Below are 144,179 nucleotides of genomic sequence, written 5' to 3'. Positions count from 1 at the left end.
TACACATGATCTATACTTGATCTATACATGTGATCTACATGTGATCTGCATGTGATCTACACGTTATCTATATGTGATCTACACGTTATCTACATGTGATCTACACATGATCTATACTTGATCTACATGTGATCTATACACAATCTACATGTGATCTATATGTGATCTATACTTGGTCTGTACATGATAAATATCACAAGCTGTGGTTTGTAACATGTAATAAAACCCAGAGCATCCTGAATGTCAACTGTGTTGTCTAGTCAGACTGCTACTACAGCTTCATCCACAAGACTCTGCTGAATGTCAACTGTATTGTCTAGTCAGACTGCTACTACAGCTTCATCCACAAGACTCTGCTGAATGTCAACTGTGTTGTCTAGTCAGACTGCTACTACAGCTTCATCCACAAGACTCTGCTGAATGGCAACTGTGTTGTCTAGTCAGACTGCTACTACAGCTTCATCCACAAGACTCTGCTGAATGTCAACTGTGTTGTCTAGTCAGACTGCTACTACAGCTTCATCCAAAAGACTCTGCTGAATGTCAACTGTGTTGTCTAGTCAGACTGGTACTACAGCTACAGCCACAAGACTCTGCTGAATGTCAACTGTGTTGTCTAGTCAGACTGCTACTACAGCTTCATCCACAAGACTCTGCTGAATGTCAACTGTGTTGTCTAGTCAGACTGCTACTACAGCTTCATCCACAAGACTCTGCTGAATGTCAACTGTGTTGTCTAGTCAGACTGCTACTACAGCTTCATCCACAAGACTCTGCTGAATGTCAACTGTGTTGTCTAGTCAGACTGCTACTACAGCTTCATCCACAAGACTCTGCTGAATGTCAACTGTGTTGTATAGTCAGACTGCTACTACAGCTTCAGCCACAAGACTCTGCTGAATGTCAACTGTGTTGTCTAGTCAGACTGCTACTACAGCTACAGCCACAAGACTCTGCTGAATGTCAACTGTGTTGTCTAGTCAGACTGCTACTACAGCTACAAGACTCTGCTGAATGTCAACTGTGTTGTCTAATCAGACTGCTACTACAGCTACAGCCACAAGACTCTGCTGAATGTCAACTGTGTTGTCTAGTCAGACTGCTACTACAGCTACAAGACTCTGCTGAATGTCAACTGTGTTGTCTAGTCAGACTGCTACTACAGCTTCATCCACAAGACTCTGCTGAATGTCAACTGTGTTGTCTAGTCAGACTGCTACTACAGCTACAAGACTCTGCTGAATGTCAACTGTGTTGTCTAGTCAGACTGCTACTACAGCTACAGCCACAAGACTCTGCTGAATGTCAACTGTGTTGTCTAATCAGACTGCTACTACAGCTACAGCCACAAGACTCTGCTGAATGTTAACTGTGTTGTCTAGTCAGACTGCTACTACAGCTACAGCCACAAGACTCTGCTGAATGTCAACTGTGTTGTCTAGTCAGACTGCTACTACAGCTACAGCCACAAGACTCTGTTGTCTTCTGTTGTTTCTGCCTCAGACGACTTTGTCACTTTCTACAACAGCACTTAGATGCTTCGGAGACCAAAACCGAAAGCATCACTTCCACTGTGTTCTACTGATCTTTACTGGAGAGTAAGAGAAAAGTAAGAGAGTAAAAGTATTGTTGACAGTGTTATGACAACCAGTGAACTTGGACAGTGAATATTCATTGTTCAAGTCTGAAGGTTGTCTGGCAGAGTCTGTCACTGTTTCTGTGACTGTGTCCCAATAATCTCTCCTTTCTCTGGAAGTGTGCACTTCTTTACATCCATTCATGCTTTTGAAATGAAATGAATGGTATATCAAAACTCCCTCTCTCCCATGCCTACGCCAATCCAATGCTTTTTTAAACATTTTGTGGGGAGTACACTCTAGAACCTAAAATTATTCTTCAGCTGTCTCCATAGGAGAACCCTTTGAAGAACCCTTTTGGTTCCAGATAGGTTCTACATGGAACCCAAAAAAGGGTTATCCTATGGGGTCAGCCGAAGAACCCTTTTGGAACCCTTTTTTCCAAGAGTGTGTGAATGACTGCACCCTTCAGGAAGGAGAAATTATTGGGACACATTGTGTGATACAATGAATTGCAGAGTATTCATAGACTTCCAGATGGCCTCTGATTGGTTTAGTTTACCATCTGTGTTCTCTGTCCTCTGATTGGTTTAGTTTACCATCTGTGTTATCTGTTCTCTGATTGGTTTAGTTTACCATCTGTGTTATCTGTTCTCTGATTGGTTTAGTTTACCATCTGTGTTATCTGTTCTCTGATTGGTTTAGTTTACCATCTGTGTTCTCTGTCCTCCAACTCAATCATCAAGTTTGCGGACGACACAACAGTGGTAGGCTTGATTACCAACAACGACGAGACGGCCTACAGGGAGGAGGTGAGGCCACTCGGAGTGTGGTGTCAGGAAAATAACCTCACACTCAACGTCAACAAAACTAAGGAGATGATTGTGGACTTCAGGAAACAGCAGAGGGAACACCCCCCTATCCACATCGATGGAACAGTAGTGGAGAGGGTAGTAAGTTTTAAGTTCCTCGGCGTACACATCACAGACAAACTGAATTGGTTCACCCACACAGACAGCATCGTGAAGAAGGCGCAGCAGGGCCTCTTCAACCTCAGGAGGCTGAAGAAATTCGTCTTATCACCAAAAGCACTCACAAACTTCTACAGATGCACAATCGAGAGCATCCTGTCAGGCTGTATCACCGCCTGGTACGGCAACTGCTCCGCCCACAACCGTAAGGCTCTCCAGAGGGTAGTGAGGTCTGGACAACGCATCACCGGGGGCAAACTACCTGCCCTCCAGGACACCTACACCACCCGATGTCATAAAGATCATCAAGGACAGCAGCCACCCGAGCCACTGCCTGTTCACCCCGCTATCATCCAGAAGGCGAGGTCAGTACAGGTGCATCAAAGCTGGGACCGAGAGACTGAAAAACAGCTTCTATCTCAAGCCCATCACACTGTTAAACAGCTACCACTAACATTGAGTGGCTGCTGCCAACACACTGACTCAACTCCAGCCACTTTAATAACGGGAATTGATGGGAAATTATGTAAAATATATCACTAGCCACTTTAAAAAATGCTACCTAATATAATGTTCCCTACATTATTCATCTCATATGTATACGTATATACTGTACTCTATATCATCTACTGCATCCTTATGTAATACATGTATCACTAGCCACTTTAACTATGCCACTTTGTTTAGATACTCATCTCATATGTATATACTGCACTCAATACCATCTACTGTATCTTGCCTATGCTGCTCTGTACCATCACTCATTCATATATCTTTATGTACATATTCTTTATCCCCTTACACTTGTGTCTATAAGGTAGTAGTTTTGGAATTGTTTGCTAGATTACTTGTTGGTTATTACTGCTTTGTCGGAACTAGAAGCACAAGCATTTCGCTACACTCGCACTAACATCTGCTAACCATGTGTATGTGACAAATAAAATTTGATTTGATTTGATTGGTTTAGTTTACCATCTGTGTTCTCTGTCCTCTGATTGGTTTAGTTTACCACCTGTCCTCCCCTATTCTGTTACGTCATGTAACTGTTCCAGGTGGTAGTATGAACCTGGAATCACTAATAATTTGTTTGATGATTTCTCTGACAACTGGGGCATCAAAGACAGAGGTGTGGCCACTGGTCAGACACACACACACACAGATATAGAGACAGACACAGACATACTTCAAAAGGCTCATTGGGGCTCACGATAGAACACTTGATCAGCTGAAACATTAGCGTATGCTACCCTGATGCAGTGAAAAATCAGAAAATATATATTTATTTTATGAAGTAAGCAGGTAAGTGAGAGAGAATGAAAGACTAACACAGAGTAGGCCATCTACTGCCTGTAAGGTCTGTATGCCAGATCCATACCAATACAAAAACACAGCAGACTCACTGTTCTAGTGAGTGTCGGTTTTGGGGCTTAATGGAGAGCTGAGGAGAGTCTGGTCTGGTCCTGGGTAGCCGATTAGACATGCAGTGACTATTGAGACCCTGTTACAGAGGTGTTACCGAGAGCCATAGCAACAAACCCCAGCTCGCACACTGACAACATCAGTGGGTCCATTCACTGCATGGCACAACAACACTTGATGACAATGGGCCACGTTGGCAATTTAGCTTATTTAACACAATCATGAAATGACATGAGGCTCGTTGATTGAACCTCAATTACCTCAAGTCATTGTGAAGGAATCAGAGTACTGAACAATATCCACAAGGAAGGAAAATCAACAACAGTGCAGTTCAGCAAAATGACTTAATCCCTTAACCCTCCTGTTGATAGTCCCTGATACATATACATGTATTACACAGTACAAATATGGATTCATTCGTTTTTTACAAAAACGTTTTTTTTTTGCATGAACAACTTATTTGTTTATTCGTGCAGTATGGAACCGTGGACTACATGGACTTAAAAAAAAGGTTGGACTTATGGTAGTTCAGAATGGGTACGATGAACGTACCCTTTTTCTATCTAGGCAATATGGAGCTTGGGGCTATTTAGACGTAATATCAGGTTTTGATTTAGGGGAAGGTGAAGATGGGGAAGGCTGACCTTTTTTCTGTATGATTTCTTCTTTATTTAAATTGAAGATTGTAGAAATACCAAGGCTGTTTTTTTTGTTTGATATGATATGGCCTAATTGTAAGGGTCGGGTATATTACGACTTAAAAGCTGATATATAGTGCGACCCCTTGTTCGCCGATGTGAATCGGAAGAACAATTAGCTCTTAAGATAAAACGTAATAAATATGAATATGAGGGCTAGGATACAGGATCGTATAATAAAAAACCTGCTTAGGTTCTCTATTGGAATAGGTCTTTACGATCTTAAAATAATTGGTGGTATTACACTTTTACATTTAAAAACACATCTCAATATAAAAAATGTAAAGGATGATTATTGTTCCGATACACACCGGCAAATTGACTAGGTATTGTCTACAGGGTTGTTGTCTCCATTAGTGTGTGGTGGGCTGGTTAACACTGGGATAAACTGATTCAAGTTAACAGTAGAACTAACACAACAACTGGCTACTGGAAGCGCTTCTCTAAGTGAGAGAGTGGTATATTATATATTTTTATTTAAGTTAATTTATGCTACCTTTTTATATTTTTGATCCTAATGATATAGGCCTAGGTGTAAATGATAGGTGAAGTGATATAGCAACGACCCTGGAATAAAAAAACAAAATGTGTATGGGTGGAGAGAGGGTTGGTTTTACAGGAATACTCACTCTGGATTGTCAGTACTGCATGTATCCTTGGCTATCGTGCCATGACTACGTCAGAGTCGATTGTAAGTTAAACTTGGGCATTCCTTTATGGGCAGTGTAATGCATAAGACATTACACTGCACTATTTTTCTCTGAATATAACAGGATATAATGTCTTGCATGTAATGGTGTCAGAAGGTGGGTGTAGCTGGTGCATGAAGTCAGGCGCAGGAGAGCAAAATGAGTGAGCAACAAACGTACTTTACTCAAAAATAAAAGGCACAAGGTAACAAATACACTTAACCAATAACAAAACGGTAAATATAACTCACCCGTCGAAAAACCAGCCATCATGTACCGAAATAAACATAGAAACAATCACGCACAAAGGCATGAGGCAAACAGAGGGTTAAATACATGAACATGTAATTGGGGAATGAAAACCAGGTGTGTAGAAAACAAAGACAAAACCAATGGAAAATGAAAGGTGGATCAACGATGTCTGGAAGACCGATGACGTCGACCGCCGAATGCCGCCCGAACAAGGAGAGGTACCGGCTACGGCGGAAGTCGTGACAAATGGACATTAAAAAAAGGACTGGTCTTGCGATATATTCAGATTGTTTTTTCTTCATTTTTTTTTCACAAACAATTGAATCAAATGAACTGAGCAGGCTGGGCTGACATGTTGAGACTCAAAATATGAGCATGCATTTATAAGATTGTGTTATTATTTCTATTAATGTTATCTAATATTGTTACCATTTATTTTTTTCTGACAGTTTTCCATGTTATTTGGTCATTGATGCAGACTGTGTGGGGGCAGGGAAACTACAGGTCAAGGCAGGCAGGGGTCGATAATCCAGAGTAGAAGCAAAGGTACAGGACGACAGGCAGGCTCAGGGACAGGCATAGTGGTCAGGCGGGCGGGTACAGGGTCAGGACAGGCAAGGGTCAAAAACGAGGAGGACGAGAAAAAGAGAGGCTGGGAAAAGACAGGAGCTGACAGGACAAATGCTGGTAAGCTTGACAAACAAGACGAACTGGCACTGACAGACAGAAAACACAGGTATAAATACCCAGGGGATAAGTGGGGAAGATGGGCGACACCTGGAGGGGGGTGGAGACAAGCACAAGGACAGGTGAAACAGATCAGGGCGTGACAGGTTAGTTCTCATAAGCACCCTCATAGATATTTATGTTGTTATCATGGGACTGCCCATATTTCCCTCTGGCCAACGTCAATTGGCGGCCAAGGGTTTGTCTTAGTGACAACGGACCTACAATACCATTCAAAAGTTTGGGGTCACTTAGAAATGTCCTTGTTTTTTAAAGAAAAACACATTTTGTGTCCATTAAAATAACATCAAATTGATCAGAAATACAGTTTAGACATGTTAATGCTGTAAATAACTATTGTAGCTAGAAACGACTGATTTTGAATAGAATATCTACGTAGGCGTATAGAGGCCCATTATCAGAAACCATCACTCATTTTGTGTTAGCTAATCCAAGTTTTAGCATTTGAAATGGCTAATTGATCATTAGAAAACCCTTTCGCAAGTATGTTAGCACAGCTGAAAACTGTTGCCCGAATTAAAGAAGCAATATAACTGCCCTTCTTTAGACTAGTTGAGTATCTGGAGCATCAGCATTTGTTGGTTTGATTACAGGCTCAAAATGGCCAGAAACAAAGTACTTTCTTCTTAAACTCATCAGTCTATTCTCATTCTGAGAAATGAAGGTTATTCCATGAGAGAAATTGCCAAGAAACTGAAGATCTCATACAACGCTGTATACTACTCCCTTCACAGAACTGGTTCTAACCAGAATAGAATGAGGAGTGGGAGGCCCCTGCAAAAGCAGTTTAGGTCAAAAGATAAATAACGGAAATATAGGAAGTAACAGATGTTAATGGAAACTGTACGATAGAGGCACAAAATAGGTTAAATCAAATCAAAGTTGATTTGTCACGTGCTCCAAATACAACAGGTATTCTTACAGGTAACCTTACAGTGAAATGCTTACTTACAGGCTCTAACCAATGGTGCGGGGAAAAAAGTTGTGTGTGTGTGTGTGTGTGTGTGTGTGTGTGTGTGTGTGTGTGTGTGTGTGTGTGTGTGTGTGTGTGTGTGTGTGTGTGTGTGTGTGTGTGTGTGTGTGTGTAAGTGTGTAAGTGTGCGTGTGCGTTGGTAAGTAAAGAAATAAAACAACAGTAAAAAAACATTTGAAAAAAGAGTAGCAAGGCTATATACACACAGCTGTTATTCATGCTTAATGAGGTAGTATGTACATGTAGGTATCGTTAAAGTCACTATGTATATATGATGAACAGAGAGTAGCAGAAGCGTAAAAAGAGTGGTTGGCGTGTGGTGGGACACAATGCAGATAGCCCGGTTAGCCAATGTGCAGGAGCACTTGTTGGTCGGGCCATTTAGGTAGTATGTACATGAATGTATAGTTAAAGTGACTATGCATATAAGATAAACAGAGAGTAGCAGCAGTGTAAAAGAGGGATTGGGGGGAGGGGACACAATGCAAATAGTCCGGGTAACCATTTGGTTACCTGTTCAGTAGTCTTATGGCTTGGGGGTAAAAACTGTTGAGAAGCCTTTTTGTCCTCGACTTGGCACTCCAGTACCACTTGCCATGCAGTAGTAGAGAGAATTTGTAGGTCCTTCTTCTGACACCGGTTGGTGTAGAGGTCCTGGATGGCATGCAGCTTTGCCCCAGTGATGTACTGGGCCATACGCACTACCCTCTGAAGTGCCTTGCGGTCGGAGGCCGAGCAATTGCCATACCAGGCAGTGATGCAACCGGTGAGGATGGTTACGATGTTGCAGCTGTAGAACCTTTTGAGTATGTCAGGACCCATGCCAAACCCCTGGGGAGCTCCAGTGTTGAGGATCAGTGTGGCAGATGTGTTGCTACCTACCCTCACCACCTGGGGGCGGCCTGTCAGGAAGTCCAGGATCCAGTTTCCGAGAGAGGTGTTTAGTCCCAGGATCCTTAGCTTGGTGATGAGCTTTGAGGGTACTGTCATGAAGTTGGCCTGGGGGTAGGTTTATGACAGTCATAAATACCTCTTACCCCCCTTTTTCCTCGCCATCCATCACTCTCTAAGTCACCACTTTACGCCTGGCTAACAAGCTGCAAGTAACAGGTGTTGTTTCCTTCTAACCATCACAAAAGAAGCCCTACAGGCAACGGAGGCTCCAGCACAGATCTGTACGTAGCCGTATTGGAGCCATCTCATTATACATCCCATAGACCCGTCTAGCAGGGAAATTAATGAGGAAGTGGCTTGCAGGTTCTTTCAACTAGGCGGTAGGTAGGGATATGATTATGTATAGGGGGTCCATCACGTGTCACTGAGATACAATATATTATTTGAAAGTGTATTGTCATGACGTTGGCCTGGGGGTAGGTTTATGACAGTCATAAATACATTTCCCCCTTTTTCCTCTCTCTACCCTACTGAGGTTACATTTGCAAAACCCTTGGTTAACATTGAGATTCTGAGAACATCAGTAGGTGGGGGGAAATTAACTATATTCTGGTAATCCGAACAATTGAACATATGCGGTGGTACTTACTTACATAAGCTCTACAGTGGAAAGTGTACACATCAGAGTTATCAGATTCACATGGAATTGTTGTTTGAATATGAAATTATTTGTGATGAGATGAAATGTGATTTTAGCTTCTAAAATGTGAGATTTGGGTTTTCATAAAATAGGGCTTTGCTCAATCAGCACCTGTGAAGGGACATGGGCTATAAAACTTTTCAAACACGCCCTCCTCTCCCTTCCTATATAAGCCCTTGACGACAATGTAACTTCCTGTTCCGATGATGTGAGGATGACGGTCCAATGTCAGAATGGTTCAGATAATAACTACAGAACGAAGCCAACATCAGTGTGAGCTTGGTTGCGAATGGTATGAACTTTGAACTCTTATTCACTACAGAAGTGATACCTCCTCGCCGTTGAGTTAGCAACAGCAGATGCAACGACGGTTAGGAAGGAACAGACAGAGTATCCCGTCTATCACCCAAAGACGTTACTACAACGTATCCAATTGACAACCAGAGGCATTCTTCAAAGGACTCGGTTTGGCAACACGGCCTACCATCTACCACCAACCTACCAAAGCGCAGCTCAGAGTAAATATTTATTGCATTTTCCTTTTCCAAATGGGCGGTAATTTGGAATGCATCAGATACTGTATTTATGATAGCACAGCTTCTCCCTGTGTCCCTCAGTCTTCCCGCTCTTTCACTCAAACCCAGCCCTTTTCCTTTGTGTAACCAGCTGTCATATCTGTTCCACTAGGGACGTTTTCCTTTATGACGTAATTTGTAATCAAGTTATGATTTAATTATGTGTATGTGTAATTCTGTGTGATTAGTTAGGTATTTAGTAAATAAATAATTAAACCCAATTTTGTGTTGCTGATTCAAATTGTTAGCCAGGGTTCGTGCAGATAACCAAGAATTTACAACTTTCAGATGAGACTGAATTAAGATGAGGATTGATATTGACTGCTATTGATGTAAAATATTACTCGGTCTTTAAGAGTTTATTCGGAAGATAACGGCTCTATAAATATTATTTTGTCGTGCCCTGACTCTCTAGTTAATTACATTTACATGATTAGGTCAATCAGGTGATATTAATTACAGAGAAATTATTTTATAGAATAGCATGCCATATCACTTAATCCAGCATAGCCAAAGGCAGGACAGTACTATGGTGTTGAACGCTGAGCTGTAGTCAATGAACAGTATTCTCACATAGGTGTTCCTTTCGTCCAGGTGGACAAAGAAAGAGAGGAAAAACAAAAAGAAATGGAGGTACTTATTCAAGAATGATCAAGTTTAATGTATTACAAAAATGAAGAGAATTGGAATCTTCAACATAGAAATTCTACCAAAAATAGTTTACAGAAACTCGTTACAAATTATGGAGTTATCCATTATTCACCAAATTATATTTTGAAAGAGGAAGCTAAATATTACTGACTAGCTGAAAACTGACTAGCTTGTTAATTAAACACACACAACAACAAAAAACACACACAGGTTAGAGCCTTCAGATACATACCCTTCAACAGAGCACATCGGGAACCACACACTTTAACTTTACGTTTTTATTTCATACATTTTAGAATAAGGCTGTAATGTAAAAAAAAGGGAAGAGGTCTGAATACTTTCCGAATGCACTATATGATAGCTGGCTAGCTTTAGCCTTTAGGTCGATGCTTGCTTGTTTTTAATATAAGCTCCCTGTCTGTTCTGTCAGTAAAGGAAGGCAGGAAGACAGCTAGCTAGTTAGCTAACTAACTAACGTTACTTGTTGGTGGCCCTTATTATAACTAACCTGGTAAAAGCTATCTAGCTGGAGCGAGGGTCAGGTAAGTAAGTAACGTTAGATAGTCACACAGCTTTTCCTTTGAAACTGCCAAAACATGTATTCTGTTGCAGCCCCTCCTCTCCACGCCTACACCTGGGCTGTGGTGGAGAAACACAGCTCTGACGAACTTTAGGATCTACTGCACAACATGTAGGCCTATGCTGCAAGAAATGTACATTTGACCTCCTGGACTAAATCACGTTCTGAGGCGACACAGATAGGCTACGTTGGTGGGAGAACCGGACTGCTGAGTCTGGCCAGAGGTGTAGGCCTATTAGCTGTCCATGGTTCCAAAATGTTTTGTCCTCAAACTATGCACCAAAGTTACACCAGTAATGTTGAGGTACTGTCAACAAGCATAATCCCTGTCCATGGTGCTGAAATTCTCTGCCTCAAAGTGTGTGCCAAAGTTACCACCACTTCCACTAGAAATGTTGGGGTTAACTAAAAATCTAAATAGTGGCCTCCTGTAAGAGCACAGCCTGGTGGACATGCTGCAAATCTGCCTGTCAAAAGTATCCACAGAGCTAAACAACTGTCTGAGATCTGGGTGGGTTAAACTCTGTCTGCAAGTATTGGTTCCTCAAATCTTCCTACAGTCACCACCAGTTACACCAAAAATTGTATGATTATGTTCACTAACCATCCAAAGCAGGATATATTTTAAAAATTGCCTTTTGTTTTCCATCTTCCTCTGATGTGCATAATGCATTTTAACAGCTTGTTCCACAGTAGTGACATTTGCTCAGATTGTCCCTGGACGTCCCATGCGCAAACATATGAATGTTCAGACTCAGATCTGAAAGGTCAAGTCATATTGATCCATGACAGAAGATGTCACGGTGCCGATCTCTAATGCTCTGTGGACAGACAGCGGCAGGAGACTGCCCAAATGTTGGAATCATGCTTAGCATTGTTTCTGGCTCCTCAAGTCACATGGTGCCCAGTGTCTTGATCCACTTGATAGTTTAACCAGAATGTTTTCATTCTGTCATTTTTTTATAAATGAATACATAAGTAATGTAATCATTACTGACTTAGTACATTCACAGTTGTTCATACTGTTAAGTTGTGTTATATTAATGTTTTATGAAAGCTGAAGTTTATACAGTAGCTTCATGTTTATTTTATTTTGCGCTCATATGTGAAGGTCTCCACCTGAACAGCGAAGGAGGTGGGTGTGGGTTGTGACTGGGGCTTGTTCAGAGTGCGTGGCCTAGTCGAGATGGAGGTCAGTTAGACTGACGCGCACTGTTGCAGACGGACATCTTACTGTTGAGTGTAACAGCCTTGAGTTTACCGTGGGTTCATACAGAGTTCACCGTTCAATGAATGCAGTGTAAGCTATTCAAAAGTCTTCTTTTCAACACCCTCTGGGAGAGGGGCGTTCTTTTGAGACAAAGCTGAGGGTACAACTCAAATGCATCGTCTTAAACTATTTCGCTATTCACACAGCCAAGTTGGTGCTCTTGAAAAAAGGTGTTTGCACACGGTTAAAAGGACATTTTGTTTAATAACATTTGAACTCTATATCAGGGAGGTTAAAAGTAATGTATTTATTTTTGACAAGCGCACAACTGTCAAGGATGACGCCATATGTTTATTGTAACAGATAATAACCGGACATTTTAGACTTGGATTAATAGTCAAAGATCCTTGACAACTTTTGATGGGTACTGTTGTGGTGGGGTTTTTCACAGTGACGTGAACAACTGTTGAATCTCTGAGGAAAACTATTTTATTCTCTCTCTGTCTCTGTGCTCTCCGTGATGAAACATATCACATTTTTTCTCTCTGCCCTCCATGAGGAAAACTCTCATATTTTTCTCTCTGGCTCTCTATCCTCACAGCCTCCAACTCTATTTCACCAGTTTCTATCCTGGACCATTTTTTATTTTCAACGATAAACCTAAAGAGACAGATGATGAGCAGTGTATAATTTGTTCCATAATAAAACGATGCGTCGTGTCCCTAACACCTGTTGAACGGTGATTATCCTACGTAATGGCTTTCCGGAGCGGCTGCTGTTGTGGCTTCGGTCCCTTCAACGAGGATAACGCCAGGTTCCTTATGTTAGCTGTGTTCATAATCCTCTACCTCCTCTGCGGTGCCGCTGTCTTTTCAGCACTGGAACAGCCGATGGAAGCGGAGGCGAAGGAGCGCTGGGGGCAGCGGTTTGAACAGTTCAGCCAAAAGTATAACCTTAGCAAGAAAGAGCTGAACAACTTCTTGAGGAACTACGAGGAGGCGAACGTGGCTGGGATCCGCGTGGACACTATCAGACCTCGGTGGGACTTTACCGGTGCGTTCTACTTCGTGGGGACCGTGGTCTCGACCATAGGTGAGATTTGATGTACCCTATAGATCATATCATTATCACATATCATTATCACTTATCACAACTTACTTTAGACAATATTACATGGCAATTAAAAGTGTAACATATTATAAATGGCCAGTTGTTGACAATATTCTTCAGCTCTCCAAAACATGTAGATCTTAGCCTAATGTTCTTTTCAAATGATTTCTGTTTGCAGGGTTTCCTAACCATCTCCTAAATCAAATCCAATTTGAGCTTGGTAAACCCTTGTGTAGACTATAGGGATGTTATTATATTATCAATAGGCACCGTTCAATTATTCCAATACTAGAACAATCACAGCCAACTAAATTACGCTTCAATATGGATGTCCATCACGTTCTTATTAGGCTTATTGTGTGTCTTGTAATTGGTGTGAATATGAAAACCTCTTCAATTAGTGCAGCCGTGAGTGCCAATTACTAGGAATCTCCTCCGCAGGCATAGCAGGATCTCTCTCTCAGTCTGGGTGATATCAGACCCTGACTGTGATGCAAAACAAAAGCCTGGTGGGGAGGGGATGTTCATGACATAAGGAACATTCTTATCTCTGTTCTTTTGTAGCTAAGCAACACAGCTAAAGGCTTTAATGTCTCTTAATTACTTTATTGCTTGTTAACAAATCAAATGGATTTGGACAAACTCAGCTAATGCATTTCTATTCAGTACTGAAATACTAAATACAGCACATTTATGTTCTGTAATTTAAAATAGAGTAAGATACATAACCATACTCCGTCCAATAGAGTAGGATATATATCCATACTGCGTCCACTAGAGTAGGATATAAACCACACTGCATCCAATAGAGTAGGATATATAACCATATTGCGTCCACTAGAGTAGGATATATATAACCATATTGCGTCCACTAGAGTAGGATATATAACCATATTGCGTCCACCAGAGTAGGATATATAACCATATTGTGTCCAGTAGAGTAGGATATATAACCATACTGCGTCCACTAGAGTAGGATATATATCCATACTGCATCCACTAGAGTAGAATATATATACATACTGCGTCCACGAGAGTAGGATATATAACCATAGTGCGTCCAATAGAGTAGAATATATATAACCATACTGCATCCACTAGAGTAGGATATATAACCATACTGCGTCCACTAGAGTAGAATATATAACCATACTGCGTCCACTAGAGTAGAATATATAACCATACTGCGTCCACGAGAGTAGGATATATAACCATATTGCGTCCACTAGAGTAGGATATATATAAACATACTGCGTACAATAGAGTAGGATATATATCCATACTGCGTCCAATAGAGTAGGATATATATAAACATACTGCATACAATAGAGTAGGATATATATATATATAACCATACTGTGTCCAATAGAGTAGAATATATATAACCATACTGCGTACAATAGAGTAGGATATATAAAATCATACTGTGTCCACTAGAGTAGGATATATAACCATACTGCGTCCAATAGAGTAGGATATATATAAATATACTGCGTCCAATAGAGTAGAATATATATAACCATACTGCGTACAATAGAGTAGGATATATATATAACCATACTGCATCCACTAGAGTAGGATATATAACCATACCGCGTCCAATAGAGTAGGATATATATAAATATACTGCGTCCAATAGAGTAGAATATATATAACCATACTGCGTACAATAGAGTAGGATATATATAACCATACTGCATACAATAGAGTAGGATATATATAACCATATTGCGTCCACTAAAGTAGGATATATAACCATACTGCGTACAATAGAGTAGGATATATATAACCATACTGCGTACAATAGAGTAGGATATATAAAATCATACTGTGTCCACTAGAGTAGGATATATAACCATACTGCGTCCAAAAGAGTAGGATATATATAAATATACTGCGTCCAATAGAGTAGAATATATATAACCATACTGCGTACAATAGAGTAGGATATATATAACCATACTGCATCCACTAGAGTAGGATATATAACCATACTGCGTCCAATAGAGTAGGATACATATATAAATATACTGCGTCCAATAGAGTAGAATATATATAACCATACTGCGTACAATAGAGTAGGATATATATAACCATACTGCATACAATAGAGTAGGATATATATAACCATATTGCGTCCACTAGAGTAGGATGTATAACCATATTGCGTCCACTAAAGTAGGATATATAACCATACTGCGTACAATAGAGTAGGATATATATAACCATACTGCATCCACTAGAGTAGGATATATAACCATACTGCGTCCAATAGAGTAGGATATATATAAATATACTGCGTCCAATAGAGTAGAATATATATAACCATACTGCGTACAATAGAGTAGGATATATATAACCATACTGCATACAATAGAGTAGGATATATATAACCATATTGCGTCCACTAGAGTAGGATGTATAACCATACTGCGTCCAGTAGAGTAGGATATATAACCATACTGCGTCCAATAGAGTAGGATATATGACCATACTGCATCCACTAGAGTAGGATATATATAACCATACTGCGTCCACTAGAGTAGGATATATAACCATACTGCGTCCACTAGAGTAGGATATATATAACCATACTGCATCCACTAGAGTAGGACATATAACCATACTGCGTACAATAGAGTAGGATATATATAACCATACTGCGTCCACTAGAGTAGGATATATAACCATACTGCATCCACTAGAGTAGGATATATATAACCATACTGCATCCACTAGAGTAGGATATATAAACATACTGCATCCACTAGAGTAGGATATATAACTGTACTTCTTGTCTACTCCAATAAGGGAACTAATGGATGCCCTGCACTGTGAATCCATTGATTTTGGGTGAAAGCCGAGAGGCAGCCAGAAATTGGAAGTAAATGGAGAGATGTTTTTTTACACGTGAGTGCCCATTGTTACTGACAACTCACAGGGAACAGAGAGAGCAGTCAAGGCCTGGACTAGAGGAACTGGACTCATCATAGGATTCATCACGGCTTTGCTCTCTGTACATCAGTCCATAAGAGCCATGTGTGTGTGTCTGCATGTTTGTGCGTGTGTAACCCACAGGGAGAGCACAACCTGTAAATGTTTAGAGACAACGCTCACAATGGGCTGAAGGATCAGAAAGCTGGGCATTGTGTAGGCTGGAACGCTCACAATGGGCTGAAGGATCAGAAAGCTGGGCATTGGGTAGGCTGGAACGCTCACAATGGGCTGAAGGATCAGAAAGCTGGGCATTGGGTAGGCTGGAACGCTCACAATGGGCTGAAGGATCAGAAAGCTGGGCATTGGGTAGGCTGGAACGCTCACAATGGGCTGAAGGATCAGAAAGCTGGGCATTGGGTAGGCTGGAACGCTCACAATGGGCTGAAGGATCAGAAAGCTGGGCATTGGGCAGGCTGGAACGCTCACAATGGGCTGAAGGATCAGAAAGCTGGGCAATGGGCAGGCTGGAACGCTCACAATGGGCTGAAGGATCAGAAAGCTGGGCATTGTGTAGGCTGGAACGCTCACAATGGGCTGAAGGATCAGAAAGCTGGGCATTGGGTAGGCTGGAACGCTCACAATGGGCTGAAGGATCAGAAAGCTGGGCATTGGGTAGGCTGGAACGTTCACAGTGGACTGAAGGATCAGAAAGCTTGGCATTGGGTAGGCTGGAACTCTCACAATGGGCTGAAGGATCAGAAAGCTGGGCAATGGGCAGGCTGGAACGGTCACAGTGGACTGAAGGATCAGAAAGCTGGGCAATGGGCAGGCTGGAACGTTCACAGTGGGCTGAAGGATCAGAAAGCTGGGCAATGGGCAGGCTGGAACACTCACAATGGTCTGAAGGATCAGAAAGCTGGGCATTGGGTAGGCTGGAATGCTCACAATGGGCTGAAGGATCAGAAAGCTGGGCATTGGGTAGGCTGGAACACTCACAATGGGCTGAAGGATCAGAAAGCTGGGCATTGGGTAGGCTGGAACGCTCACAATGGGCTGAAGGATCAGAAAGCTGGGCATTGGGCAGGCTGTAACGTTCACAGTGGACTGAAGGATCAGAAAGCTGGGTAATGGGCAGGCTGTAACGTTCACAATGGGCTGAAGGATCAGAAAGCTGGGCATTGGGCAGGCTGTAACGCTCACAATAGGCTGAAGGATCAGAAAGCTGGGCATTGGGTAGGCTGGAACGCTCACAATGGGCTGAAGGATCAGAAGGCTGGAACACTCACAATGGGCTGAAGGATCAGAAAGCTGGGCATTGGGTAGGCTGGAACGCTCACAATGGGCTGAAGGATCAGAAAGCTGGGCATTGGGCAGGCTGGAACGTTCACAGTGGACTGAAGGATCAGAAAGCTGGGCATTGGGCAGGCTGGAACGCTCACAATGGGCTGAAGGATCAGAAGGCTGGAACACTCACAATGGGCTGAAGGATCAGAAAGCTGGGCATTGGGTAGGCTGGAACGCTCACAATGGGCTGAAGGATCAGAAAGCTGGGCATTGGGTAGGCTGGAACGTTCACAGTGGACTGAAGGATCAGAAAGCTGAGCATTGGGCAGGCTGTAACGTTCACAGTGGACTGAAGGATCAGAAAGCTGGGCATTGGGCAGGCTGTAACGTTCACAGTGGACTGAAGGATCAGAAAGCTGGGCATTGGGCAGGCTGTAACGTTCACAGTGGACTGAAGGATCAGAAAGCTGGGTAATGGGCAGGCTGTAACGTTCACAGTGGACTGAAGGATCAGAAAGCTGGGCATTGGGCAGGCTGTAACGTTCACAGTGGACTGAAGGATCAGAAAGCTGGGCATTGGGCAGGCTGTAACGTTCACAGTGGACTGAAGGATCAGAAAGCTGGGTAATGGGCAGGCTGGAACGTTCACAGTGGACTGAAGGATCAGAAAGCTGGGCATTGGGCAGGCTGTAACGTTCACAGTGGACTGAAGGATCAGAAAGCTGGGTAATGGGCAGGCTGGAACGTTCACAGTGGACTGAAGGATCAGAAAGCTGGGTAATGGGCAGGCTGTAACGTTCACAGTGGACTGAAGGATCAGAAAGCTGGGTAATGGGCAGGCTGTAACGTTCACAGTGGACTGAAGGATCAGAAAGCTGGGCATTGGGCAGGCTGTAACGTTCACAGTGGACTGAAGGATCAGAAAGCTGGGTAATGGGCAGGCTGTAACGTTCACAGTGGACTGAAGGATCAGAAAGCTGGGTAATGGGCAGGCTGTAACGTTCACAGTGGACTGAAGGATCAGAAAGCTGGGTAATGGGCAGGCTGTAACGTTCACAGTGGACTGAAGGATCAGAAAGCTGGGTAATGGGCAGGCTGTAACGTTCACAGTGGACTGAAGGATCAGAAAGCTGGGTAATGGGCAGGCTGTAACGTTCACAGTGGACTGAAGGATCAGAAAGCTGGGTAATGGGCAGGCTGTAACGTTCACAGTGGACTGAAGGATCAGAAAGCTGGGTAATGGGCAGGCTGTAACGTTCACAGTGGACTGAAGGATCAGAAAGCTGGGTAATGGGCAGGCTGTAACGTTCACAGTGGACTGAAGGATCAGAAAGCTGGGTAATGGGCAGGCTGTAACGTTCACAGTGGACTGAAGGATCAGAAAGCTGGGCATTGGGCAGGCTGTAACGTTCACAGTGGACTGAAGGATCAGAAAGCTGGGTAATGGGCAGGCTGTAACGTTCACAGTGGACTGAAGGATCAGAAAGCTGGGCATTGGGCAGGCTGTAACGTTCACAGTGGACTGAAGGATCAGAAAGCTGGGTAATGGGCAGGCTGGAACGCTCACAGACAGACGACATAGTGTACATGTAAAGCAGTCAGTTTCTGTAAACTATTACAATCACGGTCAAAGGATCGGTTAATGTCTATAGTCTGAAAAGGCACACTATTATCTAGTGCACTGCTTTGGACCAGAGCCACACAGGGAATAGGGTGTCATTTCAGACATATCCTATATCCCTGTAAACCTTGAAGACTGGCTGTGAATACTTATACATGTTTTACATGAACAGGGCAATGTTCTCAAATCTTTCATATGCCAAGTCAATGACTTAAAAATGAATCATCGCGAATGACAAAAAAACATTGTCCAGCTTTGAAATGATGGTATTGATTCTCCTCCACTGGGCTGAAAGATGACATTCCTAGAGTGCAATGGAGTGGTGGGCCTGGAGCGAGAATGAGAGAAGAAGTGAGAAAAGAGAGCTGGAGTGAGTGAGAAATAAAATGTGTGCGTGTGTGATACTTGTATTTGGGGACTGTGTCATGTGAGCTATGCTGTATCTGATAAGGTGCTTTTCCACCTGTCTGTGAAAGCTGGCAGTAAACAATATGCTCAGATTGACTGGTTTATCATTGTAAAGAAACATGATCTTTGAAACTAATTTAACTTAACAAAATACTCAGTTCAGTGTGATCCAGTTTCGTTTGTCACACTATTCTATTGGTAATGTATCTATGCAACAATGTAATGGCTAATAAATACAAGCAAAAACATCATTATTAGTTTTGACCAATATTCTTTTCATTCCGTTTTCTTAATAATAACATCTTCCTCCATCTTGTTTTCCAGGGTTTGGGATGACCACGCCAGCGACGATCGGTGGTAAGATCTTCCTCATCTTCTACGGACTCATCGGCTGTGCCGCCACCATCTTGTTCTTCAACCTCTTCCTGGAGCGTGTCATCACAGTCATCGCCTTCGTCCTCAAGTTCTGTCATGAGCGCCGCCGCCGCAAGGCCATGCTTCCCCAAAATGGCTGCCGACGCCTCTCTGAGGGCAGCGGTGGTGGCGGGAGAGGTGGCAGGGGGGAGGGGCTAGCTGGGTGGAAGCCTTCAGTATACTGTGTTATGCTGATCCTTGGCGCCGCTGCCATCTTGGTTTCCTGCTGCGCCTCAGCAATGTACTCTGCTGTAGAAGGCTGGGCGTATCTAGACTCTCTGTACTTTTGCTTTGTGGCGTTCAGCACCATCGGGTTCGGTGACGTGGTGAGCAGCCAACGGTTGGAGTACGAGGAGGGGAACGTGAACCAGATGGCCTACCGGCTGGGCAACTTCCTGTTTATACTGACAGGCGTCTGCTGTATTTACTCGCTGTTCAACGTCATCTCCATCGTCATCAAACAGGTGGGATTGTTATTATTGTGTGATTGGATGGTTTTCATCGATGAATCCGTTTTATTATGTGGAGTGACTCAAGCCCATGGTTGTGCTAGCTTGCCAACTCCATTGTACTTAGGGTGAGTTTGGAAATTCACTCTGGGCGCAGAATAAGTGCTGAATTTACAAATGCTCAACACCCGCTGAATTTGACCGGTGTCAGTAAACATAATGAAACTGTTGCCAGCAGCACAGGTACAGTCACCAACGCTCTAGATAACATGAAAACAGCCCAATCAGTTCTGCTAGGGTGAGTGAAATGGTCAGAGTGAGGTGTTCTCTCAAGCCATTTTACGAACCCAAACTGTTTGTCATGACAATACCATAAACACTTGGCAAGAGAGCAGAAACAGACTGGTTAAAATTGTGCTTAGAAATATACTGAACAAAAATATAAATGCAACATGCTGTAACGATTGTCCTCTTCTTCTTGCGAGGAGTAAGAGAGGTCGGACCAATGTGCAGCGTGGTAAGTGTCCATTTTAATACATAAAACTGAACACTACAAAAACACAAAATAACAACTTGAATCAACAAACTAAAATGGAAACAGTTCCGTGTGGTACAAACACAGACACAGGAAACAATCACCCACAACTCAAAAGTGAAACCAGGCTACCTAAGTATGGTTCTCAATCAGGGACAACGAATGACAGCTGCCTCTGATTGAGAACCATACCAGGCCAAACACAGAAATCCCAAATCATAGAAAAAGAAACATTGACAACCCACCCAACTCACGCCCTGACCATACTAAAACAAAGACATAACAAAAGAACTAAGGTCAGTAAATGAACTAGGAACTAATCTATGGATTTCACATGACTGAGCAGGGGCACAGAATTAGTTTTTCCCGACAAAAGGGCTTTATTACAGACAGCAATACTCCTCAGCACCGTGACCTCCCCCTGCCCCCTCAGACGATCCCGCAGGTTTAGAAGCCGGATGTGGAGGTCCTGGGCTGGCTGAATACACGTGGTCTGTGGTTGTGAGGCCGGTTGGACATACTGACAAATTCTCTAAAACGATCTTGGGCGCGGCTTATGGAAGATAAATTAACTTTATATTCTCTGGCAACATCTCTGGGGAACATTCCTGCAGTCAGCATGCCAATTGCACTCACCCTTAAAACTTTTGACATCGGTAGCATTGTGTTGTGTGACCAAAAGGCCCATTTTAGAGTGGCCATTTATTGTCCCCAGCACAAGATGCACCTGTGTAATGCTCATAATCAGCTACTTGATATGCCACACCTGTCAGATGGATGTATTGTCTTGGCCAAAGAGAAATGCTCACTAACGGGGATGTAAACAAATTTCTGCGCAACATTTGATATAAATACACTTTTTGTGCATATGAAACATTTCTGGGATCTTTTATTTTAGCTCATAAACCATGAGACACTTTACATTTTGAGTTCATATTTTATTTTTGTTCATTTTAAATTGTATTATTCTTAATCTCATTCTAGGTGCTGAACTGGCTGTTGAGGAGGATGGAGGCACCATGTCACTGCCCGAGGAGGGGGGGCCACCAACCCCAGCAGAGACTCCCCAGGAGGAACGTGGTGGTGCCCGGACATCTGAGGGCGCAGCGGGACCTGTCCATCGAGACAGACGCGGTGAATGAGAGCGAGGTGGACGGGCGGAGGATGTCTGGAGAGATGATCTCCATGAGAGATTTCCTGGCTGCCAATAAGGTAGAGGGAAGATGGAGGACATGATGTATACTGCTCCCAGATAAGGGCTCCCAAGTGGCGCAGTGGTTTAAGGCACTGCATCTCAGTGCTAGTGGCGTCACTACAGACCCTGGTTTGATCCCAGGCTGTATCACATCCGGCCGTGATCGGGAGTCCCATAGGGCGGCGCACAATTGGCCCAGCGTTGTCCGGGTTAGGGGAGGGTTTGGCCGGGGTAGGCCGTCATTGTAAAATAAGAATTTGTTCTTAACTGACTTGCCTAGTTAAATAAAAGATAAGACCCTGTCAAATACTTCGGGCTGCAGATCCTGGAACATTTGGTACTGTGAACCACACTATAAAGCATATGTGGAACACAAACTAATCCTGGTCCCTGCTCAGGTGGTCCGCATTGCTGCTATATCAATGGCTTTCTTTTTCACTGCTATGCTTTGTGTCTGGCACTTGTTTTATGGCCATTGAGAGTAGTCATCCTCTCTCTTTCTCTCCATTTCTCAGGTCAACCTGGCCATCATGCAGAAGCAGCTGTCAGAGATGGCTAACGGTCACCCTCGCCAATCAGGATCCAACTCCCGCCACGGCCACAACGGCTTCTCTGGAGGGGTGGGTGCCCTGGGCATCATGAACAACCGCCTGGCAGAGACCAGCATGGATAGATAGACCTGGCAAATCACCATGGTGAACATATAGGCCAGACTGATTAACTGGCCAGAGAGACAGTCACCAGAAATTGGCTGGCCAGAGAGAGACCGTCCTCGCAAAATACATTAATGTCAATGGAACTCAGTTGAATGAATAGAGAAATAAAACAATATTCCATGAAAATAATTGACGTCATGGACTACAGCCTGGTCAGATCTCATTAAGTCAAAATATATATCACATATTTGGCATGGGACTTATATATCAAATCACATTTTATTGGTCACATGGTTAGCAGACGTTGATGCGAGTGTAGCGAAATGCTTCAGCTTCTAGTTCCGACAGTGCAGCAATATCTAAAAATTCCACAACAACCTAATACACACAAATCTAAGTAAAGGAATGGAATAAGACTATATAAATATATGGATGAGCAATGACCGAGCAGCATAGCAGTGTAAGGCACTGAAGAGCTGAGAGCTGAGGGAGTGAATGAAAGACGAGGGCATTGTGTCATAACTAGAGATCCAGGAGAATATTTGACCTGAAGTACTACCTATATGGAGACAAAGTCCCATTAGATACACTACATGGCCAAACGTATGTGGATATCCTTTCAAGTTAGTGGATTTGGCTATTTCAGCCACACCAGTTGCTGACAGGTATATAAAATCAAGCACACAGCCATGCAATCTCCATAGACAAACATTGACAGCATACTGGTCTTACTGAAGAGCTCAGTGACATTGAATGTGGCACCGCCATAGGATGCCACCTTTCCAACAAGTCAGTTCGTCAAATGTCTGCCCTGCTAGAGCTGCCCCGGTCAACTGTAAGTGCTGTTATTTTCGAAGTAGAAACATCTAGGAGCAACAACAGCTCAGCCGCGAAGAGGTAGACCACACAAGCTCACGGAAAAATCATCTGTCCTCAGTCGCAACACTCACTACCGAGTTCCAAACTGCCTTTGGAAGCAACGTCAGCACAAGAACTGTCCGTCGGAGCTTAATGAATGGCCGAGCAGCCGCACACAAACAGATAAGATAACCATGCGCAATGCCAAGCGTTCACTGGAGTGGTGTAAAGCTCACCCCCATTGGACTCTGGAGCAGTGGAAACATGTTCTCTGGAGTGATGAAACACGCTTCACCATCTGGCAGTCCTTCAGACGTATTTGGGATTGGTGGATGCCAGGAGAACGCTACCTGCCTGAATGCATAGTCCCAACTGTAAACTTTGGTGGATGAGGAATAATGGTCTGGGGCTGTTTTTCATGGTTCGGGCTAAGCCCCTTAGTGCCAGTGAAGGGAAATCTTAACGCTACAGCAAACAATAACATTCAAGATGATTCTGTGCTTCCACCTGTGGCAACAGATTGCGGAAGGCCCTTTCCTGTTTCAGCATGACAATGCCCCCGTGCACAAAGTGAGGTCCATACAGAAATGGTTTGTCTAGAACTTGACAGTCCTGCACAGAGCCCTGACCTCAACCCCATCAAACACCTTTGGGATTAATTGGAACGCCGACTGTGAGCCAGGCCTAATCGCCCAACATCAGTGCCCGACCTAACTAATGCTCTTGTGGCTGAATCGAAGCAAGTTGCCGCAGCAATGTTCCAACATCTAGTGGAAAGCCTTCCCAGAAGAGTGGAGGCTGTTATAGCAGCAAAGGGGGACCAACGTCATATGAATGCACATGATTTTGGAATGAAATGTTCGACTAACAGGTGACCACGTACTTTTGGCCATGTAGTGTACCTCTGTCAGCCACTCCACTCCGCTCCGTCTCAAAGATTTAAAGACACAATTGATGTATGCTGGGTCATGCGGTGTGTGTTAGTGTGTGTGTGACACATTCACCCACATCTGGATCAGGACCAACTGTAGCTAGTGCTGGAATATATTGGTTACGGTTACTGAGGCAGTTTCCATGGTAACACTACAGAATACAGAAAGCTACCCAAAAACATTGTGGCTGAGGAGTTCTTAAAGACCTTGTAGCTGGGGGGGAGGGGGGGGGTTAAAGACCTTGTAGCTGAGGGGGTTTTAAGACCTTGTAGCTGAGGGGACTTTAAGACCTTGTAGCTGAGGGGGTTTTAAGACCTTGTAGCTGAGGGGGTTTTAAGACCTTGTAGCTGAGGGGGTTTAAGACCTTGTAGCTGATGGGGTTTTAAAGACCTTGTAGCTGATGGGGTTTTAAAGACCTTGTAGCTGAGGGGGTTTTAAGACCTTGTAGCTGAGGGGGTTTTAAGACCTTGTAGCTGAGGGGTTTTAAGACCTTGTAGCTGAGGGGGGTTTAAAGACCTTGTAGCTGAGGGGGTTTTAAACCACACTATGATATTCTATATACAGTATCACCAGCGGATAACAACTAGCCAACAGACTGTTCATCATTGCTACCACAAACATCCTATACTTTCACCCTGACTCATCAGACCTACCGCTCCCCTGCATGTCAGAGATAAAACTTGGGGAAAATAGCCTCAGCAGAAAAATACGTTGACTGTTCAGTGTGTTTCTGTCTGAATGAACATAACAAGTCTGCGGCCTCTGTCCATCAGCTGTACTGGAGGTTTTTCTGGCACTGCTCTCTCTTACTTACTTACTTACTGACTTTATTGTCCCCATGGGGAAATGTTGCAGTGTCATGTACACATTTAAAGTGGCGTTTAAATACAAAACCAGATTGACAACACAACTATCATAACAGTTACGCACCAATAAAAAGAATAATAGTAAGAAATAAGAAATACAACTTATTTTGTTTTAAAGAAGAAAAGACTAGCCTGCTGGCCTTATGGAGTCAATGGGAACATTCACCCGAGCTATTCAGGAGGGATATCACACCTGGCACAAATGATTGTCTCGTTCTGTTTTTCCTGCTGAGGGGTGCCCTATACCTGCGCCCAGAGGGGAGTAATTCAAAGTCCAGGTACAGGGGGTGGCTTGGGTCTAAAATGATTTTGTGAGCCTTACGGAGGGCCCTGACCTTAAAGATCTCATCCAGGCCTGTCTGTTTGACTCCAAGTACCTTGCTTGCTGTAGTAATAATCCTTCTTAGCATGTTTCTCTATGCGGACTGTGGCATTGCCAAAACAACAAACAATACAAAAAGTTAAAATACACTGAATAAAGGATTTGTAAAACAGAGTCAATACAGTACAGTCTATATTAAAAGAACCCAGCTTGTTGAGAAAGTACAGTCTCTGTTGGCTCTTTTTGTAGATCAGGTCTGTACATTTACTCCACTGAAGCTTATTGTCCAAGAGGACACCCAGGTATTTGTATTCCTCTACAGTCTCTTTATTCTGACCTCTGATAGATGTTGCAGAGGTAGGTGTTGTACGCTTCCTGAAGTCTATGCACATCTCTTTGGTCTTGTTGGTATTGAGGACCAAGTGTGATTCCTCACACCACTCTACAGAGTCATCTAGGACCGGGCCATGATGTTCCTCACACCACTCTACAAAGTCATCTAGGACCGGACCATGATGTTCCTCACACCACTCTACAGAGTCATCTAGGACCGGGCCATGATGTTCCTCACACCACTCTACAAAGTCACCTAGGACCGGGCCATGATGTTCCTCACACCACTCTACAAAGTCATCTAGGACCGGGCCATGATGTTCCTCACACCACTCTACAAAGTCACCTAGGACCGGGCCATGATGTTCCTCACACCACTCTACAAAGTCATCTAGGACCGGGCCATGATGTTCCTCGTCATCATGCAGATCAAGGCAGTGTCATCAGTGAACTTAACGAGGTGTCTGTCAGTATGGTAACTAGTACAACTATTAGTGTACAAGATGTACAGAAGTGGGGACAAAACACATCCCTGAGGAGAGCCTGTGTTGGTATTGCGTATATCCGACACATGGGGACCTATTTCGACTCGCTGTGAGCGTTGGCTCAGGAAGTCCAACAGCCACAAAACCAGCCCCCCATCTAAGGAGAAGTCCCGAATGAGTCTCTGTGCCAGAATGTAAGGCTGGATTGTGTTGAAGGCAGAAGAAAAGTCAACAAACAGAACCCTGACATGGGATTTGGCTCTAGATGTCTATAGACCATGTAAGAATGGCATCATCAACTCCTCTGCTAGGCTGATAGGCAAACTGAAATGGGTCGAGGAGCTTCTGAGTGACACTGAGAATATGACTTTTCACAATTTTCTCAAGGCATTTCATACCTACGGATGTCAAAGCGACAGGGCGGTAGTCATTCAGCATAGAGGGATTCGATGCTTTAGGAATTGGTATAATTCTCTCACTTATGTTTTACACACATTCTGCAATGGACAGAAACACCCAGGCAGCAACATTACAAACCAATGGAGCCCTATCTATTCTTACCAAAATTCAAAACGTAATATTACTGTAATATTAGTGTTTCACAACACCCCCTACAGCACGCTCTTTTTCTATTTGTTTTGTTGTAGCCCTAGACAATCACACCTGCTTCAACTTGTCAACTAATCATCAAGCCCTCAGTAAGTTGAATCAAGGGTGGTCGCATGTAGCCACTAGCCAGGAACTCGGTTCAGATGTAACATGGAACAGAGATGGAGAAAGCACAGAGAAGTAAAAATAAAAGCCAGACTTGTAAAGTGGGCTAAAGAACAGAAGTTGGGCTTTGGAGAAACGTCATCGGTGCATGTTCTGCAAACAATGCAGTGGATGAAGGCATGGCAAGTGCGTGGTGAACAGATAGACGTGGTTATTGACAGTGAGGAAGAAGAAGAAGCTACGAGTGTAGTGGGAAGATGTGTGTTGAAGAAGACTGGCGTCAGACATGATAAAGAAGAATCTGGACCAGTAGGAGTGACATCTCTGAGAGAAAGTGGACCCTTGTCTTTTGGATGATCCATTTGTGGTTTCAGGGTGGGTGAGAAAGGAGTTGGATGTAGTTGAATCAGTAAACGTAACCAGTACTGGACTTGTGATATTTGTTTGTGTTTCTTCTGACCAGAGGGAGAAGACGCTCCCTGTCACGTAACTTGGGTTAAGATCGGTTTCTTGCTCTTAGGAACAGGGCACCTGTGATTTCTAGGGTAGTGTTAAGTGTGGAGGTGGAGCAATTAAAGTTGAAAAGTCCTGGTGTCTGTGATGCGCGCTGTGTAATGCGGACCTGATGGGGAATGTGGTGAAACAGAGGAATCATTGTCCTCTTGAGTTTTGAGTCTCTACCAAAGTCATGTTAGGGTGTATCAGTTATATTGTTAGAGCACTTGTCCCAGAATCCACTTCGCTGTTTCAGGTGCAACATTTATGGTCCTGTTGCAGCAGTGTATAGGAGGGAGATTCCAAGATGTGGGAGGTGTGCAGGAGGGTGTAACAGTATAACTTTAAACCGTCCCCTCGCCCATACCCGGGCCCGAACCAAGGACCCTCTGCACACATCGACAACAGTCACCCACGAAGCATCGTTACCCATCGCTCCACAAAAGCCGCGGCCCTTGCAGAGCAAGGGGAACTACTACTTCAAGGTCTCAGAGCAGCGGACGTCACCGATTGAAACGCTATTTAGCGCGCACCGCTAACTAAGCTAGCCGTTTCACATCCGTTACAAGGGCATGGGACAAACGATTGTGTAGTTTTGGTGGATAAAGTACAGAGATGGAACGTAAATAACAGAAAATAGATGTTGTGTTGGCAGCTGCAGAGAAGTACCTGGGTGTATGAGATGTGACTCCAGAAGAGTTACAGGGTGTGTTGAGTGGTGGTGTCCCGTCCTCCCAGGACGTTAGCATGGTGAACGAGCAGATAGGGTCAAAGTAGTGGAATGGGGTAATGGATTTTTAATGAGTGTATGTGGCAACTGCTGAGAAGTATCTGGGTGTATGAGATTTTACTGCAGAAGAGTTCATGGGGTTGTGATTTATATTCATGAAATAGTGGTATATATGTGTAGGGTTAGTTGGTGGTGAAATAGTGGTATGTAGGTGTACATACCACTACTTCAACTTCAACAAACAAACAGGTCACTAACCATCTCGAATCCCACCGTACCTTCTCCGCTATGCAATCTGGTTTCCGAGCCGGTCACGGGTGCACCTCAGCCACACTCAAGGTACTAAACGACATCATAACCGCCATCGATAGAAGACTCTGTCAATCACCATATTCTTATCGGCAGACTCAGTAGCCTCGGTTTTTCGGATGACTGCCATGCCTGGTTCACCAATTACTTTGCAGACAGAGTTCAGTGTGTCAAATCGGAGGGCATGCTGTCCGGTCCTCTGGCAGTCTCTATGGGGGTGCCACAGGGTTCAATTCTCGGGCCGACTCTTTTCTTTGTATATATCAATGATGTTGCTCTTGCTGCGGGCGATTCCCTGATCCACCTCTACGCAGACGACACCATTCTATATACTTTCGGCCCGTCATTGGACACTGTGCTATCTAACCTCCAAACGAGCTTCAATGCCATACAACACTCCTTCCGTGGCCTCCAACTGCTCTTAAACGCTAGTAAAACCAAATGCATGCTTTTCAACCGATCGCTGCCTGCACCCGCATGCCCGACTAGCATCACCACACTGGATGGTTCCGACCTTGAATATGTGGACACCTATAAGTACCTAGGTGTCTGGCTAGACTGCAAACTCTCCTTCCAGACCCATATCAAACATCTCCAATCGAAAATCAAATCAAGAGTCGGCTTTCTATTCCGCAACAAAGCCTCCTTCACTCACGCTGCCAAGCTTACCCTAGTGAAACTGACTATCCTACCGATCCTCGACTTCGGCGATGTCATCTACAAAATTGCTTCCAACACTCTACTCAGCAAACTGGATGCAGTTTATCACAGTGCCATCCGTTTTGTCACTAAAGCACCTTATACTACCCACCACTGCGACTTGTATGCTCTAGTCAGCTGGCCCTCTACATATTCGTCGCCAGACCCACTGGCTCCAGGTCATCTACAAGGCCATGCTAGGTAAAGCTCCGCCTTATCTCAGTTCACTGGTCACGATGGCAACACCCATCCGTAGCACGCGCTCCAGCAGGTGTATCTCACTGATCATCCCTAAAGCCAACACCTCATTTGTCCGCCTTTCGTTCCAGTACTTTGCTGCCTGTGACTGGAACGAATTGCAAAAATCGCTGAAGTTGGAGACTTTTATCTCCCTCACCAACTTCAAACATCAGCTATCTGAGCAGCTAACCGATCGCTGCAGCTGTACATAATCTATTGGTAAATAGCCCACCCATTTTCACCTACCTCATCCCCACAGTTTTTATTTATTTACTTTTCTGCTCTTTTGCACACCAATATCTCTCTCTACCTGTACATGATCATCTGATCATTTATCACTCCAGTGTTAATCTGCAATATTGTAATTATTCGCCTACCTCCTCATGCCTTTTGCACACATTGTATATAGACTCCCCTTTTTTTTCTACTGTGTTATTGACTTGTTAATTGTTTACTCCATGTGTAAATCTGTGTTGTCTGTTCACACTGCTATGCTTTATCTTGGCCAGGTCGCAGTTGCAAATGAGAACTTGTTCTCAACTAGCCTACCTGGTTAAATAAAGGTGAAATAAAAAATAAAAAAATAAAACCAAAGCCTCAGAAATAACAGCGCGCCACAGTTGAGAAGCAGTATAATGGGACTATGGAAGTGTGAATAGGTTACAGTTTAGCCCACAGTAGGCCTGTGAGTCATCACATGAATGTGCTTTGTGATATTTTTTTACCAAATGGTCATGTAATGATTTGAAATGGCAACCAGAATATTATGGATAATAATAGAATTTACATCTTCTACTTGTCACTAGCACATTGTTTGCTACTTCGAAATATAATTAATTTTGAAACCACCAATGTATCATAAAATTACTATACTGTTGACAAAGAAATTGTAGAGTGCTGAAACGAATGAGTCAAAAATATGAAATTACTTGTCTGGTGCTCTTGAGTGTTGAGTGAAACCATATTCTGAAAATAAATCTGTTCTGAATGATGAACAATTTAAGTGCCAGGTATCTTCAAACAACACAGGACCAAGTCGTCAAATGGCACTGCTGTACTCCTTTGAATCAAAACAAAGTAATCGTTTCACAATGTTCAACTTTGGATAAACTTCAACTGTGTATCACGTACACATACTACTACAGTTAGGTTGCTATTTATTTATTCAACCTTTATTTAGCTAGGCAAGTCAGTTAAAAACAGTGGGTTAGCTGCCTTGTTCAGGGGTTGAATGACAGATTTTTACCTTGTCAGCTCGGGGATTTGATCTAGCAACCTTTTAGGTTACTGGCCCAAAGCTCTAACCACTAGGCTACCTGCCGCCTCACATATAGAGAACAAAGTAGACAATGTGCTGAAGATGACAGTTTGGTGTGAGTAATCTCACTTTATCACAGTCGTTGGCTAATGCCGAGAGGGAGAGAGCTCCTGATATATTCATTTTTTTTTGTTTTTAGAATGAGATAAACACTCTAAACGAAAAATAATTTCAGACAAGAAGGGATGAACAACAACTCTATTAATTCAGAATAGAAAAAAAGTAACTTTGCGGCCCAAGTAAAGAAGTTTTGACTCTAGCTAGCTACACAACAAAGACCTAGCCAGCAGACTAACAAGCTAGCCAGAAGAAACGAGCTAGAACAGACCTAGCAAGGGGAGCTAATACAACTACATCAAACGACCAAACTGAGTGAGTAAACCAAAAAGGAGCACGGACTCTAACATTAAACATATCTTATGTTTTTTTGTGTGAAGATTTGTCACTCTTTTTGCTGGTTTTTTAACTAAATTAGCGCGAGCAAGCAACTGCAGCAGACAAACAAACTGGTTGCCATGGCAACAGGTCAGCAGGACAGAGCAGCAGCAGCAATTGTAGCAGAGCCCACAAGCACCATGTCCCCACTCCCCCTCAACACTGAATCCATTCTCTACCCTCCAGAGCCCAAAAATGACACAACGAGGAAAGCTTATAAACAGACACTACTAAAGGGGAGGCCAGAAACCCTTTTTGCAGACCTGTACCAAAACGGTGATGTGGGTAATCTCATCTTCTTCACGGACCAGCCAAATGCATGGCACTCAGCAGTCTGCTCTCACTACCCATCCATAAAGAAAGAGGGAATCTGTAATGGGTGGAAGCTGAAAGTCAAAGAGAGACACGACACTGACAGCACCATGATAACAATCAACCTCTAAAAGACTGGGACTGTCATGGTGCAAGGTAACATTAAGCTGTTTGAAACAGACTTTCAAACCATTAAGGAGAGAGCAGAGAGAGAAGGACACCACCAGTGCCACCCTCCCACAAGACAAACTCCATCAGCACCACCCTTGCGCCTACTATGCCCACCCAAAAAGGCACATCCAGCACCTCTCTTCCCACCATAGTGGAGGACACTCCCCAGGAGGAGTGCGACCCCTCAGTGCAGAACAGGCTCAGACCCTCCTCACCACCATGGCTGCCATGAGGGCAAATGTAATTAACTAGGAAGTCGGGGCACCAAGGAAAATATTCAGATTACAAAGTTATAATTTTCCTAATACAACTTTTCAGATATTTCAATATCTGATCAATTAGTCTTCTTAATTAATTATTTATTTATTTTACCTCACCTTAGTCTCATTCCGAACGCCGTAAATTGTTGATCTGCACGAACCCAGCCTTTACTATGAATCATCCATACATCAATTGTCTCAATCATTTATTTATTAACTAACTAAACAATCACAGAAGTGCACACACAAACAAACAAAGTAAATATGGTGACAAGAAATGATAGGGAAATGTGCCCTAGTGGGCTAAACCGGCATGGCGGCTTGTTAGACAGAAGGGAAATGGGGGTAGATCGATAACACCACAAAGTTGATAATTATAACAATGGAAAGTGATCCTTTGCACATGAACGCGCACTCATTGGGGAATCATTTCAATCAATATATATATATATTTACGCTCAGTGTGTCGTCTTGATCGCTGTTGAAAAGTGTGTTTCTTTTGTAGAATTGTCCGTCTCTCTCTCTGCCGTGGTCAGAATGGATACTTCAGAGTAACATTCAGCGATGTTGTTGTAGAATGGATGTTTCGGCGGTTGTCGGTCTTCGCGTTCAATGATACCGAATTCGTAGCTGCAGACTAGTAATTAGCATCAAAGATTTGTTCTTATTCTGTCTGTATCAATAGTCTAAGAGTTTAACCACGTGTGGTGGCAAACTGGTCTGGTCTCAAACCTTGGCCCCCTCGTGGTGAGATAAGCTGGTCTCAACCTTTGTCCTCTCGTAATTGAGACAAACATGGTCTGGTGATAGAAAACCCAGGTGGGGGTTTTATTCGAAAGAGCAGAAAAGGGCCTGTCCCAGGATGCCCGACCATAACTGTGCTCACTCCAAAGGGAATTGGAGTATCCTTCGTTAAAACAGTCCAAAATCACATTACACAATTTCACAAACAGTATCATCCACACACACAATTCATCTTATACAACAATTAGATGTAAGCCTCATATCTTAGGCTATTGTATAAACAGCGTTATGGTATTTTAAAAATGTATTTTACCTTTATTTAACCAGGCAAGTCAGTTAAGAACAAATTCTTATTTTCAATGACGGCCTAGGAACAGTGGGTTAACTGCCTGGTAATGTGGCCGTATTGTCTCTCATGAGTTTCACACAATTGTACCAAACGGACCAGTTCGTAGCTGGATTCTTCACCGATCTTTTATACCTTCTCCAAAACATAAATGTTGTTCGGACCTCAAGTTCTGTGAGGTGGAAGAAATTCCTTTGTTCTCTCGATGAAAACTCCCTCTCTTTCTCTATACTGTGGCCATGAGGAGATAATCTCTTCCAGGAATTTATGACCTGAGGTGTTACGTTCTGACAATTTATTTCCTTTGTTTTGTCTTTATTTAGTATGGTCAGGGTGTGAGTTGGGGTGGGCAGTCTGTTTGTTTTTCTATGATTTGGGGATTTGTTTCGGCCTAGTATGGTTCTCAATCAGAGGCAGGTGTCGTTAGTTGTCTCTGATTGAGAATCATACTTAGGTAGCCTGGGTTTCACTGTTGGTTTGTGGGTGATTGTCTATGTTAGTTGCTTGTGTCATCACAGTTCTCATTAGCTTCACGGTCGTTATTTGTTTATTGTTTTGTATAGTGTGTTTCAGTGGTCAGTGTTTTCTTTATTAAAATTCATGATGAACACATACCACGCCGCATTTTGGTCCTCCGATCCTTCTCGCCTCTCCTCTTCAGATGAGGAGGAGGAAGACCGTGACAGTGTTTCTATGTTTGGTTTCTGTTTCGGCCTAGTATGGTTCTCAATCAGAGGCAGGTGTCGTTAGTTGTCTCTGATTGAGAATCATACTTAGGTAGCCTGGGTTTCACTGTTGGTTTGTGGGTGTTTGTTTCCGTTTGTGAGTGTTTGTCGCCACACGGTACTGTTTCGGTTTGGTTATTTCACATATTCATTTATTGTTTTTGTATTTCATAGTGTTCAGGTGCTTTTCTTATTAAAATCATCATGAACACTTACCACACCTCATCTTGGTCCGATCCTTACTCCTCTTCGGACGAAGAGGAGGAAATCTGCCATTACATGAGGTCGCAGCAGCCTGAGTGTAGGAGACAGAGAGAGGGGGATGGTGCTCGCTGTACCCAAAGAGGACAACGTCATGACAGTGGTGTCAACCCTTCTACAAAGGAAGGACTTCCACCCTGCCACAATCCAAAGACTAAACGACAGCCTCTCCTGGGACTGTGACCTGCGACCCAATGTACACCTGGCCAACCATCTGGACTGTCTCTATGACCATGTTCACCTGTACAGGGAGACAGTCCCCATCCTTGCCAAGACTCTCAAGGACATCGCTATAAACCGCAGCCCGACCTCTCAACCCAGGAACAGCGGAGCAATCTCCACCCCGCCAAGATCACTGAGACAACACCCCGGACCAGCACCCTGGTCCCCCCAGCCACGACCACAGCACCACCAACCTCAATGCCCACCACAGCCAGGGCAGCATAGACCACCCCAGCCCAGTTTCAGAGCCACCCAGACGAGGCTTCCCACCCCACCGCAGGCCCACACTTGGAGGAGCCACAGCCCAGCAGGCAGAGATACGCACAGGCTGTGAGAGGAGCAACTGGCCCAGCCCCCACCAACCAAATGAGTGACATTAAACACATGCTGAGTCTACTATGCTCACGTGATAGGCCGAGGGTCATGGTAAGATGAGCACAAGAACTCTACCATCCTCACACTACATCCACCCAAGTGGCATGACACTAATGCGATCATAAATGCGGGTTGGATGCGCGCTGTGTTAACAACCCAACCAAGTGCTTTAACAACCCAACCAAGTGCGGCTTGGTTGGGTTGTGTATCGGAGGACGTATGACTTTCAACCATCTAAAAACAAGTGACCCCAAAACATTCCATCACACAGCTCTACAATGTCAAGAGATGAAACCAGAGAACCTCAGAACCTCAGCCAGCTGGTTCTGAGGCTCAGTTCACCAACCCAAAGCAACCCCATAGAGCCTCAGGACAGCACTCAGAAAATCTGGCTCAACCAAATCATCACAAAAATAAAAATATATCAGCTATTGGAAAGACACCAACAAAAAAAATCTAAGTCAACTTCAATGCTATTTGGCTCTAAACAGACAGTACATGGTGGCACTATCTGACCAAACATTTATTGGGTGAAAAGCCTAAATGTGCAGTTTTGGCAGACAAATATGTGTCCTCCTGCCACAACTTGAGGGACAGCCAGTGAAAAGTGCAATGTAATGTCGATGTTTGTCTTGTGTTTTGCCTTTCATACCATGTCATGTGTCTTCTCAGTCATGTCCGGGTTAAACACACCCCACAGAGCCCCAGGACAGCAGCACAATTAAACCCAATCAAATCATGAGAAAACAAAAAGATAATTACTTGACACATTGGAAAGAATAAACAAAAAAACAGAGAAAACTAGAATGCTATTTGGCCCTAAACAGAGAGTACACAGTGACAGAATACTGGTCTACTACCATTGCGTTAATGTATTGTTGTTCTGATTAATATTGTTGTTCTGATTAATATTGTTGTTGTAGTTGTTGTTAATGGTAATCCCATGTCCACAACTACTATTATTATTGCTGTTGGTCCCACCATTTTTTTTTCTTTCATTTTACCTTTATTTAACCAGGCAAGTCAGTTAAGAACATATTCGTATTTTCAATAACGGCCTGGGAACAGTGGGTTAACTGCCTGTTCAGGGGCAGAACAACAGATTTGTACCTTGTCAGCTCGGGGGTTTGAACTCGCAACCTTCCGGTTACTAGTCCAACGCTCTAACCACTAGGCTACGCTGCCGCCCCACTTATTTATATATATATTATATATATATATTTTTATATATATATGTATACTTTTATATGTATACTTTGACAATGTAAGTAATAATGAACTTGCCATGTCAATTGAATTGAGAGAGAGAGGGAGAGATGCCATCAAAAGGAACATAAATTCAACATGCCAATTAGGATCTGGCTAAAAATACTTGAATCTGTCATAGAGCCCATTGCCCTTTGTGGTTGTGAGGTCTGGGGTCCGCTCACCAAACAAGATCTCACAAAATGGGACAAACATCAAATTGAGACTCTGCATGCAGAATTCTGCAAAAATATCCCCCATGTACAACGTACAGTTCAAGTCAGAAGTTTACATACACCTTAGCCAAATACATTTAAATTCAGTTTTTCACAAATCCTGACATTTAATCCTAGTAGAAATTCCCTTTCTTAGGTCAGTTAGGATCACCACTTTATTTTAAGAATGTGAAATGTCAGAATAATAGTAGAGAATTATTTATTTCAGCTTTTATTTCTTTCATCACATTTCCAGTGGGTCAGAAGTTTACATACACTCAATTAGTATTTGGTAGCATTGCCCAATAAGTTGGGTGAATTTTGGCCAATTCCTCCTGACAGAGCTGGTGTAACTGAGTCAGGTTTGTAGGCCTCCTTGCTCGCACACGATTTTTCAGTTGTGCTCACAAATTTTCTATAGGATTGAGGTCAGGGCTTTGTGATGGCCACTCCAATACCTTGACTTTGTTGTCCTTCAGCCATTTTGCCACAACTTTGGAAGTATGCTTGGGGTCATTCTCCATTTGGAAAACCCATTTGCAACCAAGCTTTAACTTCCTGACTGACGTTTTTAGATGTTGCTTCAATATATCCACATAATCTTCCTCCCTCATGAAGCCATCTATTTTGTGAAGTTCACCAGTCCCTCCTGCAGCAAAGCACACCCAAACATGATGCTGCCACCCCCGTGCTTCACGGTTGGGATGGTGTTCTTCGGCTTGCAAGCCTCCCCCTTTTTCCTCCAAACATAACGATGGTCACTATGGTCAAACAGTTCTATTTTCAGACATTTCTCCAAAAAGTACGATCTTTGTCCTCATGTACAATTGCAAACCTTAGTCTGGCTGTTTTATGGCGGTTTTGGAGCAGTGGCTTCTTCCTTGCTGAGCGGCCAATCAGGTTATGTCGATATAGGACTCGTTTTACTGTTTCCTCCAGCATATTCACAAGGTCCTTTGCTGTTGTTCTGGGAATGATTTGCACTTTTCACACCAAAGTACGTTCATCTCTAGGAGACAGAACGCGTCTCCTTACTGAGCGGTATGACGGCTGTGTGGTCCCATGGTGTTTATACTTGCATACTATTGTTGGTACAGATGAATGTGGTACCTACAAGCGTTTGGAAATTGCTCCCAAGGATGAACCAGACTTGTGGAGGTCTACAATTTTTTTCTGAGGTTTTTGCTGATTGCTTTTGAAATTCCTATGATGTCAAGCAAAGAGGCCCTGAGTTTGAAGGTAGACCTTGAAGTACACCCACAGGTACACCTCCAATTGACTCAATTGCATCATTTGACAGAAGCTTCTAAATCCATGACATCATTTTTTGTAATTTTCCAAGCTGTTTAAGGCACAGTCATGTAGATGTCCTAACCGACTTGCCAAAACTATGGTTTGTTAACAAGAAATGTGTGGAGTAGTTGAAAAACAAGTTTTAATGACTCCAACCTAAATGTATGTAATCATCCGACTTCAACTGTATCCCCTTGGCCTTCCACTTCGAGTGATACTGATTGGCTGTTAAACACAAGGGAGTTATGGACTATCATTAAAGGTGAATAGCTCCATACATTTCATTCAGAAAAGATTCAGACATCTTGACTTTTTCCACATTTTGTTACTTTACAACCGTATTCTGAAATGTATTCATTTTTTCCCCTCATCAGTCACCTCCCTGACCAAGGCCCTTCTCTCCCCGATTGCTCAGTTTTGCCGGGCGGCCAGCTCTAGCAAGAGTCTTGGTGGTTCCAAACTTCTTCCATTTAAGAATGATGGAGGCCACTGTGTTCTTGGGGACCTTCAATGCTGCAGACATGTTTTAGTACCCTTCACCCGATCTCTGCTTCAACACATTCCTGTCTCGGAGCTGTATGGACAATTCCTTCGACCTCATGGCTTGGTTTTTGCTCTGACATGCACTGTCAACTCTGGGACCTTTATATAGACAGGTGTGTGCCTTTCCAAATCATGTCCAATCAATTGAATTTACCACAGACGGACTCAAGTTGTAGAAACATCTCAAGGATGATTAATGGAAACAGGATGCACCTGAGCTCAATTTCGAGTCTCAAAGTCATTATTTGGGTATTGTTTGTTGAGTAGTGGTATACAGTTGCTGAGATAAAAAAAAAATATTCAATCCATTTTAGAATAAGGCTGTAATGTAACAAAATGTGGAAAGTCAAGGGGTCTGAACACTTTCTGAAGGCACTGTATGCTACAAGACTGATGAACCAAACTACTCAGTAATCTCCTCCATATAGTCTAACTCTCACACACTCACATACACACGTGCAAACACAAATATAAATCGTTTTTTTGTGATTAGTGATCAATTAATTTATATATTAGTAGTTTTGTTATCATTTTAACAAACCTTTTTTATTTTTGTACTTATGTACTTTAAAATGTTTTGTTGTACTGTGTTTTTTTAATACTTTTTTAACTGTATTGTTGTCGATCTCTTGTTTTCTTTGGAGCAAATTAATTAAACTTCAACTTAAAACTTAACTTTGGGTACCATTAATTGACTATTTAGCAGTCTGGCTATTTAGCAGTCTCATGGCTTGTGGGTAGAAGCTGTCTCGGAGCCTGTTGGTCTGAGAGCAGATGCTCTGGTACGGTTTGCCGGACAGTAGCAGAGTGAACATTCTATGGCTTTTGGTGGCTGGAGTCTTTGGCCATTTTTCGAGCCTTCCTTTCACACTGCCTGATATAGAGGTCCTGGATGGCAGGGAGCTTGGCCCCAGTGAAGTACTGGGCTGGGATTTAAAATAAAAATACAAATAAATTGAATAAAAATCTAGGACACAACACTACATAAAGACAACAACAGCATGGCAGCAACACATGACAACACAACATGGTAGCAACACAACACGGCAGCAGCACAACATAGTAGCAGCACAAAATAAGGTACAAATATTGTTGGGCACAGACAACAGCAACAAGGGCAAGAAGGTAGAGACAACAATACATCACGCGAAGCAGCCACAACTGTCAGTAAGAGTGTACATGATTGAGTCTTTGAATGAAGAGATTGAGATAAAACTGTCCGTTTGAGTGTTTGTTGCAGTTTGTTCCAGTCACTAGCTGCAGCGAACTGAAAAGACAAGCAACCCAGGAATATGTGTGCTTTGGGGACCTTTAATAGAATGTGACTGGCAGAACGGGTGTTGTATGCGGAGGATGAGGGCTTCAGCAGATATCTCAGATAAGGGGGGAGTGAGGCCGAAGAGGGTTTTATAAATAAGCAACAACCAGTGGGCCTTGCGACGGGTATACAGAGATGACCAGTTTACAGATGAGTATAGAGTGCAGTGATGTGTCCTATAAGGAGCATTGGTGGCAAATCTGATGGCCGGATGGTAAAGTATATCTCGTCGCTCGAGAGCACCCTTACCTGCCGATCTATAAATTACATCTCTGTAATCTAGCATGGGTAGGATGGTCTTCTGAATCAGGGTTAGTTTGGCAGCTGGGGTGAAAGAGGAGTGATTACGTCAGAGGAAACCAAGTCCAGATTTAACTTTAGCCTGCAGCTTTGATATGTGATGAGAGAAGAACAATGTACAGTCTAGCCATACTCCCAAACACTTGTGTGAAATGACTACCTCAAGCTCTAACAAATTTTGATGATGGTGCTGGAGTCGTGCGTGGCCATGCAGTCGTAGGGGAACAGAGAGTACGAAGGGGACTAAGCACACACCTCTGAGGGGCCCCCGTGGTGAGATTCAGTGTGCCGGAGGTGTTGCTGCCTACCCTTACCACCTGGGTGCAGCCCGTCAGGAAGTCCAGGATCCAGTTCCAGAGGTAGGGGTTCAGCCCCAGGATGCCAAGCTTGGTGATGAGCTTGGCGGGGTCTATGGTGTTGAACGTTGAGCTGTAGTCTATGGACAGCATTCTCACATAGTTACTTCCCTTCTTGTCCTGTTGGGTGAGGTCAGTGTGAAATGCAGATCCATCTGTGGATCTGTTGGGGAGGTATGCAAATTCGAGTGGGTCTAGGGTGTCTGGGACGATGGTGTTGATGTGTGTCATGACTAGGGCTATTACGGTACCGCCACACCGGCGGTCACAAGTCATGACTGCAGTCAAATTCCACGTGGCCACTTGGTCACAATTACTAGCATTCTCCAAAACTGCGCTCTGATGCTGCTGCTGGTCATTAGTAGCCTACCAAACTTGCTAACTGCCTGATACTCAGCACTCTATTGTCCCTCTAATCACTCTGACATCAATGCAAATGTACTTGAACATCTAATCAAACACTTAATGAAAGCCCATGAGCTCATGTTTGCGCAACATTTCTATAGGCTATGCAATTGTAGGAGAACAGAGTTTTGATGGCCACTATTAAAAAGATGAGGATCCCATCAGCTTTCTACAGGCTGGGCCTACTATATTTATTTCTCAACTTTCCTAATATTTAGCACATTGCTTCACTTTACAACAGGAGTATAGCCAACCTGTCTGGCATGAAAATGAACCACGGGAATAGCATCCTCCATTCGCTATTTAAGTGCATAGATGAAAGCAAGAAACAGCGCATTACTTTTTTTGCGACTTTTTCAAATCATAGTGGCACACCTCATGTAGCCTAGCCCATAGGCCTATATATTTTGAAAAGATTGTATCACAAGTGAAGTGGCCAAATAACTTCTTCAAATTAAGCACATTAATTTGCTTTGCAACTGGTATAAAGCCTAACTGGTACACATAGGCGGCATTTGAGTTTCAAGTTTGGGGAAGATAATGTTCATGATAAAAATGCACCTTTATAATAAAACACTACATGCATAATAGCATTTGCGGTCACTTTTTAAAATGTTTTTTTCCTGCTAATTGATTGCATTTTTGAACATTTGTGCTTATAGCCTACTGCCGTGTGCACACTGCTGCGCTTATAATGTGAAGAAATAGCCCAATAGTTTATCAACATTTTAAGCGAAACATTCTGATCTGTTGCACAGTCTTATTTCTTTTAAACGTTTTTTTGATGCAAGTGGTTGTCATAATTTGGGATCTTTCGCATCCCACAACTGTCCCAGAGTATGTTTGGAATATTTATTTCTCGCACAGAAGGACAGTTCTAGTATTTCAATTTGGGCCTTGAAATTCAGTAAGAAAGACATGCGCAGTTGCATCCCTGATGTGTCTGTCTTCACTTGTAGCCTACTTTGGAGATGAAATTACTTCATACCATAAAATAATGTCATGGAATTCTCACCAAATCTTGTCTGCTAAATTAACTAGTGTAGCCTGCAGCCATATGGCATAGCCAGGTCAGGGCCTAACATAAGGACAACTCAGAGTATGCTATTCTGTTCTTTTGAAATAGACTGTATTTTCTTCATGTCATGCTTCTTTAGACCTGTCTAAAATAAATAATGGATTTATAGTGATGGTAAAGGTTATATTAAATGGATTTATTAGGCTTTTTCAAATGTAGATGTTCCAAAGGTCTGAATCAGTGGCTTGTAGGCTGTGTGTGGAAGTCAGGAGATGTTAAAGCCATAGCAGTGGCCCCACTGAGATCCTAATCCGCATCCACCGAAATCTCACAAAGTGTCCATAAAGCACTCAGGGAGGGATAGATGGATACAGGGCCGTAGTAGGGTGTTGACAGAGTGGGCATTAATATGAGAATGACCGAAAAAGGGCCTTCAACCAGCGAAGCAGGTTATCGCATTCGTCAGAGCTGGAAAAAAGCCAACACCAGCTCGACAGGTCTTCTCGCAACAGCTCAAGACAAGGAGCTGAATGTCAACCTTGGTAGGCAGCTTAAGTTCCCACACATCAGAACTCCCGGGTGGCCCAGTGGTTAAGGGCGCCAGCTGTGCCATCAGAGTCCCTGGGTTCACGCCCAGGCTCTGTCGTAAACCGGCCGCGAGCGGGAGGTCCGTGGGGCGATGCACAATTGGCCTAGCGTCGTCCGGGTTAGGGAGGGCTTGGTCGGTAGGGATGTCCTTGTCTCATCGCGCACCAGCGACTCCTGTGGCGGGCTGGGGGCAGTGCGCGCTAACCAAGGTTGGTGCAGCTGGCTTCCGGATTGGATGCGCGCTGTGTTAAGAAGCAGTTGGTTGGGTTGTGTATCGGAAGACTTTCAACCTCTCCTGAGCCCGTACGGGGGTTGTAGCGATGAGACAAGATAGTAGCTACCACGAAATTGGGGAGAAAAAGGGGTAAAATTCACTTCACTCCCTTTCATTCTGAGCACTCCAATTCCTGTCCTCGCCTCTATACCGGCCTAGGAGACTTTTGTCTTGTCTCCCTGTATTGCACCTTGTATGTGTAGCTTCAGTTGTTCTTCTGACTGTACAGGGCGATGCTGCTCAGGCTTTACGGTAATCCCAGGCATTTGCGGAGGTAGCTGCTGACTCTTCTCTCAAAGGTTTCGTAGCAGGACATGTTGGGATATCCAGGTCTTGAGCTTGCAAGGTAAACCTGACTTGTCCACTGCAGCCAACCACTCTTCTAGCTCCTGGTTGGATGTCTTGATGGATGATGTATCCCTCAGGCTGCTGTGAAACAGCTTGGCCAGACTCTTTACCAGTTTCTCTGTGACGGATGGGATCTATGTGTCTTGAATGATGAAGTGGAACTTGTCCACTGTTTTCCCCATCTTCAGCACCAGGGATCTAGACTTTGCTGGCTTTAAGCTCATCCGTTCCCCCAGGTCGACAAACTTATCCAACCGCTTCTGAATCCACCTACTCCCTGGGACAGATGTTATTGTCGAAGTCAAGTCGTCCATGAAGGTTCTGATAGGAGGGTGTCACATGCCAGACCACCTCAGCTGATATGGCAAGGGCGAACAGTTTCACTGAAATGATGCAGCCTGGGATGATTCCTTTCTCAAGCCTGTGCCATTCCGATGTTGTGGATCCAAATGTGACTCTCAAACTGAAACTGTTTTTATTAGTCCAGTATGAGATCTCTGATCTTGCCTGGGACGTGGTGCCGATCCAGAGCCTCATCAACCAGCTTGATGGGGAATGAAACGCATGAACTTTTAATTAACAAGGCACCCCTGTTAATTTAAATGCATTCCAGGTGACTGACTAACTCATGAAGCTAGTTGAGAGAATGCCAAGAGTGTGTAAAGCTGTCATCAAGGCAAAGGGTGGCTACTTTGAATAATCTCAAATATAACATATATTTTGATTTGTTTAACACTTTTTTTGGTTACTACATGATTCCATATGTGTTATTTCATAGTTTTGATGTCTTCACTATTATTCTACAATGTATAAAATATATATTTTTAATTAAGAAAAACCCTTCAATGAGTAGGTGTGTCCAAACGTTTGACTCCTACTGTATATTTGGGTTATGTGAGTCTCCTATCCAGAGTGGAAGAAGAGAGTAACGTTGATGAAACCATGGTAGATGGATTAAAGAAAGCAGTAAATGCTACTCGCCAACGGGATCCTGACATCCTGACAAAAAGGTGGACTTTGTATCGTTTTTTTTTGCATTGGTTATAAACTGCACTCCAAGACGAAGGAAGAAGAAGAAGGTGGTTGCCATTGGATCAAAGAAAGCCTCATCAACTGAGGGATAGTGAAATGCTACATTTTAAAAGGTGGACTTAGTATTTTTTATTACAGTGGTCATAAACTGTACAGCACAAGTGGAGAATAAGTCTAAGACAATTTGAATCATTGTGAATGCCGCTCAACGTTTTGGGGTCTTTTGTGATTTCACAGCCGAGGCCGTGCAAGAAATCCTGTTAGTGAATGTTCCGTCATCACAGACCTCTGAGCCTGTGTAGGGATGTATTTTGGAGTGGACTGTGATTTGAAGAAGTGGGTTTTCTTAGTTGATGTGTTTAATTTTGTATGATATCGTTTTCCCCCTTTCCTGCAATGTTTCTAATTCAATACCCCGCCCAGCTGGTAGCGGTAATGCACCATTCAAATTGGATGCCAACTCCCTTTATACCCCATCGAAGAAGAAGATCAACGAAGCCTCGTAAAGTTTTCATGCCAGATCCCTTATTCACCGTAGTGACGTCAATTTAGAGCGACACGCAACAATGGTGAGTGAGCAAGCAGATTTCTTTTTGGCTCATGTTTTGATAAGATATTACAAGAATTTACCGGATTTTGTAGCTTAATATTAAAGATGTAGCTTTTAAATGTATACATAAAACACCATTTTATGTATTTGTTACATTTTTTTAAACGCCTTCGTTGTATAAAACCCTCATTATTGTCAGCTACCATAGCTTGCGAGCTGTTAACTCTTACGTTGAATAACGTTACAGCGTTCAGTTTGCCGATAGCTAACTAGCTAGCATGTTGATTCCCCGATCAGGAAATACATAGCGGCAATTACGAATCGCACTTAAATAAACTAAAGCTGGCCAACTTAAAGAAACTAAATATGTCGGCTAGCTAATAAAGTCTAACGTTACCAACAATAAGCCTGATTCAAGGTGCCTCGATTGATTGATTCTACCTCCAGGATATGTAGCTAATGTGTGTATTTATGATTTCAGGGTCAAAGCCAAAGTGGGGGCCATGGACCTGGTGGAGGCAAGAAGGATGACAAGGTGAGCATGACATGGCAACAATCAGAGCCTCTGACAACGCCATCTCTATAGCTACCAGCTGGATCTTTCAGATTTCTGTGTTGACCTGCATTATTCTACTGCCACAAAACATGTCACCATATCATATGCCAACAGGACAAGAAGAAGAAGTATGAGCCTCCCATCCCCACTAGAGTTGGGAAGAGGAAGAAGAAAAGCAAGGGACCAGATGCGGCCAGCAAGCTACCTTTAGGTAGCGTAACTAATGTCCCCTCGCTTAGGGAAATGGTTATCTTTATAAATAACCTATAAACTCAATATCTAGCTTGGTGTTTTACATGTTTTTCTGTATGTCATTCCCAACTCTAGCTTTGTAATTTCTTACTCACTCGCTTGTCAAGAGAAATAATATTCATAATGTATGGCAAGGGTAGGCAACTAGATTCAGCCGCGGGGGCCATAACACATATTTTTATTCGTGGGAATACTTGGGAACAGATTTCCTAAACAGATTTTTTTTTAGGAATTCCTGGTGATGTCAGTCTTTTTAGACCAAAACTAACACCACCACCACCCCAGAAACTTTGGGTGGACAAAAATAATGACTTGTGTGTCGGTTTTGATCCCTGACGTATGCTCTGTGTGTTTCTCCCTGACGTATGCTCTGTGTGTTTCTCCCTGACGTATGCTCTGTGTGTTTCTCCCTGACGTATGCTCTGTGTGTTTCTCCCTGACGTATGCTCTGTGTGTTTCTCCCTGACGTATGCTCTGTGTGTTTCTCCCTGACGTATGCTCTGTGTGTTTCTCCCTGACGTATGCTCTGTGTGTTTCTCCCTGACGTATGCTCTGTGTGTTTCTCCCTGACGTATGCTCTGTGTGTTTCTCCCTGACGTATGCTCTGTGTGTTTCTCCCTGACGTATGCTCTGTGTGTTTCTCCCTGACGTATGCTCTGTGTGTTTCTCCCTGACGTATGCTCTGTGTGTTTCTCCCTGACGTATGCTCTGTGTGTTTCTCCCTGACGTATGCTCTGTGTGTTTCTCCCTGACGTATGCTCTGTGTGTTTCTCCCTGACGTATGCTCTGTGTGTTTCTCCCTGACGTATGCTCTGTGTGTTTCTCCCTGACTTATGCAGTCACCCCTCACACCCACTGCCGTCTGAAGCTGCTGAAGCAGGAGAGGATCAAAGACTACCTGCTGATGGAGGAGGAGTTCATCAGGAACCAGGAGCAGATGAAACCGCTGGAGGAAAAACAGGAGGTACTGACTACAGATATATTTTACTTTATTAGGTACACCATCCTGTTCACGAAAATGGTTAGTTCCTACAGACAGTGAGCCACGTGGCCGTGGCTTGCTAGTTAAAGCAGGCAAACAGGCATCCAGGCATTCAGTTATTGTTTGATTGCACGTTAGAATGGTCAAAATGAGTGACCTAAGTGACTCTTAGCGTGGCGTGATCGTCGGTGCCAGGCGAGTCGTGTTCAGTATCTCCGAAACGGCCTCCTGGGCTTTTTTATCCATGACAGTATCTAGAGTTTAGGAGAGAAAAACATTGCCTGGTCCGACAAATCCTGGTTCCTGTTGATGGCAGAGTCAAGATTTGGCGTAAGCAGGATGAGTCCATGGCCCCATCTTGCCTGGTGTCAACAGTACAGTCTGGTAGCGGTGGTGAAATGGTGTGGGGAATGTTTACCTGGCACACATTAGTTCCCTTGATACCAATTGAGCCACATTTCCATGCAACAAAGAATTCAGGATGTTCGGGGGAGGTAAAGGGGTGTTCGACCCGGTACTAGATGGGTGTACGTAATAAACTGTCCGCTGAGTTTGTAATACCATATTGTATGTATGTATGTATGTATGTATGTATGTATGTATGTATGTATGTATGTATGTATGTATAATACTATATTACTGTAGTTTATCAGATGAAACCACTAAAGGAGAAACGGTACTGATACAGTAAACTCTGTAGGACATTTTACTTAAAAATATATATTTTTTGTAATTTAGCCTACATTCTTATTCAGAGCCACTTAGTTAGTGCATTCATCTTAAGATGGCTGGGTGGGACAACCACGTGTCTGCTAAATTAATTTCCCTTTTCACGGGATAATAATGAATCACTTGATTTAATTGAGAAACATGCCTTAGGCTATGTCAATTCAACTCATAAGTTGTCTTCCATGTATTTCCTGTGTCTGTTCTGCAGGAGGAGAGGTCCAAGGTGGATGACCTGAGGGGAACACCCATGTCTGTGGGGAACCTGGAGGAGATCATTGATGACAACCATGCCATCGTGTCTACGTCAGTAGGGTCAGAGCACTATGTCAGCATCCTCTCCTTCGTAGACAAAGACCTGCTGGAGCCCGGCTGCTCTGTACTACTCAACCACAAGGTACTGACATCTACTCTGTACTACTCAACCACAAGGTACTGACATCTACTCTGTACCACTCAACCACAAGGTACTGACATATCTGCTCTGTACCACTCAACCACAAGGTACTGACATATAAAATCGGCAAAAAAATAAATGTCCCTTTTTCAGGGCCCGGTTCGTAAAAATCCAAGTAACTTCACAGATCTTCATTGTAAAGGGTTTAAACACTGTTTCCACTTGTTCAATGAACCATAAACAATTCATGATCATGCACCTGTGGAACGGTCGTTAAGACACTAACAGACACTGTTGCCGGTGATGTCTGCCTTACAACAGGTCTACAAGCCCTCAGTCCAGCCTTTCTCACACAGTCTGAGCACTGATGGAGGAGGGAGGGATTCCTGGGGTAACTTGGGCACTTGTTGTTGACATCCTGTACCTGTCCCGCAGGTGTGATGTTCAGATGTACCTATCCTGTACAGGTGTTGGTACACGTGGTCTGCCACTGCGAGGACGGTCAGCTGTCCGTCCTGTCTCCCTGTAGCTCTGTCTTAGGCGTCTCGCAGTATGGACATTGCAATTTATTGCCCTGGCCACATCTGCAGTCCTCATGCCTCCTTGCAGCATGCCTAAGGCACGTTCACGCAGATGAGTAGGGACCCTGGGCATCTTCCTTTTGGTGTTTTTCAGACTCGGTAGAAAGGCCTCTTTAGTGTCATAAGTTTTCATAACTGTGACCTTAATTGCCTACTGTCTGTAAGCTATTAGTGTCTTAACGACCGTTCCACAGGTGCATGTTCATTAATTGTTTATGGGTCTTTTTTATTTTATTTTTTATTTTACTAGGCAAGTCAGTTAAGAACAAATTGTTATTTTCAATGACGGCCTAGGAACAGTGGGTTAACTGTTCAGGGGCAGAACGACAGATTTGTACCTTGTCAGCTCGGGGGTTTGAACTTGCAACCGGTTACTAGTCCAACGCTCTAACCACTAGGCTACCCTGACGCCCCATTGAACAAGCATGGGAAACAGTGTTTAAACCCTTTACAATGAAGATCTGTGAAGTTATTTAGATTTTTCCCGGATTATCTTTGAAAGACAGGGTCCTGAAAAAGGGATGTTTCTTTTTTAACTGAGTTGATATCTGCTCTGTACTAAACCACGAAGTAAAGAAAACTGTCTACCCATAGTCAGGAATGTAGCCTCTGAATTTGGCTTTTTGTTGTCGTTAATAGTTTTTACATTAATTAATTGCATTGTAATCCGAGATGTTTTATGTTTTTAATCTTTGACAATATAAGTGTGTTAAGCCAAAGTCCCCATTGTGTGGGGGAAAGTATTTCTGTTATGTGTGAGTGACGTTGATTGACTCTGTTCCATATTTGTTCTCTAGGTCCATGCTGTGATTGGTGTCCTGATGGACGACACTGATCCCCTGGTCACGGTGATGAAGGTGGAGAAGGCCCCTCAGGAGACCTACGCTGACATAGGAGGTCTGGACAGCCAGATCCAGGAGATCAAGGTACAAGACAGCAGCCTTTATAACACAGCTACTATCTGACATAGGAGGTCTGGACAGCCAGCTCCACATGATCAAGGCACAACAGAGGGCATCACCCTACATAACACACTCTATAACACGACATAGACTTTCTAACACTACAAGCTGTAACACAGTAACTACCAGTGGTAATAACCATGTCTTTACCCTGTAACTAACCAGTATAAACAGCTTGAGAGGGGAGGGACATACTATACTCCACATGTGCGTTAACACTACATTTCATGGTGACTGCCATAATAACAGTTGATGTTGTACTGTAGGAGTCCGTGGAGCTGCCTCTCACCCACCCTGAGTACTATGAGGAGATGGGCATCAAGCCTCCTAAAGGAGTCATCCTCTATGGAGCACCTGGCACTGGTGAGTTACATCAATATTTAACCATTCACATTCTTCTACGCTAAGTTGTTTTAGAAAAATGTTCCTGGTTATTCAAGAGGAAATTATTTCCAAAGTTGTTCAAAACTGTTTACACAACAAGAAGCACCAAAACAACATAGATAATCCCTGAGACATGCATAGCAACGAGCAGTATGTACAGGCAAACAGACATCCTATGACGTAATGAACGGTGTGAGCCTGTTTGTGTCTCTCTGCTGATGTCTCTGTTTGCCTCTCTGTGTTAGGTAAGACCCTGCTGGCCAAGGCGGTGGCCAACCAGACGTCAGCTACCTTCCTGCGTGTGGTGGGCTCTGAGCTGATTCAGAAGTACCTGGGGGACGGGCCCAAGCTGGTCAGAGAGCTGTTCAGGGTGGCAGAGGAACACGCACCGTCCATTGTCTTCATCGATGAGATAGACGCTATCGGCACTAAAAGGTACTAAAATACTTCCAGTTGGATCCACTGGTAACACCAGGGCTCCAGAGTTGTGTACATTAGGCACGGTAGTGGAAGGAAACAGACTGAAACGGAGAGGGACTACCTGAACATGTGTTTATTTTCCATTGTAAAACGTTTTAGATCTTCCTCAGTTGTGTGCCCTAATGAACACAACCCAGGACTGTTTCTCTACTCGGACTATCCACTGTGTGTTTCTCTCACACACAGATATGACTCTAACTCTGGAGGAGAACGGGAGATCCAGAGGACTTTGCTGGAGCTTCTCAACCAGCTAGATGGTTTTGACTCTAGAGGAGATGTGAAGGTGATCATGGCCACCAACAGGATAGAGACTCTGGACCCTGCCCTCATCAGGCCTGGTAAGATGCTCTCAGCAGGATCTGAAAAATGGAGCCTATTTTGGACATTTGATATATGAATGGACCAATAGAGCTGTACACTTGGACAGGGATAAAGGTGTATATTGAGGATTGAGATTCTACTATAAAATGAATGCAGATTTAATTTCCTCATTCTGAACTCCAGAGCTTGACCTTTTTATTAGTGAACAACAGATCTCAAAGCTCTTCTACACAACTCAAATCAAAAGCAACAACATTCACATTCACCATTTAAGCAAAGCAACCTTTATCTCCACACACTGTTGAGTCCATCTCAATAAGTATTCTATTCTAGAATCGGAATGAGTAGAACCGAACAGCCATTCTCTTTGTGATGTTCCATGCCCTCCTCACCCCCTGGTTATGTGGTTCTTCCAGGGCGGATTGACAGGAAGATCGAGTTCCCCCTGCCTGATGAGAAGACCAAGCGGAGGATCTTCAACATCCACACCAGCAGGATGACCGTAGCAGACGACGTCACCCTGGACGACCTGATCTTAGCTAAAGATGACCTATCAGGAGCTGACATCAAGGTAATACGGCTGGCCAGGGTTTCCTCCACCACCACCGCTGTGGGCCAGGGGCACTTTTTTTGCAGGATCATTAGTAGTTCTGCGCAGTCTGACTGTAATGTAGTCCATCTCAAACGCACACTATGGCTGTCCAGGGTTCCCACTACCAATACCTACATGAGGTAGGCCCCCCAGTCAAGCACTGTGCATGTCCAAAATGACTGGCCTCTATTGGTTTCAATTGAATGTTGTGTGTTTTTTAGCTCCGAGTGTTGCCTTACAGATGTTTGAAAACCACCTAGGGGAAACAGGACTGTAGAACACATTACCTAGGGGAAACAGGGCTGTAGAACACATTACCTAGGGGAAACAGGACTGTAGAACACATGACCTAGGGGAAACAGGACTGTAGAACACATGACCTAGGGGAAACAGGACTGTAGAACACATTACCTAGGGAAACAGGGCTGTAGAACACATTACCTAGGGAAACAGGGCTGTAGAACACATTACCTAGGGGAAACAGGGCTGTAGAACACATTACCTAGGGGAAACAGGGCTGTAGAACACATTACCTAGGGGAAACAGGGCTTTAGAACACATTACCTAGGGAAACAGGGCTGTAGAAGACATTACCTAGGGAAACAGGGCTGTAGAACACATTACCTAGGGGAAACAGGGCTGTAGAACACATTACCTAGGGGAAACAGGGCTGTAGAACACATTACCTAGGGGAAACAGGGCTGTAGAACACATTACCTAGGGGAAACAGGGCTGTAGAACACATTACCTAGGGGAAACAGGGCTGTAGAACACATTACCTAGGGGAAACAGGGCCGTAGAACACATGACATAGGGGAAACAGGGCCGTAGAACACATGACATAGGGGAAACAGGACTGTAGAACACATGACATAGGGGAAACAGGACTGTAGAACACATGACCTAGGGGAAACAGGGCTGTAGAACACATGACCTAGGGGAAACAGGACTGTAGAACACATGACATAGGGGAAACAGGACTGTAGAACACATGACATAGGGGAAACAGGACCGTAGAACACATGACATAGGGGAAACAGGACTGTAGAACACATGACATAGGGGAAACAGGACTGTAGAACACATGACATAGGGGAAACAGGACTGTAGAACACATGACATAGGGGAAACAGGACTGTAGAACACATTACCTAGGGGAAACAGGGCTGTAGAACACATTACCTAGGGGAAACAGGGCTGTAGAACACATTACCTAGGGGAAACAGGGCTGTAGAACACATTACCTAGGGGAAACAGGGCTGTAGAACACATTACCTAGGGGAAACAGGGCTGTAGAACACATTACCTAGGGGAAACAGGGCTGTAGAACACATTACCTAGGGGAAACAGGGCTGTAGAACACATTACCTAGGGAAACAGGACTGTAGAACACATTACCTAGGGGAAACAGGACTGTAGAACACATTACCTAGGGGAAACAGGACTGTAGAACACATTACCTAGGGGAAACAGGGCTGTAGAACACATTACCTAGGGGAAACAGGGCTGTAGAACACATTACCTAGGGGAAACAGGGCTGTTGAACACATGCCCTAGGGGAAACAGGGCTGTAGAACACATTACCTAGGGGAAACAGGGCTGTAGAACACATTACCTAGGGGAAACAGGGCTGTAGAACACATTACCTAGGGGAAACAGGGCTGTAGAACACATTACCTAGGGGAAACAGGGCTGTAGAACACATTACCTAGGGGAAACAGGGCTGTAGAACACATTACCTAGGGGAAACAGGGCTGTAGAACACATTACCTAGGGGAAACAGGGCTGTAGAACACATTACCTAGGGGAAACAGGGCTGTAGAACACATTACCTAGGGGAAACAGGGCTGTAGAACACATTACCTAGGGAAACAGGGCTGTAGAACACATTACCTAGGGGAAACAGGGCTGTAGAACACATGACCTAGGGGAAACAGGGCTGTAGAACACATTACCTAGGGGAAACAGGGCTGTAGAACACATGACATAGGGGAAACAGGGCTGTAGAACACATTACCTAGGGGAAACAGGGCTGTAGAACACATTACCTAGGGGAAACAGGGCTGTAGAACACATTACCTAGGGGAAACAGGGCTGTAGAACACATTACCTAGGGGAAACAGGGCTGTAGAACACATTACCTAGGGGAAACAGGGCTGTAGAACACATTACCTAGGGGAAACAGGGCTGTAGAACACATTACCTAGGGGAAACAGGGCTGTAGAACACATTACCTAGGGGAAACAGGGCTGTAGAACACATTACCTAGGGGAAACAGGGCTGTAGAACACATGACCTAGGGGAAACAGGGCTGTAGAACACATGACCTAGGGGAAACAGGGCTGTAGAACACATTACCTAGGGGAAACAGGGCTGTAGAACACATTACCTAGGGGAAACAGGGCTGTAGAACACATTAGTGCCTCGATGCACACCAGAGGAGTACGATGTTTGGAACATAAGCTCCCATTGACTTGACTGTGCTGCCCTCTTGTGACAGCTCTTTACTTTTACAGTACAGCTTTTGTTCCTCCCTCATTCCTATGTTCCCACTATATCTATTTTACCATGTTAAATCAGTGATCTGTTTAAAGAAATGGAGACGAGGATACAGTTTGAAACCGTCTGAACAGGGCTCTTTTTCTGTTCCATTTCTATCTGTATTTGAAAGCCATAATCTTCTGAGACTAACCTGTCCTCTCATCCTTCAGGCCATCTGTACTGAGGCTGGCCTCATGGCCCTGAGAGAGCGCAGGATGAAGGTCACCAACGAAGACTTCAAGAAGTCCAAGGAGAATGTGCTGTACAAGAAACAGGAGGGCACACCAGAGGGCCTGTACCTCTAACCTATAACCCCTGACCTGTCCGCAGTGTGAAAGAGAGGAGTCTGGCTGTCTCCTCACAGAACGGAGTTTTGATATATTTTGTTGCATGTTACGTTGGACTCAACACTCCCACTGTCTACCTTTATGTGCTATGATATGACAGACAATAAATACAAGAATGTGAGAGAAGTGTTGTTATTCATTGTCCCATATGATTATATATTCCCCTCCATGTTATCTCACTTTAGTAGAGGTAGTGTTGCGTAGCTAGTGTCTTAACCGTTTGGAGAAGCCTGGAAATCTCGGCTACAGTAGAAGCAGTGTTACTTGGCATACCGTCTGCATCATTCCCACTTGTGGGTCAATTCAATAACTGTGGTTCATTAACTCCAGAAATAATCGTCATATCTTAATTTAAGTTCACAAACTAACGCGTCTTTTTTTTTTGCGGCTGAGCCACTGCAGTTCATTTGATTCATGCAGCAGAAAAGCAACATTGATTTAACTGCTCTTGATGTGGGGCCAAGTGTAACTTGGTACTCAGCACAACGCTTGCTTGAGTGAAAATGCTGCATGCAGCCCTGCCCTCTTTCTCTCTGACATCCCCTTGTTAAATCAGTCACGCAGTTCAAATGCAACACTGGAATGAGACCTTTGGCCTGCAATGGATAATAACAGAATGACTGAGCCACACCAGGCCAGCAGGCAGGGGAGACGGTTGGCCTGCCATGGATATTAACAGAGTGACTGAGCCAGGCCAGCAGGCAGGGGAGATGGTTGGCCTGCCATGGATAATAACAGAGTGACTGAGCTGAGCCACATCAGGCCAGCAGGCAGGGGAGATGGTTGGCCTGCCATGGATATTAACAGAGTGACTGAGCCAGGCCAGCAGGCAGGGGAGATGGTTGGCCTGCCATGGATAATAACAGAGTGACTGAGCTGAGCCACATCAGGCCAGCAGGCAGGGGAGACGGTTGGCCTGCCATGGATAATAACAGAGTGACTGAGCTGAGCCACACCAGGCCAGCAGGCAATAACAGAGTGACTGAGCTGAGCCACACCAGGCCAGCAGGCAATAACAGAGTGACTGAGCTGAGCCATACCAGGCCAGCAGGCAGGGGAGACGGTTGGCCTGCCATGGATATTAACAGAGTGACTGAGCTGAGCCATACCAGGCCAGCAGGCAATAACAGAGTGACTGAGCTGAGCCATACCAGGCCAGCAGGCAGGGGAGACGGTTGGCCTGCCATGGATATTAACAGAGTGACTGAGCTGAGCCACACCAGGCCAGCAGGCAGGGGAGACTGTTGGCCTGCCACGGATAATAGAGTGACTGAGCTGAGCCACACCAGGCCAGCAGGTAGGGGAGATGGTTGGCCTGCCACGGATAATAACAGAGTGACTGAGCTGAGCCACACCAGGCCAGCAGGCAATAACAGAGTGACTGAGCTGAGCCACACCAGGCCAGCAGGCAATAACAGAGTGACTGAGCTGAGCCATACCAGGCCAGCAGGCAGGGGAGACGGTTGGCCTGCCATGGATATTAACAGAGTGACTGAGCTGAGCCATACCAGGCCAGCAGGCAGGGGAGACGATTGGCCTGCCATGGATAATAACAGAGTGACTGAGCTGAGCCATACCAGGCCAGCAGGCAGGGGAGACTGTTGGCCTACCACGGATAATAACAGAGTGACTGAGCTGAGCCACACCAGGCCAGCAGGCAGGGGAGACGGTTGGCCTGCCATGGATAATAACAGAATGACTGAGCTGAGCCATACCAGGCCAGCAGGCAGGGGAGATGGTTGGCCTGCCACGGATAATAACAGAGTGACTGAGCTGAGCCACACCAGGCCAGCAGGCAGGGGAGACGGTTGGCCTGCCATGGATAATAACAGAGTGACTGAGCTGAGCCATACCAGGCCAGCAGGCAGGGGAGACGGTTGGCCTACCACGGATAATAGAGTGACTGAGCTGAGCCACACCAGGCCAGCAGGCAGGGGAGACGGTTGGCCTGCCATGGATAATAACAGAGTGACTGAGCTGAGCCATACCAGGCCAGCAGGCAGGGGAGACGGTTGGCCTGCCACGGATAATAACAGAATGACTGAGCTGAGCCATACCAGGCCAGCAGGCAGGGGAGACGGTTGGCCTGCCATGGATAATAACAGAATGACTGAGCTGAGCCATACCAGGCCAGCAGGCAGGGGAGACGGTTGGCCTGCCACGGATAATAACAGAGTGACTGAGCTGAGCCACACCAGGCCAGCAGGCAGGGGAGACGGTTGGCCTGCCATGGATAATAACAGAGTGACTGAGCTGAGCCATACCAGGCCAGCAGGCAGGGGAGACGGTTGGCCTACCACGGATAATAGAGTGACTGAGCTGAGCCACACCAGGCCAGCAGGCAGGGGAGACGGTTGGCCTGCCATGGATAATAACAGAGTGACTGAGCTGAGCCATACCAGGCCAGCAGGCAGGGGAGACGGTTGGCCTGCCACGGATATTAACAGAGTGACTGAGCTGAGCCATACCAGGCCAGCAGGCAGGGGAGACGATTGGCCTGCCATGGATAATAACAGAGTGACTGAGCTGAGCCATACCAGGCCAGCAGGCAGGGGAGACTGTTGGCCTACCACGGATAATAACAGAGTGACTGAGCTGAGCCACACCAGGCCAGCAGGCAGGGGAGACGGTTGGCCTACCATGGATAATAGAGTGACTGAGCTGAGCCACACCAGGCCAGCAGGCAGGGGAGACGGTTGGTGGTGAATGTGTAGGCCTAGCCTACGTGGTTATAACTACTGGTGTTTCTAAATTTTAAGTTGGCCAGTCAGTGAAGAAATGATTTACAATGACGACCTAACCCAGACGACGCTGGGCCAATGGGAGTCCCATAGGGCGCAGCACAAATCACAGGCGGTTGTGATACAGCCTGGAAACAAACCGGGGTCTGTAGTGACGCCTCTAGTGCCTTAGACCGTGGTGTTAGCCCCCCCCCCAGTTATTACTGTGTAATAAAGCCTATGTAGTGTGAAAGTGTCAAAGGACAAAGGTTAACCATCTTGTTTCCATGCTCTGGACATTTCATATTCAGAATTTTTTATTGATATCAAATGCACAGTGTACCACTGAACTGAGATTTGACGGGTCAACTGACAGAGTGGGAAGTGGACAGGTGGAATCTCTCTCTCTCTCTCTGCAGGGTGGAGTCATTGGCAGATACGGAGGTTGACCTTTCAGTGATGTCTCAGTCAACTGAAGAGGTAAAGATCATGGACACACTGTATCTGAGGACGTCTCTTCAGTCAGGCTGTCATCGACTTCTGTTTCGAAGCTGACTTTTTTTTTTTTTTAAACTTCATTTCAGGCAGACACTTCCTAGGTTATTCAAAGACTAATGTTCTGACAGATTGAATTGATCTGAAATGGATTTCTCTGTGGCCAGAGGGAGAGATCATTCTCATCATCCACCACAAGGTGGCGCGTTTTTATAAAAAAGTACACTGACAGACAGGACATGAGAATTAGGCTGGTCACACTTCTTGGCCAACAAATGTCGCATAAAATCTGACATTTGCCTTCAGAAATTGAACACCATCTGCAGAATAAGCTACTGTAGCCTATGCCAATCCTAAAATAGCCTTCATTGAAAACATTTGATATTTAGCATACTCAACTCACTAGGAAATAGGTAGAATTTACAACATAAGCAACAAACACAACATACGGACTATTATGCAGGCAAAACTTCTCAAATAAAATATAGAGAGCAGTGTTTTCCCCCATTAAAGGCATTTACACCACCGCAACGATGACGCTCCAGTCTTACGTTCTTACATTTATACATGATTTTCTAGTAGGCAGCGTATCATCCAATGGAAAGTCTTGCACCTCCCAGGATAGAATCTCAGCATTGTCTGCCCGGTAGTCCTTTTCGCTGTCACAAAATACTTACATTTCCAAAGCTTTTAGTAAACCACAATGTAATCTCCATATCTAACTAAATGAGCCGATTGGACAAACTATGGGCGTAAATCGTATTGGTTTTAACTTTGTTACATTTATGGGATTTCCATCTAGCGTTACTGGTGCAATGCAGGTCCGACCTAGCCAATACTTGCGGCCAGTACATAATATTGCGGGTCTGCTCTAACCAATCAGACGCAGCGTCACATAACGAAACTGCAAATTATCCAGCGTCAGCCAGGTAGCGACTTTATACACTACGAGTATCCTTCCGCTATAGTAAAATAGTCCAGTGTAGAACTTTTGTATTAGAGAAGAGACCGAAAAGTTTAGTTTGATTTTATGGCCTTTCGAAGTATCATTGATAGTCATAATGTAACTAATGCGAAATGTATTTCTCAATTATTCACCGGCTCACTTGTTGATGTAGTGTGATGAATTATGTCTTTGCGTCAAAATACAGGGTCCTTATTCACGAGGAGGCATTATGTTGCACAGGTTATAGGCCTAATATGTTGTCTTTAAGGCAAGGTTTGTAAAATGACTTGAATGAGACATATAGTTTAGAGTTAGCAAGACCTATAATAGGTGTGGCAGGTAGGAGCATTGGGCCAGTGATCGAAAGTTTGCAGGATCGAATCCTCGAGCTGACAATGTGCAAATCTGTCGCTCTGAAAAAGGCAGTTAACCCACTGTTCCCCGGGCGCCGATGACGTTGATCTTGATTAGGCAGCTATGATTCAGAGGGGTTGGGTTAAATCCCTAATAAAATAATAACACACCAAGGACTGTCTCAAATGACCTTGGTGGCTCTTATAATGTTCTTGGCTGTTCTTGCCGTAGTGTATGGAGAGTTGGTGCGCTATGGCGCAAATCATAATTGAAATGAGGGGATGTGCAGTCTACAATGTGCACAACAGGCCTGCTATAACTACAGAAGACGCAGGGCGGTCCTGTGATTGACACGTCTCCGCCTTGTAGTGGGAGGGACTTAAACACAGTATCTGCAGTTGGAGAAATAAGGAAGTGAGTGAACAGGCTGGGGTATTGTCTAGATGGCCTACAGCTTTTGTCAAATAGACTTCAAAGGTATATTTTATTTTAACTAACCATAGATTTAGATTTTCCTAACTTTAACCTGATCATCCTAACCTGGTACATTAATTATCCTAACCTGCTGCGTAAATTCTAAACCTGCTACGAAAAGTACATTTGAACAAAAGCTGTATCCATTCTAGCCACTACTACATGCTGGGCTCGGGTCGGGTCGCGGAAGGATACATAGTCCCCATTCTAACCACGGCGAATATACACCTCTATCCCGCTAGTGGAAACTCCATCTAAAGAACGAGCACACTCCTAGTCTGCCTCATAGATAATCAGCATAGATCCATCAAACATGGTATGTATTTCGATTCCTTTTTAGATCATTTGTCAATGCATTCAATGCCACGATATAACGGGAAATGAATGGGGCTATTGTTAAAGATTTGAGGAAATCCTCTATTTTGCCACTCATAGATTTACATAATGTTATTTTACCTGGATTTAAATTAGGACCATCAAATGGCGTGCTATTTTGCAGCTATTATGTAACCGTTGCATGGGATATTTAATGTAGCCTCGGTGGTGAGTTGATTAGATTTGGACGGACGTTTTCCGTGGAGCGGGGATTCCGCGATAACTGCGCAATTCTTACGGCATATTAGCTGGCTCGATGGCAATATCGGGGCATGTAGCCAATGATATATACTTCATTGCATGTAGCTAACATGTCCCATGTTGCTGCTGCACAGTGCAGATTGAACGAATTATCCGATTAGATTAATAGCATCGGGATAACTAGCAAGTTATACTAGATGATTACAGCATAGATCTGTAGCTAAAAGTTATTACAATTCAGAGTCTCTGTGTGTAGGCTGGAATGGAGTAGCGCACTACGAATATGGGGGATGCTGCTGATATATGTCATGTGTCTATGATTGATAACCCGTTTTATTAACTGGCGATCGAGTTACATATATCAACTCCTGTATGATATTGATTAAGATTAATCTAATTTTGAGGCAAATTAATCAATTCAGTAGTTCGATAGGTCGATTAGCTGCTTTTGTCGATGTTGCATCATCGTGTCTGGCTGCCTAGAGACGATGATGATGATGATGATAATTGCAACAATCTATCTTTCGCCTCTGATCCGTAACATAAATCCCAACATCTACCTCAAATGGGGGGGAATCAGACAAATTGCAACATTGTATATAGTTTGGCCCACTGGCGTTCTGCAGTACAGTAGTTTGCAGTACAGTAGTTAGAATGTTTCGGATGCTTCTTCACGCTCCGTTTATGTCAATGTAATGCCGACTGATTTGGTTGTCTTTTGCAAATTCTCAATGCAAATGCTATGATGCTTCTCGTTTCATCGAGTCGCCAAAGCTCTTTGGCAGTCACATAGGCAGCCCACTGTACAGTAACCTAGGCAAGAACATCAACAGCTGTTCAGTCCTGGGTCTGTTTGGTATTAATAAATTAATTTAAATGCAGAATACAGTATTTGTTTGTTGTCTTCCTTATCAAATCCGTTTGCAGTTACAAGATTGTTTTATGGGAATTATTATCAGATTAAATCAGCAATGCATTTCAAACTTCACTGTATAACTGTCAAACAGTCCACAATGTTGGAATCGAGCTCATTAAATTCCATATAAAAGCATCTCTCAGCCAAATGTCAGTCCTGATGTAGAAGTGATGCAGCAGGGTGTGTTGAAGCAAGGAAAAGGCCTCTCCCAGTCAGTATATTGATTCTCTGCCCTATGGGTCGTTCACAGCTCTGGGGAAGTCAAGACATATAAACTACATTTTTCTCTGTGGGAACAAATATCCCATATATGGTATTGAACGGCATGCCGTAGGTTTCATGTTGCATACTACGGTAATAATTGGAGTATATAAATGGAGCTTTTGAAAAGTTGAATCTGTGCGTGAACCTCTGTGTAGGCCTACCGTACACTTCAACACAATACAGCTATTGAAGTGCAAACAGTGTGTCTCAATTGAGATGGATGTGTCGTGTAAGTAGTCTGAGTGTAAACGGGCCTATCCTATTCCTGTGTCGTGTAAGTAGTCTGAGTGTAAACGGGCCTATCCTATTCCTGTGTCGTGTAAGTAGTCTGAGTGTAAACGGGCCTATCCTATTCCTGTGTCGTGTAAGTAGTCTTGAGTGTAAACGGGCCTATCCTATTCCTGTGTCGTGTAAGTAGTCTGAGTGTAAACGGGCCTATCCTATTCCTGTGTCGTGTAAGTAGTCTTGAGTGTAAACGGGCCTATCCTATTCCTGTGTCATGTAAGTAGTCTTGAGTGTAAACGGGCCTATCCTATTCCTGTGTCATGTAAGTAGTCTGAGTGTAAACGGGCCTATCCTATTCCTGTGTCGTGTAAGTAGTCTGAGTGTAAACGGGCCTATCCTAGTCCTGTGTCGTGTAAGTAGTCTTGAGTGTAAACGGGCCTATCCTATTCCTGTGTCGTGTAAGTAGTCTGAGTGTAAACGGGCCTATCCTAGTCCTGTGTCGTGTAAGTAGTCTGAGTGTAAACGGGCCTATCCTATTCCTGTGTCGTGTAAGTAGTCTTGAGTGTAAACGGGCCTATCCTAGTCCTGTGTCGTGTAAGTAGTCTGAGTGTAAACGGGCCTATCCTAGTCCTGTGTCGTGTAAGTAGTCTTGAGTGTAAACGGGCCTATCCTAGTCCTGTGTCGTGTAAGTAGTCTTGAGTGTAAACGGGCCTATCCTAGTCCTGTGTCGTGTAAGTAGTCTGAGTGTAAACGGGCCTATCCTAGTCCTGTGTCGTGTAAGTAGTCTGAGTGTAAACGGGCCTATCCTAGTCCTGTGTCGTGTAAGTAGTCTTGAGTGTAAACGGGCCTATCCTATTCCTGTGTCATGTAAGTAGTCTTGAGTGTAAACGGGCCTATCCTAGTCCTGTGTCGTGTAAGTAGTCTTGAGTGTAAACGGGCCTATCCTATTCCTGTGTCGTGTAAGTAGTCTTGAGTGTAAACGGGCCTATCCTATTCCTGTGTCGTGTAAGTAGTCTTGAGTGTAAACGGGCCTATCCTATTCCTGTGTCATGTAAGTAGTCTTGAGTGTAAACGGGCCTATCCTATTCCTGTGTCATGTAAGTAGTCTTGAGTGTAAACGGGCCTATCCTATTCCTGTGTCATGTAAGTAGTCTGAGTGTAAACGGGCCTATCCTATTCTTGTGTCGTGTAAGTAGTCTTGAGTGTAAACGGGCCTATCCTATTCCTGTGTCGTGTAAGTAGTCTTGAGTGTAAACGGGCCTATCCTATTCCTGTGTCGTGTAAGTAGTCTTGAGTGTAAACGGGCCTATCCTATTCCTGTGTCGTGTAAGTAGTCTGAGTGTAAACGGGCCTATCCTATTCCTGTGTCGTGTAAGTAGTCTTGAGTGTAAACGGGCCTATCCTATTCCTGTGTCGTGTAAGTAGTCTGAGTGTAAACGGGCCTATCCTATTCCTGTGTCGTGTAAGTAGTCTTGAGTGTAAACGGGCCTATCCTAGTCCTGTGTCGTGTAAGTAGTCTTGAGTGTAAACGGGCCTATCCTATTCCTGTGTCGTGTAAGTAGTCTTGAGTGTAAACGGGCCTATCCTATTCCTGTGTCGTGTAAGTAGTCTGAGTGTAAACGGGCCTATCCTATTCCTGTGTCGTGTAAGTAGTCTTGAGTGTAAACGGGCCTATCCTATTCCTGTGTCGTGTAAGTAGTCTTGAGTGTAAACGGGCCTATCCTATTCCTGTGTCGTGTAAGTAGTCTTGAGTGTAAACGGGCCTATCCTATTCCTGTGTCGTGTAAGTAGTCTTGAGTGTAAACGGGCCTATCCTATTCCTGTGTCGTGTAAGTAGTCTTGAGTGTAAACGGGCCTATCCTATTCCTGTGTCGTGTAAGTAGTCTGAGTGTAAACGGGCCTATCCTATTCCTGTGTCGTGTAAGTAGTCTGAGTGTAAACGGGCCTATCCTATTCCTGTGTCGTGTAAGTAGTCTGAGTGTAAACGGGCCTATCCTATTCCTGTGTCGTGTAAGTAGTCTGAGTGTAAACGGGCCTATCCTATTCCTGTGTCGTGTAAGTAGTCTGAGTGTAAACGGGCCTATCCTATTCCTGTGTCGTGTAAGTAGTCTGAGTGTAAACGGGCCTATCCTAGTCCTGTGTCGTGTAAGTAGTCTTGAGTGTAAACGGGCCTATCCTATTCCTGTGTCGTGTAAGTAGTCTTGAGTGTAAACGGGCCTATCCTATTCCTGTGTCGTGTAAGTAGTCTTGAGTGTAAACGGGCCTATCCTATTCCTGTGTCATGTAAGTAGTCTTGAGTGTAAACGGGCCTATCCTATTCCTGTGTCATGTAAGTAGTCTGAGTGTAAACGGGCCTATCCTATTCTTGTGTCGTGTAAGTAGTCTTGAGTGTAAACGGGCCTATCCTAGTCCTGTGTCGTGTAAGTAGTCTTGAGTGTAAACGGGCCTATCCTATTCCTGTGTCGTGTAAGTAGTCTTGAGTGTAAACGGGCCTATCCTAGTCCTGTGTCGTGTAAGTAGTCTGAGTGTAAACGGGCCTATCCTAGTCCTGTGTCGTGTAAGTAGTCTGAGTGTAAACGGGCCTATCCTATTCCTGTGTCGTGTAAGTAGTCTGAGTGTAAACGGGCCTATCCTATTCCTGTGTCGTGTAAGTAGTCTTGAGTGTAAACGGGCCTATCCTATTCCTGTGTCGTGTAAGTAGTCTTGAGTGTAAACGGGCCTATCCTATTCCTGTGTCGTGTAAGTAGTCTTGAGTGTAAACGGGCCTATCCTATTCCTGTGTCGTGTAAGTAGTCTGAGTGTAAACGGGCCTATCCTATTCCTGTGTCGTGTAAGTAGTCTTGAGTGTAAACGGGCCTATCCTATTCCTGTGTCGTGTAAGTAGTCTTGAGTGTAAACGGGCCTATCCTATTCCTGTGTCGTGTAAGTAGTCTTGAGTGTAAACGGGCCTATCCTATTCCTGTGTCATGTAAGTAGTCTTGAGTGTAAACGGGCCTATCCTATTCCTGTGTCATGTAAGTAGTCTTGAGTGTAAACGGGCCTATCCTATTCCTGTGTCATGTAAGTAGTCTTGAGTGTAAACGGGCCTATCCTATTCCTGTGTCATGTAAGTAGTCTTGAGTGTAAACGGGCCTATCCTATTCCTGTGTCATGTAAGTAGTCTTGAGTGTAAACGGGCCTATCCTAGTCCTGTGTCGTGTAAGTAGTCTTGAGTGTAAACGGGCCTATCCTATTCCTGTGTCGTGTAAGTAGTCTTGAGTGTAAACGGGCCTATCCTATTCCTGTGTCATGTAAGTAGTCTTGAGTGTAAACGGGCCTATCCTAGTCCTGTGTCGTGTAAGTAGTCTTGAGTGTAAACGGGCCTATCCTATTCCTGTGTCATGTAAGTAGTCTGAGTGTAAACGGGCCTATCCTATTCCTGTGTCATGTAAGTAGTCTGAGTGTAAACGGGCCTATCCTATTCCTGTGTCGTGTAAGTAGTCTGAGTGTAAACGGGCCTATCCTATTCCTGTGTCATGTAAGTAGTCTTGAGTGTAAACGGGCCTATCCTAGTCCTGTGTCGTGTAAGTAGTCTTGAGTGTAAACGGGCCTATCCTAGTCCTGTGTCGTGTAAGTAGTCTTGAGTGTAAACGGGCCTATCCTAGTCCTGTGTCGTGTAAGTAGTCTTGAGTGTAAACGGGCCTATCCTAGTCCTGTGTCGTGTAAGTAGTCTTGAGTGTAAACGGGCCTATCCTAGTCCTGTGTCGTGTAAGTAGTCTTGAGTGTAAACGGGCCTATCCTAGTCCTGTGTCGTGTAAGTAGTCTTGAGTGTAAACGGGCCTATCCTAGTCCTGTTCCCGCCTTGTTTGCTGGTGCACGTGGAGTAACTTAGAGGACATGTGATCCAGTGCATTGAATAATTTATTTGCTTGGCAAATGGTCCCATCCAGGCATGGACGGGTCTGTGTGTAAACTGCTATCAGGATTGTGTTCGTTCCTTAGGCACCTGACTGAAACAGGGAGGGACTACAGGGAGGGGACTCCAATAATAACGTTATTTTTCATTTTTCCGTTGCAAAAAGCTTTCCCTTGTGTGCCCAAATGAACAGGACCCAGTTGTAGACTGAACTCAAACCACCACTCAGGTCAATATGGCCTGGTCCTATCCTGCAGACAGCAGTTAGTTAGCTGCTGGTGTTGCTGGTTGGTGACCAGCTGGACTAAAACAAAAGACACGTACAGCACATTATGAGCTGAAAAGCCTCCCGGTACAAAAGTGTGTGTTTTGGGTGTGTAGTGTTTCCCCGGGGACTAAGGGTTTCCTTTGTTATGAGTCATATTGATAAGCTATAGGGGAAGCAGGTTCTTTGAAAGAGGCCTGTTGGTTTGCATAGTCCATATATTGTATGGTGCCTCCGCTGACACTACCTACACTCCTGTAGCCTACTGCTGTAAAACTGTAGCCTACTGCTGTAAAACTGTAGCCTAGAGAGCAGAAACACCAGAATAATACCTGCCCTGTCAATGAGGTTTGAGAAGAATGGTGCACTGCATACCAGACTGAGCTAGCTAGTTTCTCCTGTAATCTACTGCTGTAATCCCAAGCCTGTATTGTAACCTAAAGACAGACACCAGAATACTAAGGGGGGCTGTGTGTCAGCCTGTTGAGTCCTGTCTCTAGTCCCATACTGAGGTTGACACAACACCCTCATGTCCATAGGACATGGTGAATCAGAGGGAGTGTGTCTGTGGTCATTGGGGTTGTTCTGTGTTGTGTAAATTCACCAGTACTTTGCTGCCTACCAACAGATTGCACATCCACCCAGCCCCTGTTGCCTTCCTGCTAGACTGGCCAGAAGAGCGAGGGAGGGAGGGAGCCCCAGAGAGGAAAGGCCTGTAGTAGGAGTGTAGGCATGGTTCCAGGCAGACCTTGCCATGCCAAGGGAAAGGAAAGGAAAGGAAAGGAAAGGAAAGGAAAGGAAAGGGAAGGGCTGGAGAAGGCCTGGTCGCGCAGCAGCACTGTGAGGCCCAGTCATGGAAAGGCATGGGCGGGTGTAGGCCTGGCTGTGCAGCAGCACGGTGAGGCCTAACTGTCTGAGAAACAGCCACAGGATCTCTGCCACTGAACCCACCCAACGCCCAGCCTTTCAGAGGGAAGAACAGTTAGATAGAGACACAACATTTCACAAACCTCACAGATGGAGAGAACGAGGGAGACTAGAAGAATGAGGAAAGGAAAGCAAAGGCTGTCCTCCATTTTATTGAATCACGTCAGCTCATGTATGGACCTGGGCCAGTGACGCAGCATCAGAGCCATGTCGATTTTGCTATCAGTCGAAGTTAAAGAGCATCTCCAAAACAAAATAATGTAAGTTGAGGTCTAGGACATCAGATGAATCCCCTTCTCCATTGCTCTGCGTGATTTATCAGAACCAACAGACCTTATCACAAGGAAGGGAAACCTCACCCCACACACACTGTATGCCTACGCTACAAGGAGTGGTGGTTGTGTCATGGTGTCACGTGACCATTCATGTTGTGGACTGAGGCAGGTCTATGTTTAGTGTTCTCAAACCCCAGATATTGAATACACACAGATCTATCTATAAAGCCTAGACACATGCTGTAGGATATTTCTTCTACTTTGTGACAGAACTGGTTGCTATTCTGTGTGACTAATTTCACAGGAAACCTGGTGATGGAAACTATTGGCATACAGGGAAATGTCACTTAGAGGGTGTGTGTGTTCTGTTTTTCTCACTACCAGCACCAGGCACTCTGTTACGTCAGTGGTTTGTTTGCCATAATCATAAGCATGTTTTCCCAATCTGGGGGCACCTGTGGGATTAACCATTCACTCACACACCCCACACACCCCACACACCAACAGGCTTTAGGTGCTTTCGTAAGACCTACGCTGCTGCTGCCACTGTGTGAATGTTTGTTTGAAAGCTGTGGCCCTGTGTGTCTAAACTCTAAAGACGTCATTCATCTGTGGGTCACTACTAAAAAGAAGTGCTGCCAAGTCACTCACACACCTCTGACTCAGCTGTTAAATAGCACTAACAGAGAACATACAGGGAGGTAGTCAGGCAGACCAAGCCAACTGAATGCACCCCTACAGCCATTGTTTTTTCATGTTCCAGCAGGCCAGGGCCAGAAATCATGAAATAGGACAAAACACATTTTAAACAGAGTCGGTTCTATCTGGGTAATGTTCAGAAGGGAGAAAATGCTATGTACTACCTGAGCTTGGTCAATAAGAACAGTCTTTCTGTTTCAAAAACATGTTTTTGTGTCCACTGACTGAACACATCCCAGGCTAGTCTAGCCTCTGGGCCAAGGTTGCCTCTGTCTGGGCCAAGGTTGCCTCTGTCTGGGCCAAGGTTGCCTCTGTCTGGGCCAAGGTTGCCTCTGTCTGGGCCAAGGTTGCCTCTGTCTGGGCCAAGGTTGCCTCTGTCTGGGCCAAGGTTGCCTCTGTCTGGGCCAAGGTGGGGGATATTCTGGTTCCCCATCCAAGTCACTGGTCTGTAGAGGTCCCTGGTCTGAGCCTTGAACAGTGTCCTCACCGTGGGGCAGGTGACAGCCAGGAGAACATGGTTAAGTAGTTTGGTATTGAGTGATGTTGGTTCCCTCTCCCTCTTTTTTTTCCTCAGGCCGATCAGCTAACAGAGGAACAGATCGCAGGTAGGAACCACTGAGTAATCACTCCAGCATGCTTTTAACACGGCTGACTCATTTAATAAACAGCACACACACAGACATACAGGGAAAGCACACACATATACACATGTATACACACACATATACACACACACACATACACACACATAAACATAGACACACATATATATATATACATACACACACACACACACACACACACAATGACATCAAGCGTGTGACTCTACAAACTGGTTGGACACATTTTCTGTGTGTTTTGGTTGTGTTTTACATCATCTTGTGGCCAATATAAATTAATGGTAATTAATGTATTGTCATTTTGGAGTCACTTTTATTGTAAATAGAAATAGAATATGTTTTGAACCACTTCTACATTAATGTGGATGCTGCCATGGTTACAGATAATCCTGAATCAATATTGAATAATGATGCTTGAAAGTTACAGACACACACACATATCATTCACTCAAGACGTGCTAACCTCGCACCATTACCATAGCTGGGGAGGTTAGCATTTTTGGGGGGGGTATGATATTTATGCCTCTTAACGTTTTCTACATACTCGCTTTTAAAATATAGCTTAATGTAAAGTGATACCCATCCCACAACCAGAGCTTGAGCGACCGCCCAAGAAACACTTTCATTCTCCTCCCTCCCTTCTCACAGAGTTCAAAGAAGCGTTCTCCTTATTCGACAAGGATGGTGACGGCACCATCACGACCAAAGAGCTGGGCACCGTGATGAGGTCGCTGGGACAGAACCCCACGGAGGCGGAGCTGCAGGACATGATCAATGAGGTCGACGCTGACGGTGAGTGGAGAAGTGAACACACTCGATATGTCAAAAATGCAGGAAACAGGAAGCTTATAGACAAACTCGATTGGTGGAAAGTGGCCAGAGGAAGCTGGGGTAGTCATGGACACTTGTCTTGTGTCATCAGAAGAAGATACATTTAGATCCAGCAACTGAATTTATCTGGTTATCTCCTCTGGATGATGAAGTACCTAACTACCAACCTAACTGTTACCTGCCTTACGGGCTGCTGGAGGGTACCAGCTCGCTGTCACAGTGTCAGCTTTACCAACGAGAGTCAGGCCTGTCACCGTGGTGAGTGACAGCTCTTTAAGAAACCTGTCCCAACACATAAACTTATCAACCCAACTCCCTCCTGCCTAGATAGTTCTGGCTGAGTCAACAGCTACTCATGAATGGCACCCTATTCCTTTTCTAGTGCACTACTTTTGACCAGGTCCTATATGGGGATGCCATTTGGGATGCACTTTGAGTGGTTGAGAATGAGGGTGATCGTGGTGGATGTCAGTCGGCAGCGTCTTTGACTCTTAATGATGTTGGAAATGGAACCTGTCAGTCATCTAGGGGCTGGTCAGACGTACTAAACTGAGGTGATGTCCTGTCAGTCATCTAGGGGCTGGTCAGACCTACTAAACTGAGGTGATGTCCTGACAGCATCTAGGGGCTGGTCAGACCTACTAAACTGAGGTGATGTCCTGTCAGTCATCTAGGGGGCTGGTCAGACCTACTAAACTGAGGTGATGTCCTGTCAGTCATCTAGGGGCTGGTCAGACCTACCAAACTGAGGTGATGTCCTGTCAGTCATCTAGGGGCTGGTCAGACCTACCAAACTGAGGTGATGTCCTGTCAGTCATCTAGGGGCTGGTCAGACGTACTAAACTGAGGTGATGTCCTGTCAGTCATCTAGGGGCTGGTCAGACCTACTAAACTGAGGTGATGTCCTGACAGCATCTAGGGGCTGGTCAGACCTACTAAACTGAGGTGATGTCCTGTCAGTCATCTAGGGGCTGGTCAGACCTACCAAACTGAGGTGATGTCCTGACAGCATCTAGGGGCTGGTCAGACCTACTAAACTGAGGTGATGTCCTGTCAGTCATCTAGGGGCTGGTCAGACCTACCAAACTGAGGTGATGTCCTGTCAGTCATCTAGGGGGCTGGTCAGACGTACTAAACTGAGGTGATGTCCTGTCAGTCATCTAGGGGGCTGGTCAGACCTACTAAACTGAGGTGATGTCCTGTCAGTCATCTAGGGGCTGGTCAGACCTACTAAACTGAGGTGATGTCCTGTCAGTCATCTAGGGGCTGGTCAGACCTACTAAACTGAGGTGATGTCCTGTCAGTCATCTAGGGGGCTGGTCAGACCTACTAAACTGAGGTGATGTCCTGTCAGTCATCTAGGGGCTGGTCAGACCTACCAAACTGAGGTGATGTCCTGTCAGTCATCTAGGGGGCTGGTCAGACGTACTAAACTGAGGTGATGTCCTGTCAGTCATCTAGGGGGCTGGTCAGACGTACTAAACTGAGGTGATGTCCTGTCAGTCATCTAGGGGCTGGTCAGACCTACTAAACTGAGGTGATGTCCTGTCAGTCATCTAGGGGGCTGGTCAGACCTACTAAACTGAGGTGATGTCCTGTCAGTCATCTAGCGGGCTGGTCAGACGTACTAAACTGAGGTGATGTCCTGTCAGTCATCTAGGGGCTGGTCAGACGTACTAAACTGAGGTGATGTCCTGTCAGTCATCTAGGTGGCTGGTCAGACGTACTAAACTGAGGTGATGTCCTGTCAGTCATCTAGGGGGCTGGTCAGACGTACTAAACTGAGGTGATGTCCTGACAGCATCTAGGTGGCTGGTCAGACCTACTAAACTGAGGTGATGTCCTGTCAGTCATCTAGGGGGCTGGTCAGACGTACTAAACTGAGGTGATGTCCTGTCAGTCATCTAGGGGGCTGGTCAGACCTACTAAACTGAGGTGATGTCCTGTCAGTCATCTAGCGGGCTGGTCAGACCTACTAAACTGAGGTGATGTCCTGTCAGTCATCTAGCGGGCTGGTCAGACGTACTAAACTGAGGTGATGTCCTGTCAGTCATCTAGGGGCTGGTCAGACCTACTAAACTGAGGTGATGTCCTGTCAGTCATCTAGGTGGCTGGTCAGACGTACTAAACTGAGGTGATGTCCTGTCAGTCATCTAGGTGGCTGGTCAGACGTACTAAACTGAGGTGATGTCCTGACAGCATCTAGGTGGCTGGTCAGACGTACTAAACTGAGGTGATGTCCTGTCAGTCATCTAGGTGGCTGGTCAGACGTACTAAACTGAGGTGATGTCCTGTCAGTCATCTAGGGGGCTGGTCAGACGTACTAAACTGAGGTGATGTCCTGTCAGTCATCTAGGTGGCTGGTCAGACGTACTAAACTGAGGTGATGTCCTGTCAGTCATCTAGGGGGCTGGTCAGACGTACTAAACTGAGGTGATGTCCTGTCAGTCATCTAGGGGCTGGTCAGACCTACCAAACTGAGGTGATGTCCTGTCAGCATCTAGGTGGCTGGTCAGACCTACTAAACTGAGGTGATGTCCTGTCAGTCATCTAGGGGCTGGTCAGACCTACCAAACTGAGGTGATGTCCTGTCAGTCATCTAGGGGCTGGTCAGACCTACTAAACTGAGGTGATGTCCTGTCAGTCATCTAGGGGGCTGGTCAGACCTACCAAACTGAGGTGATGTCCTGTCAGTCATCTAGGGGGCTGGTCAGACCTACTAAACTGAGGTGATGTCCTGTCAGTCATCTAGGGGCTGGTCAGACCTACCAAACTGAGGTGATGTCCTGTCAGTCATCTAGGGGCTGGTCAGACCTACTAAACTGAGGTGATGTCCTGTCAGTCATCTAGGTGGCTGGTCAGACCTACTAAACTGAGGTGATGTCCTGTCAGTCATCTAGGGGGCTGGTCAGACCTACCAAACTGAGGTGATGTCCTGTCAGTCATCTAGGGGCTGGTCAGACCTACTAAACTGAGGTGATGTCAGTCATCTAGGGGCTGGTCAGACCTACTAAACTGAGGTGATGTCCTGTCAGTCATCTAGGGGCTGGTCAGACCTACCAAACTGAGGTGATGTCCTGTCAGTCATCTAGGGGCTGGTCAGACCTACTAAACTGAGGTGATGTCCTGTCAGTCATCTAGCGGGCTGGTCAGACGTACTAAACTGAGGTGATGTCCTGTCAGTCATCTAGGGGCTGGTCAGACGTACTAAACTGAGGTGATGTCCTGTCAGTCATCTAGGGGGCTGGTCAGACGTACTAAACTGAGGTGATGTCCTGTCAGTCATCTAGGGGGCTGGTCAGACGTACTAAACTGAGGTGATGTCCTGTCAGTCATCTAGGGGCTGGTCAGACGTACTAAACTGAGGTGATGTTCTGTCAGTCATCTAGGTGGCTGGTCAGACGTACTAAACTGAGGTGATGTCCTGTCAGTCATCTAGGTGGCTGGTCAGACGTACTAAACTGAGGTGATGTCCTGACAGCATCTAGGTGGCTGGTCAGACGTACTAAACTGAGGTGATGTCCTGTCAGTCATCTAGGTGGCTGGTCAGACGTACTAAACTGAGGTGATGTCCTGTCAGTCATCTAGGGGGCTGGTCAGACGTACTAAACTGAGGTGATGTCCTGTCAGTCATCTAGGGGCTGGTCAGACGTACTAAACTGAGGTGATGTCCTGTCAGTCATCTAGGGGCTGGTCAGACGTACTAAACTGAGGTGATGTCCTGACAGCATCTAGGTGGCTGGTCAGACCTACTAAACTGAGGTGATGTCCTGACAGCATCTAGGTGGCTGGTCAGACCTACTAAACTGAGGTGATATCCTGTCAGTCATCTAGGGGGCTGGTCAGACGTACTAAACTGAGGTGATGTCCTGTCAGTCATCTAGGGGGCTGGTCAGACGTACTAAACTGAGGTGATGTCCTGTCAGTCATCTAGGGGCTGGTCAGACCTACCAAACTGAGGTGATGTCCTGTCAGTCATCTAGGGGGCTGGTCAGACGTACTAAACTGAGGTGATGTCCTGTCAGTCATCTAGGGGGCTGGTCAGACGTACTAAACTGAGGTGATGTCCTGTCAGTCATCTAGGGGGCTGGTCAGACGTACTAAACTGAGGTGATGTCCTGTCAGTCATCTAGGGGCTGGTCAGACGTACTAAACTGAGGTGATGTCCTGTCAGTCATCTAGGGGCTGGTCAGACGTACTAAACTGAGGTGATGTCCTGACAGCATCTAGGTGGCTGGTCAGACCTACTAAACTGAGGTGATGTCCTGTCAGTCATCTAGGGGGCTGGTCAGACGTACTAAACTGAGGTGATGTCCTGTCAGTCATCTAGGGGCTGGTCAGACGTACTAAACTGAGGTGATGTCCTGTCAGTCATCTAGGGGCTGGTCAGACCTACTAAACTGAGGTGATGTCCTGTCAGTCATCTAGGGGGCTGGTCAGACGTACTAAACTGAGGTGATGTCCTGTCAGTCATCTAGGTGGCTGGTCAGACGTACTAAACTGAGGTGATGTCCTGTCAGCATCTAGGTGGCTGGTCAGACGTACTAAACTGAGGTGATGTCCTGTCAGTCATCTAGGGGGCTGGTCAGACGTACTAAACTGAGGTGATGTTCTGTCAGTCATCTAGGTGGCTGGTCAGACGTACTAAACTGAGGTGATGTCCTGTCAGTCATCTAGGTGGCTGGTCAGACGTACTAAACTGAGGTGATGTCCTGTCAGTCATCTAGGGGGCTGGTCAGACGTACTAAACTGAGGTGATGTCCTGTCAGTCATCTAGGGGCTGGTCAGACCTACCAAACTGAGGTGATGTCCTGTCAGTCATCTAGGGGCTGGTCAGATGTACTAAACTGAGGTGATGTCCTGTCAGTCATCTAGGGGCTGGTCAGACGTACTAAACTGAGGTGATGTCCTGTCAGTCATCTAGGTGGCTGGTCAGACGTACTAAACTGAGGTGATGTCCTGTCAGTCATCTAGGGGCTGGTCAGACCTACTAAACTGAGGTGATGTCCTGTCAGTCATCTAGGGGCTGGTCAGACGTACTAAACTGAGGTGATGTCCTGACAGCATCTAGGTGGCTGGTCAGACCTACTAAACTGAGGTGATGTCCTGTCAGTCATCTAGGGGGCTGGTCAGACGTACTAAACTGAGGTGATGTCCTGTCAGTCATCTAGGGGCTGGTCAGACTTACTAAACTGAGGTGATGTCCTGTCAGTCATCTAGGGGCTGGTCAGACCTACTAAACTGAGGTGATGTCCTGTCAGTCATCTAGGGGCTGGTCAGACGTACTAAACTGGGGTGATGTCCTGTCAGTCATCTAGGGGGCTGGTCAGACGTACTAAACTGAGGTGATGTCCTGTCAGTCATCTAGGTGGCTGGTCAGACGTACTAAACTGAGGTGATGTCCTGTCAGTCATCTAGGGGCTGGTCAGACGTACTAAACTGAGGTGATGTTCTGTCAGTCATCTAGGTGGCTGGTCAGACCTACCAAACTGAGGTGATGTCCTGTCAGTCATCTAGGTGGCTGGTCAGAGGTACTAAACTGAGGTGATGTCCTGTCAGTCATCTAGGGGCTGGTCAGACGTACTAAACTGAGGTGATGTCCTGTCAGTCATCTAGGGGCTGGTCAGACCTACCAAACTGAGGTGATGTCCTGTCAGTCATCTAGGGGCTGGTCAGACGTACTAAACTGAGGTGATGTCCTGTCAGTCATCTAGGGGCTGGTCAGACCTACCAAACTGAGGTGATGTCCTGTCAGTCATCTAGGGGCTGGTCAGACGTACTAAACTGAGGTGATGTCCTGTCAGTCATCTAGGTGGCTGGTCAGACGTACTAAACTGAGGTGATGTCCTGTCAGTCATCTAGGGGCTGGTCAGACGTACTAAACTGAGGTGATGTTCTGTCAGTCATCTAGGTGGCTGGTCAGACCTACCAAACTGAGGTGATGTCCTGTCAGTCATCTAGGTGGCTGGTCAGAGGTACTAAACTGAGGTCCTGTCAGTCATCTAGGGGCTGGTCAGACGTACTAAACTGAGGTGATGTCCTGTCAGTCATCTAGGGGCTGGTCAGACCTACCAAACTGAGGTGATGTCCTGTCAGTCATCTAGGGGGCTGGTCAGACCTACCAAACTGAGGTGATGTCCTGTCAGTCATCTAGGGGCTGGTCAGACCTACCAAACTGAGGTGATGTCCTGTCAGTCATCTAGGGGGCTGGTCAGACCTACCAAACTGAGGTGATGTCCTGTCAGTCATCTAGGGGGCTGGTCAGACGTACTAAACTGAGGTGATGTCCTGTCAGTCATCTAGGGGGCTGGTCAGACCTACTAAACTGAGGTGATGTCCTGTTAGCTTCTAGGGTTTTGGTAAATGGGGCCTTATCGATCGGACTGCCATATTGATCGATCTCACGTGGCTTGGCTCGCTGTATATATCCAAAGTTCTCCCTTCTCTCTCTCTGTTCTCAACAGCAGGGCCACCGATTATTCCTCTCCTCTCTCCTCTTTGTACATTCAGTTGCCTCAGTGATGTCAACAGTAGCTATAGATTCTTTACTAAACAAGCAGAGTGCATGACAAAGGAAGTAGAGAATGAGATTAGCTTTACCCCAGAGAGCTGTGCTGTTGGTCTCTGAGAGGAGAAAGGCTTTACCCCAGAGAGTTGTGCTGTTGGTCTCTGTGAGGAGATAGGCTTTACCCCAGAGAGCTGTGATATCACCTCTGAGAGGAGAGGCTTTACCCCAGAGAGCTGTGATATCACCTCTGAGAGGAGAGGCTTTACCCCAGAGAGCTGTGATATCACCTCTGAGAGGAGAGGCTTTACCCCAGAGAGCTGTGATATCACCTCTGAGAGGAGAGAGGCTTTACCCCAGAGGACTGTGATATCACCTCTGAGAGGAGAGAGGCTTTACCCCAGAGAGCTGTGATATCACCTCTGAGAGGAGAGAGGCTTTACCCCAGAGAGCTGTGATATCACCTCTGAGAGGAGAGGCTTTACCCCAGAGAGCTGTGATATCACCTCTGAGATGAGAGGCTTTACCCCAGAGAGCTGTGATATCACCTCTGAGAGGAGAGAGGCTCTGAAGTAGTGTTTATGTTGCCCTGTCATTTTTTTCTTATCATTCACTGTTATCCCCTCCCATTCACTGTCATCCCTTCCCATTGACTGTTATCCCCTCCCATTCACTGTCATCCCTTCCCATTCACTGTCATCCCTTCCCATTCACTGTTATCCCCTCCCATTCACTGTTATCCCCTCCCATTCACTGTTATCCCCTCCCATTCACTGTTATCCCCTCCCATTCACTGTTATCCCCTCCCATTCACTGTCATCCCTTCCCATTCACTGTTATCCCCTCCCATTCACTGTTATCCCCTCCCATTCACTGTTATCCCCTCCCATTCACTGTCATCCCTTCCCATTCACTGTTATCCCCTCCCATTCACTGTTATCCCCTCCCATTCACTGTTATCCCTTCCCATTCACTGTTATCCCTTCCCATTCACTGTTATCCCTTCCCATTCACTGTTATCCCCTCCCATTCACTGTTATCCCTTCCCATTCACTGTTATCCCCTCCCATTCACTGTCATCCCTTCCCATTGACTGTTATCCCCTCCCATTCACTGTCATCCCTTCCCATTCACTGTCATCCCTTCCCATTCACTGTTATCCCCTCCCATTCACTGTTATCCCCTCCCATTCACTGTTATCCCCTCCCATTCACTGTTATCCCCTCCCATTCACTGTCATCCCCTCCCATTCACTGTTATCCCCTCCCATTCACTGTTATCCCCTCCCATTCACTGTTATCCCCTCCCATTCACTGTTATCCCCTCCCATTCACTGTTATCCCCTCCCATGTGAAAAATAGTTGGACTTCATTGGTTTCAGCTGTTTTCTTAGAGGCCTTTCTGCCTTGCCTATGAAAAGCTATTCTGTGGAATGAATGTCGTCACAGACAATAGAATGAGTCTGCTTCCTATAATTTGCGATAGCAGTGCCTCCTTACATAGGCTATATAATCACACCGTCTCCCACTAGTTCCGTCTCTCCTCTTCTCTCCCTCGCTCCATCTTTCTCCCACCCACCCCATCTCCCCCTCTCGTACGCCACAGGCAGAGTCATAGCCAAGAGTCAGTCAGCCAGCTCTCCATCACCCCCTCTCGTACTCCACAGGCAGAGTCATAGCCAAGAGTCAGTCAGCCAGCTCTCCATCACCCCATCTCCCCCTCTCGTACTCCACAGGCAGAGTCATAGCCAAGAGTCAGTCAGCCAGCTCTCCATCACCCCCTCTCGTACTCCACAGGCAGAGTCATAGCCAAGAGTCAGTCAGCCAGCTCTCCATCACCCCCTCTCGTACTCCACAGGCAGTCATAGCCAAGAGTCAGTCAGCCAGCTCTCCATCTCCCCCTCTCGTACGCCACAGGCAGAGTCATAGCCAAGAGGCAGTCAACCAGCTCTCCATCACTCCATCTCCCCCTCTCGTACGCCACAGGCAGAGTCATAGCCAAGAGTCAGTCAACCAGCTCTCCATCACTCCATCTACCCTCTCTAACACCACAGGCAGAGTCATAGCCAAGAGTCAGTCAGCCAGCACTCCATCTCCCCCTCTCGTACTCCACAGGCAGAGTCATAGCCAAGAGTCAGTCAGCCAGCACTCCATCACTCCACACCTCCTCTTCCAGGGGCTTTTCCTGCCTTGCTACCTAGTGTCTAAACACACACATGCACTCACACACCTAGTTGAGTGTGTTTCCCTGTCTGTGTCCCTGTCTATGTCTGAGTGTTAGTTAACAGGTCATTATCTAGATACATGGGCTCCGATACTATACAGAAACTATACGTTTTGTTTGAAACGATTCGGTTTGATTAGAGAACAAATCGATTTGATGCTTCTCACATTTGTTGTATAAACACATTCATTTTCCATTCTAAATTAAAACCTGCCGCTGATAGAGCTCATGAGCTGTGGCCTCTCTGAGCTGTGGCCTCTCTGAGCTGTGGCCTCTCTGAGCTGTGGCCTCTCTGAGCTGTGGCCTCTCTGAGCTGTGGCCTCTCTGAGCTGTGGCCTCTCTGAGCTGTGGCCTCTCTGAGCTGTGGCCTCTCTGAGCTGTGGCCTCTCTGAGCTGTGGCCTCTCTGAGCTGTGGCCTCTCTGAGCTGGGGCCTCTTTGAGCTGTGGCCTCTCTGAGCCTGTGTGTGTAAATTAAAAATCAGCTATGACATAGCCAATGAATATATGGCACAATTGTGGATTTGCATTGCACTCTGCACCTTAACTGAATGTGGTAGTTCTTTCTCCTCCAATCCAGGCAACGGCACCATTGACTTCCCGGAGTTCCTGACCATGATGGCCAGAAAAATGAAGGACACGGACAGTGAGGAGGAGATCCGTGAAGCCTTTAGGGTATTCGACAAGGTAAGGTACTACATGTATTCAGTGCCAATTTTACCATGTACATTTTTGGCAACCCTCCCCCCATCCTTGGAGAGTAGATACTATTATCATCATACGCAATTTTGCTTCGTTCTAAACTAGTAAATGTTCAACTTTCATAAGATGTACCTCCCTTTAATAAACACATCGTCAAAGTCTTCCTGGTATGATGACGCTATATATATATATATATATATCATTAACTGTCCAATGGGATTTAATTCTCCACTCATCATTACCCATTGGGGATTTACCCCTTGGTTATATCCTGATTGCTCACCCAATGGGAATGCCTTTCCATCTATTCTCACCCAATGGGATTCCTTCTCTCCTGTGTCTCCAGGACGGAAACGGCTACATCAGTGCTGCAGAGCTCCGCCACGTCATGACAAACCTGGGGGAGAAGTTAACAGACGAGGAGGTAGACGAGATGATCAGAGAAGCAGACATTGATGGAGACGGACAGGTCAACTATGAAGGTAAGAGGACAAACCCGGTATGGTTAACCAGCCACATGTAGCAGTGGTTATTAGATGGGAGACTATGAAGGTAAGAGTACAAACCCGGTATGGTTAACCAGCCACATGTAGCAGTGGTTATTAGATGGGAGACTATGAAGGTAAGAGGACAAACCCGGTATGGTTAACCAGCCACATGTAGCAGTGGTTATTAGATGGGAGACTATGAAGGTAAGAGGACAAACCCGGTATGGTTAACCAGCCACATGTAGCAGTGGTTATTAGATGGGAGACTATGAAGGTAAGAGGACAAACCCGGTATGGTTAACCAGCCACATGTAGCAGTGGTTATTAGATGGGAGACTATGAAGGTAAGAGGACAAACCCGGTATGGTTAACCAGCCACATGTAGCAGTGGTTATTAGATGGGAGACTATGAAGGTAAGAGGACAAACCCGGTATGGTTAACCAGCCACATGTAGCAGTGGTTATTAGATGGGAGACAAATGGACAGGTCAACTATGAAGGTAAGAGGGCAGAAGGGGAGAGTGGGGTAAGTTGAGCCACCCTTGTTTCTAGGAAACCATACACAAAGTTAATAATTTGACCAAATATTTAAGAACAGGTCATCATATAAATGGAGTCTGAGAAGGAAGAAACCACGGTAACACTTTAATTGACACCCAGTGTCATAACACATTATGACACGGTCATAACCATGTCATAATACTTTTGTATATATAGTGTATGTGGACACCTCTTCCAATTAGTGTATTCGGCTAGTTTAGCCACACCTGTTGCTGACAGGTGTATCAAATCCAACAGGTCAGTTTGTCAAATTTCTACCCTGCTAGAGCTGCCCCGGTCAACTGTAAGTGCCGTTATTGTGAAGTGGAAACGTGTAGGAGCAACAACGGCTCAGCCGCAAAGTGGTAGGCCACACAAGCTCACAGAACAGGACCGCCAAGTGTTGTAGCGTAAAAATCGTCTGTCCTCAGTTGCAACACTCACTACCGAATTCCAAACGGCCTCTGGAAGCAACGTCAGCAAGAACTGTTTGTCAGGAGCTTCATGAAATGGGTTTCCATGGCCGAGCAGCCGCACACAAGCCTAAGATCACCATGTGCAATGCCAAGCGTCGGCTGGAGTGGTGTAAAGCTCGCCGACATTGGACTGTGGAGACTTGGAAACGCGGTCTCTGGAGTGATGAATCATGCTTCACCATCTGGCAGTCCGACGGAAAAATCTGGGTTTGGCGGATGCCAGGAGAATGCTATCTGCCCTTATGCATAGTGCTAACTGTAATGTTTGGTGGAGGACAAATAAGGGTCTGGGGCTGTTTTACATGGTTCGGGCTAGGCCCCTTAGTTCCAGTGAAGGGAAATCTTACCGCTACAGCATACAATGACATTCCAACTTTGTGGCAACAGTTTGGGGAAGGCCATTTCCTGTTTCAGCATGACAATCCCTTCATGCACAAACCATATAGAAATGGTTGTCGAGATCAGTGTGGAAGAACTTTACTGGCCTGCACTGAGCTCTGACTGCGAGCCAGGTCTGATCACCCGACCTCACTAATGTTCTTGTGGCTGAATGGAAGCAAGTCCCCACAACAATGTTCCAACATCTAAGCCTTCCCAGTAGAGTGGAGGCTGTTATAGCAGGAAAGCGGGGACCAACTCCATATTAATGCCCATGATTTTTGAATGAGATGTTTGACGAGCAGGTGTCCACATACTTCATAACTACTGATAACTTGTCATTATATGGTCACTGTCATGACCCTTATTTACACCGGTTGTGACCTATACTGCATTATGTTATGGCTGGTTATGACACTTACATAACAGTTTTCAAAACCCACATTTTTTTCAAATTAGTTTTTTTTTCCCTGCAAAGAAGTTTCCTTTCGTTTTGAAAGTTTGTTTCATAAATCATTTGTCTGTTGTAATTAATTATTTACAGACATGTTTTTTTTTCTTCATATTTTAAATAACTTGTAGAAAATACACTTTGACACTGTCAAGAAGCATTTTGACCATCCCGTGTCACTTTACTTAGACTAAGAAAATACACATTCTGACCATCATAATCATTTAAGCCAGATTGGCCTATCACATACATGCCCTTCTATCAGTCATCAGTCAAAAAGAGGGTATTCTGAAATCTGCTCCTACATTCATCCCAATCATCAGCAACAGAGCAATGGGGTAGGTACATGTCTGACATCAATTGCAATGATAATCAATATTGTATATTTTCAGGAAATGTTATATAACATAAACATAGTGTTGACAAGTCGGCTATGATGGTGTAATGGAATGTTTTACAATGGTGTAGGTGTCATAACCAGCCATACAATAACGCAATACATGTCACAACAGGTCTAACTATTTCATGACAGTGTTATGACCATAATATAACAGGTTATGTCAGCTGTTATCATGTGTCATAAGGTGTCATGGCCGCGTCATAAGGTGTCATGGCCGCGTCATAAGGTGTCATGGCCGCGTCATAAGGTGTCATGGCCGCGTCATAAGGTGTCATGGCCGCGTCATAAGGTGTCATGGCCGCGTCATAAGGTGTCATGGCCCTGGGTGTCAAGTAAAGTGTTACTGAAACCACATTGAAAAAGTGGTGAGCAAGTTAGGTCTAAGAAACATATTTTCACCAAGTCAAATGAATTTGTGTTAGAGGTTTCATGATGCTTGTATCTAAACCAAAGTAGATAATTTTAAGATTGTTCTATACATCAGTTGGGGTCTCTATAAGCTTCAACATGAGGTCCTGAACCTATCCTTGTAGCTGTGTGGGCAAAATGGTTCCTTGGGGTAAGTTTAGCTAATGAAAGTGTTTTCTTTCCAGGCGTAATGCAAGGCATTATCGCTGGGATATGAGGTAACGACAGGGCCTGTCCTATGTAAATAAAATAAAAATACATTATTAAAAATAAAGCACTAGGTGTTGAAAGGTGATTTTAAAAGGCAAAATTGTGATTGTGTTGCATTGTTTGGGAAATAAAGTTAGCCGTGTTTTTACAAGGTAGTGGTAAGATTTAATTCAGTACAGAAATGTGTAGGCAGCTTAACGTACCGTGTCCTGCAGCTCAACTTAACCCATACATTATTTTCAAAACTATAATGTTTACATCCATTCTGATTATTTCTATTTCACAACATCCTGAAGTGTATGTACAGTGGCTTCAGAAAATATTCATACCCCTTGACTTATCCCACATTTATCTGTGTTACAGCCTGAGTTCAAAATGGATTACATGTATGTTTTTCTATTCACACACCATACCCCCTAATGATTGAGTGAAATCATGTTTTTATAAATGTTAGCAAATGTATTGAAAATTAAATACAGAAATATCAAATTTACATAATTATTAACACCCCTGAGGCAATACTACGTAGAAGCATTTTTGGAAGCAATTTCAGCTGAGTAAGTCATTCTAAGAGCTTTCCACACCTGGCATGTGCAATTTTTGCCCATTTAAAAAAAACATATTTTTTGAAATTCTTCAAGCTCTGTCAAATTGGTTGTTGATCATTGGTAGACAACCATTTTCAGATCTTGCCACAGATTTAAGTAGATCTAAGTTAAAACTAACTTGGCAACTCAGGAACATTCACTGTCTTGGTAAGCAACACCAGTGTAGATTTGGCCTTGTGTTGTAGGTTATTGTCCTGCTGAAAGGTGAATTAACCTCCCAGTGTGTAACGGTTTTCTAGGTGTGGTGAAGGAGAGTCGGACCAAAACGCAGCGTGTAGATTGCGATCCATGTTTAATCAAACAAACGTAAACACAAAATAACACAAACGCTACAAAACAATAAACGTAACGAAAACCGAAGCCTATACTTGTCAACTAATACAGCGACAGGAACAAAGACACTAAGGACAATCACCCACGACAAACTCAAAGAATATGGCTGTGGTTCCCAATCAGAGACAACGATAAACACCTGCCTCTGATTGAGAACCACTCCAGACAGCCATAGACTTTGCTAGATCACCCCACTAGCTACAATCCCAATATATATACACACCAAAACCCCAAGACAAAACACACCACAATACAAAAACCCCATGCCACACCCTGGCCTGACCCAATACATAAAGATAAACACAAAATACTTTGACCAGGGTGTGACACAGTGTCTGGTGGACAGCAGACTGAACCAGGTTTTCCTCTAGGGTTTTGTCTGTGCTTAGATACATTATATTTATTTTTTTTATCCTGAAAAACTCCCCAGTCCTTAATGATTACAAGCATACCCATAACATTATGCAGCCACCACAATGCTTGAAAATATGCAGAGTGGTACTCTAATGTGTTGTGTTGGATTTGCCCCAAACAACTTTTTGTCCTGACTACAAAGTGTTATTTGCTTTGCAACATTTTTTTGCATTATTACTATAGTGCCTTGTTGCAAACAGGATTCATGTTTTAGAAAATAAAATTATGTGCAGGCTTCCTTTTCACTCTGTCAATTAGGTTAGTTTCGTGACTACAATGTTGTCCGATCCTCCGTTTTCTCCTATCACAGCCATTTAACAGTTTTAAAGTCACCATTGGCCTCATGGTGAAATCCCGGAGCGGTTTCCTTCCTCTCCGGCAAATAAGTTAGGAAGGACGCCTGTGTATTTGTAGTGACGGTGTATTGACACACCATCCAAAGTGTAGTTAATAACTTCACCATGCTCAAAAGGATATTCAATGTCTGCTTATGATATTTACCCATCTACCAATAGGAACCCTTCTTTGAGAGTCATTGGAAAACCTCCCCGGTGTTTGTGGTGGAATCTGTGTTTGAAATGAACTGTGTTTGAAATGAACTGTGTTTGAAATGCACTGTGTTTGAAATGAACTGTGTTTGAAATGAACTGTGTTTGAAATGCACTGCTCGACTGAGGGACCTAACAGATAATTGTATGTGGGGTACAACGATGAGGTAGCTGATCAAAAATCATGTTACACATTTATTATTGCACATGGAGTGAGTCCATGTGACTTTTGAAGCACATTTTTACTCATAAACTTATTTAGAATTGCCATAACAAAGGGGTTGAATACTTATTGACTCAAGACATTTCAGCTTTTCACAATAATTGAAAAACATAATTCCACTTTGACATTATAAGGTAGGCAAAAATAATGATATCTCAATGTTAACATTCAAAATGTAGAATAAGCCCAAGGGTGATGAATACTTTCTGAAGGTGCTGTAGATATCTTTGTTAGAAAGAATACTATATTTCCCTCTTGTCTACACCTAACCAAGCCACATGTAGCAGTGGTTATTAGATGGGAGACAGACAGGTCAACTATGAAGGACAGTAGTTGAGCCAGACTAGCTATGTGTAGTGTTCATTAGGGCTCACAACAGAAAGTTTCAAATCACTTTGCAATGGTTTACAAAACATCTGTTTCTTTATTGTAAGTCCAGGTAACCCTTCTCTGTTTCAGTCCATTTTAATCTAGAACCAGCTTCATGTAACGGTCAGTGCTAGCCCCGGAGCAGGCATGTAAACTCATATTTTACCACTGGCTGCCTCAACTTAAAAAATGGCCTGAGTCGCTCCCCTACTCGAGAAACCAACATTCGACTCCTCTGACGTCAAACTACTGACTGGTATCCCTTCTTTTCTTTCCAAAATACTTGACCGTGCTGTCTCTGACCAACTCTCACTATCTCTCTCAGAACGATCTTCTTACCTTAACCAGTCAGGCTTCAAGACGGCTCACTCAACTGAGACTGCTCTCCTCTGTGTCACGTAGGCTCTCTCCACTCCACTCAACCTCATAGACCTTTGAAGCCGTGAACCATCAAATCCTCCTCTACTCTCTGAGCTGGGATTCTCAGGCTCTACACACTCCTGGATTGCATCCTACCCACTATTGGTGTCCCCCAGGGCTCGGTTCTAGGCCCTCTCCTCTTCTCTCTATTTACTAAGTCACTCTGCTCCGTCATATCCTCACATGATCTCCTATCATTGGTATGCGGATGACACTCAACTACTTTTCTCCTTCCCCCTTCTAACACTCAGGTGGCAACACGCATCTCTGCGTGCTTGGAAGATATCTCCGCTTGGATGTCGGCCCACCACCTCAAGATCAACCTCGATAAGATGGAGTTGATCTTCCTCTCGGGGAAGGCCTGCCCCGCTCTAAGACCTCTCCGTCATGGTTGACAACTCCACGGTGTTCCCCTCCGAGTGTAAAGAACCTTGGTGTGACCCTGGACAACACCCTGTCGATTTCTGCAAACATCAAAGCAGTGGCTGTAGGTTCATGCTCTACAATATCCTTAGAGTACGACCCTACCTCACACAGGAAGTGGCACAGGTCCTAATCCAGGCACTTGTCATCTCCCATCTGGAATACTGCAACTCGCTAATGGCTGGGCTCCCCGCTTGTGCCATCAAACCACTGCAACTCCTCCAGAATGCCGCAGCCTGCCTGGTGTTCAGCCTTCCCAAATATTAATATAATAATAATAATAATAATAATAATAATAATAATAAATGCCATTTAGCAGACGCTTTTATCCAAAGCGACTTACAGTCATGTGTGCATACATTCTACGTATGGGTGGTCCCGGGAATCGAACCCACTACCCTGGCGTTACAAGCGCCATGCTCTACCAACTGAGCTACAAATATTCCCATGTCATCCCACTCCTCCGCACACTCAACTGGCTTCCAGTTGAAGCTTGCATCCATTAAAAGAACAAGGTACTTGCCTACGGAGCAGCAAGAAGAACTGCCTCTCCCTAACTTCAGACTCTGCTCAAACCCTACACCACAACCCGAGCCACCGTTGGTCTTCTCCCGCTCAGCCCTGTCCAAGCTCTCCTCTGTCTCCACAGCAGAGTCCCTGCCCATCTTCCGAAAGCACATGAAACCCCACCTCTTCAAAGAGTATGTTAAATAATCCCACAGCACCCCCTTCTCACCCCTTATTAGATGGAGATACCATGAGGCCATTTGAATTAATCATCGTCACCATGCTAGAAGGCAGCCTTTTACTCTCTCTCTCACTCTCTCTCTCACTCTTATTCCCACAGAGCATTACACTGTTCACTAATATTCTAGAAGGAGCTGTTGATACAATAAACAGTCCATACATCTTGGCTTCCCTACTTCCTCAATGTGCCATTAAACACCATACAGTATGTACTCTATAAGCATTTGAAAGACTTTTCTTTATTTTGGTTGGACGTCGTTGTGTTGTATTCACAGTGCAGTGACTTTAATTAAATAAGCTTAATGAGGTGAACATGGAAGCTGTTTGGAAACGGGACATTAATTAGAATGATGTGCGTTCTGTTCCTACACTGCTTGATGTAAAAAAAGTTTTTAAAAAAAGGAATAAAACAATTTAGCAGGTGACTGCCCTGCCTAGTCCTGGGCTAATGGGGCCCAATGAGCTACAGTACGTTCCTAATCTTTGTATTTTCTCTCTCTCTCTCTGACACTCTCTAATTGTTTTATATTTTTTACATTTTGTCAGGAAATGCAGCTCCGTCTCAGGTTCTACTGTTGTGAGGTGGTTGCACAGCCTTTCCTCTACAGGGAGCCAGGTTTTCCTGTGTCTACCCTTCTCAATGGCAAGGCTGTGCTCACTGAGCCTGTACTTTGTCAAGGTTTTTCTAAGGTCAAATATTTAGCCACAGTGTACTGTCGATTTAGTTCCAGATATCACTACATTTTGCTTTGACTTTCCCAATAAGCAATATAGTTTTGTTTTGACTGTGTTGTAATTTGGTTTATCCTGATTGATCTCTTTCTCTCTCTCTCTCTCTCCTACAGAGTTTGTACAGATGATGACTGCAAAGTGAACCTCGCCTGACTTGCCCTGTTCCCTCTTAGAGAAGGGGAAAAAATATCTGTTTTACTTACCTCTTGGGGAAAAAACTGTTTTCATTTATTCATACTGTTTCTCTATAGAAAATAAACAAACGTTGAAATAAAATCTCTTTCCACACAGAGAGAAAAAAATATATAAAACGTGTCTGCATGATATGGTTAGTGACTCTGTCCCCCAAAAATGAGTTCAGCATCAGTACTTTAAAGATGCAAATACAAACCCTGTAATAACTACCTTCAAACCGAAGCAAGGCATTTGGATCCCATGGAACCTTGGAACCCCTTCCAGGTTCCATCTATCTGCTATAGTGGTAATGTTTGGGCTGGCCGTCTCTCTCTCTCTCTCTCTCCCTTTCTCTCTCTTCTTGGTTTTCTGATCTTTATGCATGCAGCTTGTGACTGGAGCACTCCCTGCTGCCAATCAGAGCGTGCTGATTCCACAGGGGCATCGTTGTTCTGGTACAGTTTTTTGTATTTGGAGAGGAATCCTAGTGATATGGTATATGAAAGGAAATATGGTTCTTATTCAAGCTGAAAGCTGAATGAAACTTGTATGCTAGATTAAAATATATATTTTAAAAAATATTACATTTTCAAAATGTTTCATGTTTGTTTTTGTTCTGTTATTTGGAGGTCCATGTTAGGTATGTGTGTACCTGTTCTGAATAGGAGGGATAGAAGGAGTCTTATGGTGGAGCTTTGTGTTTTCATCTTTCTGCCTCTAAGGGGGATTCACTGGCCTTTTTCTTTCTTCAGTTTTCCCGACTCGGACAGGTGTGGCTAGGTTGTTGTGTTTATCTGCGGTATGCATTCTGTAGATAGGAGTTTCAGCACGAGTCTTATCCACTGTTCATCTGAGTTCACTTTACATTCATTCCAAGTTGTAAATGCTAGTCTTCATTTTTATTTTTATTTCCAAATTAAAAATACCATGGACTTGACTGGGTTTCTCGAGTGGTTATTTTAGGGGCATGATAAGATGTCGTGTTTGACCACACGTGACAGGTTTTTAAAAAATCTATTGTGAAATATCAACTGATATTGGATTATACCTGATAAAGATAAATTAGGCATATTTCAATAATAGTCCTAGCAAATTCAATTGTTCAAGATCACTGTTTATCCTTCGTAGGCTAAAGTGTCACGTGACAGTGTTACATTTAGCGTTACCATTCACAGCAACATTTGAGCCTCTCAGGAAAGAACACCGCTGTTTTCTTTCTCACTGAGCCCTAGATATACATACACAGGCTGTGCTTCGTCTTTCTCTCGCTCTAGATCTGAGGGGGTTGCTAGGCAACAGCCGCATGCTGTTGGGTTTTGAAAAAGGCAAGTGGGAGGTTAAATAAGCCTCAACTGGAGGGAGAAGCTTCTGTGTTGTGAGCAACCTTGTCCTCGTAAGGCAAACCCAGGCTAACCTGTTAATGTTTCAAACCCAGGCTAACCTGTTAATGTTTCAAACCCAGGCTAACCTGTTAATGTCTCAAACCCAGGCTAACCTGTTAATGTCTCAAACCCAGGCTAACCTGTTAATGTTTCAAACCCAGGCTAACCTGTTAATGTTTCAAACCCAGGCTAACCTGTTAATGTTTCAAACTCCACAGTAATGGGGACAAAGGGTTGGTTTGCCATGCCACAATATTACCTACAAGTCAAAAAAGACTTAACCACATTGTTTAACCATATTTGGGTCATGATTACAGTGCGGCTGTCTGTCCACCCCCCACAGGCTAGCCCAGCTCCATTCTGACCTTGTGTTTTAAAGTTTTCCATGCGTACCGATAGGAGTTTGAGCACATGTTTCTCCATACAGTGGAGTGGCTCTGCTTCTGTCCATGAAAGGGCTAGCATGCATCATTCTTTAGCATACAGGTCCAATCTCAATAGGCTATAGAATGTGCACATTCATTTTATGTGGATTCCAGATCCACACAAGTTCTGTTCTGCTTAGATGAGGCCTATAGGATTGTTACCTCATGTTTGTGTGATATATTAAACACATCTCCTAGCATTGTAGACATCTGTAAATATACACCGCCATCTGTGACAAATGTGTTCTAAGAAACATGTAGAGGACCCACAAGACATAATGACTCACTCACACTGACACAGCTGACACCACTGGAGCACCAGCAGAGAAATACACCCACCTTCACCCCTTAGGGACCAGTTGACTAAAGGCTCTATGACAACCCACCTTCACCCCTTAGGGACCAGTTAACTAAAGGCTCTATGACAACCCACCTTCACCCCTTAGGGACCAGTTGACTAAAGGCTCTATGACAACCCACCTTCACCCCTTAGGGACCAGTTGACTAAAGGCTCTATGACAACCCACCTTCACCCCTTAGGGACCAGTTGACTAAAGGCTCTATGACAACCCACCTTCACCCCTTAGGGACCAGTTGACTAAAGGCTCTATGACAACCCACCTTCACCCCTTAGGGACCAGTTGACTAAAGGCTCTATGACAACCCACCTTCACCCCTTAGGGACCAGTTAACTAAAGGCTCTATGACAACCCACCTTCACCCCTTAGGGACCAGTTGACTAAAGGCTCTATGACAACCCACCTTCACCCCTTAGGGACCAGTTAACTAAAGGCTCTATGACAACCCACCTTCACCCCTTAGGGACCAGTTGACTAAAGGCTCTATGACAACCCACCTTCACCCCTTAGGGACCAGTTAACTAAAGGCTCTATGACAACCCACCTTCACCCCTTAGGGACCAGTTGACTAAAGGCTCTATGACAACCCACCTTCACCCCTTAGGGACCAGTTAACTAAAGGCTCTATGACAACCCACCTTCACACCTTAGGGACCAGTTGACTAAAGGCTCTATGACAACCCACCTTCACCCCTTAGGGACCAGTTAACTAAAGGCTCTATGACAACCCACCTTCACCCCTTAGGGACCAGTTAACTAAAGGCTCTATGACAACCCACCTTCACCCCTTAGGGACCAGTTGACTAAAGGCTCTATGACAACCCACCTTCACCCCTTAGGGACCAGTTGACTAAAGGCTCCATGACAACCCACCTTCACCCCTTAGGGACCAGTTGACTAAAGGCTCCATGACAACCCACCTTCACCCCTTAGGGACCAGTTGACTAAAGGCTCTATGACAACCCACCTTCACCCCTTAGGGACCAGTTGACTAAAGGCTCTATGACAACCCACCTTCACCCCTTAGGGACCAGTTGACTAAAGGCTCTATGACAACCCACCTTCACCCCTTAGGGACCAGTTAACTAAAGGCTCTATGACAACCCACCTTCACCCCTTAGGGACCAGTTGACTAAAGGCTCTATGACAACCCACCTTCACCCCTTAGGGACCAGTTAACTAAAGGCTCTATGACAACCCACCTTCACCCCTTAGGGACCAGTTAACTAAAGGCTCTATGACAACCCACCTTCACCCCTTAGGGACCAGTTGACTAAAGGCTCTATGACAACCCACCTTCACCCCTTAGGGACCAGTTGACTATAGGCTCTATGACAACCCACCTTCACCCCTTAGGGACCAGTTGACTATAGGCTCTATGACAACCCACCTTCACCCCTTAGGGACCAGTTGACTAAAGGCTCTATGACAACCCACCTTCACCCCTTAGGGACCAGTTGACTAAAGGCTCTATGACAACCCACCTTCACCCCTTAGGGACCAGTTGACTAAAGGCTCTATGACAACCCACCTTCACCCCTTAGGGACCAGTTAACTAAAGGCTCTATGACAACCCACCTTCACCCCTTAGGGACCAGTTAACTAAAGGCTCTATGACAACCCACCTTCACCCCTTAGGGACCAGTTGACTAAAGGCTCTATGACAACCCACCTTCACCCCTTAGGGACCAGTTGACTAAAGGCTCCATGACAACCCACCTTCACCCCTTAGGGACCAGTTAACTAAAGGCTCCATGACAACCCACCTTCACCCCTTAGGGACCAGTTAACTAAAGGCTCCATGACAACCCACCTTCACCCCTTAGGGACCAGTTGACAAAGGCTCCATGACAACCCACCTTCACCCCTTAGGGACCAGTTAACTAAAGGCTCCATGACAACCCACCTTCACCCCTTAGGGACCAGTTGACAAAGGCTCCATGACAACCCACCTTCACCCCTTAGGGACCAGTTAACTAAAGGCTCCATGACAACCCACCTGTAAGGGCCGACTCTGGAAACGAGAAGCAGGTACAGGGAGTGAACATTTAATAGAAGACAGACATCAAACAAAACAAGAAAAGCGTTTGGATGAAGGGAACAAAATGACATAACAATAATGCTGAGGCAGGCAACAAAACTGAGGAACAGACAGATATAGAGGGGGCAATCAACAACGTGAAGGAGTCCAGGGTGAGTCCAATGAGCGCTGATCCGCGTGATGATGGTGACAGCCTGGAAGGGCAGCCTGGCACCCTCGAGCACCAGAGAGGGGGAGCCGGAGCAGGCTTGACACTACCCCATAGGGACCAGTTTGCTCCATTTCATGGTTGTGTGGTGCAGTCTATGAGGCTCTCCTAGTTAGCTTGATACTAGTGGTGAGACCTGTCACTCACACTCACAAAGAGCTGTTAGACTGCTCTAAATTCCAGTACTGATTGTGGACAGATGGAGGTACTGATTATATCGTGAACAAAACCAGTGGACGTGACAATGAACAATACCCTACTACTGACAACCGGACAGTGTGGCAGGGCAGGGAGTGGGGAGTAATAACTTTAGTGGGAAAATATATATATATTTTTACATTTATTATGTTTTAATTGTGTTTTATCAGGTGGTGGTGCAGTACTCCTACTTCCAGCGGCTATGACCAAGGGCCTCATTCATCAAAGGCGTGTGTGCACAAAACAATCTAAACCTTGCGTGCTCCAGTTTTGGTTGGTATTTGGTTGGTTGGTATTTGACTGGAAAATGTGCGTATCCACGCAAATCTCAGACCATGCGTATGCACGACTTCTAGTGGTTGATCAATTGTATTGCTAGCAAATATTGTTATTATGAGGGAAATTTCAGTTGTTTGATGCACATGAATGATGTATGTTGGCTAATAAAAATAAAACAGATTTGTTTGCTGTTGGTAAGGAGATCGCATGGCAGCATGTAGACTACTGTGTTTATAGGCCTAAATCATCATTATATTGCAGGTCATGTCTCTCCTTTTCTGACATGACTGGTTTAGGGGTAATGGGACACCTAGTCAGTTCAACTGAATGCATTCAATGGAAATGTGTCTCCCGCATTTAGCCCAACCCCTCTGAATCATTGGTGTGGGGGGCTGCCCGATGTCAACGTCATCAGTGCTGGGGAGCAGTTGTTTTTGGGAGTTTATTTCCTTGTTCAAGAGTGGAATGTTTTTGAGGGTTAACTTCCTTGTTCAAGGACAGAATGTTTTTGAGGGTTAACTTCCTTGTTCAAGGACAGAATGTTTTTGAGGGTTAACTTCCTTGTTCAAGAACAGAATGTTTTTGAGGGTTAACTTCCTTGTTCAAGGACAGAATGTTTTTGAGGGTTAACTTCCTTGTTCAAGGACAGAATGTTTTTGTGGGGTTAACTTCCTTGTTCAAGGACAGAATGTTTTTGTGGGGTTAACTTCCTTGTTCAAGGACAGAATGTTTTTGTGGGGTTAACTTCCTTGTTCAAGGACAGAATGTTTTTGTGGGGTTAACTTCCTTGTTCAAGGACAGAATGTTTTTGGGGGGTTAACTTCCTTGTTCAAGGACAGAATGTTTTTGGGGGGTTAACTTCCTTGTTCAAGGACAGAATGTTTTTTGGGGGTTAACTTCCTTGTTCAAGGACAGAGCGTTTTTTGGGGAACAGCAGTTTTTTTCCACCAGAGGGGCCCCAGGACCGACTTTAGGAAACCCTGCTCTAGGCTACGTGCTGCACCACTTCTTCCTGCTACACAACAAGCCATTTATCCATCGTTCATTTAATAGCCGAACATGCTTCAAAGTAAATAGACGTAAGAAAATAGCCTATTTAAATATTTCACAGTCCATCTACACATAAAACACACACACACACACCTCTTCTCTGCTGTGACATCCTGAGCTCCCCAGGGGTTAAATTAAGAACATCAATTTTTCAGGTGTAAATGAAGCAACACAGTGGTGTGGCGCTGGCAGTAAGAGGAGAAGCACTGACCAGAGAGAGGCGGAGCAGGGGAGATATCACGTATCACAGCTGCTACTGCTAGAAAGAACTAGACACACTGATGAGACAGGCCTGTGAATTACGTGTCTGTGTGTGCGTGTGTGGGGGGGGGGGGTCACTTCTCTTTTTCTGGGCTCTAGAATCAATTGGACCCACTTTTCTTCATATAGGGTCCTGTCAAGAGTTTTCCTGACTGCGTGACTGGTCAGTACCAGGAAGAATGGAAAAACAACGGCCCTATAATGATTCCTGTGCGGTATTGGGGTAGTCTCACAGAGCTGAGTCCCACAGGGTTCTCCAGTAATCTAACACCTTACAGTGCAACACCTCTGATCCCTAGTCATCCCAAATCAACATATAACATCTCTATTCCCTTGTCAACCTATATAAACTTATATCTCTATTCCCTGGTCAACCTATATAAACTTATATCTCTATTCCCTGGTCAACCTATATAAACTTATATCTATATTCCCTGGTCAACCTATGTAAACTTATAGTATCTCTATTCCCTGGTCAACCTATATAAACTTATAATATCTCTATTCCCTGGTCAACCTATATAAACTTATAGTATCTCTATTCCCTTGTCAACCTATATAAACTTATAGTATCTCTATTCCCTTGTCAACCTATATAAACTTATAACATCTCTATTCCCTGGTCAACCTATATAAACGTATATCTCTATTCCCTGGTCAACCTATATAAACTTATAGTATCTCTATTCCCTTGTCAACCTATATAAACCTATAGTATCTCTATTCCCTTGTCAACCTATATAAACTTATATCTCTATTCCCTTGTCAACCTATATAAACTTATATCTCTATTCCCTGGTCAACCTATATAAACTTATATCTCTATTCCCTGGTCAACCTATATAAACTTATATCTCTATTCCCTGGTCAACCTATATAAACTTATAGTATCTCTATTCCCTGGTCAACCTATGTAAACTTATAATATCTCTATTCCCTGGTCAACCTATATAAACTTATAATATCTCTATTCCCTTGTCAACCTATATAAACGTATAACATCTCTATTCCCTAGTCATCCCAAATCAACCTATAACATCTCTATTCCCTAGTCATCCCAAATCAACATATATAACATCTCTATTCCCTAGTCATCCCAAATCAACCTATAACATCTCTATTCCCTAGTCATCCCAAATCAACCTATAACATCTCTATTCCCTAGTCATCCCAAATCAACCTATAACATCTCTATTCCCTAGTCATCCCAAATCAACCTATAACATCTCTATTCCCTAGTCATCCCAAATCAACCTATAACATCTCTATTCCCTAGTCATCCCAAATCAACATATATAACATCTCTATTCCCTAGTCATCCCAAATCAACCTATAACATCTCTATTCCCTAGTCATCCCAAATCAACCTATAACATCTCTATTCCCTAGTCATCCCAAATCAACCTATAACATCTCTATTCCCTAGTCATCCCAAATCAACATATATAACATCTCTATTCCCTAGTCATCCCAAATCAACATATATAACATCTCTATTCCCTAGGCATCCCAAATCAAACTATAATATCTCTATTCCCTGGTCAACCTATATAAACTTATAATATCTCTATTCCCTTGTCAACCTATATAAACTTATAATATCTCTATTCCCTTGTCAACCTATATAAACTTATAACATCTCCATTCCCTAGTCATCCCAAATCAACTTATAGAACATATTGGCATCCTGTATGTCCTTTTGAAATCCAAGTTTATCCAACTCTAAATCTATATACAGTATTTTCTCTCTCTCTCTCTCTCTCTCTCCCTCCCTCTCTCTCTCTCTTTCCCTCTCTCTCTGTCTCTCTATGTCTCCCTCTCTCTCTTTCTCTCCCTCTGTCTCCCTCTCTCAATTCAAGTCAATTCAATTCAATTCAAATGGCTTTTTTTGTATGTGAAACATATGTTTACATTGCCCAAGCAAGTGAAATAAATAATAAACAAAAATAATAAAGACATTTAAAATGTCATATTATGTCTATATTACAGAGTTATAATGATGTGCAAATAGTTAAAATACAAAAGGGGAAATAAACATAAATATGGGTTGTATTTACAATTCTTTGTGGGTCTGTGTAATCTGAGGGAAATATGTCTCTCTAATATGGTCATACATTGGGCAGGAGGTTAGGAAGTGCAGCTCAGTTTCCACCTCAGTTTGTGGGCAGTGTGCACATAGCCTGTCTTCTCTTGAGAGCCAAGTCTGCCTATGGCAGCCTTTCTCAATAGCAAGGTTATGCTCACTGAGGTTTTACATAGTCAAAGCTTTCTTTGAGTTTGGGTCAGTCACAGTGGTGAGGTATTCTACCACTGTGTACTCTCTGTTTAGGGCCAAATAACATTCTAGTTTGCTCTGTTTTTTGGTAAATTCTTTCCAATGTGCCAAGTAATTCTCTTTTTGTTTTCTCATGATTTGGTTGGGTCTAATTGTGTTGCTGTCCTGGGGCTCTGTTTGTGTTTGTGAACAGAGCCCCAGGAACAGCTTGCTTAGGGGACTCTACTCCAGGTTCATCTCTCTGTAGGTGATGGCTTTGTTATGGAAGGTTTGGTAATCGCTTCCTCTTAGGTGGTTGTAGAATTTAATGGCTCTTTTCTGAATTCTGTCCCTTTTTGTGAATTCTTGGTTGGTGAGAGGACCCCAGACCTCACAACCATAAAGGTCTCTCTCTCTCTCTCTCTCTGGGGTGACATATGACCATGCAGAACTCCCTTCATCACTAGGGCACCACTCTCACTCTCCATCTCACTTTTTCTCCATCTCGCTATCTTAATCCCCCTATTGCTCTCCCCCTCTTCTGCCTGTTCTATTTGTCTATTGTTCTCCCCCCTCTCCCTCGCTCCACAAGTTCTGTTTGTCTTATTGTGCATTTCTCTTTTTATTTCTCTTCATTTTTCCTTGCTGGTACTCGTCGTCTTCATTTTTCCTTGCTGGTACACGTCGTCTTCATTTTTCCTTGCTGGTACTCGTCGTCTTCATTTTTCCTTGCTGGTACTCGTCGTCTTCATTTTTCCTTGCTGGTACTCGTCGTCTTCATTTTTCCTTGCTTGTACTCGTCGTCTTCATTTTTCCTTGCTGGTACTCGTCGTCTTCATTTTTCCTTGCTGGTACTCGTCGTCTTCATTTTTCCTTGCTGGTACTCGTCGTCTTCATTTTTCCTTGCTGGTACTCGTCGTCTTCATTTTTCCTTGCTTGTACTCGTCGTCTTCATTTTTCCTTGCTTGTACTCGTCGTCTTCATTTTTCCTTGCTTGTACTCGTCGTCTTCATTTTTCCTTGCTTGTACTCGTCGTCTTCATTTTTCCTTGCTTGTACATGTCGTCTTCATTTTTCCGTCGTCTTCATTTTTCCTTGCTGGTACTCGTCGTCTTCATTTTTTCCTTGCTTGTACTCGTCGTCTTCATTTTTCCTTGCTTGTACTCGTCGTCTTCATTTTTCCTTGCTTGTACTCGTCGTCTTCATTTTTCCTTGCTTGTACTCGTCGTCTTCATTTTTCCTTGCTTGTACTCGTCGTCTTCATTTTTCCTTGCTTGTACACGTCGTCTTCATTTTTCCTTGCTGGTACTCGTCGTCTTCATTTTTCCTTGCTTGTACTCGTCGTCTTCATTTTTCCTTGCTTGTACTCGTCGTCTTCATTTTTCCTTGCTGGTACTCGTCGTCTTCATTTTTCCTTGCTTGTACTCGTCGTCTTCATTTTTCCTTGCTTGTACTCGTCGTCTTCATTTTTCCTTGCTTGTACTCGTCGTCTTCATTTTTCCTTGCTTGTACTGGTACACGTCGTCTTCATTTTTCCTTGCTTGTACTCGTCGTCTTCATTTTTCCTTGTCTTCATTTTTCCTTGTACTCGTCGTCTTCATTTTTCCTTGCTGGTACACGTCGTCTTCATTTTTCCTTGCTGGTACTCGTCGTCTTCATTTTTCCTTGCTGGTACTCGTCGTCTTCATTTTTCCTTGCTGGTACTACGTCGTCTTCATTTTTCCTTGCTTGCTGGTCTTCATTTTTCCTTGCTGGTACTCGTCGTCTTCATTTTTCCTTGCTGGTACTGCGTCGTCTTCATTTTTCCCTTGCTGGTGCTTGTACTCGTCGTCTTCATTTTTCCTTGCTGGTACTCGTCGTCTTCATTTTTCCTTGCTTGTACTCGTCGTCTTCATTTTTCCTTGCTGGTACTCGTCGTCTTCATTTTTTTCCTTGCTTGTACTCGTCGTCTTCATTTTTCCTTGCTGGTACTCGTCGTCTTCATTTTTCCTTGCTTGTACTCGTCGTCTTCATTTTTCCTTGCTTGTACTTCATTTTTCCTTGCTTGTCGTCGTCTTCATTTTTCCTTGCTGGTACTCGTCGTCTTCATTTTTCCTTGCTGGTACTCGTCGTCTTCATTTTTCCTTGCTGGTACTCGTCGTCTTCATTTTTCCTTGCTTGTACTCGTCGTCTTCATTTTTCCTTGCTTGTACTCGTCGTCTTCATTTTTCCTTGCTGGTACTCGTCGTCTTCATTTTCCTTGTCTTCATTTTTCCTTGCTTGTACTCGTCGTCTTCATTTTTCCTTGCTTGTACTCGTCGTCTTCATTTTTCCTTGCTTGTACTTGTCTTCATTTTTCCTTGCTGGTACTCGTCGTCTTCATTTTTTTCCTTGCTGGTCTTCATTTTTCCTTGCTTGTACTCGTCGTCTTCATTTTTCCTTGCTGGTACTCGTCGTCTTCATTTTTCCTTGCTTGTACTCGTCGTCTTCATTTTTCCTTGCTGGTACTCGTCGTCTTCATTTTTCCTTGCTTGTACTCGTCGTCTTCATTTTTCCTTGCTTGTACTTGTCTTCATTTTTCCTTGCTGGTACTCGTCGTCTTCATTTTTCCTTGCTGGTACTCGTCGTCTTCATTTTTCCTTGCTTGTACTCGTCGTCTTCATTTTTCCTTCACTCGTCGTCTTTTTTCCTTGCTTGTACTCGTCGTCTTCATTTTTCCTTGCTTGTACTCGTCGTCTTCATTTTTCCTTGCTGGTACTCGTCGTCTTCATTTTTCCTTCTCTCGTCGTCTTCATTTTCCTTGCTGGTACTCGTCGTCTTCATTTTTCCTTGCTTGTACTCGTCGTCTTCATTTTTCCTTGCTTGTACTCGTCGTCTTCATTTTTCCTTGCTGGTACTCGTCGTCTTCATTTTTCCTTGCTTGTCTTCACTTGCTTGTACGTCGTCTTCATTTTTCCTTGCTTGTACTCGTCGTCTTCATTTTTCCTTGCTTGTACTCGTCGTCTTCATTTTTCCTTGCTGGTACTCGTCGTCTTCATTTTTCCTTGCTGGTACTCGTCGTCTTCATTTTTCCTTGCTGGTACTCGTCGTCTTCATTTTTCCTTGCTGGTACTCGTCGTCTTCATTTTTCCTTGCTGGTACTCGTCGTCTTCATTTTTCCTTGCTGGTACTCGTCGTCTTCATTTTTCCTTGCTGGTACTCGTCGTCTTCATTTTTCCTTGCTGGTACTCGTCGTCTTCATTTTTCCTTGCTGGTACACGTCGTCTTCATTTTTCCTTGCTGGTACACATCGCCTTTGGGGCTTTTCCTTGTTTCATTATTGTCTCTCCTTCCATGTACCTATGAGACTACACTCATCTTTGATCGTTGTGAGATATTGCTACACTGTCACGACAACAGCGCCTCTGAACTCATGCAATATTCACAGACGATGATATAACTTTCCCTCTAATGAAAAAGCAAAACGCCAGGCTGAGGCAATACAAAACAGCTTTTAATAATGGCCAGACTGTCAGAACAGGAACAATCTTCTCCCTCCCAGTGTGTGTGCATGTGTACATGTGTGTACGTACACGCGTGCGTGCGTGCGTGCGTGTGTGTGTGTGCGTGTGTGTGTGCATGCACCAGCAGTGTTATCCGACCATCTATTGCTAGTGGCGTATAGATCACCCGTTCTGTAGAGCTCATACATTGTTAAGTACGTCTGCACTATGGGGAGAACCTGCACCGTGGGGCCCACTACCACCACGGAGAGGAGAGGAGAGGAGAGGAGAGGAGAGGAGAGGAGAGGAGAGGACTGACGTCATACAGGATCAAGGATGTTCTGGGTATCTGAATATCTGATTTGAATACCTCAGAGATGATGATTAGAAAGTATCTGTTATGAAGCTATGTCAATGGCCTACGCAGAGCTGTATAACATAATTAAACAATCAAACATAATTGAATATCTGTCCTTCAAGACAATTAGAACTCTATGGACCTTTTGGGATTTGTTGAGTGAATTTGAGGGGACATTTTTATTACATTTCTGACTCCAAAACACTACTACACCCCCATCTAGTAACCCCACAGGTCAATTATCATTAGGAGCACTGGGCCTTGACACACACAAGAAGCGACCAATGCCAGCCTTTGGAATGTCTTCATCAACACTAACATTTTCACCATCAAAAATAATAACTAGACCAACTCTACTGAAAACCAAAGAGCCAGCAGTCTTTTACTAAGATTTTCTAGATTCCAATCATCTCATCATAGTACCGTAAAACAAAAGGTAAGCAACGTGTACAATTCAGAACAGATCTTGTATGTCTTTGTCTGGCAGGATGCACCACTACTCTCCTTTTTTTCTGAACAAGTCTAGATAATGTTCTTGTTAAATGTTAATGTTCTCTTCCGACTAAATAATTGAAGAAAACTCCATTTAAAGTGATTTGTTCTCTCTGGCATTCAGAGGATATTTAGACAGTTACACAATGTGTTTTAACAGGGGCTGTTTAAGCCTGTGTTGTTCTAGTGCTTGATGTTGTGTTTTTCCCTTCTATTCTGCATTTACAGTTGTGGATTGACGAATCTGGCAACAATAACCAGTCGACACAGTGGCTTTTACAGTGACGGACATGTTGAGGACCAGTAAACATTTTATCTCTGCTGTGGAAAAACAAGAGAAGAGACGCACGCACACACCCTCTCAGAGATGAGAGGGAAAGGATGTGAAGGGTGAGGTCAGAGGAGAGTGGTTTGGACAGACTGACTGGTGTATTCTGTGACGGACGGACGGACGCACAGACAGACAGACAGACAGACAGACAGACGCACAGACAGACAGACAGACGCACAGACAGACAGACACACAGACAGACAGACGCACAGACAGACAGACAGACGCACAGACAGACAGACAGACAGACAGACAGACAGACAGACAGACGCACAGACAGACAGACACACAGACAGACAGACAGACGCACAGACAGACAGACGCACAGACAGACAGACACACAGACAGACAGACAGACGCACAGACAGACAGACAGACGCACAGACAGACAGACAGACGCACAGACAGACAGACAGACAGACAGACAGACAGACAGACAGACAGACAGACAGACGCACAGACAGACAGACAGACGCACAGACAGACAGACAGGCAGACAGGCAGGCAGGCAGGCAGGCAGACAGGCAGGCAGGCAGGCAGGCCCGTCTGTGTGTGCTAGTGCTCTTTTCTCTCTTAAGACAGTGGTTCCCAAACTCCCCAATTTTGAAATTGGGCAGTTCATCAGTTTTACTCAGTCATTGCATACCTTAGAGAGCACAGGTGGCACCTTAATTGGGGAGGATGGGCTCGTGGTAATGACTGGAGTGGAATCTGTGGAATGGTATCAAATACATCAAACACCTAGTTTCCAGGTGTAGCATTCTACTTGCTCCGTTCCGGCCATTATTATGAGCCGTTCTCCCCTCGTCAGCCTCCACTGTTCGAGAGCTATTTATAACTTAAATGGCCAGATCAACCTGCCCCTGTCAGCTAAAGTTTTTTAGATAGGTTATTTTGCCCATAGATTTAGTAGTAATCACTCAAATATCACATTAATACATATTCCACGCGTAAAAATGTATAGAATTAAGAAAATTTGCTTTATAACTGCACAATGTTCTCTGCACCAACTAGAGGGTTGTGAACAGTTTGTGTCATGAACAGTACTAGTGCCTATAGAAATAGATGCTGGAAGGGGTGTAACATCCCAGATGTTCCCCGGTTCTGGAAGAGGGGCCTGCATTGGTGAAGCCCTGTCTTAAGGCACAGGGACATAGCAGTTCAAATAGAACAGAGACCGGTGAAATGTTGACACTATAGTTAGCCTGGTCCCAGATCTGTTTATGCAGTTTAGCCTATTCCTATGGCTGTTGTCAAGGCGAACAAAGGAGCAAGTTTATTTGAAACACTGTCTGTGTGAAATCAATGTCAAATCAATCCATCGCATGGAATGACATGGTAAGATAGTCTATAGAGAATGGATGTGCTGCTAGTGCTGTTATCAGAGTGCTGCCTGTGTGATCAAAGAGGTTGATGAGCAGCAGGTGTACACTGGCCACGTCCACGCACACACACACGCAAGTCACCAGGTGGGTGGCTCACAGTTCAGTCTGATTGGCTAATCGAGCTAGGCTCTCAGCAAGGGAAAAGCAGATAAGATCGTTTTCTGATCCAAAGAAAAGCAGGTTCCATCTCTGATGAACACACACACACCCGTGCACACACACACGCTGGAGAGATTAGTAGGACCGATTTAGAATGAAAGATGTGAGGCAACATTGACGTACGCTCACTTTGCCATAAGGACTGAGGCTGAGCCATTCTACCTTAACAATATGATCAAATCAAATCACATTGTGTTTTTCACAATGCACCGAATACAACAGGTGTAGTAGACCTTAAAATGAAATGCTAACTTACCAGCCCTTAACCAACAATGCAGTTAAGAAAAATAAGTGTTTAGAAAGTATTTAGTAAAATTAACTGAAGTAAAAAAATATATAAAATAAAAAAATTGAAAAATATCAAATAATGAAGGAGCAACAATAAAATAACAGTAGGGAGGCTATTTTCAGGGGGTACCGGTACAGTCAATGTGCAGGGGTTAGTCCAGGTAATTGAGGTAATATGTACATATAGGTAGAGGTAAAGTGACTATGCATCTTAATGGTGAAGCTGTAGAATATTTTGAGGATCTGAGGACCCATGCCAAATCTTTCCGGTCTCCTGAGGGGGAATAGGCGTTGTCGTGCCTTCTTCACGACTGTCTTGGTGTGCTTGGACCATGAAAGTTTGTTGCTCAACCTTCCTCACTACAGCCCCTTCGTGCTCGGCCCTCATTTTCCTGTAGTCCACAATCATCTCCTTTGTCTTGATCACGTTGAGGGAGAGGTTGTTGTCCTGGCACCACACTGCCAGGTCTCTAACCTCCTCCCTATAGGCTGTCTAGTCGTTGTCGGTCACCAGGCCTACCACTGTTGTGGTGTCGGCAAACTTAATGATGGTGTTGGAGTCGTGCCTGATGGTCCTGTAGCATCTGCGACATCTGACCACTGTTGCTTCCTGCTTTCATTTTTGCTTGTAAGCTGGAATCAGGAGGATATAAGTATGGTCAGATTTGCCAAATGGAGGGCGAGGGAGAGCTTTGTACGTGTCTCTGTGTGTGGAGTAAAGGTGGTCAAGAGTTTTTTTCCTCTGGATGAGCATTTAACATGCTGGTAGAAATGAGGTAAAACGGATTTAGGTTTTCCTGCATTAAAGTCCCCGGATACTAGGAGCGCCGCCTCTGGATGAGCATTTTCTTGATTTTCCAGATCCTTACAAGGCACCCCAAACTACGTCCCCGATATCTCCGTCTCTTCTTCATGTGAATGACGGGGATGTGGGCCTTGTCGGGTGTCTGAAGTAAATCCTTTCCGTCAGACTCGTTGAAGAAAAAAATATTTGTCCAGTACGAGGTGAGTTATCACTGTCCTGATATCTTAAAGCTCTTTTCGGTCATAAGAGATGGTGGCAGAAACATTATGCACAAAATAAGCTACAAATAACATGAAAAAACATACACAATAGCACAATTGGTTAGGAGCGAGTGAAACGGCAGCCATCTCCTCCGGTGCCATCATTCAATTATTAGCAACAGATAACTTGATATTACTCATATCGATGACGAAGCATGGTGTGTACAAAACCACATGTTGTGGGTATGAGTGGGCCACCAATACTCAACATATATTTTAGGAAATACAGTTGACTCAATTTGGATAAATGCAGCTGCCACAGCATCTATTAATTAATACCATATTATCATCAGTCCTGAGTGAGAAACAGACATCTACCATTATAGGGCCAGCCGGGCGTCTGAGTGAAGAGTGAAGAGTCAGGATTAGAATAAGTGCTGTTACTCTCTAATTACTGACTTCTATCTAATGAGGAGGAATCAGTCATTGACAACAAACACCAGCCTAGCCTTTAATTAACAGGCTCACTTGTTTTTGAAAACACAGAGCAAAGAGCAAGCATATACAGCCATATTGTAAGACATTATAAAGGCTCAAACATGCTTAAAACAAGTTATAAAGCATTATAAACCAGGTAGTTTGGGGCCTGGGTGCTGATTGGCTAAAAGCCGTGGTATATCAGACATTATATAAACTGGGTAGCCCGAGCCCTGAATGCTGATTGGCTGAAATCCATGGTATATCAGACCATATACCCTGGGTATGACAAAACATTTATTTTTACTGCTCTAATTACGTTGGCAACCAGTTTATCATAGCAATAAGGCACCTCGGGGGTTTGTGATATATGGCCAATGTACCACGGCTAAGGGCTGTGTCCAGGCATAAGAACAGCCCTTAGCCTTGGTATATTGGCCATATACCACACCTCCCTCAGGTCTTATTGCTTAATTATACCTTCAGACTTTTAAAATAAGTCTTTGCGGAAAATAGAAGGATCATGCAGGCCAATGTAAACTTCTATAGTAAAAGTAAAGCCTGAGCCTGATTTAAGAACGTACTAAGAGTTTAGTGGAAGTGGGGGTCAACATCTAACCTTATAGTGTGAGAGATCAGGGTTATAGGGAGTAGCGGATTGCATGTAAACTGTTACATGTAAGGGATTACGAAAAACGTTAACTGTTATCAAAAATATTGTAATCAGAATACAGATACTTTTGATAAACTAAATGATTACTTAGAGGATTACTTTTAAATTCAGAAAGGATGTTTGCAACAAAAAAAATGTTTTCTCAATGATATTCAAATCAGCATTGAAAAAAGGCGCTAGTTTAAGTTTGTTCCTCCTGAGTGAGTCTGACCACAAGTCAGAGACCACTATGATGACACCAAATGTGTTTGATAGATCCCGGGAAAAGAGCAGGAATAGGCTTTTGTAGCCTGAAGTCCAAGCTACATCTTCTAATGGTGCGACTGCTGTCGGAATCCAAAGATTATCCAAGTTGAATAAACCCTTGGAGGTAATGATGACAGCAGTGGTGTAGTCTACTGTGATACAGATACCACTTATTATTGATATGCTGTGAATCACACTGCTGTTCTCTCACTTAGCTACTTGCACCTTACAGATTGTGGTTGTTGTGGATGACTGTTCACAAATCTAAATGTGTATTTAAACCCAATAATGGTTGAATTCAAGAAGTTTAAGCTGCCTATCAATCATTGGTTTTGAAACCAGTAGACAGACAGTGAAAAATGTGCTCTTGCAACAGCAGCGTAGTGCGGATCGAAGCCTATGGGTTAAAAGTGGGGCTTTTATAGTTCAATCTTATCCATAGGCCTAATGGACACATGCTCAAACTGGCACACTTTTCATAGACTTAAAGGGGCAATCTGTAGTTGCTACATCCATTTTTGGACTTATAAATTATATATATACACACACACACACACACAGTGGGGCAACAAAGTATTTAGTCAGCCACCAATTGTGCAAGTTCTCCCACTTAAAAAGATGAGAGGCCTGTCATTTTCATCATAGGTACACTTCAACTATGACAGACAAAATGAGAAAAAAAATCCAGAAAATCACATTGTAGGATTTTTTATGAATTTATTTGCAAATGATGGTGGAAAATAAGTATTTGGTCACCTACAAACAAGCAAGATTTCTGGCTCTCACTGACCTGTAACTTCTTCTTTAAGAGGCTCCTCTGTCCTCCACTCGTTACCTGTATTAATGGCACCTGTTTGAACTTGTTATCAGTATAAAAGACACCTGTCCACAACCTCAAACAGTCACACTCCAAACTCCACTATGGCCAAGACCAAAGAGCTGTCAAAGGACACCAGAAACAAAATTGTAGACCTGCACCAGGCTGGGAAGACTGAATCTGCAAAACGAAACAGCTTGGTTTGAAGAAATCAACTGTGAGAGCAATTATTAGGAAATGGAAGACATACAAGACCACTGATAATCTCCCTCGATCTGGGGCTCCACGCAAGATCTCACCCTGTCGGGTCAAAATGATCACAAGAACGGTGAGCAAAAATCCCAGAACCACACGGGGTGACCTAGTGAATGACCTGCAGAGAGCTAGGACCAAATTAACAAAGCCGACCATCAGTAACACACTACGCCGCCAGGGACTCAAATCCTGCAGTGCCAGACGTGTCCCCCTGCTTAAGCCAGTACATGTCCAGGCCCGTCTGAAGTTTGCTAGAGAGCTTTTGGATGATCCAGAAGAAGAGTGGGACAATGTCATATATGTCAACTGTCCCACTCCATGAGAACCCAAAACACACGTTTTTTTATTACAATGTTTGTAAACATTTTAAATGTAAACAAACACTATAGCCTCATAACATGGTTAAAACAATATGTTTTACATAATGGATGGTCAGTCCTTGCAATCATAGCTCTGTCTATTAATCTGAGAGTGGTTACATTTCTCCAGGCCCATCCCTCAGCTTTTTACCAAAACAGAGGCGGGGCACCCATTTTGTTATTGATTCATCTGTGGAGTTGCCCTTTAAACAGCTGCATATTATCAAGATATCAAAGTGTCACCAACAAAAAGGTAAACAACAGGCCGATAGCAAAATGCAGCATACGACATTCATTTCTCACATGTAAATAGCCCTTTTCAGTAGTGCTCAAAGCATGCCATTCCGCTGGTTCGAATCCCCGAGCCGACTAGGTGAAAAATCTGTCAATGAGCCCTGATCTCTAATTGCTCCTGTACTTCGCTCTGGAGAAGAGCGTCTGCTAAGTGACTGAAATGTAATAATATAATATAATAATAATATATGCCACTTAGCAGACGCTTTTATCCAAAGCGACTTACAGTCATGTGTGCATACATTCTACGTATGGGTGGTCCCGGGAATCGAACCCACTACCCTGGCGTTACAAGCGCCATGCTCTACCAACTGAGCTACAGAAGAAATGTAAAATGTAGACCAAACATCAGGAACACATTCCTAATATTGAGTTGCACCTCCTTTTGCCCTCAGAACAGACTCAATTCATCGTGGTGAGGACTCTACAAGGTGTCAAAAGCGTTCCGCAGGAATGCTTCCCAGAGCTGTGTCCAGTTGGCTGGATGTCCTTTGGGTGGTGGATCATTCTTGATACACACGGGAAACGGTTGCGAGTGAAAAACCCAGCAGCGTTGCAGTTCTTGACACAAACTGGTGCGCCTGGCACCTACTACCATACCCATTTCAAAGGCACTTCAATCTTTTGTCTTGCCCATTCGCACACACAATCCATGTCTCTAATGTTTAAATGCTTAAAAATCCTTCTTTAACCTTTCTCTGCCTGGTACGTCTATGTCATGGAAGGAAAGAGAAAGGGGGAGACCTAGTCAGTTGTACAACTGAATGTATTCAACTGAAATGTGTCTTCCACATTTAACCCAACCCCCTCTGAATCAGAACAGGTGTTCTTAATGTTTTATACACTCAGTGTATGTTCAGGCTATGAACACCCACACACACACAGACAGACAGACAGCTTTGTTTTCTTTCTCTGTGTCGTTGAGTGAGCGCCAAAGCAGACAGATAAATAAAAGAAGGCCTTTTCAGCGTTGACACGGGGACATAGAAGGGACTCAACATGGATAAAGATCCTGAGATGCGCAGGGACGCAGAGCAGAGCACTGCATGGAAACTCACCACCACTTAACTAACCTGGCTTCAGTTTCCCCTGGATTGGAGCTTGACACATCTCTCTCCATGCTCGGGCCCAATCAGTCTGCTCCCTGCCACTTCCTGGATGACAAATGGGCAGGCTATCAGACAGGGGTTCAAATACTATGTCAAATCTTTCAAATACTTGGAGCGTTTGCTGTAGCCTGCCTGGAGTGCCAAAGGGATGGGGGTTGCCCAATTAGCAACCAATTTGTTTTATTACTCCAGAAAAGCTCAATCAAACCCAGATAAAGTATTTGGAATGATTTCAAACAGTATTTGAACCTAGGTCAGATACAAGCAGGACTGAGCTATGGAGGTAATAACTCCTTAACCCTGGTGTGGTAATGAGACACTGGATCCGGCATGATAACAGAGTGTTTATCAGCTGCCATGTGAGACGAGACATCTCTTTAATAATGGAGGGCTATGGCCGGTTGACTGGGGTCAGAGTCAGAGCTCAGTGCTGCTGGAGCACCAGGAAGGCATGGCCAGGAGAGGGTTAGGACTGGGTTAGGACCATGGAGAGTAAGCAAAGTGTTAGGACCATGGAGAGTCAGGAAAATGTTAGGACCATGGAGAGTTAGGAAAGTGTTAGGACCATGGAGAGTTAGGAAAGTGTTAGGACCGTGGAGAGTTAGGAGAGGGTTAGGACCATGGAAAGTAAGCAAAGTGTTAGGACCATGGAGAGTCAGGAAAATGTTAGGACCATGGAGAGTCTGGAAAATGTTAGGACTATGGAGAGTCAGGAAAGTGTTAGGACAGGGTTAGGACCATGGAGAGTAAGCAAAGTGTTAGGACCATGGAGAGTCAGGAAAATGTTAGGACAGGGTTAGGACCATGGAGAGTAAGCAAAGTGTTAGGACCATGGAGAGTCAGCAAAGTGTTAGGACCATGGAGAGTCAGGAAAGTGTTAGGACTATGGAGAGTCAGCAAAGTGTTAGGACCATGGAGAGTCTGGAAAATGTTAGGACTATGGAGAGTCAGGAAAGTGTTAGGACAGGGTTAGGACCATGGAGAGTAAGCAAAGTGTTAGGACCATGGAGAGTCAGGAAAATGTTAGGACCATGGAGAGTCAGGAAAATGTTAGGATCATGGAGAGTTAGGAAAGTGTTAGGACCATGGAGAGTTAGGAAAGTGTTAGGACCATGGAGAGTTAGGAGAGGGTTAGGACCATGGAAAGTAAGGAGAGGGTTAGGACCATGGAGAGTTAAGAGAAGGGTTAGGATCATGGAGAGTTAGGACCATGGAGAGTTAGGAGAGGGTTAGGACCATGGAGAGTTAGGAGAGGGTTAGGACCATGGAGAGTTAGGAGAGGGTTAGGACCACGGAGAGTTAGGAGAGGGTTAGGACCATGGAGAGTTTAGGAGAGGGTTAGGACCATGGAGAGTTAGGAGAGGGTTAGGACCATGTACAGTTAGGCGAGGGTTAGGACCATGGAGAGTTAGGAGAGGGTTAGGATCATGGAGAGTTGGGAGAGGGTTAGGACCATGGAGAGTTAAGAGAAGGGTTAGGATCATGGAGAGTTAGGACCATGGAGAGTTAGGAGAGGGTTAGGACCATCGAGAGTTAGGAGAGGGTTAGGACCATGGAGAGTTTGGAGAGGGTTAGGACCATGGAGAGATAGGAGAGGGTTAGGACCATGGAGAGTTAGGAGAGGGTTAGGACCATGGAGAGTTAGGAGAAGGTTAGGAACATGGAAAGATATCCCTCTAGTGGTGTGGGGGCTGTGCTTTGGCAAAGTGGGTGGGGTTATATCCTTCCTGTTTGGCCCTGTCCGGGGGTGTCCTCGGATGGGGCCACAGTGTCTCCTGGCCCCTCCTGTCTCAGCCTCCAGTATTTATGCTGCAGTAGTTTGTGTCGGGGGGCTAGGGTCAGTTTGTTATATCTGGAGTACTTCTCCTGTCCTATTCGGTGTCCTGTGTGAATCTAAGTGTGCGTTCTCTAATTCTCTCCTTCTTTCTTTCTCTCTCTCGGAGGACCTGAGCCCTAGGACCATGCCCCAGGACTACCTGACATGATGACTCCTTGCTGTCCCCACTCCACCTGGCCATGCTGCTGCTCCAGTTTCAACTGTTCTGCCTTACTATTATTCGACCATGCTGGTCATTTATGAACATTTGAACATCTTGGCCATGTTCTGTTATAATCTCCACCCGGCACAGCCAGAAGACGACTGGCCACCCCACATAGCCTGGTTCCTCTCTAGGTTTCTTCCTAGGTTTTGGCCTTTCTAGGGAGTTGTTCCTAGCCACCGTGCTTCTACACCTGCATTGCTTGCTGTTTGGGGTTTTAGGCTGGGTTTCTGTACAGCACTTTGAGATATCAGCTGATGTACGAAGGGCTATATAAATACATTTGATTTGATTTGAGAGTTAGGAGAGGGTTAGGATCATGGAGAGTTGGGAGAGGGTTAGGACCATGGAGAGTTAAGAGAATGGTTAGGACCATGGAGAGTTAGGAGAGGGTTAGGACCATGGAGAGTTAGGACCGTGGAGAGTTAGGAGAGGGTTAGGACCGTGGAGAGTTAGGAGAGGGTTAGGACCATAGAGAGTTAGGAGAGGGTTAGGACCATAGAGAGTTAGGAGAGGGTTAGGACCATAGAGAGTTAGGAGAGGGTTAGGACCATGGAGAGTTAGGAGAGGGTTAAGACCATGGAGAGTTAGGAGAGGGTTCGGACCATGGAGAGTTGGGAGAGGGTTAGGACCATGGAGAGTTGGGAGAGGGTTAGGAACACAGAGGAGTAAGAGTGTGTTAGGACCATGGAGAGTCAGGAGAGGGTTAGGACCATGGGGAGTTAGGAGAGGGTTAAGACCATGGAGAGTTAGGAGAGGGTTCGGACCATGGAGAGTTGGGAGAGGGTTAGGACCATGGAGAGTTAGGAGAGGGTTAGGACCATGGAGAGTTAGGAGAGGGTTAAGACCATGGAGAGTTAGGAGAGGGTTAGGACCATGGAGAGTTAGGAGAGGGTTAGGACCATAGAGAGTTAGGAGAGGGTTAAGACCATGGAGAGTTAGGAGAGGGTTAAGACCATGGAGAGTTAGGAGAGGGTTAGGACCATGGAGAGTTGGGAGAGGGTTAAGACCATGGAGAGTTAGGAGAGGGTTAGGACCATGGAGAGTTGGGAGAGGGTTAGGACCACAGAGGGGTAAGAGTGTGTTAGGACCACAGAGGGGTAAGAGTGTGTTAGGACCACAGAGGGGTAAGAGTGTGTTAGGACCACAGAGGGGTAAGAGTGTGTTAGGACCACAGAGGGGTAAGAGTGTGTTAGGACCACAGAGGGGTAAGAGTGTGTTAGGACCACAGAGGGGTAAGAGTGTGTTAGGACCACAGAGGGGTAAGAGTGTGTTAGGACCACAGAGGGGTAAGAGTGTGTTAGGACCACAGAGGGGTAAGAGTGTGTTAGGACCACAGAGGGGTAAGAGTGTGTTAGGACCACAGAGGGGTAAGAGTGTGTTAGGACCACAGAGGGGTAAGAGTGTGTTAGGACCACAGAGGGGTAAGAGTGTGTTAGGACCATGGAGAGAGCATTGAAAGGCCATTGGACATCATGACTAGTATTGTGAGTGGAACTAGCTAGGGCTGAGCTCAGTAACACAGAGCAAGGTCCCAAAGTCTACAGAGCAAATTCCCAGTATCCTACATGCTACGTTGTGTTCAGTCAGTCTGCTCACTGTGGTCAGTCAGTCTGCTCGCTGTGGTCAGTCAGTCTGATCGCTGTGGTCAGTCAGTCTGATCGCTATGGTCAGTCAGTCTGATCGCTATGGTCAGTCAGTCTGCTCGCTGTGGTCAGTCAGTCTGCTCGCTGTGGTCAGTCAGTCTGCTCGCTGTGGTCAGTCAGTCTGCTCGCTGTGGTCAGTCAGTCTGATCGATGTGGTCAGTCAGTCTGCTCGCTGTGGTCAGTCAGTCTGATCGCTGTGGTCAGTCTGTCTGCTCGCTATGGTCAGTCTGTCTGCTCGCTGTGGTCAGTCTGTTTCTGTCTGTACCCAAACCAATTACATCATTGTCCATTTCACACTAAAGGCTTTTCACCACACATAACACCCAGCCCTGTGCATCTGGTCCCTGACAGATAAAGGCAACACAACACATAACACCCAGCCCTGTGCATCTGGTCCCTGACAGATAAAGGCAACACAACACATAACACCCAGCCCTGTGCATCTGGTCCCTGACAGATAAAGGGAACACAACACATAACACCCAGCCCTGTGCATCTGGTCCCTGACAGATAAAGGGAACACAACACATAACACCCAGCCCTGTGCATCTGGTCCCTGACAGATAAAGGGAACACAACACATAACACCCAGCCCTGTGCATCTGGTCCCTGACAGATAAAGGGAACACAACACATAACACCCAGCCCTGTGCATCTGGTCCCTGACAGATAAAGGCAACACAACACATAACACCCAGCCCTGTGCATCTGGTCCCTGACAGATAAAGGCAACACAACACATAACACCCAGCCCTGTGCATCTGGTCCCTGACAGATAAAGGCAACACAACTCATAACACCCAGCCCTGTGCATCTGGTCCCTGACAGATAAAGGGAACACATAACACCCAGCCCTGTGCATCTGGTCCCTGACAGATAAAGGGAACACAACACATAACACCCAGCCCTGTGCATCTGGTCCCTGACAGATAAAGGGAACACATAACACCCAGCCCTGTGCATCTGGTCCCTGACAGATAAAGGGAACACATAACACCCAGCCCTGTGCATCTGGTCCCTGACAGATAAAGGGAACACATAACACCCAGCCCTGTGCATCTGGTCCCTGACAGATAAAGGGAACACATAACACCCAGCCCTGTGCATCTGGTCCCTGACAGATAAAGGCAACACAACACATAACACCCAGCCCTGTGCATCTGGTCCCTGACAGATAAAGGCAACACAACTCATAACACCCAGCCCTGTGCATCTGGTCCCTGACAGATAAAGGGAACACATAACACCCAGCCCTGTGCATCTGGTCCCTGACAGATAAAGGGAACACAACGTCTCCCTTTAAAGCCACGTGGACCACATCCCTCCCCTTCCAATGTTTCGCTTCAAACATGTTTATATATATGAGTCTAAAAACATGTTTATATATATATGAGTCTAAAAACATGTTTATATATATGAGTGATTAAACATGTTTATATATATATGAGTCTTTAAACATGTTTATATATATATGAGTCTTTAAACATGTTTATATATATGAGTGATTAAACATGTTTATATATATATGAGTCTTTAAACATGTTTATATATATATGAGTCTAAAAACATGTTTATATATATGAGTGATTAAACATGTTTATATATATATGAGTCTTTAAACATGTTTATATATATGAGTGATTAAACATGTTTATATATGAGTCTTTAAACATGTTTATATATGAGTGATTAAACATGTTTATATATGAGTCTTTAAACATGTTTATATATGAGTGATTAAACATGTTTATATATGAGTCTTTAAACATGTTTATATATATATGAGTGATTAAACATGTTTATATATATATGAGTCTTTAAACATGTTTATATATATATATGAGTGATTAAACATGTTTATATATATATGAGTCTTTAAACATGTTTATATATGAGTCTAAAAACATGTTTATATATGGGTCTTTAAACATGTTTATATATATATGAGTCTAAAAACATGTTTATATATGGGTCTTTAAACATGTTTATATATATATGAGTCTAAAAACATGTTTATATATGGGTCTTTAAACATGTTTATATATATATGAGTCTAAAAACATGTTTATATATGGGTCTTTAAACATGTTTATATATATATGAATCTAAAAACATGTTTATATATGGGTCTTTAAACATGTTTATATATGGGTCTTTAAACATGTTTATATATGGGTCTTTAAACATGTTTATATATATATGAGTCTTTAAACATGTTTATATATATATGAGTCTTTAAACATGTTTATATATGAGTCTTTAAACATGTTTATATATATGAGTCTTTAAACATGTTTATATATATGAGTCTTTAAACATGTTTATATATATATGAGTCTTTAAACATGTTTATATATATGAGTCTTTAAACATGTTTATATATATGAGTCTTTAAACATGTTTATATATATATGAGTCTTTAAACATGTTTATATATATGAGTCTTTAAACATGTTTATATATATATGAGTCTTCAAACATGTTTATATATATGAGTCTTTAAACATGTTTATATATATATGAGTCTTTAAACATGTTTATATATATATATGAGTCTTCAAACATGTTTATATATATGAGTCTTTAAACATGTTTATATATATATGAGTCTTTAAACATGTTTATATATATGAGTCTTTAAACATGTTTATATATATGAGTCTTTAAACATGTTTATATATATGAGTCTTTAAACATGTTTATATATATATGAGTCTTTAAACATGTTTATATATATGAGTCTTTAAACATGTTTATATATGAGTCTTTAAACATGTTTATATATGGGTCTTTAAACATGTTTATATATGAGTCTTTAAACATGTTTATATATGGGTCTTTAAACATGTTTATATATGGGTCTTTAAACATGTTTATATATATATATGAGTCTTTAAACATGTTTATATATATATGAGTCTTTAAACATGTTTATATATGAGTCTTTAAACATGTTTATATATGCGTCTTTAAACATGTTTATATATATATATGAGTCTAAAAACATGTTTATATATATGAGTGATTAAACATGTTTATATATATATGAGTCTTTAAACATGTTTATATATATGAGTGATTAAACATGTTTATATATGAGTCTTTAAACATGTTTATATATGAGTGATTAAACATGTTTATATATGAGTCTTTAAACATGTTTATATATGAGTGATTAAACATGTTTATATATGAGTCTTTAAACATGTTTATATATATATGAGTGATTAAACATGTTTATATATATATATGAGTCTTTAAACATGTTTATATATATATATGAGTGATTAAACATGTTTATATATATATGAGTCTTTAAACATGTTTATATATGAGTCTAAAAACATGTTTATATATGGGTCTTTAAACATGTTTATATATGAGTCTAAAAACATGTTTATATATGGGTCTTTAAACATGTTTATATATATATGAGTCTAAAAACATGTTTATATATATATGAGTCTAAAAACATGTTTATATATGGGTCTTTAAACATGTTTATATATATGAGTGATTAAACATGTTTATATATATATGAGTCTTTAAACATGTTTATATATATGAGTGATTAAACATGTTTATATATGAGTCTTTAAACATGTTTATATATGAGTGATTAAACATGTTTATATATGAGTCTTTAAACATGTTCATATATGAGTGATTAAACATGTTTATATATGAGTCTTTAAACATGTTTATATATGAGTGATTAAACATGTTTATATATGAGTCTTTAAACATGTTTATATATATATGAGTGATTAAACATGTTTATATATATATGAGTCTTTAAACATGTTTATATATATATATGAGTGATTAAACATGTTTATATATATATATGAGTCTAAAAACATGTTTATATATGGGTCTTTAAACATGTTTATATATATATGAGTCTAAAAACATGTTTATATATGGGTCTTTAAACATGTTTATATATATATGAGTCTAAAACATGTTTATATATGGGTCTTTAAACATGTTTATATATATGAGTGATTAAACATGTTTATATATATATGAGTCTTTAAACATGTTTATATATATGAGTGATTAAACATGTTTATATATGAGTCTTTAAACATGTTTATATATGAGTGATTAAACATGTTTATATATGAGTCTTTAAACATGTTTATATATGAGTGATTAAACATGTTTATATATGAGTCTTTAAACATGTTTATATATATATGAGTGATTAAACATGTTTATATATATATGAGTCTTTAAACATGTTTATATATATATATGAGTGATTAAACATGTTTATATATATATGAGTCTTTAAACATGTTTATATATGAGACTAAAAACATGTTTATATATGGGTCTTTAAACATGTTTATATATATATGAGTCTAAAAACATGTTTATATATGGGTCTTTAAACATGTTTATATATATATGAGTCTAAAAACATGTTTATATATGGGTCTTTAAACATGTTTATATATATATGAGTCTAAAAACATGTTTATATATGGGTCTTTAAACATGTTTATATATATATGAGTCTAAAAACATGTTTATATATGGGTCTTTAAACATGTTTATATATGGGTCTTTAAACATGTTTATATATGGGTCTTTAAACATGTTTATATATATATGAGTCTTTAAACATGTTTATATATATATGAGTCTTTAAACATGTTTATATATGAGTCTTTAAACATGTTTATATATGAGTCTTTAAACATGTTTATATATGGGTCTTTAAACATGTTTATATATGAGTGTTTAAACATGTTTATATATGAGTCTTTAAACATGTTTATATATGAGTGATTAAACATGTTTATATATGAGTCTTTAAACATGTTTATATATATATGAGTGATTAAACATGTTTATATATATATGAGTCTTTAAACATGTTTATATATATATATGAGTGATTAAACATGTTTATATATATATGAGTCTTTAAACATGTTTATATATGAGTCTAAAAACATGTTTATATATGGGTCTTTAAACATGTTTATATATATATGAGTCTAAAAACATGTTTATATATGGGTCTTTAAACATGTTTATATATATGAGTCTAAAACATGTTTATATATGGGTCTTTAAACATGTTTATATATATGAGTGATTAAACATGTTTATATATATATGAGTCTTTAAACATGTTTATATATATGAGTGATTAAACATGTTTATATATGAGTCTAAAAACATGTTTATATATATGAGTGATTAAACATGTTTATATATATATGAGTCTTTAAACATGTTTATATATATGAGTGATTAAACATGTTTATATATGAGTCTTTAAACATGTTTATATATATATGAGTGATTAAACAAGTTTATATATATATGAGTCTTTAAACATGTTTATATATATATATGAGTGATTAAACATGTTTATATATATATGAGTCTTTAAACATGTTTATATATGAGTCTAAAAACATGTTTATATATGGGTCTTTAAACATGTTTATATATATATGAGTCTAAAAACATGTTTATATATGGGTCTTTAAACATGTTTATATATATATGAGTCTAAAAACATGTTTATATATGGGTCTTTAAACATGTTTATATATATATGAGTCTAAAAACATGTTTATATATGGGTCTTTAAACATGTTTATATATATGAGTGATTAAACATGTTTATATATATATGAGTCTTTAAACATGTTTATATATATGAGTGATTAAACATGTTTATATATGAGTCTTTAAACATGTTTATATATGAGTGATTAAACATGTTTATATATGAGTCTTTAAACATGTTCATATATGAGTGATTAAACATGTTTATATATGAGTCTTTAAACATGTTTATATATGAGTGATTAAACATGTTTATATATGAGTCTTTAAACATGTTTATATATATATGAGTGATTAAACATGTTTATATATATATGAGTCTTTAAACATGTTTATATATATATATATGAGTGATTAAACATGTTTATATATATATGAGTCTTTAAACATGTTTATATATGAGTCTAAAAACATGTTTATATATGGGTCTTTAAACATGTGTATATATATATGAGTCTAAAAACATGTTTATATATGGGTCTTTAAACATGTTTATATATATATGAGTCTAAAACATGTTTATATATGGGTCTTTAAACATGTTTATATATATGAGTGATTAAACATGTTTATATATATATATATGAGTCTTTAAACATGTTTATATATATGAGTGATTAAACATGTTTATATATGAGTCTTTAAACATGTTTATATATGAGTGATTAAACATGTTTATATATGAGTCTTTAAACATGTTTATATATGAGTGATTAAACATGTTTATATATGAGTCTTTAAACATGTTTATATATATATGAGTGATTAAACATGTTTATATATATATGAGTCTTTAAACATGTTTATATATATATATGAGTGATTAAACATGTTTATATATATATGAGTCTTTAAACATGTTTATATATGAGACTAAAAACATGTTTATATATGGGTCTTTAAACATGTTTATATATATATGAGTCTAAAAACATGTTTATATATGGGTCTTTAAACATGTTTATATATATATGAGTCTAAAAACATGTTTATATATGGGTCTTTAAACATGTTTATATATATATGAGTCTAAAAACATGTTTATATATGGGTCTTTAAACATGTTTATATATGAGTCTTTAAACATGTTTATATATGGGTCTTTAAACATGTTTATATATGGGTCTTTAAACATGTTTATATATGGGTCTTTAAACATGTTTATATATATATGAGTCTTTAAACATGTTTATATATATATGAGTCTTTAAACATGTTTATATATGAGTCTTTAAACATGTTTATATATATGAGTCTTTAAACATGTTTATATATATGAGTCTTTAAACATGTTTATATATGAGTGATTAAACATGTTTATATATGAGTCTTTAAACATGTTTATATATGAGTGATTAAACATGTTTATATATGAGTCTTTAAACATGTTTATATATATATGAGTGATTAAACATGTTTATATATATATGAGTCTTTAAACATGTTTATATATATATATGAGTGATTAAACATGTTTATATATATATGAGTCTTTAAACATGTTTATATATGAGTCTAAAAACATGTTTATATATGGGTCTTTAAACATGTTTATATATATATGAGTCTAAAAACATGTTTATATATGGGTCTTTAAACATGTTTATATATATATGAGTCTAAAACATGTTTATATATGGGTCTTTAAACATGTTTATATATATGAGTGATTAAACATGTTTATATATATGAGTCTTTAAACATGTTTATATATGAGTGATTAAACATGTTTATATATGAGTCTTTAAACATGTTTATATATGAGTGATTAAACATGTTTATATATGAGTCTTTAAACATGTTTATATATATATGAGTGATTAAACATGTTTATATATATATGAGTCTTTAAACATGTTTATATATATATATGAGTGATTAAACATGTTTATATATATATGAGTCTTTAAACATGTTTATATATGAGACTAAAAACATGTTTATATATGGGTCTTTAAACATGTTTATATATATATGAGTCTAAAAACATGTTTATATATGGGTCTTTAAACATGTTTATATATATATGAGTCTAAAAACATGTTTATATATGGGTCTTTAAACATGTTTATATATATATGAGTCTAAAAACATGTTTATATATGGGTCTTTAAACATGTTTATATATATATGAGTCTAAAAACATGTTTATATATGGGTCTTTAAACATGTTTATATATGGGTCTTTAAACATGTTTATATATGGGTCTTTAAACATGTTTATATATATATGAGTCTTTAAACATGTTTATATATATATGAGTCTTTAAACATGTTTATATATGAGTCTTTAAACATGTTTATATATATGAGTCTTTAAACATGTTTATATATATGAGTCTTTAAACATGTTTATATATATATGAGTCTTTAAACATGTTTATATATATGAGTCTTTAAACATGTTTATATATATGAGTCTTTAAACATGTTTATATATATATGAGTCTTTAAACATGTTTATATATATGAGTCTTTAAACATGTTTATATATATATGAGTCTTCAAACATGTTTATATATATGAGTCTTTAAACATGTTTATATATATATGAGTCTTTAAACATGTTTATATATATGAGTCTTTAAACATGTTTATATATATGAGTCTTTAAACATGTTTATATATATGAGTCTTTAAACATGTTTATATATATATGAGTCTTTAAACATGTTTATATATATGAGTCTTTAAACATGTTTATATATGAGTCTTTAAACATGTTTATATATGGGTCTTTAAACATGTTTATATATGAGTCTTTAAACATGTTTATATATGGGTCTTTAAACATGTTTATATATGGGTCTTTAAACATGTTTATATATATATATGAGTCTTTAAACATGTTTATATATATATGAGTCTTTAAACATGTTTATATATGAGTCTTTAAACATGTTTATATATGCGTCTTTAAACATGTTTATATATATATATGAGTCTAAAAACATGTTTATATATATGAGTGATTAAACATGTTTATATATATATGAGTCTTTAAACATGTTTATATATATGAGTGATTAAACATGTTTATATATGAGTCTTTAAACATGTTTATATATGAGTGATTAAACATGTTTATATATGAGTCTTTAAACATGTTTATATATGAGTGATTAAACATGTTTATATATGAGTCTTTAAACATGTTTATATATATATGAGTGATTAAACATGTTTATATATATATGAGTCTTTAAACATGTTTATATATATATATGAGTGATTAAACATGTTTATATATATATATGAGTCTTTAAACATGTTTATATATGAGTCTAAAAACATGTTTATATATGGGTCTTTAAACATGTTTATATATATATGAGTCTAAAAACATGTTTATATATGGGTCTTTAAACATGTTTATATATATATGAGTCTAAAAACATGTTTATATATGGGTCTTTAAACATGTTTATATATATATGAGTCTAAAAACATGTTTATATATGGGTCTTTAAACATGTTTATATATATATGAGTCTAAAAACATGTTTATATATGGGTCTTTAAACATGTTTATATATGGGTCTTTAAACATGTTTATATATATATGAGTCTTTAAACATGTTTATATATATATGAGTCTTTAAACATGTTTATATATGAGTCTTTAAACATGTTTATATATATGAGTCTTTAAACATGTTTATATATATATGAGTCTTTAAACATGTTTATATATATATGAGTCTTTAAACATGTTTATATATATGAGTCTTTAAACATGTTTATATATATGAGTCTTTAAACATGTTTATATATATATGAGTCTTTAAACATGTTTATATATATGAGTCTTTAAACATGTTTATATATATATGAGTCTTTAAACATGTTTATATATATGAGTCTTTAAACATGTTTATATATATGAGTCTTTAAACATGTTTATATATATGAGTCTTTAAACATGTTTATATATATGAGTCTTTAAACATGTTTATATATATATGAGTCTTTAAACATGTTTATATATGAGTCTTTAAACATGTTTATATATGGGTCTTTAAACATGTTTATATATGAGTCTTTAAACATGTTTATATATGGGTCTTTAAACATGTTTATATATGGGTCTTTAAACATGTTTATATATATATATGAGTCTTTAAACATGTTTATATATATATGAGTCTTTAAACATGTTTATATATGAGTCTTTAAACATGTTTATATATGCGTCTTTAAACATGTTTATATATATGAGTCTTTAAACATGTTTATATATGAGTCTTTAAACATGTTTATATATGAGTCTTTAAACATGTTTATATATATGAGTCTTTAAACATGTTTATATATATGAGTCTTTAAACATGTTTATATATATATGAGTCTTTAAACATGTTTATATATATGAGTCTTTAAACATGTTTATATATATGAGTCTTTAAACATGTTTATATATATATGAGTCTTTAAACATGTTTATATATATGAGTCTTTAAACATGTTTATATATATGAGTCTTTAAACATGTTTATATATATGAGTCTTTAAACATGTTTATATATATATGAGTCTTCAAACATGTTTATATATATGAGTCTTTAAACATGTTTATATATATATGAGTCTTTAAACATGTTTATATATATGAGTCTTTAAACATGTTTATATATATGAGTCTTTAAACATGTTTATATATATATGAGTCTTTAAACATGTTTATATATATGAGTCTTTAAACATGTTTATATATGAGTCTTTAAACATGTTTATATATGGGTCTTTAAACATGTTTATATATGAGTCTTTAAACATGTTTATATATGGGTCTTTAAACATGTTTATATATGGGTCTTTAAACATGTTTATATATATATGAGTCTTTAAACATGTTTATATATATATGAGTCTTTAAACATGTTTATATATGAGTCTTTAAACATGTTTATATATGCGTCTTTAAACATGTTTATATATATGAGTCTTTAAACATGTTTATATATGAGTCTTTAAACATGTTTATATATGAGTCTTTAAACATGTTTATATATATGAGTCTTTAAACATGTTTATATATATGAGTCTTTAAACATGTTTATATATATATGAGTCTTTAAACATGTTTATATATATATGAGTCTTTAAACATGTTTATATATATGAGTCTTTAAACATGTTTATATATATATGAGTCTTTAAACATGTTTATATATATATGAGTCTTCAAACATGTTTATATATATGAGTCTTTAAACATGTTTATATATGAGTCTTTAAACATGTTTATATATATGAGTCTTTAAACATGTTTATATATATATGAGTCTTTAAACATGTTTATATATATATGAGTCTTTAAACATGTTTATATATATGAGTCTTTAAACATGTTTATATATGAGTCTTTAAACATGTTTATATATGGGTCTTTAAACATGTTTATATATGAGTCTTTAAACATGTTTATATATGGGTCTTTAAACATGTTTATATATGAGTCTTTAAACATGTTTATATATATATATGAGTCTTTAAACGTGTTTATATATATGAGTCTTTAAACATGTTTATATATATATGAGTCTTTAAACATGTTTATATATATATATGAGTCTTTAAACATGTTTATATATAGGAGTCTTTAAACATGTTTATATATGGTCTTTAAACATGTTTATATATGGGTCTTTAAACATGTTTATATATATGAGTCTTTAAACATGTTTATATATGGTCTTTAAACATGTTTATATATGGGTCTTTAAACATGTTTATATATGAGTCTAAACATGTTTATATATGGGTCTTTAAACATGTTTATATATGAGTCTTTAAACATGTTTATATATGAGTGATTAAACATGTTTATATATGGGTCTTTAAACATGTCTTTATATATGTATTCTCTCTCCATCTTGCTTACATAAGAGGTGGATGCAGGGAGCCCAGGCAGTGCTGGGGGAGCCTGGGGGTGAAAACAGGGATGTTAAACTGAAGGGGTGTTAGAGCTGTATTGTTTTACAATGCAGTGGTGAGATACAGCCATGTGAATGAATAAACAGAACAGAGAAGAGATACATTAAATGGGGGCTGGTTGGTTGGCGAGCTATTTTGTGTACTTTGTGTACTCAAAAAGAGCTCTGGGGCTGGTGCTCCACATGTTAGATCTTAATTTGATCACTCTTTTTTGTTGCTGAGAAATCCAACATTGCCGTGTATTTTAAGTTGAGGCTTCTAAAGTTTATAATTTCCACTTAAAATGTTCAGACTTGATTTGCCCAAATTAAAAATGTATCAACCCTGACAAAAATGGCCATTAATTATAATCCACATAGTAATTCACAATCCTATTGCTGCAAGATTATCTTTCATGGTTTAACAAACTGACTCAAATGACGACGACCCCCCCCCCCAAAAAAGACAGATTTCTGTTTCCTCCCAAAATTGCCACAAAATAGACACATTAAATCCATGATGCAGTGTATTCCCATAGCTTCAGTGTGTTTCATCAGGTGAACAGACAAAGGGAACTAGTCTGTATGTATGGGTGTCATCTGATCATTTACATAATGTTGGATAAAAACAGGGGGAAGCAGCCATGTCTGGAAATAACCCAACTGTGTGTGGGAGTCGGGTTATACATGCCCAGGATGTCTGGCTCAATTTGTACTAGGCTAACTCTGTGTGTGTGTACATGTAGGTGTGTGTGTGTACATGTATGTGTATGTGTGTACATGTATGTGTGTGTGTGTACATGTGCGTGTGTACATGTGCGTGTGTACATGTGTGTGTGTGTGTGTGTACACATGTGTGTGTGTGTATGTGTACACGTGTGTGTGTGTTCTGAAAGGCCCCAGAGTCTGCAACACCTCTAAGCAAGGGGCACCACCAAGTAAGCGACACCATGAAGACCAAGGAGCTCTCCAAACAGGTCAGGGACAAAGTTGTGGAGAAGAACAGATCAGGGCTGGGTTATAAAAAAATATCAGAAACTTTTATCATCCCACAGAGCACCATTAAATCCATTTTTTTTTAAAGAATATGGCACCACAACAAACCTGCCAAGAGAGAGCCGCCCACCAAAACTCACAGACCAGGCAAGGAGGGCATTAATCAGAAAGGAAACAAAGAGACCAAAGATCACCCTGAAGGAGCTGCCCCACAGCAGAGATTGGAGTATCTGTCCATAGGACCACATTAAACCATACACTCCACAGAGCTGGGCTTTACGGAAGAGTGGCCAGAAACAAATAAGCAAACATGTTTGGTGTTTGCCAAAAGGCATGTGGGAGACTCCCCGAACATATGGAAGAAAGAACTCTGGTCAGAAGAGACTAAAACTGAGCTTTTTGGCCATCAAGGAAAACGCTATGTCTGGTGCAAACTCGACACCTATCATCACCCCGAGAACACCATCCCCACAGCATCATCGTCAGGGACTGGGAAACTGGTCAGAATTGAAGGAATGATGGATGGCGCTAAATACAGGGAAATTCTTGAGGGAAACCTGTTTCAGTCTTCCAGAGATTTGAGAATGGGACGGAGGTTCACCTTCCAGCAGAACAATGACCCTAAGCATACTGCTAAAGCAACACTTGAGTGCTTTAAGGGGAAACATTTAAATGTCTTGGAATGGCCTAGTCAAAGTCTAGACATCAATCCAATTGAGAATCTGTGGTATGACTTAAAGATTGATGTACATCGGTGGAACCCATCCAACTTAAAGGAGCAGGAGTAGTTTTACCTTGAAGAATGGGGTGAATAGTTATGCATGCTAAAGTTGTCTGTTTTTTTTGTCGTATTCCTTGTTTGTTCCATAATAAAAAAATATTTTTACTTCAAAGTGGTAGGCATGTTGAGTAAATCAAATGATACAAACCCCCCAAAAATCTTTAAGGGGGATGAATACTTTCACAAGCCACTGTATGTGTGTGTGTACATGTATGTGTATTTGTGTGTACATGTGTGTGTCTGTGTGTGTGTACATGTGTGTGTCTGTGTGTGTGTGTACATGTATGTGTTTGTACATGTATGTATGTGTGTTTACATACATGTAGGTGTGTGTGTGTGTGTACATGAATGTGTATGTGTACATGTGTGTACATGTATGTGTGTGTATGTATGTGTGTGTGTACGTACATGTATGTGTGTGTATGCATTTGTGTGTGTTTGTGTGTGTGTACATGTAAACTCAGCAAAAAAAGAAACATCCCTTTTTCAGGACCCTGTCTTTCAATTATAATTCATAAAAATCAAAATAACTACACAGATCTTCATTGTAAAGGGTTTAAACACTGTTTCCCATGCTTGTTCAATGAACCATAAACAAATAATGAACATGCACCTGTGGAACGGTCGTTAAGACACTGCTTACAGACGGTAGGCAATTAAGGTCACAGTTATGAAAACTTAGGACACTAAAAGAGGCCTTTCTACTAACTCTGGAAAAACATTGAAAGAAAGATGCCCAGGGTCCCTGCTCACCTGTGTGAACGTGCCTTAGGCATGCTGCAAGGAGGCATGAGGACTGCAGATGTGGCCATGGCAATAAATTGCAATGTCTGTACTGTGAGACGCCTAAGACAGCGCTACAGGGAGACAGGACGGACAGCTGATTGTCCTCGCAGTGGCAGACCACGTGTACCAACACCTGTACAGGATCTGTACATCCAAACATCACACCTGCTGGACAGGTACAGGATGGCAACAACAACTGCCCAAGTTACACCAGGAACGCACAATCCCTCCATCAGTGCTCAGACTGTCTGCAATAGACTGAGAGAGGCTGGAATTAGGGCTTGTAGGCCTGTTGTAAGGCAGGTCCTCACCAGACATCACCGGCAACAACGTCGCTTATCGGCACAAACCCACCATCGCTGGACCAGACAGGACTAGCAAAAAGTGCTCTCCACTGACGAGTCACAGTTTTGTCTCACCAGGGGTGATGGTCGGATTCGCGTTTATCGCCGAAGGAACGAGCTTTACACCGAGGCCTGTACCCTGGAGTGGGATCGGAGCGGGAACTTGATGGCCTTGGTGGAAGAGTGGGGTAACATCTCACAGCAAGAACTGACAAATCTGGTGCAGTCCATGAGGAGGAGATGCACTGCAGTACTTAATTCAGCTGGTGGCCATAGAACATTTCTAGGATCTTTCAGCTCATGAAACATGGGACCAAAACTTGTGATTTATATTTTTGTTCAGTATACATATAGCACTGGAGGCTGCTGAGGGGAGGACAACTCGTGGTAATGGATGGAACGGAATAAATGGAATGGTTTTAGACACGTAGTAGACTGTTACTTTTGATTTTGATCCCCCCTTTGTTCAGGGACACATTATTCAATTTCTGTTAGTCACATGTCTGTGGAACATGTTCAGTTTATGCCTGAGTCTTGTTATGTTCATACAAATATTTATACATATTTGTATGCTGAAAATAAATGCAGTTGACAGTGAGAGGATGTTTCTTTTTTTAGCTGAGTTTGTGTACGTGTATGTGTATGTGTATGTGTGTGCGTGTGCGTGTGCGTGTGTGTGTGTGTGTGTGTGTGTGTGTACAAGTATGTGTGTGTTTATGTGTGTCCAGGCTGGGTGGGGCAACATGCAGTATAACACACTGCCTGAAACTGAGAAACACAAAGCAGGCTGCTACTGTGTTGTTATGGTGAAAATGAGTACGGTAGGGAACTCCTAGTTGGAGGGAAGACACACACAGAGAGAGAGAGAGAGAGAGAGCGAGAGAGAGAGATCAGAGAGACTAAAACAGAGAAACAGAATAGAGTAGCTACCTGTCTGAGGTGCACTATCAGCATCCTGCCAACTCAACCAACTAGGACTAGAGTCTGTGTTGCACTGTCCAGTACGCATGCACGCAAACACACCAACAGTACACACATGCACACAATACAATCACACCTCTAAAAAACAAAACAGTACTGCCTGACTGCCTCTGCAGTCTCTCAATGGCCGACCAAAGCCAGTAGAACATTTGACTACTTTTCCATATTTCTGTGCTTCTGTACCACTGTGCTGTGGGGACGATGTTCAACTTGAAACCTTTGCTATGTAAACCCTGTCTACGGTACCCATACTGCCACCCTACAGCCCTGTCTGTCTTCATAGGGTGGTTATAGGTGCTGCTTTCCCCATCACACTTTTTACATTCTATTATTATATGCATACATACGGTTTACAGCATACGGTTTACAGCATACACATATGGTTTCCAGCATATACATACGGTTTACAGCATACGGTTTACAGCATACACATACGGTTTACAGCATACGGTTTACAGCATACGGTTTACAGCATACACATACGGTTTACAGCATACACATACGGTTTACAGCATACGGTTTACAGCATACACATACGGTTTACAGCATACACATACGGTTTACAGCATACACATACGGTTTACAGCATACGGTTTACAGCATACACATACAATTTACAGCATACACATACGATTTACAGCATACGGTTTACAGCATACACATACAATTTACAGCATACGGTTTACAGCATACACATACAGTGTACAGCATGCACATATGATTTACAGCATACACATACGATTTACAGCATGCACATACGATTTACAGCATGCACATACGATTTACAGCATGCACATACGATTTACAGCATACACATACGATTTACAGCATGCACATACGATTTACAGTATGCACATACGATTTACAGCATACACATACGATTTACAGCATACACATACGATTTACAGCATACACATACGATTTACAGCATGCACATACGATTTACAGTATGCACATACGATTTACAGTATGCACATCAGGCTTACAGCATAAACATACAGTTTACAGTATAAACACACGACTTACAGTACAGTATAAGCATACAACTTACAGTACAGTATAAGCATACAACTTACAGTACCATATAAACATACAACTTACAGTATAGTATAAGCATACAACTTACAGTATAGTATAAGCATACAACTTACAGTATAGTATAAGCATACAACTTACAGTATAGTATAAGCATACAACTTACAGTATAGTATAAGCATACAACTTACAGTATAGTATAAGCATACAACTTACAGTATAGTATAAGCATACAACTTACAGTATAGTATAAGCATACAACTTACAGTATAGTATAAGCATACAACTTACAGTATAGTATAAGCATACAACTTACAGTATAGTATAAACACACAACTTACAGTATAGTATAAGCATACAACTTACAGTATAGTATAAACATACAACTTACAGTATAGTATAAACACACAACTTACAGTATAGTATAAGCATACAACTTACAGTATAGTATAAGCATACAACTTACAGTATAGTATAAACATACAACTTACAGTATAGTATAAGCATACAACTTACAGTATAGTATAAGCATACAACTTACAGTATAGTATAAACATACAACTTACAGTATAGTATAAGCATACAACTTACAGTATAGTATAAACATACAACTTACAGTATAGTATAAGCACACAACTTACAGTATAGTATAAGCATACAACTTACAGTATAGTATAAGCATACAACTTACAGTATAGTATAAACATACAACTTACAGTATAGTATAAGCATACAACTTACAGTATAGTATAAACATACAACTTACAGTATAGTATAAACATACAACTTACAGTATAGTATAAACACACAACTTAGAGTATAGAGAGAAGCTTCTCTTCACCTCGCTTAAGAGAGACAGGAACGACGGAGCTTATTGACACAGACACCGTGACAGTTCATCTTTAACCAAGCCAAGGTTGTATTCGTTAGGCACCAAATGTAAGAAAAAAGACTGAAACAGGGAGGGACTACCAGACTTCTCCAATAAGAAACTCTGTCATTTTAGTTTTCCATTTCTAAATATTTTAAACCGTTTTCTGTTGTGTACCCTAGCCTAGCGAATGTGACAGGGTGATGGTGACTCTTGGCTGCACTGGGCAGGGCAAGGAACACCTGGTTTCTGTATCACACCGACAGTGAGGCAGATACCTGAGAGAGTGCCTTTGTTCCAAAGTAGTACCAAGGTGAAAGGTAATCCTGGATAAGAAAGACAGAAAGGTGTGAGTGCCAGTGCAGTGGGTGAGTGGACTCTGGGCCAGTGCCAGTGACATTGACACAGATACAGGTGACTCATTTGGTTGGTAGGGTGCAGTCTGTGCTCTACCATGCTGAAGATAAATCACCCTTGAGGGTGCACTCATTGTGGTTAATCCTTCCCCTGTTGATGAAGCCCAGCATGCTGTACATGTTAACTTGTACATTTTACATTGTCTTATACAATCACATCCGCATTCAAATACACACACACAAACGGAAGCACACTCGCGCACACACGTACAAACGCACACACTGCAGTGGAGCAGGTTGAGAGCTTCAAGTTCCTTGGCATCCACATCACCAACAAACTAAGCACACCAAGACAGTCGTGAAGAGGGCACGACAAAACCTATTCCCCCTCAGGAGACTGAAACAATTTGGCATGGGTCCTCAGATCCTCAAAAGATTTTACAGCTGCACCATCGAGAGCATCCTGTCGGGTTGCGTCACTGCCTGGTATGGCAACTGCTCGGGCCTCCGACCGCAAGGCACTACAGATGGTAGTGTGTACGGCCCAGTACATCACCGGGGGCCAAGCTTCCTGCCATCCAGGACCTCTAAACCAGGTGGTGTCAGAGGAAGGCCCTAAAAATCAAAGACTCCAGCCACTCTAGTCATAGACTGTTCTCTCTGCTACCTCACGGCAAGCGGTACCGGAGTGCCAAGTGTAGGTTCAAGAGGCTTCTAAGCAGCTTCTACCCCCAAGCCATAAGACTCCTGAACTTCTAATCAAATGCCTATCCAGATGATTTGCATCTCAACTACCTCGACACCGGTGCCCCCGCACATTGACACATTGACTCTGTACCGGTACCCCCTGTATATAGTCTCCACATTGACTCTGTACTGGTACCCCCTGTATATGGCCTCCACATTGACTCTGTACTGGTACCCCTGTATATAGCCTCCACATTGACTCTGTACTGGTACCCCTGTATATAGTCTCCACATTGACTCTGTACTGGTACCCCTGTATATGGCCTCCACATTGACTCTGTACTGGTACCCCTGTATATAGCCTCCACATTGACTCTGTACCGGTACCCCTGTATATAGCCTCCACATTGACTCTGTACCGGTACTCCCTGTATATAGCCTCCACATTGACTCTGTACCGGTACCCCTGTATATAGCCTCCACATTGACTCTGTACTGGTACCCCTGTATATAGTCTCCACATTGACTCTGTACTGGTACCCCTGTATATAGCCTCCACATTGACTCTGTACTGGTACCCCCTGTATATAGCCTCCACATTGACTCTGTACCGGTACCCCTGTATATAGCCTCCACATTGACTCTGTACTGGTACCCCTGTATATAGTCTCCACATTGACTCTGTACTGGTACCCCCTGTATATGGCCTCCACATTGACTCTGTACTGGTACCCCCTGTATATAGCCTCCACATTGACTCTGTACCGGTACCCCTGTATATAGCCTCCACATTGACTCTGTACCGGTACTCCCTGTATATAGCCTCCACATTGACTCTGTACCGGTACCCCTGTATATAGCCTCCACATTGACTCTGTACTGGTACCCCTGTATATAGTCTCCACATTGACTCTGTACTGGTACCCCTGTATATGGCCTCCACATTGACTCTGTACTGGTACCCCCTGTATATGGCCTCCACATTGACTCTGTACTGGTACCCCTGTATATGGCCTCCACATTGACTCTGTACTGGTACCCCCAGTATATGGCCTCCACATTGACTCTGTACTGGTACCCCTGTATATAGCCTCCACATTGACTCTGTACTGGTACCCCTGTATATAGCCTCCACATTGACTCTGTACTGGTACCCTCTGTATATAGTCTCCACATTGACTCTGTACTGGTACCCCCTGTATATGGCCTCCACATTGACTCTGTACCGGTACCCCCTGTATATAACCTCCACACTGACTCTGTACTGGTACCCCCTGTATATAGCCTCCACATTGACTCTGTACCGGTACCCCCTGTATATAGCCTCCACATTGACTCTGTACCGGTACCCCCTGTATATAGCCTCCACAATGACTCTGTACTGGTACCCCCTGTATATAGCCTCCACAATGACTCTGTACTGGTACCCCCTGTATATAACCTCCACAATGACTCTGTACCGGTACCCCCTGTATATAGCCCTGCTATTGTTACTTACTGCAGCTCTTTAATTATTTGTTTTTCTTATCTTTTTCGTAACTTTTGTTTTTAGCTATTTCCTTAAAACTGCAGTAGGTTAAGGGCTTGTAAGTAAGCATTTCACTGTAAGGTCTACCTGTTGTATTCGGCGCATGTGACAAATAACATTTGATTTAATTTAGTTTTATTTGACATACAGGGACAGGATACTGTCAGTAATTTAGCGGAGTGTCACACTTTCACGGTCTAATTAGCTCCTATGTTGCTGTGAACACATCCCACTGACCCTCTGAGCCTGGTGACCCCTGCCTCGCTCTCATCCATAATAGCTCTGCAGTCACACGACCTGCCTTTGACACGGTTATGGGGATTTCTCTCTCTGGTTCTTGTTCTCTCTCTCTCTTTCTAAGTCTCTCTCACTCCCTCTCTCTCTGGCAGCAGCAGACATGACCGGGGGGGGTGTGATGAAAGCGTGCCTCCACAGCAGGCCTGTGCCCCTCCCTCCCTTCCCCTGTCCCAACCATTATCAGTTTCAGGCACCACTTCCCTCATCTTCTATTGGGGGGTGAGAACTCCCCCATCCACATCGACAGGGCTGTAGTGGAGAGCTTCAAGTTCCTCGGCATCCACATCACTAAGGAATTGACATGGTCCACACACACCAACACACTCGTGAAGAAGGCACAACAACACCTCTTCCCCCTCAGGAGGATGAAAAGATTCAGCATGGAGCCCCTCAGATACTCAAAGTTCTACAGCTGTTCTACTATTGAGAACATCTTGATTGGCTGCATTACCTCTTGGAATGGCAACTGCTTGGCATCTGACCGCACGACAGAGGGTAGTGAGTACGGCACAGTACATCACTGGGGCCGAGCTCCCTGCCATCCAGGACCCTTAAACCAGGCCGTGTCAGAGTAAGGCCTTAAAAATGGTCAAAGAGAAGAGCGTCCCGAGTGGCGCAGTGGTCTAAGGCACTGCTAGCTGTGCCACTAGAGATTCTGGGTTCGAGTCCAGGCTCTGTTGCAGCCGACCGGGAGGCCCATGGGGCAGCGCACAATTGGCCCAGCGTCGTTAGGGAAGGTTTGGCCGGCAGGGATATCCTTGTCTCATCGCGCACTAGCGACTCCTGTGGTGGGCCGGGGGCAGTGCGCGCTGACCAGTTCGCCAGGTGCACAGTGTTTCCTCTGACACATTGGTGAGGCTGGCTTCCGGCTTGGATGTGCATTGTGTCAAGAAGCAGTTGGGTTGTGTTTCGGAGGACGCATGGCTCTCGACCTTCGCCTCTCCCGAGCCCATATGGGAGTTCCAGCGATGAGACAAGACTGTAACTACCAATTGGGGAGGAAAAAGGGGTGAAAAATACAACAACAAAAAAATTGTCAAAGACTCCAGCAACCCAAGTCAGACTGTTCTCTCTGCTACTGCAGGCAAGTGGTACCGATGCACCAATTCTGGAACCAACAGGAACCTGAACAGCTTCTACCCCCAAGCTTGCTAAATAGTTAGTCCAGGTTGGTTAACTATCTGCATTAACTCTTTTGACTCATTACATACGGTGTTTATCTATCCTGTCACTTTACCCCACATAGAGTATATGTCAGTGGAGGCTGCTGAGGGGAGGACGGCTCATAATAATGTCTGGAATGGAGTGCATGGAATGTTATCAAACACATCGAAACTACATGTCTGAAACCATTACATTTATTCCGTTCCATCCATTACCACGAGCTGTCCTCCCCTCAGCAGCCTCCAGTGCTATATGTATACTGAACAAAAATATAAATCACAAGTTTTGGTCCCATGTTTCATGAGCTGAAAGATCCTAGAAATGTTCCATACTCACAAAAAGCTTCTTTCTCTCAAATGTTACTCACAAATTTGTTTACATCCCAGCGAATTTGTCAGTAAGTCCAACGGGCCTTACAACCGCAGGCCACATGTAACCCCGCCAGCCCAGGACCTGCACATCCGGCTTCTTCACCTAAAGGGTCGTCTGAGACCAGCCACCCAGACAGCCGGTGAAGCTGAGGAGTCTTTAATAAAGCCCTTTTGTGGGGAAAAACTCATTCTGAGTGGTTGGGCCTATGCACAAGCATGGCTGCGCCCCTGCCCAGTCATGTGAAATCCATAGATTAGATTGTTGCGTTTATATTTTTGTTCAGTATGCATATCTATCTCCATTACCTCATACCCCTGCACATGGACTCTGTACCGGTACCCTGCGTATATAGCCAAGTTATCGTTACTCATTGTGCATTTATTATTTCAAATTGTTCTCTCTGCAATGTTGAAAAAAAAATGTTGTGTCACATATACCAGATAGGGGCAGTGAAATGTGTTGTTTTATAGGGTCAGCCAAAGGCAAACAATATTTGATTTGATCTAGTGCAGCACCGCAACACGACCACAATAGAGCTTTGCTGACACCAACTGGTCAGAATTGAGTACTGCACTGAGAAATGTGATTTTTGTATTACTGCAATATTATTTTTCTCTAGTCTAAAATATTGGGGGTTAATTTCAAAAATATGTTTACTTAACTAGGCATGTCAGTTAAGAACAGATTCTTATTTACAATGATGGCTTGCCAGGGAACAGTGGGTTAACTGCTTTGTTCAGGGACAGAACAACAGATTTTTACCTCATCAACTCAGGGATTGGATCCAGCAACCTTTGGGTTACAGGCCCAACACACTAAGCTGAGATATGGAATTGCTGAGACTGTCATACCATGGATCAGTTATACACACACACACACACACACACACACACACACACGGCATTTGAACATTTTTCAACTTTCTCCATATTTTGTTACAGACATATTCTAAAATGGATACAATTATTTATTTTTTCTCAACAATCCTCACACAATATCCCATAATGACAAAGCGAAAACAGGTTTAGCCATTTTCACAAATGTATTAAAAACAGAAATACCTTATTTACATAAGTATTCAGGCCCTTTGCTATGAGACTCGAAATTGAGCTCAAGTGCATCCTGTTTCCATTGATCATCTGAGGTTGATCTATTACTCGATTGGAGACCATCGGGGTGAATTCGATTGAGTGGACATTATTTGAAAACGTCCCACTGTTGATAGTGAATGTCTGAGCAAAAACCAAGCCGAGGTTGAAGGAATTGTCCGTAGATCTCCGAGACAGGATTGTGTCGAGGCACAAATCTGTGGAAGGGTACTAAAAAATGTCCGCAGCATTGGAGGTCCCCAAGAACACAGTGGTGTCAATCATTCTTAAATGGAAGAAGTATAAACCATCAACTCTTTCTAAAGCTGGCCCCATCGGCCAAACGGGAGAGAAGGGCCTTGGTCAGGGAGGTGACCAGGAACCCAATGGTCACTCTGACAGAGCTCCAGAGTTTCTCTGTGGAGATGGGAGAACCTTCCAGAAGGACAACCATCTCTGCAGCCCTCCACTAATCAAGCCTTTATAGTAGAGTGGCCAGACGGAAGCCACTCCTCAGGAAAAGGCACATGACAGCCCACTTGGAGTTTGCCAAAAGGCACCTAAAGGACTCGCAGACCATGAGAAACAAGATTCTCTGGTCTGATGAAACCAAGTTGAACTTTTTGAACCTAATGCCAAGCGTCACGTATGGACGAAGCTGTGGGGCTGTTTTTCAGAGGCAGGGACTGTGAGACTTGTCGGGATCGAGGGAAAGATGAACAGAACAAAGTAGAGAGCGATCCTTGATTAAAATCTGCTCCAGAGCAAAGGTTCACCTTCCAACAGGACAATGACCCTAAGCATACGGCCAAGACAATGCAGGAGTGGCTTTGGGACACGGCTCAATGTCCTGTAGTGGCCCAGCCAGAGTTCAGACTTGAACCTGATCGAACATCTCTGGAGAGACCTGGAAATAGCTGTGCAGCAACATTCCCCATCCAACCTGAAGGAGCTTGAGAGGATCTGCAGAGAAGAATGGGAGAAACTCCCCAAATAGAGGAGTGCCAAGCTTGTAGCATCATACCCAAGAACACTTGATACTGTAATCGCTGCCAAAGGTGCTTCAACAAAGTACTGAGTAAAGGGTCTGAATACAAAAGTGATATTTTAGTTTCCTGAAAACATGTTTATGCTTTGTCATTATGGGGTATTGTGTTTTTTCCTCAAATAATTGGATCCATTTTAATATAAGGCTGTAACGTAACAAAATATGGAAAATTCAAAAAGGTCTGAATACTTTCTGAACGCACTCCATTGAACCCCTTTTCTTGGGTAAACTACGACCTCCATTCACCCATAAAACAAATTCAACTGGTCATACAGCAGAACAGAGGATGTCATCGTGTTTCTGAGAATCACCCCTTTCCACAGTGGCATTAGTTCGTAGCCCAAAAGGTTCGTAGAGCAAAACGGGAGGCCAAATTGTTCGGAAGCTACAGCCATTTTCGTGAATAGACCGATTTTCGGGTTGTCTCAGTCTGACAAACACCGCTGTAGCTCGGCCACCTTCACCGCAGATGGGCTGTCTCAGTCTGACAAACACCGCTGTAGCTCGGCCACCTTCACCGCAGATGGGCTGTCTCAGTCTGACAAACACCGCTGTAGCTCGGCCACCTTCACCGCAGATGGGAGTCTCAGTCTGACAAACACCGCTGTAGCTCGACCACCTTCCACCGCAGATGGGCTGTCTCAGTCTGACAAACACCGCTGTAGCTCGGCCACCTTCACCGCAGATGGGAGTCTCAGTCTGACAAACACCGCTGTAGCTCGGCCACCTTCACCGCAGATGGGCTGTCTCAGTCTGACAAACACCGCTGTAGCTCGGCCACCTTCACCGCAGATGGGGGTCTCAGTCTGACAAACACCGCTGTAGCTCGGCCACCTTCACCGCAGATGGGTGTCTCAGTCTGACAAACACCGCTGTAGCTCGGCCACCTTCACCGCAGATGGGGGTCTCAGTCTGACAAACACCGTTGTAGCTCGGCCACCTTCACCGCAGATGTGGTGGATGCGGTAGGCTGACAGATAGTTCTCACTTAAACCAACAGATTGATGGTGATGTTTTTATTATGTTACTTATATTGACGCACCGGTGCGACTCTATATGTGGACTTATAAACAGCACATGCCTTTTGAGTGCTTTGATTTAAGTTGCCCCTACCCAATGATACAGGGATGGATACCTTTCAATGGTTGAGGTTAGAATTGGGGCTAGGATAAACTGATCCTAGATCTGTGCTGAAGGTACACTTCTACCTAAAAGGCTATTTAATGAAGGAGTTTTTGCTCAGTATAGGACTTAGGTAGAGAATGGACAGAGAATGGAATGGTAGAGAATGGAATGGACAGAGAATGGACAGGTAGAGAATGGACAGAGAATGGACAAAGAATGGACAGGTAGAGAATGGACAGAGAATGGAATGGTAGAGAATGGAATGGTAGAGAATGGACAGAGAATGGAATGGTAGAGAATGGACAGAGAATGGAATGGTAGAGAATGGACAGAGAATGGACAGAGAATGGACAGAGAATGGAATGGTAGAGAATGGACAGAGAATGGAATGGTAGAGAATGGAATGGTAGAGAATGGACAGAGAATGGAATGGTAGAGAATGGACAGAGAATGGAATGGTAGAGAATGGACAGAGAATGGACAGAGAATGGAATGGACAGAGAATGGACAGGTAGAGAATGGACAGAGAATGGAATGGTAGAGAATGGAATGGTAGAGAATGGTAGAGAATGGAATGGACAGAGAATGGAATGATAGAGAATGGAATGGTAGTGAATGGAATGGTAGTGAATGGAATGGTAGAGAATGGAATGGTAGAGAATGGTAGAGAAATGGAATGGCAGAGAATGGAATGGTAGAGAATGGAATGGTAGTGAATGGAATGGTAGTGAATGGAATGGTAGTGAATGGAATGGTAGAGAATGGAATGGTAGAGAATGGAATGGACAGAGAATGGAATGGACAGAGAATGGAATGGTAGAGAATGGAATGGCAGAGAATGGAATGGTAGAGAATGGAATGGACAGAGAATGGAATGGTAGAGAATGGAATGGACAGAGAATGGAATGGTAGAGAATGGAATGGTAGAGAATGGAATGGTAGAGAATGGAATGGTAGAGAATGGAATGGTAGAGAATGGAATGGAATGGTAGAGAATGGAATGGACAGAGAATGGAATGGTAGAGAATGGAATGATAGAGAATGGAATGGACAGAGAATGGAATGGTAGAGAATGGAATGGCAGAGAATGGAATGGTAGAGAATGGAATGGACAGAGAATGGAATGGTAGAGAATGGAATGGCAGAGAATGGAATGGTAGAGAATGGAATGGACAGAGAATGGAATGGACAGAGAATGGAATGGACAGAGAATGGAATGGACAGAGAATGGAATGATAGAGAATGGAATGATAGAGAATGGAATGATAGAGAATGGTAGTGAATGGAAGTGAATGGAATGGTAGTGAATGGAATGGTAGAGAATGGAATGATAGAGAATGGTAGTGAATGGAATGGTAGAGAATGGAATGATAGAGAATGGAAGAATGGAATAGGAATGGAATGGTAGAGAATGGAATGGTAGAGAATGGAATGGTAGAGAATGGAATGGTAGAGAATGGAATGGACAGAGAATGGAATGGTAGAGAATGGAATGGTAGAGAATGGAATGATAGAGAATGGTAGTGAATGGAATGGTAGAGAATGGAATGGTAGAGAATGGAATGGATAGAGAATGGAATGGTAGAGAATGGAATGGTAGAGAATGGAATGGTAGAGAATGGAATGGACAGAGAATGGAATGGTAGAGAATGGAATGGTAGAGAATGGAATGGTAGAGAATGGAATGGTAGTGAATGGAATGGTAGTGAATGGAATGGTAGAGAATGGAATGGTAGTGAATGGAATGGTAGAGAATGGAATGGTAGTGAATGGAATGGTAGTGAATGGAATGATAGTGAATGGAATGGTAGAGAATGGAATGGTAGAGAATGGAATGGTAGAGAATGAATGGAATGGGTAGAGAATGGAATGGTAGAGAATGGAATGGTAGAGAATGGAATGGACAGAGAATGGAATGGTAGAGAATGGAATGATAGAGAATGGAAGTGAATGGAATGGAAGTGAATGGAATGGTAGAGAATGGAATGGACAGAGAATGGAATGATAGAGAATGGAATGGTAGAGAATGGAATGGTAGAGAATGGAATGGTAGAGAATGGAATGGACAGAGAATGGAATGGACAGAGAATGGAATGGTAGAGAATGGAATGGTAGAGAATGGAATGGTAGAGAATGGAATGATAGAGAATGGAAGTGAATGGAATGGTAGTGAATGGAATGGTAGTGAATGGAATGATAGTGAATGGAATGGTAGAGAATGGAATGGTAGAGAATGGAATGGTAGAGAATGGACAGAGGGGGATAAGTGAGATATGAGTGGATCCTGCATCGATCCCAATACAGTGTGTTAATCTATTGAGTTCCCCTCTGGCAGAAAACCCTGGCTAAACAGTTGAACAGCAGAGCAGACTTTGGCCATTATAAAGCCACGCTGAGCATATGAAGGGGGGGCGGGGGGGGTTAACATTGGACTAAACCTTGGGATTGACTTTGGGTTCAGCATTGCCAGGCAGTTTTGCCTCTATAACAGAGGTATATAGATTATATCTAGTGATTTGGGGTTGGGTTGTGTATACAGGTTAAATCCACTATGGAACCTGCTAAGCATTGAGAGGTAATACGCTGTATCATTTCACATCATTTGTTCTAGGACTCAACAGAGAGCAGGAAGGAATGTCTTGTGCTGAGCAGGTTGATTTAGCTCACTAGACATGCTGTCAGCTTTACTGACTACGGACAATGTAAAAAGGAATTATGATATGGCCTTCTATTCCATCCAGACTATTTCACTTTAATCAATGGCTGTAAAGCCATTTTTTCCCCCCCTATAGGATTGCGTCAAGGTTCTACAATCTTTACACACTAAGGCAAATTACATGTTTACTACAAAATTAAATCTTTTATTTGCTGTACATGAATTGTGACTGACATTTTATTCAGATTTTCCTCCCGCATAACATGACAGTGAAGTGTAGACGGAGCGCAGATAAAACAACTTTACAAATAAAACCTCAAGGCAGCAGGACTCTACTGTTCAACTGATGGCAGTGAAACATTTGGTCTGGTCGTACTCAGACGGGCATAATAATATAGAATTCTTCATAGGCTGCGAAAAAAAACCCAGCAGATGCTCCCATTATATACAGCATGTAACATCTACACAATTCATTATATGTTGAGGATCCTTAAGATGTAAAAAACTGTTGGCAGGTGGTACTTTATACACAGACAAACAAATGCTTTCCCACAATATGCAATAATGTGTAAAAGACTGGGATTACATGGACGTGATTGTACAAAAACCAGACATTGACACATCTCTACTGACCTTGGCCATGCTAAAATACAGTTAACATCCATCCTTCCTTCCTTGAATTGATAACACATCTGACAGCATTGGTTAGGTGAAAATGGTATCATGTCCCCTTGAGGAGGGCAGGAAGACAGAAAAAGTGAGAGCGGTGTATCCTTATCAGAATAGTAACAGAGACATGAAAGATGACTAGAAATGGAATACTACAAGAGGTGGGGGTCTCACAGTGAAGGAAACACATCACTAGGGCCAGGGTTTAGCCAGCCATCCAGTCACAACCAATTGTCCTTGACTTGATCCTCGTCCTGTTCTCACCGGCCAGAAGAGCAGGGTTAGTTCAAGACTGTAGGCATCACCTTGTTAAAAAAAAAAGGCACACTATGGGGCCTCCCGAGTGGCGCAGCGGTCTAAGGCACTGCATCGCGGGGGGTTGCTTTACTTGGCCCATCGCGCTCTAGCGGCTCCTTGTGGCTGGCCAGGTGACTGCAGGCTGACCCTGGTCGCCAGTTCAACAGTGTTTCCTACGACACAATGGTGCGGTGGGCTTCCGGGTTAAGCTGGCGGGTGTTACGGAGTGCGGCTTGGCGAGTCATGTTTCGGAATTCACCTTCGCCTCTCCTGAGCCCGTTAGGGAGTTGCAGCGATGAAACAAGATAGTCATTAGGGAGAAAGGGGGGGGTAAAATACACTAAAGACCCACTACAACACCACTCCTCCTTACAACCAGAATTTCGCTTCTCTCGTTTCCAGTTTAGAGAAGGAATGACACTTGTTGGCCTCGCAGATCATATTAACATACAAAGAGCATTAGTCAGTCACTGACCCTACACATTCTGACCTGTAGCTCTCCAGGAGCAGGCTTGGTTAAGTCCACTGACATAAAGGAGAGGACATTATGGCAGTGGAGTTCATCTGTTATCCAGGGTGAAAGAGTACGGCAGGCTGTGAGGGACATTAGGAGTGTTTGATGGTGTATTTGCCTTCCTGCAGCTGAGAGACGTAGAGTTTGGACTTGGTGTCAGGCTGTTTGAACCACACCTCGTCATGGTTTATGGTGGTTATTATGGCGCTGTGCGGAGAGACGGAAGAGGATTGGATAATAAAATATATGAATTTACATTACATACACCTATATGCCTCTTTACACCAATTCACTTACAGCAACACCTGCATCTAGTGTATGAACGACAACAGTGTATCCACATGCTCCCACGCTCAAATGTGCCACATGCAAATATACATACAGAAACACACACACCATTTGAAAACATACATTTCCTACACAGACACCAAGACACACACCTGGTAGTGTGTTGGTCCTTCTTGTTGATACACAAGGCCTGTCCTCTGCACTACCACTGGCTGTCATAGAACAGTCTGCCCTCCTCTGACCTCGCCACATGGTGGTGTCTGTCCGCCTTGGTAGGGACTACACACACACACAGCACAAACACGTCATAACGAAGGTACAACAGTTGTTAGCACTATGTATTAACATATACCCACACTATCTAAATACATACATTCAGAAAGTCTTAAATAAGGGGTGAAACTAAGCTGGTACGATCCGGTTGGGGCTACGCCATACATTAATTTGTGCATGACAAGTCATTTTCCCAACAGGTAAAAAATTGAATCTACTTTCATCCCTGCTCTTAATATAATGTGGGACCAGATACTGTAACAAATGAAAGACATAAATCTGAGATTCTTACCATCAACCTTGACCCTGTGCGACCCTAATGTCACCTCCGCCTGTGGTGCATACAGAACAAGATTGAAAAGTTAAATTCCAACCCTAACAAAATGACAAAGACTTACATTTGGTTAACTCAAATACCTTTCGTATTGCTGTCCAGTCTTCAAGTACATCGAGGTCTTGCAACATGTAAACAATATATGGACGTGGGAAAGAGTTAAGCAAAAAGCTCAATTTCTTTATTGATATTAGCACTGACCGTATCGGTATCTAATACAACATCGATAGAGAAAGACGGGTAGAAAGAAAGGATATCTGAGACAACAACAGGCTTCTTTTTCTTGACAGGGCAGAAGGGATCCTTCGTCTTGTTCTTCCGTGAACGTAAACCATCGTTCCACAGTTCTGGAATGCAGAGACAGAGCAAGAAGAGCGCAAAGCCACTCAAGACAGTTAGTGCCTTCAGAATGTGTTTCCATCCCTTGACTTTTTCTACATTATGTTACAACAGGATTTTTTTTTTTTTTTAAATTGAGAATTTTGGCCACTGGCCCACACATACACACACACGTCAAAGTGAAATTATGTTTAGACATTTTTACAAATCAGTTAAAAATGAAAAGCTGAAATGTCTTAAGGCAATAAGTAGTCAACCCCTTGGTTAATAGCAAGACAGGAGTAGTTCAGGAGTACAAATCTGCTTAACAAGTCACATAATAAGTTGCATGGACTCACTCGGTACAATAATAATATTTAACATTATTTTTCAATGACTACCTCATCTCTGTACCCCACACACAGATAATTGTAAGGTCCCTCAGTTGAGCAGTGAATTTCAAGCCCTGATTCAACCACAAATATCAGGGAGGTTTTCCAATGACTCTCAAAGAATGGCCCTTATTGGCAGATGGGTAAAAATAAAAAGTAGACATTGAATTTCCTTTTGAGCATTGTGAAGTTATTAATTACACTTTAGGTGTATTGATAAACCCAGTCACTACAAAGATACAGGCGTCCTTCCTAACTCAATTACTGGAGAGGAAGGAATGTGCTCAGCGATTTCACCATGAGGCCAATGGTGACTTTAAAACAGATTTTGATTTTTTTTTTAACTAGGCAAGTCAGTCAAGAGCAAATTCTTATTTCCAATGAATGACAGGCTACCCCGGCCAACGCTGGGCCAACTGTGCACCGCCCTATGGGACTCGCGATCACGGCCAGTTGTGATACAGCCCGAAATCGAACCCAGGTCTGTAGTGACACCTCCAGTCACGCCACAATACTAACCTAATTGACAGAGTGAAAAGGAAGCCTGTACACAATACAAATATTCCAAAACATGCATCCTGTTTGCAACAAGCACTAAAGTAATACTGCAAAACATGTGGCAAAGCAAATAACTTTTTGTCCTGAATAAATAGTGTTATGTTTGGGGCAAATCCAACACAACAAATTACTGAGTCTCTCTATATTTTCAAGCATACTGGTGGCTACATCATATTATGGGTATGCTATTAATCACTAATGACAGGGGCTTTATCAGGATAAAACAAAGAAATGGAATGGAGCTAAGCACAGACTAAATTCTAGAGGAAAACCTGGTTCAGTCTGCTGTCCACCAGACACTAGGAGGTTAATTCACCTTTCAGCAGGACAATAACCTATAACACAAGGCCAAATATACACTGGAGATGCTTACCAAGAAGACAGTGAATGTTCCTGAGTTGCCACGTTAGTTTTGACATAAATCTGCTTGAAAATCTATGGCAAGATCTGAAAATGGTTGTCTAGCAATGATCAAAACCAATTTAACAGAGCTTGAAGAATTTAGAAAATAATAAAATGGGCAAATGTTGCACAATCCAAGAGAGAAAAGCTCTGAGAGACTTACCCAGAAAGACTCACAGCTGTAATCACTGCCAAATGTGCTTCTACAAAGTACTGACTCAGGGGTGTGAATACTATTGTAAATGAGATATTTCTGTACTTAATTTTCAAGTAATTTGCAAAAATGTTTAAAAAAAAAATGGTATCCCATAATTCAGTTTGTCATTATGGGATACCATTTGTAGATGGGTGAGAGAAAAAATATATAAATTGAATAAATTTTGAATTCAGTCAAACAAGATGAGAAAAGAAAACCCACTGCTCTTGATAGCATCACTGCTCTTTAATAAGCGTTACGTATCGACCTCAAGGCCTTCGTCAGAGCTTGTGTGTGTGTCTCAAATTGGCACCCTTATGTAGACATAGCTCCACCCTCATTGGTTCAATGATAATCGAATGTGGTTGGAGTAGAGGGAAAATAAGCAAGTGTTACCAAATATAACAATGTGCATTTCATAAGTATTCACATCAAAATGTGGAATAAGTCAAGGGGTATGAATACTTTGCGAAGGCACTTTCAATCCGAGCTGGTATACCTGAGATTGTAGGGTATGCAGGATCTCTCTCTCTCCAGCCCTGCATTTAAACCCCTAATTCAACACATCACCTACCCTAAATGCCCTTCATTTAGTTCGATCAAGTGTCAGTAATAGCATTTACTTAGATTAACAGGCTTTAAAGTCATTTCCAACTAATATCGACTGTACAGCAATAGCCCTTCCTCATCGTCCTCTGTATGTAGTTAACAGGATCAGAGTATTGCATATAGCCCGGGGCTATAGCCTCCTGTACCTGAGGTGATGTCGATACTGTGTCGGTCCTCCTCCAGGCGTCTGATCTTCTCCTCTAAGTCACTGTGCACCGTGTCAAACAGCAACAGCTTCTCGCTCTGGGAGGAAACACAGAACATGGATGAGTACTGTAGTACTACCAAAACCATGGCGAGAGACCCTGGTCCAATACATACAAAATTGCAACTTTGCTGATTGCATAACTGCAAAGCATTCTACGTTATTGTCCAGTAGTTTGCCATGCAACCTTCATTCCTTGAGGTAGCCATATTGGTGACCTGTATGTGACTTGACAAGGGAAAGCAAGGTTTCAAACCAACTGCTTTCCACAGCCCGAAACCTCAGACAGGGCCAGAGACAATGATTTAATTCCACGTTTGATCACTGTCACATTATTCACTGGCCCAACAATTGGCCCTTGGGGATCAATAAAGTTGTATCGTATTGAATTGAATTGACCCGACCTCCCAGTGTTGGCAGGCAGCCTGGATCTCACAGTCATACTTGTTCTTCACAGACTCCAGACACAGCTCTTGGTAGATCCCTAGAGAAGATACAAGAAAGGAAAACATCCCTTTAGTCTTGGCACCCTTCAGAAGGTTGGACCTCACTGAGAACAGAGCCATATATCTACAGTGTAACAGTACATTGTATATAAGATACGATAGTACTTTATTAATTTCACAGGGGGGACATATTATTGCACCAGCCAACACATACATTACCAATAAATACACCATTAAAACACAACAAGGACACACATACATTACCAATAAATACACCATTAAAACACAACAAGGACACACATACATTACCAATAAATACACCATTAAAACACAACAAGGACACGCATACATTACCAATAAATACACCATTAAAACACAACAAGGACACACATACATTACCAATAAATACACCATTAAAACACAACAAGGACACGCATACATTACCAATAAATACACCATTAAAACACAACAAGGACACGCAGGCATTCCAAGCATCACATCAATGAATATAAAAAGTGTTTGTGTTAAAAAGGATCAGTGGAAACATTATGCTTTAGACCTGGCTAAAATAAATCTGTCTGCCATAGCGCTCTGATGCTCCAGGTACTGTGGAGGGGGTGTCTAGTCTTGGCCATAGTACTGTGATGCTCCAGGTACTGTGGAGGGGTGTCTAGTCTTGGCCATGGCACTGTGATGCTCCAGGTACTGTGGAGGGGTGTCTAGTCTTGGCCATAGCACTGTGATGCTCCAGGTACTGTGGAGGGGGTGTCTAGTCTTGGCCATAGTACTGTGATGCTCCAGGTACTGTGGAGGGTGTCTAGTCTTGGCCATAGTACTGTGATGCTCCAGGTACTGTGGAGGGGTGTCTAGTCTTGGCCATAGTACTGTGATGCTCCAGGTACTGTGGAGGGGTGTCTAGTCGTGGCCATAGTACTGTGATGCTCCAGGTACTGTGGAGGGGTGTCTAGTCTTGGCCATAGTACTGTGATGCTCCAGGTACTGTGGAGGGGTGTCTAGTCGTGGCCATAGTACTGTGATGCTCCAGGTACTGTGGAGGGGTGTCTAGTCTTGGCCATAGTACTGTGATGCTCCAGGTACTGTGGAGGGGGTGTCTAGTCTTGGCCATAGTACTGTGATGCTCCAGGTACTGTGGAGGGGTGTCTAGTCTTGGCCATAGTACTGTGATGCTCCAGGTACTGTGGAGGGGGTGTCTAGTCGTGGCCATAGCACTGTAATGCTCCAGGTACTGTGGAGGGGGTGTCTAGTCTTGGCCATAGCACTGTGATGCTCCAGGTACTGTGGGGGTGTCTAGTCTTGGCCATAGTACTGTGATGCTCCAGGTACTGTGGAGGGGTCTAGTCTTGGCCATAGTACTGTGATGCTCCAGGTACTGTGGAGGGTGTCTAGTCTTGGCCATAGCACTGTGATGCTCCAGGTACTGTGGAGGGGTGTCTAGTCTTGGCCATAGTACTGTGATGCTCCAGGTACTGTGGAGGGGGGTCTAGTCTTGGCCATAGTACTGTGATGCTCCAGGTACTGTGGAGGGGTGTCTAGTCTTGGCCATAGTACTGTAATGCTCCAGGTACTGTGGAGGGGGTGTCTAGTCTTGGCCATAGCACTGTAATGCTCCAGGTACTGTGGGGGGCTAG

At 42.8% G+C, this 144,179-nt stretch overlaps 4 protein-coding genes and 2 long non-coding RNA genes across 11 annotated transcripts in view; 4 read left to right on the top strand and 2 right to left on the bottom strand.

Moving 5' to 3' along the window:
• Window positions 1-12,217: 12,217 nt before the first annotated feature.
• LOC118375368 (potassium channel subfamily K member 13-like) lies at window positions 12,218-22,819 on the top strand. Its single transcript, XM_035761896.2, has 4 exons — window positions 12,218-13,028; window positions 19,621-20,174; window positions 21,679-21,906; window positions 22,405-22,819. The coding sequence occupies exons 1-4, from the start codon at window positions 12,692-12,694 to the stop codon at window positions 22,564-22,566; spliced, it is 1,281 nt and encodes a 426-aa protein (XP_035617789.1). The 5' UTR covers window positions 12,218-12,691; the 3' UTR covers window positions 22,567-22,819.
• A 21,290-nt stretch (window positions 22,820-44,109) lies between these two features.
• Window positions 44,110-53,429, top strand: LOC118375366 (26S proteasome regulatory subunit 4-like). Its single transcript, XM_035761894.2, has 11 exons — window positions 44,110-44,201; window positions 44,664-44,717; window positions 44,853-44,949; window positions 45,830-45,954; window positions 46,910-47,095; window positions 48,474-48,602; window positions 48,905-49,001; window positions 49,268-49,457; window positions 49,689-49,840; window positions 50,240-50,394; window positions 53,127-53,429. Exons 1-11 carry the CDS (start codon window positions 44,199-44,201, stop codon window positions 53,259-53,261), a joined length of 1,323 nt encoding a protein of 440 aa, XP_035617787.1. The 5' UTR covers window positions 44,110-44,198; the 3' UTR covers window positions 53,262-53,429.
• On the bottom strand, window positions 51,216-53,120 carry LOC127931432 (uncharacterized). Of its 4 annotated transcripts, XR_008141116.1 has the most exons (5): window positions 52,743-53,120; window positions 52,309-52,370; window positions 51,814-52,278; window positions 51,443-51,783; window positions 51,216-51,318 (listed from the first exon to the last, which is right to left on the bottom strand). It is a non-coding gene; the product is annotated as an uncharacterized LOC127931432 (long non-coding RNA). The 4 variants fall into 4 exon arrangements; XR_008141113.1 differs by having other exon boundaries at window positions 51,443-51,752; window positions 52,309-53,120; XR_008141114.1 differs by having other exon boundaries at window positions 51,443-51,721; window positions 52,309-53,120.
• Window positions 53,430-58,220: 4,791 nt separating the features above from the next.
• Window positions 58,221-86,491, top strand: LOC118375367 (calmodulin-1). Its single transcript, XM_052524138.1, has 6 exons — window positions 58,221-58,608; window positions 66,909-66,939; window positions 67,603-67,746; window positions 77,091-77,197; window positions 77,559-77,694; window positions 85,494-86,491. Exons 1-6 carry the CDS (start codon window positions 58,606-58,608, stop codon window positions 85,520-85,522), a joined length of 450 nt encoding a protein of 149 aa, XP_052380098.1. The 5' UTR covers window positions 58,221-58,605; the 3' UTR covers window positions 85,523-86,491.
• A 50,715-nt stretch (window positions 86,492-137,206) lies between these two features.
• LOC118387127 (breast cancer metastasis-suppressor 1-like protein-A) overlaps window positions 137,207-144,179 on the bottom strand; it is a 33,959-nt gene continuing 26,986 nt past the window's right edge. Inside the window, exons 5-11 of the mRNA XM_035775299.2 lie at window positions 142,489-142,568; window positions 142,026-142,122; window positions 139,662-139,751; window positions 139,488-139,552; window positions 139,363-139,402; window positions 138,950-139,076; window positions 137,207-138,716 (exon numbers count right to left, since the gene is read on the bottom strand). Coding sequence (XP_035631192.1) covers window positions 139,000-139,076; window positions 139,363-139,402; window positions 139,488-139,552; window positions 139,662-139,751; window positions 142,026-142,122; window positions 142,489-142,568 — 449 coding nt within the window. The 3' untranslated portion in view covers window positions 137,207-138,716; window positions 138,950-138,999. The remainder of the gene's footprint in view (window positions 138,717-138,949; window positions 139,077-139,362; window positions 139,403-139,487; window positions 139,553-139,661; window positions 139,752-142,025; window positions 142,123-142,488; window positions 142,569-144,179) is intronic.
• Window positions 143,586-144,179, top strand: part of LOC127931431 (uncharacterized) — an 18,490-nt gene continuing 17,896 nt past the window's right edge. For all 3 annotated transcript variants that reach the window (XR_008141110.1, XR_008141112.1, XR_008141111.1), the window contains exon 1: window positions 143,586-143,674. This is a non-coding gene — a long non-coding RNA (uncharacterized LOC127931431). The remainder of the gene's footprint in view (window positions 143,675-144,179) is intronic.

The sequence above is a fragment of the Oncorhynchus keta genome, chromosome 8 (genome assembly GCF_023373465.1).
Source record: "Oncorhynchus keta strain PuntledgeMale-10-30-2019 chromosome 8, Oket_V2, whole genome shotgun sequence".
Taxonomy (NCBI): Eukaryota; Metazoa; Chordata; class Actinopteri; order Salmoniformes; family Salmonidae; genus Oncorhynchus; species Oncorhynchus keta.
Note: the sequence above shows the minus strand (reverse complement) of the source record. Positions and strands in the feature narration are given on the sequence as shown.

Excerpts from the sequence above, each read along its gene's own strand:
- LOC118375368 (XM_035761896.2), top strand. The coding sequence starts at position 12,692 with ATGGCTTTCCGGAGCGGCTGCTGTTGTGGCTTCGGTCCCTTCAACGAG. Across the intron at positions 13,029-19,620 it reads GACCGTGGTCTCGACCATAG|GGTTTGGGATGACCACGCCA; the intron begins GTGAGATTTGAT and ends CTTGTTTTCCAG. Across the intron at positions 21,907-22,404 it reads ATTTCCTGGCTGCCAATAAG|GTCAACCTGGCCATCATGCA; the intron begins GTAGAGGGAAGA and ends TCCATTTCTCAG.
- LOC118375366 (XM_035761894.2), top strand. Across the intron at positions 47,096-48,473 it reads CTGTACTACTCAACCACAAG|GTCCATGCTGTGATTGGTGT; the intron begins GTACTGACATCT and ends TTTGTTCTCTAG. Across the intron at positions 49,002-49,267 it reads CTATGGAGCACCTGGCACTG|GTAAGACCCTGCTGGCCAAG; the intron begins GTGAGTTACATC and ends TCTCTGTGTTAG.
- LOC118375367 (XM_052524138.1), top strand. Across the intron at positions 66,940-67,602 it reads AACAGAGGAACAGATCGCAG|AGTTCAAAGAAGCGTTCTCC; the intron begins GTAGGAACCACT and ends CCCTTCTCACAG. Across the intron at positions 77,198-77,558 it reads CCTTTAGGGTATTCGACAAG|GACGGAAACGGCTACATCAG; the intron begins GTAAGGTACTAC and ends CTGTGTCTCCAG.